This window comes from Euprymna scolopes, chromosome 20, assembly GCF_053919585.1.
Source record: "Euprymna scolopes isolate OS-2025 chromosome 20, ASM5391958v1, whole genome shotgun sequence".
NCBI classification, from domain to species: Eukaryota; Metazoa; Mollusca; class Cephalopoda; order Sepiida; family Sepiolidae; genus Euprymna; species Euprymna scolopes.
In genome coordinates this window covers 18,138,738-18,282,916 of record NC_136501.1, presented here as the reverse complement: position 1 = coordinate 18,282,916, position 144,179 = coordinate 18,138,738, and the positions used below count along the sequence as shown (strand labels likewise).

The following is a 144,179-nucleotide window of genomic DNA, read 5'->3' as shown; positions in this document are numbered from 1 at the left end:
GGCGTGCATCTCTCGCTGTTAGCTGGTGAGAGGGAAAATCTATTGTTGCAGAGAGAAAGAGAGAGAGAGAGAGAGAGAGAGAGAGAGAGAAAAAAAAGTCAATCCAGGCCATGGAGATAGAAAACGTGTAAGGTGTACATACTGTCTGTTGACTCTTGCCCCACGCATAGTAGCAGGTGATGTGAGGCGTGCAGGCGCGGCCCCAAAAAGGGCCGGTTGGTCCGTCAACCTCTTAGGTCGGAAGCCAAATTGAAAAGGGAACGAAACAGCTTATGTCTCTTGCTTTTATAGTTGTTTCCGGAGGTCTTTTGCGCATGTGTGGATTTCCTTTAAAGGGGAAGTGATATTGCTCATGTGTGTGTACATGTGTGCATATGTGTGTGTACATGTGTGTACGTTAGCGTGTGTATGTATGCACATGAATGTGAGTGTATGTACGCGAACATGAATATATCTACGTGTGTGTACGTGCGCGTGTATGTTTGTGTGCGCGTATGTGTATGACAAGAAAAATGGCTTGAGATGTGAACGCGTGTTTTTGTGCGAGACTCCTTCCATTATATTCCATTGCCTTTTCTTCCTCTCCTTACCTTCTTTTCTTCTTTACTTTCTGTCTTTTTATTTTATTAAGTCTTATTTTTTATTTTGTAATTTAATTCATATTGTATGTTCTTACAATTATTTTCATTTTTAATTTTCTTTTTATTGGTTCCCCAACAAAAGGAGGGTGGACCTGTAAATTTACCCTTGTCCGCACTTTTCTCAATAACTACACATTGGAATGTTTTGAAATTTTCCACAAACATTAAACATGATATGAGTAAAAAAAAGTAATAGAACGGATTTTCTGGGAAATCTCCAGTTGTTCCCCTAGGGGTACTTTTCAGGTGAAAATCGCTAAAATTGAAACTTTTGTGTCTATTAAAAAAATTGATGCTTTGGATTTTTATAAAACTTTCTGAAAAGTTGTAACTAACTGATTTCTTTATATTTTTGTTTGTCTATACTTCGCGATAACTCTTGAGTATGCCCCAGAGGCTATTTTAGGGCTAACAAAAACACTCCATTTTTGGGACTATTTTACCATATTTGTCCAAAATTTTCTCTGTATGTCTATTTAGCAGTTTTGCATGGTGCTGAACTCAAATTTAAATATGCTAAGGCATTGGGGACTTTTGGGGCTAAATGGGTCCTTGGATGTACCTGGTTCTTATACAGGAAAAGAATTGCATCAGCAGTAAGATATCTACTATTTTTCCAGGGATTTTGGCAACAGATTTGATGTACAGGGGGGGGGATGATGGATTTAGTCATTTCTTTTTTTGCATGGTGCAGAACTCAAATTTACATATGTAAGCCTAAAACTGCACCGTTTGTTCATTTTCACCAGGATTTGATGTCCCCTGGGGATTTTGGGGGCTAAATGGGGAGCGAGGGGCAAATGCTGAACTTAGTCAATTTTTTTATGCCTCGTTCACTGTGCACTCACGGGGGACCATGCATGCTTTACTTGTTTTACTATATTTCATCTCAATTATTCCCATATCACTTTATTATCCTATTCCTTCATTTTATTATTTCATTTTACCTTTTCTTCTATTAGTTATTTTAATTGTATGTTCTTTATATAAGTGACAAAGTTCTCTCTGATTCTTTCTCTTCTGATCTTGAGCACGATCTTGAGTACAATGGAGAAAGAGGTGGCTGGTTAATTTTAATGCATCTAAAACCAAGCTTTTATCTTTACATCATCAACGATCTGATCCCTGTCTGGCATCAATTCAAATGAATCGCTCTCGTCTTGAGGAGGACCCATGTTTTGACAAGCTTCTGGGTTTGACCTTTATTCCTGATCTGAATTGAAACATGTATATCAAATCTGTTGCCAAAATCCCTGGAAAAATAGTAGATATCTTACTACTCAAGTAGATATCTTACTGCTGATGCAATTCTTTTCCTGTATAAGAACCAGGTACATCCAAGGATGGAGTACTGTTGCCACATTTGGGAAGGAGCTGCTAGAAGCACATTATCCTGCCTTGACAGGGTTCAAAATAGACTTCGTAGCCTAGTGGGAGATGCCCTTTTTTCTTGCCCTGCAACCTCTTTCCCACAGAAGAGATCTTGTGAGCCTGTCTCTGCTTTATCGTTATTTTCATAGCAAGTGCTCGCCTGAGCTCCAATCTATAGTCCTCCCTGTTCTGACTTTCTTGAAAAACACTCGTCTAGTTGAAACCACTATCAATAATTTCCTCCACTCTTTATTTGTGCCTAAACCTAAACATAGATTTCATGAATAAAGTTTTTTTCTTAGAACTGCACACCTGTGGAACTCGTTTTCCTGCTTTCCAGCTGACTACAATATGGTTGTCTTTAAGTCCAACATAAACAAGTTCTTGATGAGCTGTTTCCTTAAGTAGTTCAATTTACCAAATTTACACTACTAACGATTGCTATGATATTGTCCCATTGACTACCCTACACTCATTAACCCTTATTCTCGAGTGACCTCTAGGCCTTGATAAATGGTGACTCCTTTGTAAAAAAAAAATATTTCACACTCATTTGACACAAATTATATCGCCTAGCGTATCATGACAAACTCCGTAAAGTACCTCTAATTTCAACTTTGTTAAAATCCCATTCTGGCTTTAATAGAGCCCTACCCTTCTTACCAATTCCCCGGGTATTCCTCCCATCCCATCTACTGTCTGTTTTCTATGCAAGATATCTTAATATTTCATTTCTAATGTACTCGCTGCTAGATGTTGCATTTTCCTTATTTGTTACCTAGCTGTCTCTCTTCTCTTCTGATGAGAAGCATTAGGCTTCAAAATGAACATTTATAACCCCTTTTCCATCAATGTATCTTCCTTATTGAATTAATAAATAAATTTATATGCATCAGTATATGTTTGCATTGTCCATATTTTTCTTCCTATACATATATATTAGTGATGGGACGATTTCAACATTTTTCCTGATTCCGATACAATTATCGATTCCAATTCCGATTCTTAATAAAATCTCTAAATATTTAACTTTAGAGTTATCTTTTCCTGATTAGTGTAAAAACAAATGTTAAATGTGCATATATTTTCTCAAAAATAAAAACACACTTGTGGGGAAATTATCTAAAGGTTTTACTGGTAATTTAATATCAATAAATATTTATTATTTTATTATTATTACCAACAGTAGAAGATTTTGTTTTAAACAATATCATATAAAAAAATTTTTATTTTAAACAAAATTTATTTTAAACAAAATCATATAAAAAAAAAAAAGGGTTTCGCAGAAATCATTTTTGGCATCGGAAAATAGACAAAAATTTTTCCAATTCCGATACCCCCAAAATGTTCCGATTTTCCTGATTTCCGATTAATCGGCCCAACACTAATGTATATACATATACATATATATATATATATGTATATATATATAATAAAAATAAAAAATTACACCTTTTCTCGGCAGCCGAGTTTAACACATATCTTATTTTTCTTTTAATAATATTATTGAAATTCTTTCCCCTTTTCCTTGTACCTATTTGTAAATTATTCCACGGATTTCGGCCTTTTGGATTATTTTGGACCATCTTCCAATAATGCGATTCCCTTGGATTTTACTTGTGCGAATGGAAATTTAACTAACTTTTTTGGATTTTACTGTCATTAGATAATTTACGTTTTACCAGACTATCCATTCACGTGAAATCACCTTTTTCTTCACCCTATTCCCTCTGCTTAACTTTTTGTTAACAAATAAGATCTTTGATTTACTTGCAGTTTCATCAAATACTTTTCCAAGCAAAATTCGATCCCGCATTTTGCTAAATCCTACCCTCTGATGAGAAGGAAAGTATTTCTTCGAAACTCCGCGGATTAAGGATTATCTTCTTATTTAGTGTTTCCTTTTCATATTAAATATGTTTTTAACTCTTTTTCAAAGTGTTTTTTAACATGTTTTATTAACTAACTTTTTATATATATATATATATATATATATATATATATATATATATATATATATATATATATATATAGAGAGAGAGAGAGAGAGAGAGAGAGAGAGTGAGAGAGATAGAGAGAGAAAGTAGATACATAGATAGAAATAGATATATAAAAACAGGTTCGTGTGCTAGAACATTTTCATCCTAAATTCTATGCAATTATGCACAATGTAAAACTATGCAAAAATAGAATTAAGCATAATATTTAAATGAAACGAATAATCTAATAGGAAATCATAAAAAATGAATAATTAATTAATAAACGCTCATCTTTCAAAGGACTGTACAAATTAGTTAACGTTCATGAAGTCGCTCACATATTGATTTTCTCACTCTATCTCCCCTTCGGCTTTGGTCCATCAACACCGACATGTGCGCGACTCTCTACTGAGCTTAACCCTCTCTTTCTACAGGCCGGCTTGCCACTTTGCGTTTCTCTATTGCATTCCCCTTTCCTTCCACGTGTGTAGCTGTCAATGGCCGAATGAACACGTGTACACCCAAGATTTTCATTTCTCAACAGAAAATAAACGACATGTTTATTTTATTCCAGCATTTGAGTTCTTTGTTTCCTTCATTCAATTCGTTTCATTATTTTTTCTTGTAGCGAGCCAGGGTATTTATATCCTGGTCTGCAACAGGAAGATGGTGACCCCGTTATTTTAAAATGAAATGGATGAGTTTGAATGAAACACTCATACACACACTCTCTCTCTCTCTCTCTCTCTCTCTCTCTCTCTCTCTCTCTCTCTCTCTCTCTCTACAACAATAAACTTTCGTCTCACCAGCTAACAACGAAAGACGCATGCCCAACTATAAACTCTCTTTCTCACCAGTTAACAGCGAGAGACGCACGCCAAACAATACAGCTTTTCTTCTCAACAGTAAACAAGAGACGCACGCCAAACTAAACACGTATAGTACCCTTTTCTTTCATTTGATTCTTCACAAAATAAATCCTAGTTCGTTTAATTCAATTTAACACGTACTTCATCTTTTTCTCAATTCGATTCATTAGTCCTAATTTTCACCACCACAACAAACTGGCACCCAACTGACGCGAAACGTACAAGCATGGCGACCCTACCTTTTTGAAATGAATTGTTTTGAGCGAGACACGCGTTTTATTTGATAAAGAAAAAAAACGAACTTTTCAACAAAGAGAAACAAGTGAACCACTACCCGCAGGAATAACTACTACAAACAACAATGAAGAGACCCCTCGTCAGACTCGGCAGAAAACAAACACGGAACTCTCGACTTCATACCGAATTTAAAGAAAAATTCGAGCTCGACAAACATTTTTCACGGTTTCCTGACATTACCCTGCAACAAACGCGAAGAGCAAAATCACATAGGCCTATACACATTCCTTTCTGCACAGCAGACGCAACAACAAAGAAACAATTACAGGACATCCCTATGAACGAGGAAGAAGTTGAATCAACAACATGAGTTGAATGCACCACGCACGCTGATAAACTCACAACTTGGAAGTTTCGTTGACAGCCGGCAACCACGAACGAATGCACAACAAACACCCGTACAGACAATGTACACACACTATCGCAGACTCACATGCAAAGACAACGGCAACTGGAAACTCGTTCAACAAGAACGAATGTGCAACTAACGCCCATCCAAACAATGCACACATTACCGCAGACTCACTTGCGAAGATACCGTCAACTTGACACACAATGTCAATAACGAAACAAAAAATTTTTCCTTCCAAACGAACAATTCATTTCTCTGTCCAAGCAACTCGTTTCACATGTCAGCACACAACGAAAAAAACAAACAAACAAATGTCAGCCTAAAAAAAAAAGTAAACGCTTTTTTCCACGCATAAGTAAATACTTTTTTTTACGAACACACTCCATTTTTGACATTCCGTTTTTGACGTTTTGTTTTAAACAACCACACCAACAGCAAAAAACAGGACGAAAAGTCAACTGCTTACTTACAAAATATATATATATATATATATATATATAAATATATATACACTGCATATATTTTTTTTTTCTAGGAAGGGGAGTATTGCGCAAGCCTTTTTTAGTCTCACACAAAAACACGTGTTCACATTTCAAGCTATATTACTTGTCATATACATACGCACACACAAACATACACGCCCACGTCCACACACGTACATATATTCACGTTCGCGTACATACACTCACATTCACGTGTATACACACACACACGCACGCTCACGTACGCACATGTACATGATCGTAAATTGTAATAATTAAAAAAAAAAAAAATTTTCAGGAACATTTCGAAAAAGACCCTAAAGTCCGTATTAATGAATTCGACATAACTCGAAGAAAAATCAATTTCTCAAACTACCGATAATGAATTCAGTAATGTTTATTTAATATGTTCACACACAAAAAAAATTATAATTGCAAAAAATATTTCTACTTTTTTTTTTTAATTACAGGTTTCGCATAATTTTTATATGTACGATTCTAATATTTTCCTTGCTTGCATGAATGTACAACTTTCGGCGTAACATAATGTTTACATAATCTTGAAAAATAAAACCTTATTTTTTAATTTAAAAGCAGGAACATAGAAAAATATTTAAATAAAAGAAAAAAATGGTAAAAATTAGACAAACGTTAATGATAGGAATTTATGGATGCACCCCTGTAGAGGACTAGGATATATACCTATCCTAATCCCCGTTACAAAAGAAAATGATGAAACGAATGGAATGAAGGAAACAAAAACTCAATTGCTGGATAAGATAAACGTGTTGTTTATTTACTGTTGAAAGAAGGAATGTTTTAGATATAACACGTGTTCATGTCCATGCGGGTGTAACCATCGTTTGTTGTGGGACTGGTAGTATATTCATGGAGAGAGAAAGCGTATAAAGAGTACGTATGGTCTGTTAGCGTTTTGTCCCACATAGTAGCAAGTGGCGTGAGGCACAGACGTGCGCGCGCCTGCCGAAACGGCGGCGGCTGGTGCGCCGACCACTCCCCTCAAAAGCTTGTCTGAAAAAGGAAGAAGCCGCTTATTGCTCTTTCTTTTATAGGTGTTTCCGGTGGTCTTTTGCGCATGTGTGGATTTCCTTTGAAAGGGGAAGTGACGTTGTCCGTGTGTGCGCATATGTGAGTACGTGTGTGTACGTTAGCATGTGTGCGTATATACGTGAATGTGAGTATATGTACGCGAACGTGAATATACGTCTGTGTGTGTGCGTGCGCACGTATGTTTGTGTGTGCGTATGTATATGACAAGTAATATAGCTTGAGGTGTGAATGCGTGTTTTTGTATGAGACTAGAAAAGGGTCGCGCACCCCTACCTCTCTTTAACTACCTGACGTCATTTTCAGACAGCCTTTCGACTCTCTGAAATTTTGGGCTTCTGTATAATGCATGTGACGAGGACTTTGTTTTCTTTCTGTTGAACGAAGCATGAATCTCTCACTTTTGGGAGCTTATTAAGCTATTTTTGTACAAACAAGGTTATTATTATTATTATTCAATATTTTGGGATTTAACTTTCCTAATTACGTTTGAATTAAATAAACAATGCTTAATTCAATGGTAATATCGTTAGTTCTAGGAATTCATTAATACGGATTCAGGGGCTTTTTTCGTAATGTTCCTATAAAAATTAATTTTATTTTTAGTGTTACAAATTACGATGCTTTATTTATATAAAAAAAAAAAAGCAAAAATAAATTCTTGCGTTTTTTATTTACCACTGAAAACCATAACTTTAGTAAAGGTATTTTTTGTTTAAGCAAAATAATACGTTTCCACTGGGATTTAAATAAAAATAATTAGTTCGTTATATTCCGCGATCATCATTTAATAAATACTGTAAAGTTCATTAAAATTGGTTACTATCCTTATTTTGGGTGATTTTTTTTTAAGTAAAGGGGGGGGGTCAAAATGTTCATACATTTTGAGCATCAGCATTTATTTTACCCACACCTAGTACTTGTACAGTTTAATTAAGACATTAAAAAAAAAATGAAAATATCGAAAAAAGGTTATATTGGACGTATCCGTTTTGGACTAAAGATTTCCGAAAAATCATTTAATTTGATCGATTAGTTTTTTTTTTTTTTTTTTTTTTTGCTTTTTACAGCCGAAAAACACGTTCTATGAGAGCGCGTGGAAGTCAGCCATTATGGAATTTGTTAAACACGCCACGGGGAGATAACTCCAGTTAAAGCGTCGACACTCCCTCTTTAATACTAGCTTTTATTCCTAAAAATCGAACCTTTTGCTCGGTATGATAACAAATTGTTTTTTCGCTGTAAAAAAAAAAAAAAAAATTTAAAAAAAAATTTTAAAAAATAGATGAAATTGAGTGAAACAATTTTTCGGAGAACTTCGTTCTACAACAAATACGTGCAATACTGCAATGCAATATAACCTTTTCCCGATATTTCCATTTTTTTTATGTCTTGATTAAACTGTACAAGTACCCAATAAATATATAGTAGATAAAAAAAAAATTGAATATTTGTATTACTTATTTTAATCGATCTATTGTTTTCATCTTGAGTGTTATTTGTGCAACATTTCAGTCAGTGTAGCCTCCGACCTTCGTCAGGCATCTTGGAAAAGAAAAGGAGAAAAGTTACTGGTCCATCCACTACTCCACTACTACCAGTACCTTTTCTCCTTTCTTTTCCAAGATGCCTGACGAAGATTGGAGGCTACACCGATCGAAACGTTGCAGAAATAACACTCAAGATAAGAACAATAGTCCAACCAAAACAAGTAATACAAACCATTTCAAAGCCATCATTTCAAAAATTCAGAACTTTAACTGAATGTGTATTTAAAAGTTAAGTTATAGGCGAGCAACGCGCACACAAACACAGACACCTGTTTGATAGATTCATTGATAAAAGTATGTAGGCTCGAATAAAATCAATTGCGATGTTCTGATTGGATAATAAATTTATGAACGCTTCCGCAGTTAATCGAGCGACGTTGCTGATTGGTTGAAATTAAAAAAGAAAAGAAACTTTGATATGTTTTTTTTTTCTTTTATCTTTTTAACTTGATTAACTTTTCTTTCCCATTCATTCAATATTTTTTATGATGATTTTTTGTTTGTTTGAACATAGATTAAAATTAAGACAAGGTAATTCGTTTCGCTGGTGAAAGGAGAACATGATGATTTTGGTTTATTTGGTGATTTTAAAAACATGAATTGTCAGGAACGGCAATTAACATCGAATACTATGAAGGTATTTAATTTATGTTTATTTTATAACTTGCAATATTTAAATTCTTCTACTTTTTTTCTTTTTTGGACACATTTTATTTTCGAATTTTAAAAGAAAACACTATTTTTAATATTCTGGTGGAAAAAAGTTGTAGCAATAGCCTAGATGATTATTCAGACTGCTAGCGTGGTTTCATGTACGCCGTTTCGGCCGATTTAATCTTCGCATGGTCCAAATTATCTAACCATCCTAAACAAAATAGTGCTTGTTAAGATTGAGTCGACAGATCGATTTTTTTGTATATGTTGTTTTGAGCAAATACAACAGTATTTAATTATCATGCTGAAAATAGGGTGCTTATACACTTATTGAACCGCGGGGTTTGTATTACTGTACACATAGATTCGAAAAAGTTGTCAAAAAACAAATATATAACAAATGTTATCAAAGGCAAGATAAGTTACTTTTCTACCAAACTGGATATATTTTTTGTGTTTTTATTCAATGTAACATATTTATTCAGCTCGAAAAACATACAGTGTTTACCGATGTATTCGAAAATTCAAGATGGCGTCTCGCCGTCTCACACCCTCTTTAACACCGTAAGTATGGAAAAAGGTGTTATAAATAAAAAACTATACAAAATACTATTAAAAACCCGCCGAATATATGTCAACCTATGTCACGGTAACATATATATAGCAAGTTTCTAACAGTATTTTATCCGGTTTTTTATTTATAACATCTTTTCCCACACTTACCGTGTTAAAGAGAGAATAACACGCCATCTTGAATGTTCCAATACATCGGTAAACACTGTATGGTTTTCGAGCTGAATAAACATAATAAAAACACGAAAAATATATCCAGTTTGGTAGAAAAGTAACTTATTTTGCCTTTGATAACATTTATTTGTTATATATTTGTTTTTTGACAACTTTTTCGAATCTATGTGTACAGTAATACAAACCCCAACAAAGGTAAATCTTCGGGTAGTCCCCCTGTGCACTTTCACCATTTTCTTTATAAGTAAATTGTTAGGTGAAAGTATAGAATAGCTCCAAAACACCCTCCTCTCTCAATAATGACGTTACTATTTCAGCACGGTCCAAATAAGTGCATAAGTACCGAAAATAGTAATATATCGAGAAATTCATCGAGTAGAAAGTTATTTATAGTTAAAAGTAATTTTTAAGGAAAATTGGGTAAAATTGCATTTTCCCTAGATGTGAACACCTTGAGGATTGCGAATACAGGGACATGCTTATCTCCTTTTTCACCACTTTGATAACTAACGTACTGTTTTAGAAAATATCGATAGATTTTTTTTTTTTTTACAGTCACCATGTATCAAGGCCCAGAGGCCACTCGGGGATAAGGGTTTGTGGGAACATGATGAGAATTAGCAGCGAACCGAATGTTAACGCATCCACCATGAGAGACAAAATGAAAAATCGTCTTTTGCACATGGCTCCATGCATCGCTTCCGCTTGGGAAGAAAAAAAATAAGATAACCACAAAATAATTATAGACCAATGGCAGAGCTCCGCGCCTAAAATAAACACCTTAAATATCACAGTTACTGGCAGCCAGTTTGCCACTATAAAACGAGGGTTTTTAGGGAACTAGGAGAGAGGAGGAAAAAGAAGACGAAGACGCCGGGCGGCTGCTAGCTGCTGATGAAAGAAGTCACCTGCTTTCCAGTTACAAGCCAGGACACGCATCACCGACAGCAGGATGACCGGCCTACCCTAACCAGATCCATCATCCAAAAGATAAGTTACGTTTACGAACATTCATTCCTTGTCAGTTCATACATACCTACAAACATTTTACGAACCTTCATTCCTTGTCAGTTCATACATACCTACAAATATTTTACGAACATTCATTCCTTGTCAATTCATACATACCTACAAACATTTTATGAACCTTCATTCCTTGTCAGTTCATACAGACCTACAAACATTTTACGAACCTTCATTCCTTGTCAATTCATACATACCTACAAACATTTTACGAACATTCATTCCTTGTTAAATCGTACATATCTGCAAACATTCTACGAACATTTCACCGTAATACAAACTGTCAAATATCTCCATCGGACAATCCATTCTTCATTAAATCACATTCCATCCTACGAACACTTTGCCTCTTCTAATACAAGTTGTTAGTAGTAAATAAAATCGGTTCTCAACCTTCAGGTTAAAGAGGGTACAGTAGTCAATGGGACAATAGCATAGTAATCGTTAGTCGTGTAAATTTGCTAAATTGGATTACTTGCGAGAAATTTTCCACGTACAACCACCATATTGTTTTTGGCCGCCTACATGCTTTGTAAGCTGGTCTGTCATTGGTTTAATTTGAATGCGCCAGATCTTGTCTTAGCACCAATTTGTATTCATGTATTATTTTTTCAGTCTGAAAATGAACCGGAAAACAGCAAACTCACAATAGCGGCGCTCTGTCTAGAGTGCCAGGATTTTACCTTCTTGGACACCAAACAGTGGGTGAACGAAGGACATTTCTCTAAATACAGAGACAACATAATTGCTGAACTTATTCCACCCAATGAGGATATTCTACTTGTGTTCGGCATGATATATTTGATTATAGGAATTTATTCCTATTTCTTCCAGAGACCACGAGGTCCCGAAATATGCCAACATTCACACCGTGTTCACCATGTTCATCGATCCTTCTAAAAGGAAACCCGAACTAACATTCCCACAGAGAAATCAAACTAAAGGCTCCATGCGTATGGATAGCAAATTCAGTCACTGTTTTTGCAAAGGACTTACCGTGACCAAAGATCTTTCATTTCTGATACATTGTGAATAAAATTTGAGTTTTAAAGGCATAGCTTTGTTTGTGGAATTTCATTTGCTATCTGCAGGGAGGAAATTGGGCATATGGGAAAGAAATTTCTTACATACTTAAGGGGAATGGCTCCTCAAGAATATCCCCTACTAGGTTACGAATTCTATTTTGAACTCTGTCAAGACAGGATAAGGTCTTTCTAGCAGCTCCTGCCCAAATATGGCAACAATATTCCATCCTTGGGCATACCTGGCTCTTATATAGGTAGAGAACTGCATCAGCAGGTAGATATCTACTGGATTAGTAGAAGGATCCCACCATTTTTCCAGCGACCTTGGCAACGGATTTAGATCAGGTCAAGCCCAAAAGCTTGTCAAAACATGGAGCCTCCCCAAGATGAAAGCCATTCATTTCAATTGATGCAAAATAGAGATCAGAACGTTGATGTAAAGATAGAAGCTTGGTCTTAGATGCATTAAAATTAACCAGCCATGTCTTTCCCGATTGTACCACATGCTCAAGATCAGAGGAGAGAGTATCAGAGAGAACTTGATCATTTACAGCTTTTGATGTGCTGCCATAGATATTAGTGTCGTCAACATAAATGTCTGCACATGATCTAAGGATGTGATTTGAAAGATCATTGATGTAGATCAGGAAGAGAGTTGGACCTAGGATGAGGGGTTCCGGCATTAATACTATAAGCTTCTGATTTCTGCCCATCAATTACTATTCTTATGAACCTATCAGAGAGAAATGATTTAAAACTTGAAGACATTTCCAGCTATATCATAACTAGAGATCTTGTGAAGTAGACCTTTATGCCATAGCCTATCAAAAGCCTTAGATATGTCTAGAGCAATTGTCCTAGAAAGGAAGCCTCTGTTGAGAGATTAGCTAATCATGAGATATAACCATAAGAACATCTGCTGTAGATCTAGCAAAACGGAAACAATATTGTATGTCACTAAGGTTATTTTTGCTGAGGTGGTTGACTACTTCTCTATTTAACACGGATTCCAGTAACTTATGACGCACAGGAGACTTATTGGTCTTTACTGAGAGGGAGATGACTGATCACCTGAATTCGTAAATATAAAGACATACTGATGAGATTTTCCAGGGTGTTGGAAAGCAATTCTCCTTAAGGCAACGCTTAAACAGCTTTGTAAGTATGGGAACTAGTTTTGGTTGAAGCTTTTTCAGCACTATAATTGGAATGCTGTCAGGGCCAGTTGCTTTACTGGAATCAAGGATTTTGATTAGCTTGGCAACATCACACACAGATGTTTGTATGTCACATAGCATGTTTTCTGATACAGGAGGAAATAGGGGTTGGCGGCCTTGGTCGCATAGGGTAGAATTAGCTGCAAAGTTCTTGGAAAAGAGTTTGGCTTTGCCTGATACTGAAGAGATTACCTCAGGTTGAGTACCTGCTGGTGATTGTATGGATTTGAGAAAATAAAAATATTTGGGTTTGTATTAATGTACACATAGATTCAAAAAAGTTGTTAAAAAACAAATATATAACAAAATGTTATCAAAGGCAAGATAAATTACATTCCTACCTAACCGGATAATTTTCTAGTGTTTTTATTTAATGTAAGATGTTAATTCAGCTCGAAAAACATACAATGTTTACTCATGTATTGGAAAACTAAAAATGGCGCCTGACTCTCTTTTTCATACGAAAAATAAAAAAATATACAAAATACTGTTAAAAACCCACCGAATATATGTCAGCCTATGTCACGGTAACATATTGAGCAAGTTTCTAACAGTATTTTGTCTACTTTTTAATTTTTAACTCCTTTTCGCAAACTTACCATGTGAAAGAAAAAGTCGGACGCCATTTTTAATTTCCCAATACATCGGTAAACACTATGTTTTCGAGCTGAATAAACATGTTACATTAAATAAAAACACTAGAAAATTATCCAGTTAAGTAGAAAAAACTTATCTCACCTTTGATAACATTTATTTGTTATATATTTGTTTTTTGACAACTTTTTTGAATCTATGTGTACAGTAATACAAACCCAAAATTTTATTTTAAATCTCTCCAGAAAGTTGTAAGGAGCAAAGAAAAAAGTACTACTAGCCAAGTGCTACATAGACTATGACTCAGCAATTCTTCCCCCTTTGTCAGAAACATCGCTTGTGGAACGTGAGGACTAAAAGATAGATTAAAGGAAATGAAAGTTACGAGATTGACAGAAATAAACTCAAGGTCAAAAAGTAGCATAGATTATGACACAGATACCAGCCTGGTGCTACCAGATCAAGCTGTCTATTGGCTTCCTGAGACGAAATGCACCTACATCGATTTTCTGTTTTTGTTTTCTAATCTCTTTTGTAAAACTTAATTATGTTCTACAAAAACAACAACCCCCTTTCCCTCTCCTTTCCTTTTCCTTCCCTACTTCCCAATTCCGTCGCCCCCCCCCCTCTCTGCCTTACCTTTTTTTTTTTGCCCTGTTGGTAGAGCACTAGAATAAGCCGACTGCCCCCCCCTACAGAGGGTAAAAATCCCTCAATGGGGCAACCAGTTAGCCGTGGGTTGCTACCCGTAATGCCTTAGGACGTGATCCTGGTGATTGAGCTAACCTTAACCTGGGTGCATAAAAGTCTAGGCACTGCAACACATTACTTCGGCTAGATGGGTGGTCGGAGAGGCCTGATCCGACCAATCGGCCAGTCACGCCAAGCCCTAGCACTTACATCCAAAGTACCAACTGCCACAACAAAGAACAAAACTTAAAGGTACTCCCATCTTTTTTTTTTTTTCTTCTCCCACTACAAAAAATAGACAAACCAAGTAAGTGCTAGAAGGCGGTGGCAAGGGTCAATCAATTGTAAAGACCAGAACTCAACACTCCATCTGAACAAATGTATTTTTGAGGACATATTGAACAGAAAATATAGTGCTTGAGAACTCCTTACCAAAAGAGTATATCCTCCACGTAGCCCCCGACATGGTCAAGACGAATGGGTTTCCCCCTTACTATGCCCCAATTTTGGACTCCGAGGTGGGTAGGGAGCGTGGTTGATGAAAAATAAATCCCAAGATCCATGGCTGATAAAAACAAATGCACCCCCTCAAAACCCTTAAAAGAAACTATTCCTCTGACTCTGACCTCTCAAGCTCTGATGAAAAACAAAAATTCAAAACTAGAAAAACCATTCCAACTATAGATGAAAGAAACTTCCCACGATTCTTGGTTATTAAATTAATCAAAAATAAAAAAAATGGAAATTTATCACCTTGTCTAATAGAAAAGACATTATCCACAAAAAGTAAACCAAAAATGATCAAAAAAACAAAAGATGGAAATCTACTAGTTGAGATAACCAATCTTAGAGATGCTCGATCTTTACTCCAAATGAAGAATTTCCATGAGTACAAGTGCAAAGTCTTTCTCCATAAAACACTAAACACTTCGAAAGGAGTAGTTCAAAGTTATGAACTATCGCTAGCAACTGAAGAAGAAATAAAAACCGAATTAGAAAAACAAGGAGTAATCAACCACATCCGCATGAACATAAAAAGAAACAATAAAATAACCACCAACACATAAATGTTAACGTTTAAGAAACCAACAATTCCTAAAGAAATAAAAATTGGCTACTTAAATGTAAAAGTAGACCAATATATCCCAGCTCCATTAAGATGTTTCCATTGCCAAAAATATGGACATCATAAAGAAGCCTGTAAAGGAATAAAAATATGCGGAAAATGCGGCAACAAATAGCCTGACCACACCGAAGAAAAATGCATAAATGAGGTGAAATGCGCTAACTGCAAAGAAGATCACCCGGTCTTCTCTAAAATATGCAAAACATATCAAAAAGAAAGAAATTATAGAAGTAAAGTACAAGAAAAACACAACCTTTCCAAAAGGCAGAAAAATAGTTGAGACGTACATGAAAGACAACACATATGCTGAGACAACAAAAAATCAACTAAACCATGCCAACATAATGAAATACATGATCAATATAGGGAACTGATAAACAAACTGATTACATTAAATATTAAAGAATGGTCAGAATTTCAAAATAGCCTAAAAGAAAAATACTCAAATCTCGGAAATAAAATAGAAATAACAAATCCAAACAAAGAAAATAATATTCCATCCACAACAGAACCATTAAAAAAATTATCACAGAAACCAACAAAACAACCACCAGAAATTAATAAAAACATAAGCAATGATAAAACAGCAAATAAAGAACGTTCCAGAAAAGAAGAAAACCAAACAATAGACACTCAAAATAGATTCCAAATTCTAGAAAAAATGGAAACTGAAAACATCCTAGATAAAAAAAGAAACCAAACACAAGTAATCAAGAGGGAAAAAATGAACAAGAAGCCAAAACAGCAACATCTCAAGCAAAATCTAGATCGACATCCAGATCCAAACAAAAAAAAAAGAAAAAAAAACAGCAAAACACTTCACCAAAGACACAAACTCCAACAAAAGATAAACCCTTTACTTCTAAAGAGATGGAAATAGAGGAAAATTAAACAACCTCATGGATAGAAATAAAACACAACAAATTATCCAATGGAATTGTCATGGAATAAAATCTAACTATAATGAACTTCTTATACTTATCTCACTCTTCAACCCAGCCATTGTCTGCTTACAAGAAACCTTCCTACAAAACAATAACCATTTCAAAACACCAAACTATGAACAATACAACTATTTTCATAACACAGGCCTTCGTGCTAATGGAGGCACCTCAATTCTTGTAAGGAATAACATACCTCAAAGCAATTTCTCTGTCAAAACAAATCTCCAAGCAATTACAACTCAAGTCACATTACACAAAACAATCACAATCTGGTTAATATACCTCCCTCCCCATGAACCAATAAATGAAAATGAACTAGAAAATTTAATAAAACAACTACCTTCACCTTTCATTCTCATAGGAGACTTTAACTGCCACAGTACGTTATGGGGATGTGAAGTCACAAACTCAAAAGGAAACAAAATTGAACAACTAATTAACAAAAATAACTTATGCCTTCTCAATCAAAAAAATCCCACATACTTAAATCCAACAAACGGATCAACTAGTGCCATTGATCTTACCATGTGTGATCCATCAAGCTTCTTGGATTATACATGGATCACTTACGAAGAATTCTGTGGAAGTGATCATTTCCCTATTATAATCAAATGCAGTAACTCCATCCAAAACCACATATCCAGGTAGAACACAAACAAAGCCAACTGGGCCGAATTTAAATAAATTTGTTCACTAAAATTAACAGAATATCAAATCCAAACAATAGAAGAATTCACGGAAGTACTCATAACAATAGCCAAAAAATGCATACCCAAAAATTCTCCTCCTGGAAAAAAAAACAAACCATGGTTCAATCCAGAATGTAAAACGGCCATTAGACAGAGAAAGGCAGCCTTAAGAAAATTTAAAAAACAACCCACAACCAACAACTTAATAGATTACAAACACCAAAGAGCTAAAACTTGAAAAACAATTAAAGAATGCAAAAGATCCTGCTGGCAACAATTTGTCAACAAAATCAACATCACCACTAAACCCAAAACCGTCTGGGAAATGATTACGAAAATAACTGGAAAATAAAATCCGAATCCAATCAAACACCTTCTCACAAATAAACAGAAAATAACTGATAAAAAAGATATTGCTAACACACTAGCTAAAACCTTTGCTGAAAATTCATCATCAAAACACTACAATAGACAATTTCAAATACTTAAGAAACATGAAGAAAAGTACAAAATAAACTTTAACTCCAAAAACCAAGAGCCTTACAATGAAATCTTCTCACTCAATGAACTAGAAACCGCCATAGAAAAATCCCATAATTCAGCTGTAGGACCAGATGAAGTGCACTACAGCTTCCTTAAAGAAATTCCGCCCAAATCATTAAAACTCCTTCTCAAAATTTATAATAAAATATGGGAAACATAAGATTTCTCAACTTCATGGAAACAAGCAACAATAATACCGATACCCAAATTGGGAAAAGATACATCAAACCCAGAAAACTACAGACCAATAGCACTCACAAGCTGCCTATGCAAAATGTTTGAAAGAATGATTAACTACCGTTTTATATGGTATCTAGATGACAACAAAATAATTTCTAAAATCCAGTGTGGATAGCAAAAAAATCGAGGATGTATAGACCACATCACTAACCTCGAAAATTACATCAGAGAAGCTTTTATCAATAAGGAACACGTAACATCTGTTTTTTTTCGATCTTGAGAAAGCATATGAAACTACCTGGAAACACTGTATCATAAAAGATCTCCACAATACTAGACTAAGAGGCAGATTACCTGAATTCATAAAAAACTTCCTAACAGACAGATCTTTCCAAGTTCGCATAGACTCAACTTTATGAGACCTACAAAATCAAGAAGAAGGAGTGTCCCAAGGCAGCATATTATCAACAACTATCTTTAACATAAAAATCAATAACATAAAAGAACTCTCTCCTGATGTACATAGCTCCTTATATGTAGATGACTGCTCAATCAGCTACAGATCTAAATACACTCACACTATTGAAAGAAAACTACAACATAACATAAATAAAATTAATAAATGGGTAACTAAAAATGGTTTCAAATTCTCCAAGACTAAAACAAAATGCATCCATTTCTGTAACCAACGCAAACTCCACCCTGACCCAACCTTACAGATTGAAGGCGAAAAAATTCCATTCGTAAATGAACACAAGCACCTGGGAATCATTTTTGACAAAAACTAAATTTCATTCCACACATCAATCACATCAAAACCAAATGTAATAAAGCATTACAACTCCTACGAGTCATCACCCATACAGATTGGGGAGCTGAAAAGAACACGCTACTCAAACTATATAGAGCATTAATTAGATCAAAAATAGATTATGGTAGCTTCATATATCAATCCACCAGAAAGTCATATCTAAAAACCCTCAACACAATATGCCACTCCGGACTAAGACTAGCTCTAGGAGCATTTCCAACCTCCCCTGTAGAAAGCCTGTACGCAGAAGCACATGAAACTCCTCCAATGCTTAGAAATCAAAACCTTGGTCTAAAGTACTACACAAAACTTACAGCCAACCCCACAAACCCAGCACACAATAGCACTTTAAATCCAAACCGTAAACACCTTTTCGACCAAAAAGAAAATGCAATCAAAACCTTTGGACTTAGAATAAAATCGATTTCCAAAGAAGCAAATCTACCCATAACCAAAATTCACAAAACTGTCCTACTCAAAACCCCTCCCTGGAAAATCGTATCCCCTAATCGTATTGACCTAAGTTTAAGTAAATATGAAAAGAAACATACTCATCCAATAACTTATCATGATGATCTCGATAAAATCAAAGAAAAGTATCCAGACCACACACACATCTATACAGATGGGTCTAAACAAAATAATGCAACAGCCAGTGCAGCAATACTCAATAAATCAATCAAAAAACAATCAAACCTCCCAAAAGAAACCTCAATCTTCAGTGCTGAAGTACACGCTCTAATCCTAGCTCTCAAACTCACTTCTAATAACAAAAAAAAAAAAAAAATTTATAATCCTTTCAGACTCCCAATCTACTCTAAAACCAATTAAAAATAAAAAGATGGACAACTCCCTAATCGCAAAATTACTCCAAAAATTAACTGAATTAAACAGTAAAAAAGAAATCATTTTCTGATGGATACCGAGCCATTCCAGTGTTAGCAGATTCAGCAGCATAAAACGCCTTAAATCTCCCAATTGATGCAAATTTTAAAATTCCATACATAGATCTAAAAAGACGTATCAACGCATATACAACAGAGAAATGGCAAACAAACCTACTGGAATGAACACCCTAACAACAAACTTCACGAAATCATGCCAAAAATCAAAAAACAAGAACAAAATATGAAATTAAACGTTAACAAATTCCTAATGAACCGCCCCCTTAAGTAAACACTTCATTAAATCTCCACACTAACGTACTGTACTTGCAATAACCCTTATCCCTGAGTGACTTCCGGGCCTTGATAAGTGGTGAGCACCGTGTAAAAAAAAAAAAAAAAAAAAAAAAAAACAGAAAAGAAGTCAAACTAAAAAGAATAAAAATAGGCCATGCCCACTCATATCTCCTAAAAAAAAGAAAGCCAACCTATCTGTATACCTTGTCAAACACCGCTCACAATCAAACACATTAATTGAATGTACTGATTTTGTAACAGTAAGAAATCGATTCTACAAAGAAAACAATATTAAAGAGTTATTTGATAAAAAAAATCCCCACACCATACTCTCATATCTTAAAAAAATTGGCCTTTATAAAAAAATTTAAAAAGAACCCGTCATACAACGGTCCTGGATATGACCTAAAACTATATCCGATGAGGCCCCAGCTTGCGGGCCTTGGGGAGTGTGGAGCCACCCTTTAATTGCCATTGCTCCCAGGTCCACTCTGACTCGGAGTGGTAGTACCTGTTAGGGTCCCAACTATGGGTTAAATAGAATCTGACTTAAAAAACAAATATACTCCATTAAAAAATCGTTCCTCAAAATCACTATATTCGGCATTAAATAACCTGAAAAAGGTTGATATGCCGTAAAACAAAAACAACCAACCAACCAACAGATACCAGCAATTCTTTCTCCTTTGTCAGAAACATCACTCATGGAATGCAAGAACTAAAGGATAGAATAAAAAAAGTGAAAGTTACGAAGGTTCACTTTCTCCTCTACACAATTTCATATTCTATATTGATAAAAGTTGGAAGCATTACAAACTAAATTTGTTTAAAATATGGATAAGTATAATAATATTTAGATGGAGGTATAATAATATTTAGATGAAGGTAAATGTTTTGTAAAGTTCCACATAAAGATTAAGTAAAATTTTTTAAGTAGATATCGCACTTATTGTCTCTATAGATACACGAGGGTCCTTATCCATAAAATTCTTTATCTGACCAATCATTTCTGGTGTTCTGACTTTATCCTCCCACACCTCTTATCATCCCTCCCTGCCTTCCTTGAATCTCTTATGCCACTCAAAAACTTATACTCAATTCATGGTAGATGGTCCAAAAGCAGTCTAAAGCTTTCCACACATTTCTGTGGCAAGTTTAAAACAGAATTTTATTGCATATCATTCTTTTAAAATGTCCTCATGTGCAGATTATATTTTTGAAGTTCACTAGCTGTGACAATCTGGCTTTAGTAGGGTGTATTCTAATTCCTGCTGTAGCTGTTCATTTGAACCTGAAATCATAAAAATTGGTCAGTCATCTCATAGTATGTATTGCAATAACATACTGAATTTTCAAGAGTCTACAATAAATTTTGAATGCCTGTACAAAAAAAAGTCTGAAAACTTATTGAAGGCACCTTGTACATGTCTTACATGGCGAATGAGCAGAGAAAATTTGCTCATTTCCATTGAACCACTGAAAAGAGTGGTTAGGTTTGAATAGTTGCTTCCTCTCTAAAAGGGGAGGGGGTGGAGGAGTTGTTTTATTTGTGCTGTTTTGTTTTTAAATAAGAGTTAATGAGAGATGTTACTAAAAAGAATAAGACATCTACAACAAGAGAAAAGATGGAAACTTTGGCTGCCACATCACCACTATGACTACAGAAATATGACCAATAAGTCTGACAAAGTATTGAAAACATAATTAAGATCATTTCGATTGGTCATTTAGAGGACAGAACAGAAACTCTAAACACTTGAAAGCGAGGCCAATCCGGATGAGAAGCAAGTTGAGGAGCTAAGGGAGATAATTTAGCCAGAGAGGCAAGAAGGACTCTAATACTTTATAATTTAGTATTATTTGGATGCTTCGGACTATTGTTCTCATCTTAAGTGTCATTTTCACGTTTTGGTTGATGTAACTTCCAACTTTCTTCACGTGTGTCTTGTCAAACTCTGGAATGTACGGAATTTCGAACAGAAAAAATACAATTGCAAATTACTTAGGACCTATATCAAGTCATAGCTGAGGAAACGAGAGCATGCTACCCTAGTGAAGTAAATAAAGGGTTCCATTCAAATTCGATGCAGATTCCCAAGTTCGACAGAAGCATCCCGGATTTCAACAAGATATACCTGAAGAAGGTTGGTGGTTGCATTGATGGAAATGTGAAAATGACACTTAAGATGAGAACAGTAGTACAAAGTAGCCAAATGATACAAATAATCAATCCTCATCTCAAAATTTATAATTTAGTTTTGATTATGGAAAAAATAAAAATATAAATCCTACTTGACCAATAGAAAGAGATGTTCTGATAAACATCTTACCCCCTCCATCCTCCCAACTAATAATTGCTGGTGGACAGACAAATGGTTTATCATTACAAGTGGGTAGAGCCAAGAGCAGAGTTCATGCTCATATAATCCCAATCTTAAAAGGAATTCACTTCTAACATATAAAATCAAGTTGATTGGAGTTTTTAACTTTAACTGAAATAGCTTCCATCCTATAATATCAATATTTTCTTTTGAATTGCGATTTCATTTTCTTTAGTGTTAATCAATATATTAATACGATAGCGTGTGTTATTTTGTGTGTCACGCTTACATCCTTTTCTTCTGAATGACTGCTGTTTAATGTTATGTCCTATTTCTTGTAATAAGTAATTTTACTAAGAATTTTTCATAAGCTTTGGTTTTGGTTTCGATTATAGCTGAAGGAACTCTTTGGTTTCGGTTTCGGTTTCGATTCAAGCTGATGTACCCAAGTCATATGGATATATTTTTGAAATCACAACTTTATAATATACAGTCTTGATCAAAATTATGGAGTACCAATGAAAAATCGAAATTTTGATTCAAGTTTATTTATTTAAAGGTTCATTTTGCCTTTATAATAGCTTTTATGCATTTTTGCATTTTATTAGCTAAATTGTTGCAGGTGGTAGGATTTATTTTCTGCCACTATTCATGAAGTTTGGCCTCTAATTCTTTTTTTATGAACATTAATGTGTTCTCACTGTTTTCTCTACATGGGCCCACAAAGTTTCAATGAGGATTGGAAGGGGGGCAGCACCTATCACTGTAATCCCTTTTTTCTCAAACCAACCTATTGAAATTTTTGATGTATGGCATATGAGGCATTGTCTTGTTGAAAGATTACATCACTTGGAATTTTATTGTTAAATATTTTAGTCAAAGAGATTTAGTAAACTTGGTCCAGCATGTTAGTATAAATTGTGGAGCTCATTCTGCCCTCACATGTGTACGACAGTTCAGTGCTTGAAGAAGCCATGCACCCCGAACCATTATGTTTCCTCCTTTAAATTTGACAGTTGGAACCGCACAATCAGAATGAAATGCCCCTTCTTCCCTACGGCGAACATAAACTGTTCCAGGGGTGCCAAAATTCTGATGAAAAAAATAAGAATTTGCTACAATTTTTAATAGATGTTATGGATGTGTATTCACATAAAAGTTTCAATTGTTTCTTTCTCTCTATCTATCTATCTATCTATATATATATATATATATATATAAACTAATGATTTTCTACTTAATATTTCGTCTGTATTTATCATATAACGTTTCACTTGTTCTCTCACACATAGGAGATAGGTTGTTGCTTTGTACCCCTAATAAAATAATTAGTAGTTTTTGAACATGGAGCACGGAATGAATAAGAAACCTCTTTTAGAAACAAACAAAACAAAAAACAAAAACAGAAGCATTTATTTAAGCATCAGAAAGTGGGACAGTGTTTGAGTTGAAGAAAGAAGGAATAAAAACTGCTTTGGCTATGTTTGTTATATATATATAAATAATATTTCATGTGTTCATATAAAATGTTATAAAGATATATTTTATGTATTGATTTTCAGTATTTACTTTAACAGTGCTCAGTACCTGAGTAGAGATACGTAGTAAGTATAAGGCAGTTAAACTACAAAGAATCTTCCATACTTCATCCCTGTAGGGAATCATCAGTCTGAAATTTCCTACAGGGATGAAGCATGGAATATTCTTTGTCATATACTTTCATAATTTGCTATTTACTATATATATATATATATATATATATATATATATATATATATATATATATAAATGAAAGCAGCAGCTTTAGAAACTAATGCCATATTAAATAATATATATATAACAAGTACTGACCCATGAAGTCATATGTGGTCAAGTTTTGTCATTTTGTCATAGTTTATCTTTTTCTTGAGTAAAAAAAAAATACTTAATAAATATTTTCTTCAATGAAACAAAATATTTTATCAGATTATTTGAAATCTTGAAATAAGTTTTCTTATTTTTCATATTTTTTTGTAAATAATTTGCATCCAAAATAGAGTGCAGGGAATTGTATACTTTGTTCTGTTCTCTTTTAGATAATTCTTATTTTGTATCCTACCTCAAAAGTGCTTCTTTTTTTTTCAAAGTTGATTTACCCCTCCTCCCTTTCCATTAAAATCCGATCTTGAGTCTAACTTAGCATTTATGGGGAGTCAAATAAATAAAGACTTTAAATGTTTTGGTTTCCTAATAGATTAAAAAAAATTGTTATTAAATTAGTGCCCTGTGATTTGGGTAATAGCATTAGGACTTTTGATTATGAGGGTAGAAGCTCCTCCACTTTCCTTTATTTTTAATTATAGGCTACATGGCATTGCCCCAGGCCAAAATGTAACATATTTCTATTAAAACTGCTATCTTTCTCTCTTTTTTCCGTATCTCCTATTTTTTAATTCCCTTTTCCCACTCTCTTTCTTCTCTGCTTAGCCCATTCCTCTCTTTGGACACATGTGCGTGCACACACACACAACTTGAGGAATGAGTCTGCCCAAGGGAATTAACTCTGTGAAAAAAAAATCAGGGTTACTTTCCTTTAGTTTTTGGTCAGAAAATAATCCCTCCCTACCTAATGAAATCTTTAGGCTCAAAGAATGAATAATATTTAAAAACTTGTGATATTATTCATGTGAGACAGCAGCAATCAAGAGCATACTAACTTTGTGGGTGTTTGTTTTGTAGTTTTAGAATTTTAGTTTGACATACATACAACTTCCATTTATATAACAGGCTAATAAAAAGAAAAATATTGAACAGGACTAAATATAAAAATCAGTTAAAAATATGTTTTTTAACATGAAACTGACATGAAACTTTGGTACTAACCCTATGCGGGTTTAACCAGCTTCCTCCAAGGGAGAAAGTTTCATAAGAGTATGAAATTCACAAGTGGTTCCGAGTCGCATGTATATCCCCGTTAAGGGAGAAGACGATGCATAACTTCAATGATCCAACAAGAACAGGGGTATCAATATGATTATGCTGTATATTTTTTAACATGGACCAATATTTGTTGAGTATCACTAAAACTATTAATCAAATAAAGTACACAAAAAAAGTTGACTTTAGCTAATACGTAAATAATTGAAAAGTCTACTAGAAAGAATAAAATTGACTGTTTTTTTTGTTTTTATTTGCACAAGAGCATATGGATAGACATTGGTTCAAATTGGAGAATGTGTTTATTTTGAGGAAAATAGCAAGCGAATCCCAATATATATTTATAAGATGATTTGGAAAAAAAAAACCCCAAAAAACTAATTTTGTAAATGTTTTTCTGATTCCAGATGCAGACAGGATCAGAGGAGCAGGATATTCCCACACCAGCCCCTGGTGAAAATGTCTACCCGATCTATTCAAATGGTGCTATTTGTGGCTACATTTACTCAGGTGGAGACCAGAAAACTCATAAAATTTTTCTGAATGGAGAAAATCAACCAAATTCAAGTGAAGATGAAAAGTAAAACCAAATTTTCCTTTTTTTTTTTTTTTTTTTTTAATTAAAATATTTTTTATCATTAGCATAACGCTTTTTCACCCATTAACATAAATGCTGTTAGTAGGTATATAACATATACATAGTATCCCCCTACATCAAAATGCCACTGTACCTTATTTAGGGTGAAAATGTAATAATATATACTAGCAGGACCCGTGGAAATTCCACGCTAGTTAAAATCTTTTAAAACACATCAGTAAGAAATTCCTTATAAAAATGAACGTATGGAAGCAAGTAGAACAAACAAAGAACTTTAGTTTAAACTTTTATTGAAGGTCAATGCGATCGTAACTGATGCTGTTGATATTGTCAGGAAGTGCTAGTGATGATCGAGGCGGTGACAGGGACGTCGATCAGCTGCTTGGAGTGAGAATAGTGGTCAGTAAGCAGGTTCTTGGGAGTCAGATTGTGAATTTAAAAAACTGTGTGACATTGCTGACATTGATTTTGTGCAAGTTCTGATGACCCCAAGTTATTTAATATTTCAGGACATTTTGGATTACATGTGTGAGTAATGAATAGGTCACAGAAAACTGCCATTGCGTCTTGATAAAGCTGTTGTAGATTCCTAGGACTTCCTGTAAATGTAGATGGTAGAATAACTGGTACACCAGAATAACCATATTCATTCCTTGCTAAATGGTCCATTAAGCCAGAATATTGAGCAGCTCTTAGCTGACTTTGATGGCTTTTAATGAAGTTAAATAAGCAACTGTCAACTTTTACATATGCGATAGACTTTTCTATTCATTTTGAATTTTATTCAATGAAGATTTGGAAATTCACAAATATTTTTTAAGTCGAATTATTGATATAGATTTCAATTAATGCATCACAACTTCCTGATAATATAAATAGAACACTTTGAATTTTCTGTACAAAAGTTTTTTTCCATAAAAACATTGTAATCTGTTATAATATTCAGATTCTTGTGTATTACATGCATAGAAAATGAAGTGTTTCTGTAAATCTTACAGAGTACAGTTAAATTTTGATTTTTCGATAATCAAAATGATGTGAGGTAGGTTAAACCTATCAAATTTATTGTCAATGTTATATAGTTAAGTAAGCTGGCTAATTGGCTAAGTTATTCCGAACTTTGATCTAACATTGTAATTAAAAAAAAAAAAAAAAGCTTAACATTTTCTTGTATCTTTTTTTTTTTATATTAAGGAAAATGTAAGCATCATGCTGAAATAATAAAATGCCATTCTTAATAAGGGGAGAGGGTTTGATTATTCTAAACCTTCACCTAAATAACGATTTAACAAAAAAAATGTTTAAAATGTTCTTGTATCTTTTTTATAATTTTTGTTAAATAAGAAAAATCAATAAACTTTGACAACACTATTGTAAGAATCATGCTGAAAGCCATTCTTAATATGAGGAGGGGGGTTAACTATTCTGAAACTTCACCTAACAATGTAAAAAAAAATAAGGGAAAATATATGTATGAACAACAAATATTTCTTCAGTTAAATAAAATATACTGTAAATCTTTAAATAAGGAATAAATATTTATTTAAACCATAATTATTGAAACGAAGTATTTTACTGCATAAAAAAACGGTTATGGGGAGAAGGGTTAACTATTTTGAACCTTCACCTAAATAGCGATTTAATGAAAAAAAATTTAATGGTCTTGTATCTTTTTTTTTATAATTTGTTTTAAAATAAGAAAAAAAAAAAAAAAAAAAGAAGGTAAATATCCAGATACGCTACTACAGAACACCGACCACTCTAATTTGTTTTTTTATAGGTAATTGAGGTCGCTGACAACGAATCTGATAGTCAAACTTGGGGCAAATTTACCGTTTGCATGATATTTACCCCTAAACCCACAAACTACTTTCCACAATTTTGCAGCTTCCGTTTATGCTACGCGCATGCACGCGCGCCCCAACATCACATCCGCCCCCCTCCCCCCGCTTGCGTCCCCAATGTACACAGTAAAATCTTCGGAAAATGTTAAATGGTGTTCTAATTGGTAAATGTCGGTGCGTTACTTACGGAAAAACGTTTAACTAAACTGCAAAAGTACCTATTAAGCCACATAAGTTCTATAATTGAATCCCCCACCGCAAAATTTGTTGTACTTTTCTTTAACTGTAAGTCATTAAAAAAATGTCAGTCCGTAATTTTTTGATTGGTACGCCATGTGAGAAGGCAGTTTGCTAGGTGAAGCAAGCCGTCGTTCATGCTGTAGCGCACGCGCGTAGCGTAAACGGAAGCTGCAAAATGGTGGAAAGTTATTTGTGGGTTCGGGGGTTAATACCATGCAAACGGTAAAGTTTGGGGGTTAATACCATGCAAATGGTAAATTTGCCCAAGTTTGACTATCAGATTCGTTGTCAGCGACCTCAATTACCTATAAAAAAAACAAATTAGAGTGGTCGGTGTTCTGTAGTAGCGTATCTGGATATTTACCGAAACTTCACCTAACAATGTAATAAAAATAATGGAAAAATTCTTCAGTTAAATAAAATATACTAAAAATCTTTAAATAGGAAATAAATATTTCTTTAAATAAATTAAATCGTAAGTAATGAAACACTGTTTTATTTCATATTAAAAAAAAATTGTTGTGTCCATTTTTTATAGCATTTAAATATGTATGCCCTGTCGGTGGGCATTAGAAGATGAAGGCCTGTAAAAGAAGCAAAATAAAATGAACAAAACATAAGTAATAACTATGTAAACAACGTGAAGCTGTATAAATGTTACAAAATTACTCGATTCAGCATTAAATAACACGAAAAAGGATTGATATGCCGTAAAACAAAAACAAAACAGAACAAGACGTAAAATATGTTTTGACTCTGTATTTGCGAATGGTGACTTTGGTGATTTATTTAATAAAGTCATTCTTGACTTTTGTAATATGTATTTCTAAACATATTTTTTGTTGTGTAAGGCTCACTCAAAAGTAAATAAAAAAAAAACATAAAGTGGCACAGTAAAAAAAAAAAAAAAAAAACGTACTCGTAGCGTTAAATGTAAAAAATATATTTATTTCTGAATAAAATAGAATAAGCGTTCCTACAATAATAAACAGAAGACATCGTTAAAAATGTAAGTAAAATACTATACTATTTAAACTGGAACGATACCTTCTATGCATAACTGTCTTTAAAATGATCCGGAACCATAAATAGACAGTTATTGTTATTTTTTTTTTTGTTCGGGAACTTTTGGGAAATAAAAGGGTTAATGATTTTTAACTGATAAAGATTGAACAATAAAGGGAGATAATTCACATTAATTAATGTTTGCGATGATGATGACGTGTTTCATTAATTAATGTTTGCGATGATGATGACGTGACACCGTACGGACAAGCAAATTAATATATAGATATATAAGGACAAAGAATTAATAAAACATGTTAAAACACTTTAAGAAGAATTAAAAAAATATTTAATTTTCAAAAAGGCAGCACAAATTAAGTGGATCGTCCTTAATCTGCAGAGTTTCAAAAGAAATATGTTCCTTATCATCAGAGGGTAGGAATTAGCAAAATACAGAATCAGATTTTGCTTGCAAAGTATTTCATTAAACTACAAGCAAGCCATAGAGGTTACTTGGTAGGGGGAGGGAGTTACCATCGCTTAGAACTTTTTATTATACTCCCTAGATTATAATATCTACGATTTACAAAAGGAGGTGATGCCTATGTTTTATTTGAGTGACTTTTACTCGCTATTTTCACGCTATTTTTTACTCTCCTCGTGTTTGTTTGGCTTCTCCGTATATTACTCCCACTTTTTTTCTCTCTCCATCCCAATGCTACTACCATTTTTTAACACTTGATTCGGGCAACACCGGGAACCCCACTACTGCCACTTTTTTTTTTTTTAACACCTCTCCCCCCACCTCGGAGGGAGGTTCCTTGCTACACTATCTCTCCACACCCAGGCAATGCTGAGTACCCCCACTAGTTTTATATATAGACGAAATCCCCCCCTGCAACATATTAACTATGGTAGTCTAACGAGAAACAGTGTGTCAATGTTATTATGTCGTATCATACAGTGATTCAGTGGATAATGACATGGATTGACAACCTAGGTGGCAATTTTTAATCCAGTCACTTTCATTTAGTGATGTGGGCAACCTTCAAGTGTTCCCTCCTGCAAGAATGCTCTACATCTACTTGGTAAAGAACTCTCATCCATTCTTTTAGTTTTCTGTTTTGTACATATCTCCCTATTTCCTGTCGAGATTTAGTCTGGAAGTGATAATAACTGTTAGGGCATCCATCGCTACCAAATCAGGCTGTCTGAAGATATTGACTTCCTGACCAAAAACGCATCAAACATTGATGTTATTATTCTTTTTCCTTTCTTTTTGCAAAATTCAGACATTTTCTGCAAAATCAGAAACAAAAACAGCAATTTTCTTTTACAAAACAATCAAACCAAATACCATGAATAAATATTTTAATATATAAAGAATTTGAAGATTAAAAACTTATTTTTTTAAATTACTGGATTCAGCATTAAATAACCCAAAAAACAACCAAATGAAACACTGCGGATAAATTTTGGCAGATATGCAGTTTAGGCTGTTAAGATAGCCTCTAATCCTTGCATGACTAAAAGGGACAATTTTTAAAATTACGCGATTGTGATGTCACCTAAATAGACGTCAGTAATTGAATCATTAGTTTTATTTTCTTTTTTCAACTTAATGGTAACAAACATATGACAGAATGTTATAACTGTTTTATTTCTTAATCGTGAAAAAACATTAAACAATAGCTTTATAGATTTGAAAAAGAATATTGTTCACAGATGCATTTGATTATATGTGGAAAGACTTCCCTTTTTTTCTCTTCATCGCCACAAGAATTCCATCAAATTCATATCAAACATATTCTCTTTATTCCCAACATTTCTCATTTTGGTTTTTATATGGGCCCGTAAACCTTCAATGGTTTGTGTGTGAATAGAGAGGTCCACTGGATCCGCAAAGTTTTTGTCACAGACCACTTTCTCACGATCATCTATCCCTTTCGAGACCTTTGTAGGCCACCCATCCAGCAGATAAGATTTTTGTCTCTGATAGGATCCAAGATTTATTAATTTAGTAATACACATGGACGAAGAAAACGCTTTGGATGATTACAGATTTCAAGGTAGTTCTACTAAAATAGCCATATTTTTCAAACCAAAACACTTCAAGTCTTCAAATTACTACTGTTTTGTTCGGAAATGAATATACTTTCAAATGAATTAATAAATATGAATGTACATTATATATTTTAAAAGTTTTAAGCAAATAAAGTGATAAAAATGTGAACGTCATAAAATGGCGTTTTCGGTAAGGTTTTATAATGACCCTCCTGTTTTCTAAAGTCCCGTACCATGATTGTATGAAGAATTTCGTTATGAAATTTGGAAACCAATCAGAAGAGGTGTTAATCTTAATACTGTCAAGTGTAGGAAATATTTTTGACCATTTCTTTTTTTGTTGTGTTAAAAATAAGACTTTAATATGACGAGTATCGAACATTTTGAAAAAAAATTTAATCGGACGCCCACTAGTAAATAAATCATTCTTTTTACTATCTTTATCAATTAAAAGTATTATTTTATGTTGAGTAGGACCGCGGTAATTGATAATAATTTAAAAGGACCTACCCGAAAAAAATGTTTATTTTTCGAGTTTGGTCAAATTAAGTTAGTATTAGTTGCAGCAGCAGTTGTAGTATTAGTCATAGCACAGTTAAACAACATGCTTTCTTTAATTTTTATTCACGAACGAATTAAGACAAACATGAAAATATGAATATAAATGTTCTGATATATTTAATTAGAGAATCTTATCAGAATAACATTAGTTTAGAACTATTCGGTTTTCAGAATGTATAATCACAACAATCCCAACCAATTCGGCATTATGAATCCATTATAATTTCTCACATTTCTGGTCAAATTTAAAAACATGGTTAAAAAAACAAAATAAACTTTTGTAGATATATAGCTTGCATGCACTTTTATTCATTGCATTAGTTTTGAACAGCGAATTAAAACATGATTTACTGCGAACAGCCACAAATGTTTTTTCAAAATCAAAAGATGTATGAAAATCTCGTTTGTATTACTATACACATAGATTTGAAAAAGTTGTCAAAAAACAAATATATAACAAATAAATGTTATCAAAAGCAAGATAAGTTACTTTTCTACCTGACTGGATATGTTTTTAGTGTTTATATTTAATGTAACATGTTTATTAGCTCGAAATCAGTTTACCGATGTATTCAAAAATTTAAAATGGCGGCCGACACTCTCTTTGAGGCGGTAAGTTTGAGAAAATGAGTTATAAATAAAAAAACAGACAAAATACTGTTAGAAACTTGCTATATATATGTTACCGTGACATAGGCGGATATATATTCGGTGGGTTTTTAATAGTATTTTGTCTAGTTTTTTATTTTTAACTCATTTTCCCAAACTTACCGTGTGAAAGAGATAGTCAGCCACCATTTTTAACTTTTCAATACATCGGTAAGCACTGTATGTTTTTCGAGCTGAATAAACATGTTACATTAAATAAAAACATGCTTTGCATAACATTTATTTGTTATAATTTTATTTTTTATTTTTTGGACAACTTTTTCGTACCTCTATGGCAAGTAATACAAACTCACAAATAGTGTTGACTGTTGAGCATTTCTTGAGAACAAGACAAATGTCAGTTAGTTGACACTTAAATATTTGAAGTTTTGATAATGACTTAAAAATAAATAGTAAAACAAAATACTGTTAGCACAACCCACCTACTAAAGTTATGTGTGGCAAGTCTCCTCCTAAAACACTCTTTAACCCTAACAATAACACTAAGTTCGAGTGGCAACCCCCAACAACAAAATACCTCTGTAAGCCACATACAAGCGTCTAAAACAAACAAACAAAAAATAGATCCTTCCTTTAAGAAAAATGCACATAAAAAATAAATTGGTTAACTGTCCTAAAATGCTGGAAATGGTGAATTATTTTTACATTAAATTTTTGTGAAACTAACCGCCCCCCCTCTAATATTGTAATTGTTTCTGTCAAGTCTTCAGTATGTTCACACATAATTTTCCTTAGCCCTACAATTAATTCAAAGTCCGCATGGCAACCCTCCCCATATTCTCATTGCATAGAAACCCTCTTAAAACCATACATAATCGTCTTAAAAAAAATAAAACAAAAAGCATACACGATTTATATCCCTTAAAAAAAATACAGTTAACTGCCCTAAAATGCTAGAATGGCCTGTAATGGGGAATTATTTTACATTAAATTCTAAAATAATTTGTTTATCTTTCATATAAGTTTTTCATGGCATTTCATACATAATTGCCTAAAAAGGTAGAATCACATTTTGGAGGGGTGGTCAGAAGGGGTTGGGTGGGGTTAAACAGAAGGTGTTAATCTACAATAATACCAAAGAAATATTGCAATATATTCATTTTTAAATGGTCCTATGTTTAGATTTAAGTTTTTTGTACATAAAGCACATTACAATTCAGCTTTGAGTTCTGCAACTTCTTTTCTGTTTATGGATACATGACATTTTTAAGGAATTGCAGCATATTTATGCACATTTACTGCAGATTATTTGGAAACCATGAACTTTTGGATATTTTCAGTTCCATATTCTGATTCCTTGTACAAAAATACACTTATATGGTAAATTTCATTGCTTAGTCTTGTGTTTTAACAAAGATATGACATTTTTATTGGAAAAGTATTGTCAAAAATGTGACAAAACGCATATGGTCTTAAAGAAGGGAAAATATCCAAACGTGTGAGGCACAAAAATAGTCATAACTTCCTTAATTTTAATCAGATTTTTAAAATTTAAAAAGATTCTTTCTTAACTCATCAAGCTCTTTCTATGTATACCAATATTGAAATATTTTAAGCTATTTCAATTTTTTCATGTGTATTGCTAATTAATTAGGAATAATGTGTCTCGATCCCTCTTTTCAACAGCAATTAAATTTCAGAGGTTCGACCTTATGTTCAACAGCCCTAAAAACCCAGACCCCATTTTTAAACATCCTTTGTTTTATTTTCTATGAAAAAATATGACTCATCAATTTCAATCTCTTTAGGTTTCTTTGTTGTTTCATCAATCCCACAAAGCATCATGGAATGATCAAGTATTTCCTGTTTGCATTCTTCCCAGATGAAATTCATCCAATCAACAATAGTACGCTGAGCAACGTCTCTATTTGTTTATTTATTCTTGCTCTGCTGCATCCCAATATTCTAACAGAACAACGATGTCAATATCTGTTGGATGTGGAGGTGGCTTCCTTCTAAGAAAGAACCCTTTCTTGGGGAAACTGCTGATCTATAAGACGGACAATTTCAGATGTCACAAATGTTGCTATTTATTATGAGTCATAATTGGGCTATGACACCAGCATATTCTTTTCATTGTTTTGACTCTCTGGTGTGTATCCGTTGATATATTTTTTTATATCGAGTGATGTGGTTCTTGGTTGATTAACTGTGTCAGATATATACTTGAGAGTCAAAACAATGAAAAGAATATTCTGTTGTCATAGCGCTAGTCATAATGAAGCTGCTGTGTGCAACTCTTTATCTCTATATTAATAACAAAAAGCGTCACTTATTTCCCTAAGTAAAAAAGCATTATAGTTTAGCAAACACTGTATATAAATTATGATCAGACTGCTGGCCATTATCTCGTGTAGGTTTTACACATACTTGTAGTCACATTCCTCCATTATAATAGAATCCTATATTATTTCCTGCAACTTATTATTTAATAATAAACTAGATAAATAAGAAAAAGTTCACTTCATTTTCTTAGTTCCCTTAATACTATATATGCAATCCACAATATTGTTTTTCATTTTAATGGAGAAAAAAATAAAAATGAATAAGATGTTTAAAAAAAAAAACAAGAAGAGTAATTTGAATAACGAAAAGAATTTAAAAAAAAACAGATAAACAACAACAAAAGAAATTGAAAGCTTTCTTGTTTTTTTTTTTAAATAAAATGATAAAAAATGAAAATGCAAAAACAAATGAAATTAAAATTCCTTTTTTAAAATAAAAGAAAAAGGATTAAAAACAAACAAACAAACAAATTAAATTGAAAACTTTTAAAATGATGAAACTATTGAAAATACAAAAAAATCTTCTTCAGGTGCTTAAAAAACAGATACACGTTCGTAAACAATTTAAATTTTAATCATGTGGGGATATATAATGTAACAGTGTAATTTTAAAAGCCGTCCCTTTTAGTCATGCGAGGATTGAAGGCTATCTTAACAGCCTAAACTACATATGTGCCTAATTATTTAAAGATATAAAAAACTTGAAGCATAAAGATTTTTCAAAAATTACTAGATTCAGGATTAAATAACCTGAAAAGGTTTGATACCTCATAACACAAAAACAACCAAACCAAACTGTCTTTAGGATTCTAATTACACATGCATCATATAATTTTCATATAATGCAGGGCACATCCTCAGCATTTTTTATCTCTTTCTTTGAAAAAACGTATTTACTTTATTTATTTTTTTGTTTTTTGGTTGTTGTTGTTTTTTTTTATTTTATTTTCAGAAATTTCAAAGAAAATGTTTACTTTTTTTTCCAGGTTGACAAGAAAAAGAAAAAATGTGGGTTTGATGAAGAATACATTTGTAAACAAAGTTTGCAAAAAAAACGAGGCTGAAAACAAACTTACAAATCCAAACCCTTGCAAAGATAAAAATTTATCAACTGCAAAACCCTCCAGTGAAAAACATATAAAATCAGAACCGCTTACTGATTCTGCATTGGAAAATAATGTTCCTCTGCCAATCTCGGACACGTTACTTGCAAAGAAGAACACTTTGTTGATAGAAAAGCCCACTAATACGAAAAATAGCTTTCTTGAAAAGCAATGCTCAAACTTGGGAAAACCTGTTCTAATACCCACTACTGCTTCATTATTGCCATCTAACGTGACAAATTCAGCTGACAAGATGTCGATCTCTTCAAAAACTATTCCAAGTTCAAATAATAAAGTTATTTTTTCCCCTTCCTTGAATACTAATTGCAATATACCAATCGTATTGACTCCAAATAAATCTCTTTTGCAACCAACAAATTGTTTGGCTACACCTGGCCAGCCAACAAATTGGGTGACTTCTTCTGGCCAGCCAACAAATTGGGTGACTGCTACTGGCCAGTCAGCAAATTGGGTGACTGCTACTGGCCAACCAACAAATTGGGTGACTGCTACTGGCCAACCAACAACTTGGGTGACTGCCACTGGCCAGCCAACAAATTTGTTGACTGTTCCTGGTCAGTCAACTTTGCCTGCCAATACTGTTACATATGTGCTCATGTCAGCTGGTCAAGCACCAGTCTATCTTGGAAATTCAACTAATGCACTAACTCGGATCCTCCCAAAAAACACAACTGTACCAGCAAGAATAAATATATCTTCCACAGTAACAACTACTACGACAACGTCTACAGGTACTGTGCCTGTTTCTATAAGGCCTGCTGAAAAGCATATTGTACCTAACTTGACCGGTGGCCAGCTATCATCTATGAAAGATATTAAGGCCAAAAGCACATTTGTTCAGCTTCCAATTCAGATTTCTACATTGGTCAATAGTAATATAAATATTTCTGACCAAAGTCAAAATAGATCACAGTCAATGCTGCCACAGAAAATTTTAACACAGACAAACTTAGAAAACAAAGAAAAACTATCCCAGATTCCTTTATCTATGAATAAGGGTGTATTAAAAAAGTTTAAACAGCCTAACCACTTGAAACCAGAAATGACGAAAAATGATCATATTTCCCCAGTTGTACAGGCATCTAACATCAATTTGGTTAAAACTGTTGAGAAACCAAGCGATGATTCAAGCTCATTGTTAGGTGAAATTTTAAACAATGCAGTGACGACGGAACTTTCAAAAACTCGGCAAAATAAAACTGAAGACGGTTCAAATTTGATGACGGAATCTTGTGAGCAAATTAAATCGACGACTTCTGAAGATAATAAAACTGTACCATCAAAGGAAAATAATGTTTACGATCCGTCTTCAATTCTGGAGAGTATCAAGATTTTTCTTGCCAAACCAACAAATAATAAACCATTCAAAGATCATCCGAGAAAACTTTTGGTTCCTTCCAAATATAAATGCAATAAACAGACTCCAGATTTTTCTGCAACTGAAAATACTGGAAGTCAATTGTCTGGTTTTAATTTGCCAAGTGGTAATTATGTGATTCATAGTAAAGAGTTAAAGACTGATCTGTTCCGATCTGAGAAACTACCAACCTGTGAGGAAAAGGACAGTGAAAATGAAACTGGATTCCTTAAGAGACGACCATCATTAGAAGGTAAAACAATAAATAATGAAGAAAAGATAACTATAAAAACTGAACCGCTTGATGACAAATCAGGAGACAATCAAAGCTGTGGTAGCTCGTCTGTTCCCTGTACGTCTTCAGTGATGTCATTTCCTGTTAACATTGGAACCAAACAGAAGAACTCTAATGAAGGGGAGATAATTATAAAAACTGAACTATTAGATAATGAGTCAGGAGGTAGTCAAGATCACAATTTCTCTGATCAGCATTTATCTTCAACAGCATCATTTCCTGCTGGTAATGAAATGAAAACCAAATATAATTCAGAAACTGAGTCAATGACCCCCACAACCAAAGAAAAAGGCGAAGATAATGGATTAGTGATAAGCAGTTGTTTTTCATTGTCAATCAACTCTGAAGATGAAAGAAAGCTTCCTTTTGACGCCACAAATTCCAATCTTAACAGTCTCTTTTTTCTCCCTCAACAATCAAATTTTGATGATTCAAATGAAATTCCTAGTGAAAATTCTGCAAGTGTTGCCAAGAAGACAAAACTCTCAGAATTTCCCGTCGACTTAGAAGATTCAGATTTGTCTTCTTATTCTCTCACTTTATCTACCGCGGAAGAAAAGCAAATTCCTTGTGCCAAAAATACGGACGAAACATCGTCCAAATTGATTATAGATCAAGAATATATGAAACAATTAAACAAAAACAGTTCATCTGATGATAAAGTTGAAAACTCTGCTAGTCTGTTTGAATTGAACGAACCACTGCTCAAGTCCAAATCAATAGGATCGCCAGAGGAAAAGCAAATTCCTACCACCAAAAAGTGGTATGAAGCTGTTCCATATAAATCCATTGTAAAAATGTTAAAAGAAAACGATTTATCCGATGATAAAACAAAAAACTCAGTTAGCCTATTTGAATTGAATGAAGCGCCGCTTAAATCAAAATTAATAGAATCATCAGAAGAAAAACAAGTTCCTTGTGGTAAAAAGTCGTCCAACGTTTCTCAATACAAATCCATTATAGATTCAGAGTATATACAAAAATTAAAAGAAAAGGATATACCCAATGATAAAATGAAAATCCCTTCTGATACATTTAGAATGAGCAAAGCGTCACTATCGTCAGAAGAAAAACAAAATCCTTGCGTCAAAAAGTGGTATGAAATTTCACCATATAAATCGATTATAAATCCAGACGATGTAAAAAAATTAAAAAGTGCTGATTCATCCGATGATGAAACGAAAATCCCTGTTGATCCGTCTGAATTAAATAAAACACCAGTCAAAAGAGAATCAATAACAATTTCTGAAGACATTCTCACGACGCCTAGTTCTATGGATAAGGCGCTAACATCAGAGAAAAATGTTGCCTCTCATTTGCTGTCAATGGATGATTTCTTGATAGACAATTTGACCAAAGATAAAGAGGCAGATTCGTTTCTTGAAGGTCGTATCGCTTTTCACCAACAGCAATTGAATTTGTTGCAGTTACAAGTCGAACAACATAAAACAATGTTGGAGAAACTAAAAAAGGCCCAAAATTACCTCCGAGGATTAACATGAATTACTTAATCCTTTCTAACGAGAAGAAAAAAGTTAGAAATTAAAAGTAAAATTCACTGAACATTTGCTTCCTCTGAATAACATATGCTTCATGTTACTTTAAAATAAAGATTATTTTTATAACGAAACATTTAATGTTTAAGGTCTTTCTAACGAATTGAACAATTTTTTTTTTCAATTCTAAATTGATTTTGTTTATAAATTGCCAATAGAATAGTTTCTAACGAATTGAACAATTTTTTTTTTAATTTCAAATTATTATTTTGTTTAAGAATTGCCAATAGCAGAATAGTTTCTACAGAATTTATGTTGAACATTTTTTTTTAATTTCAAATTATAACTTTGTTTATTAATTACTAATAGCAGAATAGTTTCTACAGAATTTATGTTTAACATTTTTTTTATTTCAAATTATAATTTTGTTTATTAATTACTAATAGCAGAATAGTTTCTAAAGAATTTATGTTGAACATTATTTTTTTAATTTCAAATTATAATTTTGTTTATTAATTACTAATAGCAGAATAGTTTCTAAAGAATTTATGTTGAATAATTTTTTAAATTTCTAAAGAATTTATGTTGAATAATTTTTTAAATTTCTAAAGAATTTATGTTGAATAATTTTTTTAAATATAACATTGTTTATTAATTACTAATAGCAGAATAGTTTCTAAAGAATTTATGTTGAATATTTTTTTAAATTTCAAATATAACCTTGTTTATTAATTGCTAATAGTAGAATAGTTTCTTAGAAACAGATTTGTTTTTATTTTTTATTTTGGGTGTGAGAAGGAAGACACCTCAAATCCTAACCCAAAGCTAATTTTTTAACAGAGACATAATTTGGTGCTTGTCAAGAATTCCTCCCATGAAAAAACAAAAATAAAGAGAAATCTGTACAACCAAAAATGTTGTACACAAAAATCATATAAAAGTAATTTTATTTTTAACTAAGAAAATCAATAAAGAAAAACAATAATTTAAACTTTTTGTAAGATTTTAGAAAAGCCATTCTTAATGTAGGGAAGAGAGAATATTGGAAAAAGTTATTTGCTTAAACATGTTTTTTTAAATAAAAAATAAAACTATTTTATCAATTTACATGATTTTTGGTGTATGATATTTTCTTTCCATCACATACATCATAAAAATTTTTCTTCATTGTTGTTTTTTCATGTGTGTCTGGGGATGTTCTGGACAAGCACCTGCAAATCTACCAACCACTGGAAGTAATACAATTGAATGAGGGTCAACAACTCCTCACTGCCACTAGTATAAAAGTAAAAGTGTCCACATGAGGAGAATCCATGTATTATGAAAAAATTATGTTGTTTTGCAAGTTTGTCTCTTCATATGCTAAATAGAAACTTGTGATTGGTTGACAAAAAAGGAATAGGCAGAGTACATATTACTAAGGCACTAGTTTTTACCCTAATTGTATTAGTTTACAAAAAAGAATAAATTTTGCAGGCTAAAAACAAAGGTCCAAATTCTCTATATATCAAGTTTCAAGTTTGTAGGCCAAAAATTCAGAGAAGAGCTTGGTAGAGACTTTCCACACATACTCAAACAAGGTAGCTTTTATTTATATCTATCTATCTATATATATATATATATATATATATATATATATATATATAAATAGACTTATGTGTGCTCGAACTTTTTCATCCTAAATGCTACGCAATTATGCACAATATAGAAAATATGCATCAATAGAACTGAGCATAATAATGAAATGAAACTAATCATCCAATAATAAACCATAAAAAAATGATTAACTAATTTTCAAAGGAATATGCAAAATAGTTAACCTTTATTTAGTAGCCCACATATCCATGAATGAGTATATTAAGTTTGTTTTAATAATTTTGAAAAAGAAATAGTAGGCTTTTAATATCAATGTCAGAGCAAGAAAAAAACTCAACTTTATAAGTATACTAGTCTGGGTGCCCGGCTTTGCCCGGGTTTTTGGAGGTGTGTGTTGAGCAGAAAAAAAAAGTGTTAGTAGGCAGGCAGGCTTGAACCCGTGACGTGAAGGTGGAAAAGAAAGTGAAAGAAAATTTGACGTCTTACCGTTACTCCGTGATGCGACCGGAAGTTTGGAATGTTAAAATTAGGCAAAGTGAATCAAACCGATACAATGACTTGCAAAAATGGCTCGCAAAACATCAACCCCTCCTTGTAGAAAAGTGTCCAGTTGAGGGTGAAGGAATTAATGTTTTTGGCCAATTTTTCAATATTTGTCGTCAGAGACGTCGAGGTTCGAACTGATACGGAAGACAGTAATTACTAGGGATACAGTTTAGAGACTCAACATTCCTATCCCGTCGCATTTTTTTTTTTTTAGGCAGTTTGGTCTTCAAAAATTGGATTTGGCTTTAATTTTGGCCTTTTTTCTGATTGTTTTACATAAATATTACACTGGTCAACAAATAGAAACTTTTGGAAAGGTGTCTGATCTTTTACAACTGATTTACTATAGTATTATTGGAATCTTTTTGAGATGAGTAATTTAAGAATGTGGTGAGATGACAACTATTATGGAAGGCAGTAATTACTGGGAATACAGTTAAGAGACTCAACATTCCTATCCCGTCGCGGTTAATCTGATGAAGGCCAGAGGGATAGTTGGCCGAAACGTTGTGAAACAACAACTACAAGGTGAGGATAATAGTCGGCAAATAAATAAATTTATTATATTCTTGCGGTGAATTATTTTTTTTCTGTTAAATAACGTTTTCAAGGCTTATTAAAGATGTTTCAGCAGCAAAACGTTAGTTTTTATAATAAAGTTTTTATTCTAAACGCGTTTTAATTGCAATAACGAATTATGTGCAGTACATGTAATCACACGAAGAGAATCCATGATTCAACTTTGCATCAGTTTGATGTAGTTTTTTTTTTTTCTGCCAATTACGAACGTGTTGGTGCACATCTCTTTTTAAATTCAAACAGTAGTCTGCTATCATCACCACATCCTGTCTTGGTAGTGTGTTTCCATTTCTCACAAATGTTGGTGAAAGCACTCTGCTCATTGCTTAAAGCGGCAAGATTTTCTGGGAAAGCGATGTATGTGTGAGTCCAAGTAGTGCAGCCAAGATTCTTAAAGGCCACTAACATATTTGCTACTAACTTTCCATAGTTCTCTGCTTTTTTGTTGCCGAGAAAATTCCTCATGATTTGAACAAAGAAGTTCCACGTTTGTCGCTCAACATTATTCGTGGCCTCTTCAAATAAGAGAGTTTTTCATCAATTGTCTAATTTGAGGACCATCAAAAATACCAGTGGAGAATGTACCGCACAAAAACTTAAAACACTGCCCATCTTTATCCAGTGCTTTTGTGAATTGCTTCATGAAGCCAAGGAGAAAATAGAACACGTTCTCTCTCAATTCGAGACTCGTTTATCACATTTCTTGCTCTACAAAGCGTAAGCTCTTCACATACTGGCCATTCTTTTTTCAGATAATGGTGAGTTCGGTCCCTAGTATCACAGATATAAAAAGCATGGGTAACTCCTGATCTTAAATGGAACACATACATTAAATCCGTTGCCAAGGCCGCTGGAAAAATGGTGGGATCCTTCTATCGATCCAGTAGGTATCTCACTGCTGATGCAATTCTCTATCTATATAAGAGCCAGGTATATCCAAGGATGGAATACTGTTCCCACATCTGGGCAGGAGCTGCTAGAAAGTACTTATACTGCCTTGATAAAGTTCAAAATAGACTTCATAGCTTCATAAGGGATGTCCTTTTCTCTTCCCTGCAACCTCTTTCTTACAGAAGAGATGTTGCGAGTCTGTCTCTGCTTTATCATTATTTTCATGGCAAGTGCTCGACTGAGCTCCAATCTATCGTTCCCCCTCGCCAAACTTTCACAAGAGACACCCGTCTAGCTGAAAACACTATCAATAATTCCCCCCACTCTTTATCTGTGCGTCAACCTAAACGTAGATTCCATGAACAAAGCTTCTTTCTTAGAACTGCACACCATGGAATTGTCTTCTGCTTTCCAGCTGACTACAATATGATTGTCTTTAAGTCTAACGTAAACAAGTTTTTGATGAGCCGTTCCATATAAGTTAAGAAATTTACTGAATTTCTATTACTAATAATTACTGTATTGTCCAATTTCTGCTGTACACTCTTTAGCCTTATCCTCGAGTGACCCCTTAGCCTTGATAAGTGATGATGCCTATGTAAAAAAAAAAAATTGATTATTTTTTTTTAAGTCAACACAAATGAGCCATTGATGTTCCTATTTACTTGCCTCCCTACGAGGGCAAAGTTAGACACAAGGTTGGTTTTTTTATGTGGAGAAAATCCATCTCCTCAAAAAGGGACATAGTGAATAAGAAAAAAAAAACTGCCTGATTCATGAGGGATTTCTCCTCCACTGACTGAGGACAGAAAAGGTGAAGTGTAGTATGAGAACAGATATTACACTTTGCTCCTAGCAAAAAGGCCAAGGAGCCATTGATGTTGCAATAAACTAGGTCTTTTTCTTGAGCAAAAACTCTTACAAGTTCTCGATGCATTGTACAGAAGAAGCTTATTCGAACTCCATCATGCAGTATGTTCTTATCTTTCAAATGAAGTGCAAGAAGTTCAGCACTGTCTATTTGGTAATTTTAAATCGCAAAATTCCGTTTTTGTGATTGATCGTCACAACACTTGTAATTATGCAATGGAAGGGTTGAACTTGAAAAAAATTTAAAAAGAGAAATTAATATCTTGTCCAGAAAAAAATTTCTCATTTACTGGTTTCATATCAGATAAAGTTAGTTCTTTGAAGAAAGCAGATTAAACCGATGTGAATTGGATTTAGGAAATAATAAAATATTCTTGAAAGGTTCAAATAAAAAACCTGGGAATTCTATACCCACAAAAGAAAATCATGTATTCCTTAAAACCATAGAAATTAGAATTAGTTTTACCCTGAGCCATCTCAACAAAGCATGGCTCTATATGCATTCATTATTAGTGGGGATGACATTTCAAATTTTATATCAATCCATACTGTCATTTATTTAAGATATAAATTATTGGTAAAAAGGAATACATGATCATTTTGACCACTTATGTACATAAATACATTCATGAAAACTCTGTACACACTATCTTGCTGTGCACACAATTATACATCAATGAGTATTCTCTAGTTCATTTGTACATTCATGCACATTCTGTGCATGCTATCTTCTTGTGTACACAATTGTACATGCATGTAAACCGTGTAGATGTACATATTCACAATCAATAAGTATTAGGTTGTCCGGAAAATAATGGCCAATTTTAGAGAAAAAGGATTTATTAATCAAATAGGTGACACTAGACATTGAAATTAGTCAAAGTATGATCCTTGAACAGCCATGCATTTTTGCCATCTATCAACTAGATCATTTATGCCTCGTTGATAAAAAATTCTTTGGCTTAGATGCTAAGAAATCTTTGAAAAAAGATTCTTCTGCATTAGATCTGAAAGTTTTGTTGCTTAAAAAAGCGGCTAAATGCTTGAAAAAATGGTAGTCCGTGGGTGAAAGATCTGGAGAAAAGGAGGATGTGGTAAAGTTTCGTATCCCAAGTCTGTGAGTTTCTGCAGTGTCATTCTCGCAACATGAGGCCGCGCATTATCGTGGAGCAGGATTGGACCACGCCTATTCACTAATGCAAGTCTCAATTTTTGTAAATGATGATGCATTTCTTCGAGTTGATTGCAGTAAACCTCTGCCGTGATGCTCTGATTAGCATCCAGAAAGTTGTAATGAATAACACCAATTGCACACCACCAAACAGTCAGCATAATCTTCTGTTGGTGAAACTTTGGCTTTGGAAAATGTTTGGGTGGTTCATCACAATCAAGCCATTGACCTGATCGTTTCCGATTATCATAAAGGATCCACTTTTCGTCACAGGTGACTATTCGGTCAAGAAATGGATCATTAATGTTTCGCAAAAAGAGCCTCGAACACACTTCAAAACGTCGAGCTTGTTGATTTTCATTGAGCTCATGTGGGACCCATTTGTCAAGCTTTTTCACCTTGCCAATTTGCTTCAGATGATCCGACACTGTTGAACTGCTGACACCAAGTTCCCGAGACATTTCCCTGACACTTTGCAGTGGGTTCTGCTCAACAATGGCTCTCAAATTTTCATTGTCAAGATTAGATGGCCATCCTCTACCTTCTTCATCTTTAAGGCTCTCATCACCACTACGGAATTTCTGAAACCACCTTCGTACTGTTCTATCACTTGTGATGCCTTCTCCCCATGTCCTATTGATATTTACAGTTGTTTGAGAAGCATTGTTACCAAGCTTAAACTCATGCAGGAAAAGTAATCGTAAGTCTTTTCTCATATTCCAAATTATTGGCTCATTCACTCATAAAACGTTTTCTGAAAGAAAAAAGTAAGAAATTATTAAAGAGCACATATAAATCAATAATCATGTTGATGTTTACCTGAAATATAATAAAAATCCTATGATAAAATCCAATTTCAAAACAGACTTCCTGAAATGGCCATTATTTTCCGGACAATCTAATATTTATTTCTGTACATTGGAAGTACTCCATTTAGAAACAGAAAATAAAAGTTTGGGTAAAGACAATTTACAAACATTAGGTTTTGTGCTAAACGTGCAACTGGAAGACACAGGGCAAATATTCTAACTCTAAAATCCGGTGTGCAAAATAATTTTGTGATGCATCAATTAGTGACCATTGAATGTAGCAGAGTGTTTGTGATAATTTTCTAATTTCATACGTTTTGCACTCAAATATAAAGAAAAGACTGTTTATTGATGTTTAGGTGTTTTTTGTTTTTTTTATCATCTTATGAAAAACAATTATCAGACCATTGAGTTCACTTTGGGAAAACCGTTTTGGTTGCTTCTCATTGTCATCAAGATTGAATAAATCATCGGTAGCAATAATGCACAGAGTTTCGACCTCGCAACTACTGCTTTCTTCATTACCATAAAAAATACAAGTACAGGAATTTCTTCACTATGAGGAATAGGGCATGTAGCTGATGACAGATTAGGATACTCTAGTGGTCTGTGATTTTTTTTTTCTGTTGATTCCCATAATATTGATAGCACAGCAGTAACAATTGTTTGCATGATTTAAGGTATCTTGCCAAATCATGGGAATGGCAAAGTCTATGCGATTTCGCATGCCCTTGCTCCATTGATAGAGATGCTCTGTGCATCTTTTGCAAATCATATGAGGTGCCCAACTTTTGTCTTGATCACCGAGCATCATGCCAAAATATGCACGGTAAACACACTTCACAAAACATCATTGTGATTCGATGAACCACAACTGTCTTATTTGCACACTTTCTTCCAGTCACCATTATTATTACATGACAAAAATGAAAAGTAAAAATGTATGAGTCTAATTCAATGAAATTAAAACTAAAACAAAATATTTTTAAACTTTCCGATAAAGTCTATTCTTCTTCAAAATTCTGGTGAAGAAAAATATACGGAAGAAAAGTCATATCATAACATTCTGTATATTATTGAGGTTTTATTTCAAATTAGAACCCAGTAAAACCAATAAGTATTTTATAATAATAACAATCAAACGTGAATCAAACTTAACACAAGAAAATATGAAAATATAAAATACATAAGAGCACTGACAAAGATAAAATCTAGTGTTTTTTAAGTAAAATCTGATAGCACAAAAGGATGACCTAACTGAGCAAAAGCAGTGTTATTTGTGGATTCAACACATCCAAATTGTCCATAATGAGTTGACAAAAGACATCAAATTTGTTGTTGACCAGTGTTATTCATAAAGTAATTATTAAAGAAAATGTTGAAATTATGTAATTTTTCAAAAAAATGTATTGGTTTTTTTTTTTGGTTTTTTTTTTTAACTTTTGTTCCCATTATTTTACATAAATGTTCATGAAATAGTCAACAGCCAAGAAATTGAAAATAAGCAAAAGAGACACCAAATAACTTTTACCAAATGCAATAGAATTTTATTTTTAATTGATCTTCATAGTTTTAAAGTTCTGAAACTAAGTTTTATTGTTTTAAAATTGGTTTCATTACTAGGTCTAGGACAACAGCATATTCTTTTCATTGTTTTGACTCTCGAGTTTGTATCCATAGATATCTTATATGCTTTTATATAGAGTGATGTGGTTTTCAGTTGATTAACTGTGTCGGATATATACTCGAGAGTCAAAACAATGAAAAGAATATGCTGTTGTCATAGCCCTATTCATTACTTACACTTAGCTGAATTCATAAATTTCCACTCTTATTTAATCCACAAGTAGAGTGAAGATGCATGGATTCATGCCTTTCATATGGGTATTAATAAAAATGATACAGTAGCCCAGAACTCTAGCTTTTTTTTTTTTTTTTTTTTTTTACACAGTAGTCACCACTTATCAAGGCCCGGAAGCCACTCAGGGATAAGGGTTATTGCAAGTACATTACGTTAGTGTGGAGATTTGATGAAGTGTTTACATAAGGGGGTGGTTCATTAGGAATTTGTTAACGTTGGACTTGAACACATCCAAGTTGTAGTCAGGTGGGAAGCAGGCAGACGGAACAGAGTAATACAGGCATGCAGTTCTAAGAAAGAAGCTTTGTTCATGGAATCCACGTTTTGATTTAGGCACAGATAAAGAGTGGGGGAAATTTTTCACAGTGGATTCAGCTAGACGGGTGTTTTTTGTGAAAGATTGGCGAGGGGGGGCCAGAGATTGGAGTTCAGACGAGCACCTGCCATGGAAATAACGATAAAACAAGGATAGGCTTGCAACGTCTCTTCTGTAGGAGAGAGGTTGCAGGGTAGAGAAAAGGGCATCCCCCACTAAGCCACGAAGTCTATTTTGTACTCTGTCAAGGCAGTATAGGCTGTTTTTAGCAGCTCCTGCCCAGATATGGCAGCAGTATTCCATCCTTGGGCATACTTGGCTTTTATATAGATAGAGAATTGCATCAGTAGTGAGATATCTTGTGGAGCGGTAGAAGGGTCCCACCATCTTTCCAGCGACTTTGGCAACAGACTTGATGTACGTGTTCCATTTCAGATCAGGAGTAAAGGTCAAACCCAGAAGCTTGTCAAAACACGGGGCCTCTCCCAGACGCGAGCCATCTATCCCAATTGATGCCAGATGGGGATCAGAGCGTTGATGATGTAAGGATAGCAGTTTGGTTATAGATGCATTAAAGGTAACCAGACACGTCTTCCCCCACTGAACCACGCACTCGAAATCAGAGGAGAGAGAATCAGAGAGAACTTTGTCATTTACAGCCTTTGATGTGTTGCCGTAGATGGTCGTGTCATCAGCATAGATGTCAACGAATGATTTAAGTATGTGTTTAGGGCGGTCATTGACGTAGATCAGGAACAGAGTTGGGCCCAGGATTGACCCCTGAGGGACTCCAACATTAATACTGCAGGCCTCCGATTTTTGTCCATCGACCACTACTCTTATGAGCCTATCGGAGAGAAATGATTTAATGATTGAGAAAACATTTCCAGTTATACCGCAGCTGGAAATCTTGTGAAGATTTAATCCACAAGTAGAGTGAAGATGTTTGGATTCATGCCTTTCATATGGGTATTAGTAAAAATGATACAGCAACCTAGAACTCTAGCTTGGTATGCCGAGCACACCATCTGTGATGTTGCTAGTTTGTGAGAGAGGTTGCAGTGAAGAAGAAAAGGTGGGAGCCAATCAAATTATGTATATGTTTCTGCACTTTATCAAGAAACTTCAAATGGGATAGATTCATAAGCTCAAATTTAACAATAATAGTCCATACATGGCCCGATAGTAGATTCGTAGAGACAGAGAATAGCCTCTATCTTTCTGTATAGCAATGTATCTCCAAACTGAGCACCCTACCCCAAACACATGTGCCTTTATTTTTCTTCTTTGTCTTCTTTTTAGCCCTATCAGTTCTCGTATAAGACAAATGATCAATTTACAGTTTGCATTCATTATAAAAATCAACAAACGTGTGTATTTTTATGCAAATGACTTGTTAAACATTGATGTTTATGTGTGTGTAATACTATCGTAAGTAGGGACTCAAACCCTATTGTTTATCACTGACTGGCCCCACACTTTCTTCTTCACTGCAACCTCTCTCTCTCTCTCTCTCTCTCTCTCACACACACACATAACTTCTTACTCACGGACATAATATTGCTAGTCTCAGTCTTTTTTACCAATACTATTATCGCATATGTTCTTCAGAATTGTCTGATCTATTCCCTGTTTCCTTTGATCCAGCTCATTTGACTCAGTCCAGAGGTCTTCATCAATTTGTTGTTTTAATACCTCATTGTAATACAGCTTCCTATTCCAGTAGGTTCTTTTCAAAAACTGCAAGGTTGTTGAACTCTCTTCCTGCTCACTGTTTTCCTTTTACCTACAGTCCTGATTTTTTTCCAAGACTAAAGCCAATCGGCATCTCCTTTCTTTGCAATAAGCAGCTTTTGTTCTTGTGAGCTTCTTACATCAAGTGGCTTCATGCTTTGTCTTGAGTGATTTTTTAATAAAAAAACAACATTTACACATGTTGTTTCCAACAAAATGCGTACTTTTGCATTTGTGAGGTTTTACCAGTGAGAGATCACGAAACAATCAACAAAACAAAGTCTTTTTACATACATGCACGGTTGCTGGTCCTTGATTCTTTTTATTGTTGCTTTTCCATGTGTGGGCCACAATTCTCTTGTGTTTGTTGAGCTTCTGTTTAACTCAATACAAATCTACTCATGCATAGAAACACAATGGAGACTTGTTGAGCTTTCAAAGGTTTTATTTAAAGAATTGTTGTTCATGGGAGAGAAGAGACCAATATTTAATTCTAATTACTTTTTAACTTGTCGTTTCTAACTTAATCGTGACTTGCTGGCTTTCAAAGGTTTTTATTTAAAGAATGGTTGTTTCCGAGAAGAGAGACAAATCTAATTCTGATTACGTCTTAGCTTGGGAATTGAGAGGTGCAAACTGTATCATCGATATTTATTTAGGTTTTCTCTACCTTTTTCAGAATGCCTGCTATCTCTCTCACTTCGTAAGTCCAGCTACATAAAAACTGTATTCTCTCTATGGAATACATGACTTAACCTCAGCGTCATCTCATTCAACGTGTGTATTTCTGGCATTTTTTGTCTTGAGAGCTAACCTTTGAACCTGCTTCTCAATCACACTAGCTGTAAGTGGTCTATTTCTAATTGCTACCAGGTTATCCTGACATGTACTTAATGCAACCCTTGCAAAAATTCATACTAGTTAACATAATCTCTACTTACTCGTATAGGGTTCTAATATATAATTGTTTCACATCTATATTTGACTAGTGGGGTTCCCGGCGTTGCCCAGGTGTTTGGAGCTAAAAACAAAAAGTGGTAATAGGCAGGCAGGCTAGAACCTGTGACGGGAAGGTGGAAAAGAAAGTGAAAGAAAAGTTGACATCTTACTTCTACGCTATGACGTGAAAAGAAGCGAAAAGAGTTCAAATTTATCGATGTTAATCAAAAAGTTGACTTGCTAAGTGAATGAGTTCACGAAGGCACAGAAATGAATGTTGGCTGAAGGCCAGTTCAGCTTTCCATTGTTTCATTTATTTGTTTCCCCATGATGTTGGGGAAACAAAGCTCACCCGAAAAAGGGAGAACTCTCAGATGAATAGCAATTGTCTGATATGAAGGGTGGTCCCACATTGATCAAAGTTAATTGCTTTAAAGACGTCCTTGGCAGGAAAACCAGGTGGTCTACTTCGCTTTGATTAGTTTCGCTTTATTTCTATGAAAAAGATGAACAAACACGCAAAAGGACGGAATATCGTGGATTTTTTAAAAGTCGATCAAAATAAATGTAGTGATGACGTCTGTTCACGAATCGTAAATATTATAATCTAGGAAGTATAAGGAAACTTCTAATGTCGTCGATACCCCCACCCCACCCCAAAAAGAACCTTTCTTGGACAAAAACATGTGCAGCCGTTTTGCCTTTTATCTATATTTGATTATTCTTTCAGGTTACACAAGAGAATAGAAATTTTTTTTTTTTTTTTTATTCAATTTTCACCCCAAACAAGGCACAGTGCCACTTTGAAGCAGGGGGCTACTATCAGGGACTTAATTAGCAGGGTCGTTATGAAGGGAGATGAGTAGAAAGATGTTTGTTAACATTACACTTGAACTTCTGCATATCATTGCAGTAGGGAAAGCAGAATCCCGGAAGGGAGTTCCAAAGACCCGCAGTTCTGGGGAAGAAACTATTGGAGTAAAAGGCTTTCTTGCACCTAGGGATCTCTACTGTAAAGGGATGAGAAGTCTGGTTAACATGCAGGGCATCCACCATCATTGCATAAGTGAGAGCAAATGGCATGCGTTTTGGTTGGTGGTAGGTGTGTGGGCAGTGTGGTGTTTGTGCGGGAGCGATTCAGAAATGTTACTCACTGCTCGACAGCTCTCGACTTTGTGTGTTGATTTCTGCGTGTTACTCTCTTATATCGACATTCTTTCAATTTAGAATGTTCATTGTCTGGTTGATATTACAATCCAGGTTAGAATGTAGAATGCCCCATTGTTTCCGTTTTAGATCATTTTCCAAAACTCCAACTGTTGATTGGAATATAAGTTGACGTCATCACTTAGCAATCGGCCAATATCTGGAATGTGCTTGTATGCAAATACATCAAATATTTTTTGGTATTACTCTGGCCAATATTCAACAACAATTCGGCACTCCTAACAAAACTGGATTTTTAATCCTTGAGCACATAATAACACAGTTTCTTTCTTTCAGCACATTTTCATCGAGTTAATCAATCAGTTCTCATGAAAGCATTGTATTAGCAGCAGCTAGCAGGAATAAAAAGGGTGTGTTTGTTTACTCCAAGCTCACAAACAAGGCTGGAGTTGCTGTCAGACAATCCATCAGCAATATTTTTCTTTCAGATTCCTGCCACAACAATGACAGTCAACAACAACAGTAGCAGCAGCAGCTTCGTCTTCTTTTTCAACAGTACCCCAATAATGACTGCCATCATAATCACTACCGTTACAGCAACTACAGCAGCTTGTAGTCGGCCATCATCATCATCATCTACCTGTTTCTCACACCAACTAAAGTTCTACAGCAGCTATGCCAAAAACAACATCTCCCATAGAAAGACCAAAGAACACTTCAGCCAGGATAACAATCATCAGCATCCTTCAATAATGATCCGTCAGCTTTCTTGTCGACTTACTGAATCATGAACTCTTTCTTTATATTTTATTTATATCACTTACTTGTTGACTATAAAAACAAAGATGGAGGTTTTGATTAACAGTCGTGTGTTTATGATTGGAGTAATGTGAAAAGCAAATCAACAGGGGTGCCTCAGGTTACCAATAAACCAACCCTCCTCCGAAAGAGGAGGTAATGCTTGGTAGAATTCACTTAGGATCAAACCAAACAATACCTCGTTCCAACAAAAGAAAGGTCTGATCATCAGCAAGGTAGTCTCTAGATTACCAGAATTATATCATGTGTCTTCAATTGGTATGAACTTAACCATCGAATCAGGCATTGTTGTTGTTTTACACAAATAATAACGGAGATTCTTCTCTCACATAACAAAAATAAAGATTCCATTTCTGACATTGCTTTTGCCTTGAAACAGCAAATGCATTAATTTTTTATGGCAAAGTTTTTTTTTTTTATCATTTTGATTATTCGGACTACTGCTTCATTTTGGATGTTTTTCTCGCAATGTTTCAGCCTATATAACCTTTCACTTTCTTGAGGCATGTCTCGTCGAATTCTGGAATCTTTATGTTAAACTTGGGAATCTGTGCAGAATTACAAAATGATACTAAGAGTACAATTGCAAATTACTTAAGACCTGGTACCTCAGTGCCGCTGGGTCTTTTACCTCGGTACCAAAATCTACAGTCTTGTTCATTTTTTAAATGTCCCCCTCTCCCAACGTTGATTGCGGTATATTGCTGGTTCTGTTCAGCTCTAGGAGGTTCACACTCCTAGGCTTTACTTTCTCTCTTTGAGAAAGGGTTGATTTATTGCTAATCGCTTGAGGCGCCCCTACCAGAAAATACACATGGAGCTGCTCAGGCATCAATAACCAATCTTCATCTCAAAAATTCAGAAACATTTTTTTGTGGTTTATATTACTGATGGGACGATTATTGAAATATCAGGAGTTTTTCAAAGTATTGGGAACCGGCATCGGAGTTGAATAATTCAGACCTGATTTAAATACCAAAACGAATTTTATATAGGATATGTTGATTCATGTGAATAAAACCTGTCCTTATAAAAACAAAGCTCTCTCCCTTTCTCATAACATTTCTTAGTACTAGGTCTTACATTTAAGTCTTTCGGATAGTGGTTCTCAGTTATTTTTTACATGGTGGCACACAATTGAGTATTTAAATTTTCATTGCATACCTTATCACAAAAAATAAATATTTTCTACTCATAAAACCTTTTTGCAATAAAATTATAATAAAAATCGATTATATAAGGACAAGTTTTATTCCCATAAATCAACATATCTATATATATATATAAAAGTGAAAGTGTTTGTGTGTGTGTCTGTGTACATTTCCCTACGCAATAACTGTCAATTTTTAGTCTACAAACTCGAAATTTGATATACAGGTTACTGAGATTTGGGAAAATCGATGTGATCGGGTTTTGGCCAGAAATTTGGCGATTAAGGGGTCAAAGTTCAACGATTTGACCTTTGAGAACTCTACCAAACTCCTCTGACAATTTTGGGTCTATGCACTTGAAATTTTAGATATAGGTTCGTTGGACATGGATCTAACTTAATAACTTGATTTGAGCCCAAAACAATAAATTTTAAGGGGGCATAATAGGGGTCGAGTTAAAAAAAAAATTGACTTCTGCTGTCTCTTCCAAATTACTCAGACAATTTCTGGTCTAAATATTTGAAATTTTACATAAAGGGTATTCAGAGATAGGGCAAGCTTTTTAATCAGTTTGGGTCAAACGTTTTTAGTTACCAATATATAAATGTATGTATGTATGCATGTATGTATGTCTGTTTGCATGATTGCCTTAAACTTTCAATAGAGGCGACGGATTTTACCAAGATCAGTATCCTTTTAAAGTTCGATCTTCCATATGACAAATATCGAAAAATTGGCTAAAAACATAAATATCTTCTCCTTCAACTAGGCACTTTTCTACAGGCGGGGGGGGGGGGTCACTTTTTCGCCGATATTTTTGAAAGTTATCCTCTCCTTTAGATTGTTTAGCCTTAATTTTTAAAATGTCCCTTCTAGTTTGGTGGTGATCGTAACAGCATGAGCATTAGGTTTTACTCCGTTCTTTTCCTCCTTTGCGGTACGGGTTCAAGCCTGCCTTCCTACTACCACTTTTTTTTTTTTTTTTGCTCAACATACACATCCAAACACTCGGGCAACGCCGGGCGCCCATGCTAGTACTATATAAAATTCGTTTTGGTATTTAAATCAGGTCTGAATTATTCAGCTCCGATGCCAGTTCCCAATATTTAGAAAAACTGCTGATATTTCAATTAATCGTCCCATCACTAATATAAACCACAAAAAAATGTTTCTGAATTTTTGAGATGAAGATTGGTTATTGATGCCTGAGCAGCTCCATCTGTATTTCCTGGTAAGGGCGCCGCAAGAGATTAGCAATAAGTTAACCCTTTCTCAAAGAGAGAAGGTAAAGCCTAGGAGTGTGAACTTCCTAGAGCTGCACAGAACCAGCAACATACTGCAATCAACGTCGGGGGGGGGACATTTAAAAAATGAGCTAGACTAGATTTAGTAATTAGCTTTGATCAATGTAGGAAAAACCCATCATATCAGACAATTGCTATTCATCTGAGAGTTCTCCCTTTTTCGGGGGAGCTTTGTTTCCTCAACATCATGGGGAAACAAATAAATGAAACAACGGAAAGCTGAACTGGCCTTCAGCCAACATTCATTTCTGTGCCTTCGTGAGCTCATTCACTTAGCAAGTCAACTTTTTGATTGACATCGATAAATTTAAACTCTTTTCGCTTCCTTTCGCATCATAGCGTAGCAGTAAGATGTCAGCTTTTCTTTCACTTTCTTTTCCACCTTCCCGTCACAGGTTCTAGTCTGCCTGCCTATTACCACTTTTTGTTTTTTGCTCCAAACACCTGGGCAACGCCGGGAACCCCACTAGTCAAATATAGATGTGAAACAATTATATATTAGAACCCTATGCCAGTAAGTAAAGATTATATAAACTAGTATGAATTTTTGCAAGGGTTACATTAAGTACATGTCAGGATAACCTGGCAGCAATTAGAAATAGACCACTTACAGCTAGTGTGTTTGAGAAGCAGGTTCCAAGGTTAGCTCCTAAGACAAAACATGCCAAAAATGCACATGTTGAAGGAGATGACACTGAGGTTAAGTCATGTGTTCCGTAGAGAGAATACAGTTTTTATGTAGTTGGACTTAACGAAGTGAGAGAGACAACAAGCATTCTGAAAAAGGTAGAGAAAACCTAAATAAATGTCGATGATACAGTTTGCACCTCTCAATTCCCAAGCTAAGACGTAATCAGAATTAGATTTTTCTATCTTCTCGGAAACAACCATTCTTTAAATAAAAACCTTTGAAAGCCAACAAGTCGTGATTAAGTTAGAAACAACAAGTTAAAAAGTAATTAGAATTAAATATTGGTTTCTTCTCTTCCCATGAACAACAATTCTTTAAATAAAACTTTAAAAGCTCAACAAGTCTCCATTGTGTTTCCATGCATGAGTAGATTTGTATTAAGTCAAACAGAAGCTCAGCAACAACAAGAGGATTGCAGCTCACACATGGAAAAGCGACAATAAAAAGAATAAAAGACCAGCAATAAATGCTGATAATTGTTTTTCATAAGATGATCAATAAAAAAAAAACACCTAAACATCAATAAACAGCCTTTTCTTTATATTTGAGTGCAAAACGTATGAAATTAGAAAATTATCACAAACACTCTGCTACATTCAATGGTCACTAATTGATGCATCACAAAATTATTTTGCACACTGGATTTTAGAGTTAGAATATTTGCCCTGTGTCTTCCAGTTGCACGTTTAGCACAAAACCTAATGTTTGTAAATTGTCTTTACCCAAACTTTTATTTTCTGTTTCTAAATGGAGTACTTCCAATGTACAGAAACAAATACTTATTGATTGTGAATACGTACATCTACACGGTTTACATGCATGTACAATTGTGTACACAAGAAGATAGATGAACTAGAGAATTTTAAACAATAAAACTTAGTTTCAGAACTTTAAAACTATGAAGATTAATGAAAAATCAAATTCTATTGCATTTGGTAAAAAGTTATTTGGTGTCTCTTTTGCTTATTTACAATTTCTTGGCTGTTGACTATTTCATGAACATTTATGTAAAATAATGGGAACAAAAGTTTAAAATTTTTGTCATGTAATAATAATGGTGACTGGAAGAAAGTGTGCAAATAAGACAGTTGTGGTGAATACTCATCGATGTATAATTGTGTGCACAGCAAGATAGTGTGTACAGAGTTTTCATGAATGTATTTATGTACATAAGTGGTCAAAATGATCATGTATTCCTTTTTACCAATAATTTATATCTTAAATAAATGATAGTATGGATTGATATAAAATTTGAAATGTCATCCCTAATAATAATGAATGCATATAGAGCCATGCTTTGTTGAGATGGCTCAGTGTAAAACTAATTCTAATTTCTATGGTTTTAAGGAATACATGATTTTCTTTTGTGGGTATAGAATTCCCAGGTTTTTTATTTGAACCTTTCAAGAATATTTTATTATCTCCTAAATCCAATTCACATCGGTTTAATCTGCTTTCTTCAAAGAACTAACTTTATCTGATATGAAACCAGTAAATGAGAAATTTTTTTCTGGACAATATATTAATTTCTCTTTTTAAATTTTTTTCAAGTTCAACCCTTCCATTGCATAATTACAAGTGTTGTGACGATCAATCACAAAATCGGAATTTTGCGATTTAAAATTACCAAATAGACAGTGCTGAACTTCTTGCACTTCATTTGAAAGATAAGAACATACTGCATGATGGAGTTCGAATAAGCTTCTTCTTTACAAGGCATCGAGAATTTGTAAGAGTTTTTGCTCAAGAAAAAGACCTAGTTTATTGCAACATCAATGGCTCCTTGGCCTTTTTGCTAGGAGCAAAGTGTAATATCTGTTCTCATACTACACTTCACCTTTTCTGTCCTCGGTCAGTGGAGGAGAAATCCCTCATGAATCAGGCAGTTTTTTTTTTCCTATTCACTATGTCCCTTTTTGAGGAGTTGGATTTTCTCCACATAAAAAAACCAACCTTGTGTCTAACTTTGCCCTCGTGGGGAGGCAAGTAAGTAGGAACATCAATGGCTCATTTGTGTTGACTTACAAAAAAAAAAAGGATCCATTTTTTTTTTTTTTTTTTACGTAGGCCCCACCACTTATCAAGGCTAAGAGGTCACTCGGGGATAAAGGTTAAAGAGTGTACAGCAGAAATTGGACAATATAGTAATTGTTAGTAATAGAAATTCGGTAAATTTCTTAACTTATATGGAACAGCTCATCAAAAATTTGTTTACGTTAGACTTAAAGACAATCATATTGTAGTCAGCTGGAAAGCAGGAAAATAGCAGACAATTCCATGGTGTGCAGTTCTAAGAAAGAAATTTGTTCATGGAATCTACGTTTAGGTTTAGGCACAGATAAAGAGTGGGGGAATTGTTGATATTGTTTTCTGCTAGATAGGTGTTTCTTGTGAAAGTTTGGCGAGGGGGGGACGATAGATTGGAGCTCAGTCGAGCACTTGCCATGAAAATAAGCATAAAGCAGAGACAGACTTGTAACATCTCTTCTGTAAGAAAAAGGTTGCAGGGAAGAGAAAAGGACAATCCCCTATGAGGATACAAAGTCTATTTTGAACTTGAAGGCAGTATAAGTACTTTCTAGCAGCTCCTGCCCAGATGTGGGAACAGTACTCCATCCTTGGATATACCTGGCTCTTATATTGATAGAGAATTGCATCAGCAGTGAGATACCTACTGGATCGATAGAAGGATCCCACCATTTTTCCAGCGGATTTAATGTATGTGTTCCATTTAAGATCAGGAGTTACCCATGCTTTTTATATCTGTGATACTAGGGACCGAGCTCACCATTATCTGAAAAAAGAATGGTCAGTATGTGAAGAGCTTACGCTTTGTAGAGCAAGAAATGTGATAAACGAGTCTCGAGTTGAGAGAGAACGTGTTCTATTTTCTCCTTGGCTTCATGAAGCAATTCACAAAAGCACTGGATAAAGATGGGCAGTGTTTTAAGTTTTTGTGCGGTACATTCTCCACTGGTATTTTTGATGGTCCTCAAATTAGACAATTGATGAAAAGCTCTCTCATTTGAAGAGGCCACAAATCATGTTGAGCGAGAAGCGTGGAACTTCTTTGTTCAAATCATGAGGAATTTTCTCGGTAACAAAAAAGCAGAGAACTATGGAAAGTTGGTAGCAAATATGTTAGTGGCCTTTAAGAATCTTGGCTGCACTACTTGGACTCACACATACATCGCTTTCCCAGAAAATCTTGCCGCTTTAAGCAATGAGCAGAGTGCTTTCACCAACATTTGTGAGAAATGGAAACACACTACCAAGACAGGACGTGGTGATGATAGCAGACTACTGTTTGAATTTAAAAAGAGATGTGCACCAACACGTTCGTAATTGGCAGAAAAAAAAAAAAAACTACATCAAACTGATGCAAAGTTGAATCATGGATTCTCTTCGTGTGATTACATGTACTGCACATAATTCGTTATTGCAATTAAAACGCGTTTAGAATAAAAACTTTATTATAAAAACTAACGTTTTGCTGCTGAAACATCTTTAATAAGCCTTGAAAACGTTATTTAACAGAAAAAAAATAATTCACCGCAAGAATATAATAAATTCATTTATTTGCCGACTATTATCCTCACCTTGTAGTTGTTGTTTCACAACATTTCGGCCAACTATCCCTCTGGCCTTTGCCAGATTGTTAACCCCGATGGGATAGGAATGTTGAGTCTCTTAACTGTATCCCCAGTAATTACTGCCTTCCATAGTGGTTGCCATCTCACCACATTTTTAAATTACTCATCTCAAGATTCCAATAATAAAAATACTATAGTAAATCAGTTGTAAAAGATCAGACACCTTTCAAAAGTTTTTTTGTTGACCAGTGTAATATTTATGTAAGACAATCAGAAAAAAGGCCAAATTTTTAAAAAGCCAAATCCAATTTTTGAAGACGAAACTGCCTAAAAAAAGAAAGAAGCTAAATTGCCTACCTTGAAATTTACTAAAATAATAGAAGCTAAAAAAGAAGGGTTAAAAAAAAAAAAAGAAAGAAGAAAGAAGGGAATCAATGTGCATAAATAAGCTTACTTGACAGACTGACACCAATTTAATGGACTATTATTGTAAGCTACACTAAACACTTCATTCGAAAATTAACTTCCCACTGAAATCCATCTATATATATAAAAGCGAAAATGTGTGTATGTATGTATGTTTGTATGTGTGTCCGTTAAAAACTTTTGACAGAAACAACAAAAATTCACAAACTCGGTATCATGTTCAAGCCTCATCCTTCGTCCGAAAAATATCCAAAACTTGGACAAAAACATTCATTTTTTCACCCCGAAATCGACAATTTTCGACAGGGGGCGGGGTTAACAAAAATCGTCCCCTCGTGACGACGACCAGTTCTACGCATGCGTCAGATGACGTCATGACCTGATTTACTTTAAATAGTTGAAGAACTGACTAAATTTCATGTACGTTGCATTAGCTCAGTTGATTAGCACGTTGGTTCGTTATCTAAATGTTTTGGGTTCGAATCGTGGTGTAAGATGTCTTTTTTTTTTTTCGATTTTTTAAATTTAAATATTGAACCAGTGTTATTTAAGCCATTTTTCACGTAACGTTCGTTTTTCTTTTTTTTTTTTTACTTCGCTTATCCACCCCCGACCCACGCCCAAAAACACCCGGCTACCGACCGATTTTTTAAATTTTAATATCGAAACAGGATCATTTAAGCCATTTTTTACGTGTTAGTTTTTCTGTTTTCTTTTTTCGATTTTTACATTTAACATCGTTCGTTTGCCTTACGTTAGTTTTTTTTGTGTTTTTTTTCGATGTTTTGTTTACCCACCCCCGCTTAAGTTTTAACGTTCGTTTTTATGTTTTCTTTTTTTACTTCGCTTATAACAAACAAACCTGGTCATTGACCTCATTTGCTGAATAGCTATTGCTAACGTCGTCATCCTAACGCTCTACGACTTCCGTGCAGGCACCTGTCAATTTGGTTCTTCTATCTTCTATATATATAAAAGCCAAACGTCTGTGTGTATGCATGTATGTTTGTTTGTAACGCTAAAACTTTTGAAAGACGGAACCAAACTTGACAAATTTGGTATCATATCGAAGCCCCATCACCCGGATGACAAATATCGAAATTTCACGTCAAACGGACCACTAGAAGTTGGTCAACTGATCAGTTATCTTCGAGGGGGGGCCCCAAAAAAACTTGTCATTATCTATATATATAAAAGACAAATGTTTGTTTGTAACGCTAAAACTTGAGATGAAAGATTCCTCTCCCCTAAGAATAAAACATATGTTCAATATCTGCTTTTGTTTTTTCATTGTTTATACGGTCCCGAGCAACGCCGGGTAGCTCTGCTAGTCTATATATATAAAAGCGAAAATGTATGTATGTATGTGTGTTTGTGAGTCTGCTAAAAACTTTTGACCAACGGAACAAAAATTCACAAACTTGGTATCATATGAAAGTCCAACCCTCCGGACGACAAATATCGAAAAATTAGCCCAAAAGGACCATCAGAAGTGCGTCAACGGATCGATTTTATGCAGGGGGGGGGGCCAAAAAAGTGACATTTTAATGTTAAACATTACATATTTTTAAATCGATTTATAATTGCCCCAAAAAATACGGGCGCCAACTCTTCTACATAAAGTATTCATGGGGCCGTTTATTTTGAGTCAACTTGTATTTAAAACCCGCTGAGTCATGTCACGGGATCTTGACGTCAGCAAGCTCTAATAGCAGTCTGAATCTATTGTTATCGTTAAAAAAGAATTTAACCCTCACACAAGATAAACTATGAACTTCTATGCTATGACAACGTTACCAAAGTTATTAGCACATTAAAAATAGTTAGATACGATAGTTAAATGATAAATAACAAGTCAAAAATGTGAAATAAAAAAAAATATACGCTTAAAAAAAATATTAACGATCGAAGTTTTTACAAAAAAAAAAAACAGCCAGTCGCCATTTTCTTTTTTAGTAACAGTCTTTAGAGTAAGGAAGACGAAGTGAGAGAGAGAGAGAGAGAGAGAGAGAGAGAGACAGAAAGAGAGAGATGTCTAGACAGGAAACGAAATACGTAATTTAATAAACGCTAATGTGAAGTAAAACAAAAAAAATAAAATACTGCTACGTCATCACGTAACGCTCCCGCGATGACCTCATTTAGTGGCTATCTGTCAATCAAACCTCTTTCACTCGCTTTATAAGCCTTATTTTAACACTATAATCAATTCCTCTTACTCTTGGCCTACACGGTTAAGTGGTTGGAGTTTGTTTCACCTCCGCGTCAAGGCTTCTCGGTTCAATCCAGCCTCACGACCAAAACTATTTTTTTTTCTTTTACATCTTTAGACACGCGGGCAACGTTTCTTTATTTTTTTTTACTTCGCTTATTCTTTAGTTTACTTCCCCCCCCCCCTATACACACAGCGGTTTTTTTTTTCGCTGTTTTTTTTTTTTTTGTTTTGGTTTTTCCTATTTTTTAAACATCGTTTCAGGGTTATTACTTATCCCCTCCCATACACACACCTACAAACACCCGGGCAACGCCGAGTACCCCCCCCGCCCGCTAGTACTTAAATAAATTCAAACATCTCTCAGTAACTCATTCTGGCTAACCGAACGGTTCATGTTTTTCTCACATTTTATTTTCAAACTTCACCTCAAGGCTTCGGGTTCGATCCTTTTATTTAAGAGCACACACACCTCCAAACACCCGGGCAACGCCGGGTACCCCCCTGCTAGTATACCTATAATATCTCACTTGTCTATTTAAATGTATGTATCTTTGTTTGTATGTCTGCCTAAAACTTTTGACAGAGGTGACGGATTTTCACGAGATCAGTATCATTTCGAACCTCGACGTCTCTGACGACAAATATTGAAAAATTGGCCAAAAACATTAATTCCTTCACACTCAACCGGGCACTTTTCTTCAAGGAGGGGTTGATTTTTTGCGAGCCATTTTTGCAAGTCATCGTATTGGTTGGATTCACTTTGCCTAATTTTAACATTCCAAACTTCCAGTCGGAGCACGGAGTAGCGGTAAGACGTCAAATTTTCTTTCATTTTTTTTTCCACTTTCATGTCACGGGTTCAAGCCTGCCTGCCTGCCTACTACCATTTTTTTTTCCAGTTCAACACACACATCCAAAAACCCGGGCAAAGCCGGGCACCCAGGCTAGTATACCTATAAAGTTGAGGTTTTTTTTTCTTGCTCTGACATTGATATTAAAGCCTACTATTTCTTTTTCAAAATTATTAAAACAAGCTTAATATACTCATTCAAGGATATGTGGGCTACTAAATAAAGGTTAACTAATTTGCATATTCCTTTGAAAATTAGTTAATCATTTTTTTATGGTTTATTATTGGATGATTAGTTTCATTTCATTATTATGCTCAGTTCTATTGATGCATATTTTCTATATTGTGCATAATTGCGTAGCATTTAGGATGAAAAAGTTCGAGCACACATAAGTCTATTTATATATATATATATATATATATATATATATATATATAAAAGCTACCTTGTTTGAGTATGTGTGGAAAGTCTCTACCAAGCTCCTCTCTGAATTTTTGGCCTACAAACTTGAAACTTGATATATAGAGAATTTGGACCTTTGTTTTTAGCCTGCAAAATTTATACTTTTTTGTAAACTAATACAATTAGGGTAAAAACTAGTGCCTTAGTAATATGTACTCTGCCTATTCCTTTTTTGTCAACCAATCACAAGTTTCTATTTAGCATATGAAGAGACAAACCTGCAAAACAACATAATTTTTTCATAATACATGGATTCTCCTCGTGTGGACACTTTTACTTTTATACTAGTGGCAGTGAGGAGTTGTTGACCCTCATTCAATTGTATTACTTCCAGTGATTGGTAGATTTGCAGGTGCTTGTCCAGAACATCCCCAGACACACATGAAAAAACAACAATGAAGAAAAAAAAAAAAATATATATATATATATATATATATATATATATAAAAGCTACCTTGTTTGAGTATGTGTGGAAAGTCTCTACCAAGCTCCTCTCTGAATTTTTGGCCTACAAACTTGAAACTTGATATATAGAGAATTTGGACCTTTGTTTTTAGCCTGCAAAATTTATACTTTTTTGTAAACTAATACAATTAGGGTAAAAACTAGTGCCTTAGTAATATGTACTCTGCCTATTCCTTTTTTGTCAACCAATCACAAGTTTCTATTTAGCATATGAAGAGACAAACCTGCAAAACAACATAATTTTTTCATAATACATGGATTCTCCTCGTGTGGACACTTTTACTTTTATACTAGTGGCAGTGAGGAGTTGTTGACCCTCATTCAATTGTATTACTTCCAGTGATTGGTAGATTTGCAGGTGCTTGTCCAGAACATTCCCAGACACACATGAAAAAACAACAATGAAGAAAAATTTTTATGATGTATGTGATGGAAAGAAAATATACACCAAAAATCATGTAAATTGATAAAATAGTTTTATTTTTTATAAAAAAAAATCATGTTTAAGCAAATAACTTTTTCCAATATTCTCTCTTCCGTACATTAAGAATGGCTTTTCTAAAATCTTGCAAAAAGTTTAAATTATTTGGAGTTATCTTCTTTCTCCCTTCAGAGTTTTTTTTAAAGCTGGCATTGCGAGATTGTCACTCATAGTTTAGCTTTAAAATTTGATTTTCTTAGTTAAAAATAAATTACTTTTATATGATTTTTGGTGTACGACATTTTTGGTTGTACAGATTTGTCTTTATTTTTGTTTTTCCATGGGAGGAATTCTTGACAAGCACCAAATTTTGTCTCTATTAAAAAATTAGCTATTCAACATATATTTTTTAGAAACTATTGTTATTTGAAATAAATAAACAAAATTATAATTTGAAATTAAAAAAAAATGTTCAACATAAATTCTTTAGAAACTATTCTGTTATTAGAAATTAATAAACAAAATTATAATCTGTAAATTTAAAAAATTTAAAGTTATACATTTTTTAGATGAGGACAGATTGTTTATATTACTCGTATTGATCGGACTATTGTTCTCATCAACGTTTCGGTCGGTTTGGCCATCAATCATCCTCAGGCATGTTGGTTATTGTTTGGAAAAGGAAAGAGAAAAGTTACTAGCTCCGTAGATATTTTCGTATCCTTTGAGTTAATTTGTTTTAGGGCTATATTTCATAAAAAAAAAAAAAAAAATTGGTTGACGAAGAGAAGACAACTCTAATAAAGATTGACAAGAGATTATCTCCCTTGCATAGCAGAAATTTTAAGGGTGTACAATTTTTATTTTTTTTACAATTGGAGGCTTCCAAATGCTATTAATCTCTAGGGTTGGTCTGCTCAGTAATTTTTTTTTTTTTACCAGGTGGTCACCACTTATCAAGGCTCGGAAGCCACTCAGGGACAAGGGTTATTGCGTGTACAGTATGTTAGTGTTGAGATTGTATAAAGTGTCTTGCTTAAGGGAGCGGTTCATCAGGAATTTGTTTATGTTGGACTTGAAGTCAGGTGGGAAACAGGTAAACGGAACAGAGTTCCACAGGCGTGCACTTATAAGAAAGAAGCTTTGTTCATGGAATCTACGTTTTGGTTTTAGCACAGATAAAGAGTGGGGAAAATTTTTGATAGTGGCTTCAGCTAGACGGGTGTTTTTCGTGAAAGATTGGCGAGGGGGGACCAGGGATTGGAGCTCAGGCGAGCACTTGCCATGGAAGCAACGATAAAACAAAGATATGCTCGCAACGTCTCTCCTGCAAGGAAGAGAAAAGGGCATCCCCACTAAGCCACGAAGCCTATTTTGTACACTGTCAAGGCCGGATAGGTTGTTTTAAGCAGCTTCTGCCCAATTTTGCAGCAGTACTCCATCCTTGGACATACTTGGCTTTTATATAGATAGAGGATTGCTTCAACAGTGAGATATCTTCTGGAGCGGTAGAAGAAGGATCCCATGTGCTGCCTCCTTGAGTTGCATGACCTACCTTGCATCCCTGTCGACAAAATTAAAAAATATGCAGTCCATATGACAGAACAACATTCAAGAGTGATTTGACTCTCAAAAAACACCTAATATGAGTTAAGCCTCCGACCTAAAACTGACAAAAAACTGTGTATATGAAATTTAATGCAAACACAGAAAACTATACAAAGGTGAGACTTGTCAACACCTAAATGAAAGGTTAGAGGAACATCGTAAAGCCGTGATATGGGAAGGGGTTGAAAAGTCGGGACTAGCTGATCCCATGTCAAAAGAAAAAGAAACATACTTCCCTTTGTGGAATGAGGTTAAAATAATTGACAGGAATGCAAAGTGGAGGGTCAGGCGACTCAAGGAGGCAGCACATATGCTAAAAAAAGAAAAATTACTAAGGAGACCAAGCCTAGAGATTAATAACATTTGAAAGCCTCTAATTGTAGACAAAAAAAAAATTGTACATCCTTAAAATTTTGGCAATTGAGGGGAGATCTTTATCAAGTTAGAATTTGAAATTAAAAAAATTGTTCAGTATAAATTCTTTAGAAAATATTCTATTAGTAAATAATAAACAAAGTTATAATTTGAAAAAAAAATGTTCAATATAAATTCTTTAAAAACTATTCTGCTATTAGTAATTAATAAACAAAATTATAATTTGAAATTAAAAAAAAAAATTGTTCAATAGATATTCTGTAGAAACTATCCTGCTATTGGTAATTAATAAACAAAGTTATAAATTTGAAATTTAAAAAAAAAATTGTTGAATATAAATTCTTTAGAAACTATCTTACTATTGGCAATTAATAAAGAAATTTATAATTTGAAATTTTAAAAAAATTGTTCACTAGATATTCTTTAGAAACTATCCTGCTATTGGCAATTATTAAACAAAATTATAATTTGAAATTAAAAAAAAAATTGTTCAATTCGTCAGAAACTATTCTATTGGCAATTTATAAACAAAATCAATTTAGAATTGAAAAAAAAATTGTTCAATTCGTTAGAAAGACCTTAAACATTAAATGTTTCGTTATAAAAATAATCTTTATTTTAAAGTAACATGAAGCATATGTTATTCAGAGGAAGCAAATGTTCAGTGAATTTTACTTTTAATTTCTAACTTTTTTCTTCTCGTTAGAAAGGATTAAGTAATTCATGTTAATCCTCGGAGGTAATTTTGGGCCTTCTTTAGTTTCTCCAACATTGTTTTATGTTGTTCTACTTGTAACTGCAACAAATTTAATTGCTGTTGGTGAAAAGCGATACGACCTTCAAGAAACGAATCTGCCTCTTTATCTTTGGTCAAATTGTCTATCAAGAAATCATCCATTGACAGCAAATGAGAGGCAACATTTTTCTCTGATGTTAGCGCCTTATCAATAGAACTAGGCGTCGTGAGAATGTCTCCAGAAATTGTTATTGATTCTCTTTTGACTGGTGTTTTATTTAATTCAGACGGATCAACAGGGATTTTCGTTTCATCATCGGATGAATCAGCACTTTTTAATTTTTTTACATCGTCTGGATTTATAATCGATTTATATGGTGAAATTTCATACCACTTTTTGACGCAAGGATTTTGTTTTTCTTCTGACGATAGTGACGCTTTGCTCATTCTAAATGTATCAGAAGGGATTTTCATTTTATCAACGGATATATCCTTTTCTTTTAATTTTTGTATATACCCTGAATCTATAATGGATTTGTATTGAGAAACGTTGGACGACTTTTCACCACAAGGAACTTGTTTTTCTTCTGATGATTCTATTAATTTTGATTTGAGCGACGCTTCATTCAATTCAAATAGGCTAACTGAGTTTTTTATTTTATCATCGGATAAATCGTTTTCTTTTAACGTTTTTACATGTTCTGGATCTACAATTGATTTATATGGAACAGCTTCATACCACTTTTTGGCGGTAGGAATTTGCTTTTCCTCTGGCGATCCTATCGATTTGGACTTGAGCAGTGCTTTGTTCAATTCAAACAGACTAGCAGAGTTTTCAACTTTATCATCGGATGAACTGTTTTTGTTTAATTGTTTCATATATTCTGGATCTATAATCAATTTGGACGATGTTTCATACATATTTTTGGCACAAGGAATTTGCTTTTCTTCCGTGGTAGATAAAGTGAGAGAATAAGAAGACAAATCTGAATCTTCTAAGTCGACGGAAAATTCTGAGAGTTTTGACTTCTTGGCAACACTTGCAGAATTTTCACTAGGAATTTCATTTAAATCGTCAAAATTTGATTGTTGAGGGAGAAAAAAGAGACTATTAAGATTGGAATTTGTGGCGTCAAAAGGAAGCTTTCTTTCGTCTTCAGAGTTGATTGACAATGAAAAACAACTACTTATCACTAATTCATTATCTCCGCCTTTTTCTTTGGTCGTGGGGGTCATTGATTCAGTTTCTGAATTATATTTGGTTTTCATTTCATTATCAGCAGGAAAGGATGCTGTTGAAGATAAATGCTGATCAGAGAAATTGTGATCTTGACTGCCTCCTGATTCATTATCTAATAGTTCAGTTTTTATAATTATCTCCCCTTCATTAGAGTTCTTCTGTTTGGTTCCAATGTTAACAGGAAATGACATCACTGAAGACGTACAGGGACCAGACGAGTTACCACAGCTTTGATTGTCTCCTGATTTGTCATCAAGCGGTTCAGTTTTTATAGTTACCTTTTCTTCATTATTTATTGTTTTACCTTCTAATGATGGTCGTCTCTTAAGGAATCCAGTTTCATTTTCACTGTCCTTTTCCTCACTGGTTGATAGTGTTTCAGATCGGAAAAGATCAGTCTTTAACTCTTTACTATGAATCACATAATTATCACTTGGCAAATTAAAACCAGACAATTGACTTCCGGTATTTTCAGTTGCAGAAAAATCTGGAGTCTGTTTATTGCATTTATATTTGGAAGGAACCAGAAGTTTTCTCGGATGATCTTTGAATGGTTTATTATTTGTTGTTGGTTTGGCAAGAAAAATCTTGATACTCTCCAGAATTGAAGACGGATCGTAAACATTATTTTCCTTTGATGATACAGTTTTATTATCCTCAGAAGTCGTCGTTTTAATTTTCTCACAAGATTCCGTCATCAAATTTGAACCGTCTTCAGTTTTATTTTGCAGAGTTTTTGAAAGTTCCGTCGTCACCGCATTGTTTAAAAGTTCACCTAACAATGAGCTTGAATCATCGCTTGGTTTCTCAACAATTTTAACCAAATTGATATTAGATGCCTGTACAACTGGGGAAATATGATCATTTTTCGTCATTTCTGGTTTCAAGTGGTTAGGCTGTTTAAACTTTTTTAATACACCCTTATTCATAGATAAAGGAATCTGGGATAGTTTTTCTTTGTTTTCTAAGTCTGTCTGTGTTAAAATTTTCTGTGGCAGCATTGACTGTGATCTATTTTGACTTTGGTCAGAAATATTTATATTACTATTGACCAATGTAGAAATCTGAATTGGAAGCTGAACAAATGTGCTTTTGGCCTTAATATCTTTCATAGATGATAGCTGGCCACCGGTCAAGTTAGGTACAATATGCTTTTCAGCAGGCCTTATAGAAACAGGCACAGTACCTGTAGATGTTGTCGTAGTAGTTGTTGCTGTGTAAGATATATTTATTCTTGCTGGTACAGTTGCTTGACCAGCTGACATGAGCACATATGTAACAGTATTGGCAGGCAAATTTGACTGACCAGGAATAGTCAACAAATTTGTTGGCTGGCCAGTGGCAGTCACCCAAGTTGTTGGTTGGCCAGTAGCAGTCACACAATTTGCTGGCTGGCCAGTAGAAGTCACCCAATTTGTTGGCTGGCCAAGTGTAGCCAAGCAATTTGTTGGTTGCAAAAGAGATTTATTTGGAGTCAATACGATTGGTATATTGCAATTAGTATTCAAGAAAGGGGAAAAAATAACTTTATTATTTGAACTTGGAATAGTTTTTGAAGAGATCGACATCTTGTCAGCTGAATTTGTCACGTTAGATGGCAATAATGAAGCAGAAGTGGGTACTATAACAGGTTTTTCCAGGTTTGAGCACTGCTTTTCAAGAAAGCTATTTTTCGCATTAGTGGGCTTTTCTATCAACAAAGTGTTCTTGTTTGCAAGTAACGTGTCAGAGATTGGCAGAGGAACATTATTTTCCAGTGCAGAATCAGTAAGCGGTTCTGATTTTATATGTTTTTCACTGGAGGGTTTTGCAGTTGATAAATTTTTATCTTTGCAAGGGTTTGGATTTGTAAGTTTGTTTTCAGCCTCGTTTTTTTTGCAAACTTTGTTTACGAATGTATTCTTCATAACAACCACATTTTTTCTCTTTCTTGTCAACCTGGAAAAAAAAGTAAACATTTTCTTTGAAATTTCTGAAAATAAAATAAAAAAACAACCAAAAAACAAAACAAAACAAAAAATAAAGTAAATATGTTTTTTCAAAGAAAGAGATAAAAAATGCCGAGGATGTGCCCTGCATGATATGAAAATTATATCATGCATGTGTAATTAGAATCCTAAAGACAGTTTGGTTTGGTTGTTTTTGTGTTATAAGGTATCAAACCTTTTCAGGTTATTTAATCCTGAATCCAGTAATTTTTGAAAAATTTTTATGCTTCAATTTTTTTAAATAATTAGGCACATATGTAGTTTAGGCTGTTAAGATAGCCTTCAATCCTCGCATGACTAAAAGGGACGGCTTTTAAAATTACACTGTTACATTATATATCCCCACATGATTAAAATTTAAATTGTTTATGAACGTGTATCTGTTTTTTAAGCACCTGAAGAAGATTTTTTTGTATTTTCAATAGTTTCATCATTTTAAAAGTTTTCAATTTAATTTGTTTCTGTGTTTTTTAATTCTTTTTCTTTTATTTTAAAAAAGGAATTTTAATTTCATTTGTTTTTGTATTTTTACTTTTTATCATTTCATTTTAAAAAAAAACTAAAAAAAACTTTCAATTTCATTTGTTTCTGTTTTTTTTTTTTTGTTTAATCCTTTTCTTTATTCAAATTGCTTTTCTTTTTTTTTAAAACATCTTATTCATTTTTATTTTTTTCTCCATTAAAATGAAAAACAATATTGTGGATTGCATATACAGTATTAAGGGAACTAAGAAAATGAAGTGAACTTTTTCTTATTTATCTAGTTTATTATTAAATAATAAGTTGCAGGAAATAATATAGGATTCTATTATAATGGAGGAATGTGACTACAAGTATGTGTAAAACCTACACGAGATAATGGCCAGCAGTCTGATCATAATTTATATACAGTGTTTGCTAAACTATAATGCTTTTTTACTTAGGGAAATAAGTGATGCTTTCTTTTATTAATATAGAGATAAAGAGTTGCACACAGCAGCTTCATTATGACTAGCGCTATGACAACAGAATATTCTTTTCATTGTTTTGACTCTCAAGTATATATCCGACACAGTTAATCAACCAAGAACCACATCACTCTATACAAAAACATATATCAACGGATACACACCAGAGAGTCAAAACAATGAAAAGAATATGCTGTTGTCATAGCCCAATTATGACTCATAATAAATAGCAACATTTGTGACGTCTGAAATTGTCCGTCTTATAGATCAGCAGTTTCCCCAAGAAAGGGTTCTTTCTTAGAAGGAAGCCACCTCCACATCCAACAGATATTGACATCGTTGTTCTGTTAGAATATTGGGATGCAGCAGAGCAAGAATAAATAAACAAATAGAGACGTTGCTCAGCGTACTATTGTTGATTGGATGAATTTCATCTGGGAAGAATGCAAACAGGAAATACTCGATCATTCCATGATGCTTTGTGGGATTGATGAAACAACAAAGAAACCTAAAGAGGTTGAAATTGATGAGTCATGTTTTTTAATAGAAAATACAACAAAGGATGTTTAAAAATGGGGTCTGGGTTTTTAGGGCTGTTGAACATAAGGTCGAACCTCTGAAATTTAATTGCTGTTGAAAAGAGGGACCGAGACACATTATTCCTAATTAATAAATCTTGGATCCTATCAGAGACAAAAATCTTATCTGTTCATGGTATTTGGTTTGATTGTTTCGTAAAAGAAAATTGCTGTTTTTTTATATATACATATATATATATATACACGTATAAATAAAATAAAATAAAATTTACTCTAGGATAGCGATTCAAAACTAACAAAAACAATAGAAAATAAACAAATAAATAAATGAAATAAACATGAAACGATCACACATATATGTATGTATGTATATATATGTGCATATATGTATGTACACATATATATATTTATATATAAACTAACAATAAAAAAAACAAAAACCACTAACCTAGTTTTAAAACAGATCCTTTCTTCGATAAAATGCATGCCCATTGGCTGATAGGAAGGGGCGCGGTGGATACTAGAAAGCTGATTGGCTAACTAAAATCTCAATAGAAGAGGAGCATATAAAAACGATAAACAACCACAGAATTCGCGCATAAGCCTGAGGAGTCCTAAAGTGGATGAAACGCCGAATATTCAGTGTAGCTTAATCGCCATATATATTTTATAAATTACCAACTAGCTCTACCTACGTATTGAGCACTTTTGAAGTAAATACTTAAAGTTTACGCATAAATCTATACTTTCGTATATTAATTTTATGTGAGTAAATTAAGTAGTTATACATATATATATATATACATATATATATACATATATATATACACTAGACAACCCATAACCCGTTGGGTCACTCAGTGTTGAGAAATTATAGCAACATTTAATAAATCCAATAAACGTGATTGATAAGAATGCTGGTTGTTGGCCCATTATATATATATATATATATATATATATATATATAATGTTTTTGTTTAACAAAGTTATAAAAACAAATGTTTCTTATATGGCTAAAGCTACCGATATATTATTTTTAACATAATTCCAGGCATATACTCAAAAAGCATATTTAAAAAAAAAAATCTGGAGTGAAAAATGCCATTTGTTGGGTTAGTGGAATAGTTTTTGTGAATAAAATTAACTACTTGCACTGCAAGTAGTAGGCCTGTTGGCTTGTTAAGCCTTATTCGGGAGATGTTATTTCATAATGAATAGACGTTCATTTTGTTTTAATAATAATAATAAAAGTTTTATAAAAGATAATCAAATGAACAATTCAAGACATATACACAATAAAATAGTTTCAAAGCAAACATAACATATAAAGTATTATTTTATATTTTAAACAATGGACAACAGAAAGTTTCAAGATATACACACCCAAAGAAAATTTAAAAAGATACATAACATATAAAGTGAAAAATCCATTTCTTTTACAAAACAAACAAAAGAACATTAATGGAAGGCATGCTTCCTCATAATACTAACTTAGAACATTTGTATTTACAATATTTTTCTCTTTCTCTCTGACTATTCAGGCGCTGCTCTCTCTCTTCAAATGTCTCTTCATTTCTGCTTTTCCTATCTCTTTCTCTCTGACTGCTTAGGCGTTCTTCTCGCTCCTCTAGTGTCTCTTCATTTCTATTTCGCCGATGTCTTTCTCTCTGACGGTTGAGGCGCTCTTCTCGATGCTCATCCGTCTCTCCATTTCTATTTCGCCTGCTTCTTTCTCTCTGACTGTTGAGGCGTTCTTCTCGATGCTCCTCCGTCTCTTCATTTCTATTTCGCTTGTCTCTTTCTCTCTGACTGCGGAGGCGCTCTTCTCGCTGGTCCTGTGTCTCTTCATTTCTATTTTTCTTCTGTCTTTCTCTCTGACTTCTTAGACGCTGCTGCCTTTCTTCCTGTGTTTCAGCATTTCTTCTTCGCCTGTCCCTTTCTCTTTGTCGTTGGAGGTGGATTTCTCTTTCTTCTTCAGTTTCAGTTCTTCTTCTTTTTGGTCTGCTTGGTCCTGCATCACAGCTTGGATTTTTATCAGCCACTTGTGGTCTTGTAACTTTGCGTTTAGGCATGATCTAAGGAGAAATACATTATTTCAATTTTCTTCTTCTTCATTAGTAGTAGTAGTAGTATTAGTAGTAGAGTAGTAGTAGGGAAAATACATGTCAACCAGTAGTAGTAATAGTAGGATAAGGAAGAGGTGGCGTAGTAGTAGTAACCTAGTCATATTTTTTTTAAATATATATTAATTTCTTTTATGTATTGTTTTTCACCCTTATTCCAGAAATCTACAGGGTTGTCATACCGGCCAACACAAATTATTGTACGGTGCTTGCCAGATATGGTATCCAACTTGAAATTATGGTACATGTTATGGTACACTGACTGCTAGTTAATTTTCATAAACAGGTTATTATTAAATTTAGTATTACACTAGACTACCCATAACTTGTTGGTTCAGTATGTTATATTAGCTATGGAATTAATGTATGAGCGTAATACTTGTGACGTAAAGAAAATAGTTTTTTGTGACATAACAGAAACATTTCTATGAAAGTATATTAAAATGAAAAAAGAATATAGATAGATTTCTATGAGTCATTCTGTTTATAATCTATATATATAAAAGGCAAAATGTGTGTGACCATTTCATGTATGTCTTCAAAAGGCTTTTCTCGCACACGCTCCTGGGGTCGTTACTATCGCTTAAAACTGTGTATATAGGTTCTAGATAATAATATGTAGGATTTGGGAACGCATGTAGCTTATAGATTTATTTACGTCGACTTTTACAAAATTATTGCTATTTTGGCTTCTCGCGTGTTGATTGGGCTTTTTAGTATAAATAAACTGAAACTAAACTCAAACAGACGTTCTCGGCATTGCGCCGGGAAAAACGTCCAGCGTGACTCTATTTGACCTTCTTAATTAGGTCAAATGGAAGCAGCAGAGTTAACTTTTATTGCGCACGCCTGATTTTATAGTTAAATAAATAATTTCAAACCTGTTTAACAGTGTCTGTCGCCGTGGCTCAATGGTTAACGTAGCACTTTTTTTTTTTTTCACATATTAATTTCCAACTCAAGGGTACGGGTTCGATTCTCATACTCACCTACCAAAACATTTTTTTATTATTATTTAACCCCCCCCCCCCGAGTTTTGATTTACCTCAAAACACCCGGGCATTGAATTATAAGTGGCTTGCCATACTTATAGGTAAATGTGCATACCATAATACTTAAGTTAAATTCAAATTTTGAAATATCTTTTAATTTAAACGTGAAAATAAATAATAATAATAATAAAAAATTGGGTCGCTGAAAACGTACACAGTACGGTAGGTCGATTTTGGAATGGTAACAGGCCTAGGGTTGGGAAAATTGCAATTTACCAGAAAAACATGACTTATTGATATCTTTTCCCTTTAATTTGTGTTTATATTTGAGGAAATGACTTTAAATGGGGAAATAATTTATGATTCTACTACGATCACGGTGTTATCAAACAATGTCAGCCGGTAAAATTTAAACCAGGCAATCCAGGCCTTACAACAAATAAATGCAATATTTAGATGTAAAACTATATTTTTTTTATGAGAAATATCCATTCCCGTCTTCTAAAAATAGTATAATAGTTAATAAAAAATGATATACTATAAAATATATATTTTAAAATACAAATTCCAATTTAAAAGAAACGGTGAAATTCCCATTTTAAATTTATGTTTGCATTGCATTATAAACATTAAAATAGATACGCTTACACTTTTAAGTTAGCTCAATGAAGTAATTTTTCAGGAAAGAGGAGCCGGCCAAAAGAAGATTAAAAAAAAAAAAATAACACAAATCAACTTTAATGCCAATCATTGGTCTGAATTAATTGAACCGGCATTTACAGAAAACATACTCTGAAGATGAACTTTTGAATTCACTGATGAAATTGGAATTAAGTTGAAGTTGCCAGATTTGCTCTCAGATTCGCAGTGTTGAAATGGCAGTTAAATTAACAAGCGAAGCTTCTGAATCAGTGTATGTTTGAAGCAAGACACAGGCATTAGGGTAGGTCGATTTTTCACTTTTTTTTTTTTTTTTTTTAAATCAACTCCACTAGCCCCAGGAAATTTGTGTAGTAGTATACCTAATACTCATACAAAAAATCAGATCTCTTACTTGCACCGTTATTTGAGGAAATAACATTAAAGATCATCTACATAAACAAATTGAAAGATCTTTGTTTTTTTTATATATTTTCCCTATAAATAGGTTAAAAAAAATTATTATTTGCAATATTTAAACCCCAAAATGTTATTTTGTTGCATTAAAATAAAATGAATAAGGTAAAACAGATAAAAGATAACTAGAATTTAAAAAATCTACCCCCCCCATTAGAACTGACAGCTCCCTCCAACATTCGTTTTTTTTTTTTTACTTCCTTAATGAAATCGGAATAGTGATAACATTTTTAAAGATTGAAAGAAATAATGTGTATCCTCTTGATTAACATATTGCATCAAATTGCTGTATGTAAGATCTCTTAGAAGCGAATGCAGGCATTGCAGGGGTGCAGGGTCGCAGGGAGGGCAGGCCTCATTTGACGACACAACACCTTTGCATATATGCCTGTTAGGGCAGGTCGATTTTGGAATGGTAACAGGCCTAAGTTGCAATTTACCAGAAAAACATGACTACTTGATATCTTTTCCCCTTAATTTGTGTTTATATTTGAGGAAATGACTTTAAATGGGGAAATGATTTATGATTCTACTACGATCACGGTGTTATCAAACAATGTCAGCCGGTAAAATTTAAACCAGGCATTACAACAAATAAATGCAATATTTAGACGTAAAACTATATTTTTTATGAGAAATATTCATGCCCTTCTTCTAAAAATAGAATAATAGTTAATAAAAAATGATATACTATAAAATATATATTTTAAAATACAAATTCCAATTTAAAAAAACGGTGAAATTCTCGCGATACGGAATTATCTCCCTTTGATATTGTTTATTTATTTGTTAACGTCTAAATATTGTCATTTAAACACGTGTAAAACATTTAAATACATTTCATTTTTAAATTACCATTTTTTTTATATGCATATTTAATAATAACTTGTAAGTTGTTTTCAAGTAAAAAATATTCAGATTTTCCGTTTGGCATTTTACTGAAAACGTAAATAAAGACACTTTTTTAATTAATAAATTTTGTTTTGATTCAGTGATTTCCACGTGGATTCATTCAGTTTTCTGTTTATATACAAGTTACACAATATTCTAATTACATGCATTTTTAAAAATTTTGGTATTTTTTTCTTTTAAATCTTAAAAAGTTTTGTAAATATATTAAAAAAAAATTTGCTCGCGAACATTCGGACATGTCTGCTATTTGACGTTTATACAACCAACCAAGGCCACGTTAAAAAACGACCCTGTCCCGTGGGGAGGCATAGTAAATAGGTACAACCAAACAACGCCAATATCAAGGTCGAACAATGGAAATGTGCGCGTATCTTTGTCGTCTGCTACCGGTGTATCTAATCTTTACTTGGTCCGCCGATTATTTTGTGCTAAATTTATAAAGCAAACTGACCCCTCCTCCAATTTTTTAAATAATTGTTTGTTTGTTGTTTAATTTTTCATAAAGTTTTTAGGGAACGGGGTTCAGTTACTTAAATAATGTAGTATCTCGTTTTCTTTTTTTCTTGGGTGATGTGATGTAGCAGCGGATGGTTTTAACTACGAAGTGTTCAATGTGTATTTATCTAGGCCAGAAATATACATATGCGCACGCATGAGAGAGAGAGAGAGAGAGAGAGAGAGAGAGAGAGAGAGAGACGAGGAAGGAAATGAACTGCTTCGTGCAAGTGTTTTTTTTTTTTTTTTTTTTAAAGCTAGGTACGTGCAAAATGAATGCCGATGCTCAAAATGTATAAACATTTCGACCCCTTCCTTTGCTTAAAAATTCACCAAAAATCAGGAATTAACAAATTTTAATGAAGTTCTCAATATTTATCAAATAATGATCACGGAATATAATGAACACATTATTTTTACTTAAATCTTAGTGGAAAATGCATTATTTTGTTGAAACAAAATACCTTTATTAAATTTATGATTTTCAGTAGTAAAAAAAAATGCATGGATTTATCTTTGCTTTTTTTTATGAAATTTGTAACAATTAAAAAAAAAAATTGTAACAATTAAAAAAAAAAAAAATTTTTTTCAAGAACATTTCGAAAAAGATCCTAAAGTCCGTATTAATGAATTCGACATAACTCGAAGAAAAATCAATTTCTCGAACTACCGATGATTCAGCATTGTTTATTTAATATTTTGGTAATCGTGAAGAAAGAGAGAGCCTGTTTCCTCCGTTCGACTATAGGTGGCGTTACTGTCTGTCCACCCAGTTACGGAAGCACAAAATGTATATAATGCCACCCTTGAAATAAAAATAAATGTTTTTGTTATATTTTAATTTTAAACATGGTTTTTTTTTGGGGGGGGTGCAAACATATTTAAGTTTTGTTTTTTGTTTTTTCAAACATATTTACGTTTTTTTTTGTTTGTTTTTGCAAGCATATTTAAGTTTTATTTTTCCAAACATTTACGTGTTGTTGCTTGTTTATTTTAAAACATTTACGGTTTTTTTTTGGGGGGGGGGGGGTTGCAAGCATAAACTAAATATTTTTGAAATATTTTTCTTTTTGAAAAGTTTGCTTATGCACTTATTGGTACCGCGCTATTTTTTAATAGTAGTTTCAAGTAAGATTCAAGTTTTACAATATCCTTTTTCAAATATATATATATATATATATATATATATATATATATATATATATAAATACTTGCAGAAAAGGTAAAATAAGTGCAGAAAAATTAAGAAAAAAGGGGGGGGGGTTCATAAAAAAGATAAAAGAAAAAACGTTGATTTTTTTTATTATCATAAGAGCGTAAAAAATACTCGCGGAAAAACGGTTGTACCCATAAATATGTTTAAAAGAAAAATATAGCAAAAACATAGTTTATGCTTGCAAAAAAAAAAAAAACGTAAATGTTTAAAAATAAACAAGCATCAAAACGTAAATGTTTGGAAAAATAAAACTTAAATATGTTTGCAAAAAAATAAAACTTAAATTTGTTTGCACAAAAAAAAAAAAAAGAAACATGTTTAAAATTAAAATATAACAAAAACATTTATTTTTATTTCAAGGGTGGCATTATATACATTTTGTACTTCCGTAACTGGGTGGACAGACAGTAAACGCCACCTATAGTCGAACGGAGGAAACAGGCTCTCTCTTTCTTCACGATTACCAATATTTTTATACACAAAATAATTATAATTGCAAAAAATATTTTTACTTTTTTTTTTTTTTTCAATTACAGGTTTCGCATAATTTTTATATTTACGATTCTAATATTTTCCTTGCTTGCATGAATGTACAACTTTCGGCGTAACATAATGTTTACATAATCTTGAAAAATAAAACTTTTTTTTTTTTTTTTTAATTTAAAAGCAGGGACATAGAAAAATAATTAAATTAAAAAAAATGGTAAAACTTAGACATAATAATAAATGTGTAGTAATTTCTTTTATTTTAATATTCATAAACAGTAAAACTTATAAAAAGTCGATAAAAATTCATGATCGTTTAGTTACTATGGCAACTAAAACATGTCCTTTGCTCATGCGTAGGGAGAAGTCAGTGTTTTTTTTATGGTGTTCGGCAAGGAACTCAAATTGTGACCAGTACCCAAAAGGGTTTTATTATAATTATATTTTCTTACACAGATTTTTCAATAGATGCCTTTACAATGATATTTTGATACATTACAACAAATGTTTTGGTTTTCAAATGGTGCTCGCACTTCTCGCCCAATTTAAATAATTATGAATATGTCATTTTCATTTTTAATAATAAAAATATATTTATATACGTTTCATGAAAAACTTTCCCGTTTTCATTAATTAAATTAAAACATTTTCAATTAAACAATTACGTATATATATATATATATTTTTTTTTTTCATTTTCTTTATTTACTTTTCTGGTGCTAATGCAGAGAGTGATCCGGCGGATCCGCACTATTGTTTAAATCATATTTCCACGTTTAATTAAAGTTTTATGTGTTTTTTTAATTCAATTGTACGGTTAAAGTACATAATAGTTACAAAACACCCTTCCTGAGGAAAGCCATTCTTAACATGGGGAGGAAGGCCCTTCCTCCCCATGTTAAGAATGGCTTTTTAAATAATAACGATATTATTTCAGCACGGATCACTTTCTGTATGAGTGCCACTTTTCTTTATAGTTATTTGCGGAAGTAATTAATATCTAGTTTATTTTTTTGTTATTTATTTATTACTTCGGTCATAGTTAAAAATACTGATTTATCCCTCTGATTCTAATGACAGATGTCCCCCCCCAAAAAAATGGCGTCATAATTTTCGGCGATAAACTGGAGAAGTACCAAAATTAAGCAAACGAACTTGACCGTTTTTTCGGAATAACAGAATGTTTTTAAACTGGTAAATTTGAATTAGAACGGAACGTTCTGCTTCTTGGTGAATGCCCTAGAGGGCATTCACCAAGAAGCAGAACGAGCAGCTTTCATTTTTGAAAGTAAACAAATGCACGCGAAACATGAAGATTTCTTAGAACTGCACTGCAGTGCACGTGCACGCCTGTGGAACTCTGTTCCGTCTGCCTGCTTCCCACCGGACTACAGTCTTCAAGTCCAATGTTAACAAATTCCTAATGAACCGCCCCCTTAAGTAAACACTTCATCAAATCTCCACACTAACGTAATGTACTTGCAATAACCCTTATCCCTGAGTGGCTTCCGGGCCTTGATAAGTGGTGATCACTGTGTAAAAAAAACAAAAAAACAAAAAACATTTCAATGAAATGGTACTTTTTAGGTACGGGCAAAAATGGACAGGCAAAAATGGGGAACCTCGTTTTGAAAGCCGATTTATCATAATTTTTCTTGTAGGTTTCCGACTACTTTTTGATTGTATTTAAAAGATTAGAAACTAAAGTTAATTTCCAAAAGCAAAAAAATATTTGTACACGTGAAAAAAAAAAAAAAAAAAGTTATGAAAATGTTTTCACGGCGAGCTACCCAATTCAGCTAAATTTTGAAGTTAAATAAATTCATTGTAAAAATTCTTTAGAAGATAAATATTAGTTTTCTGTGTCTATTTCAAAGATAATTAGTAAAGTCCTAAGATATTGAATTAAACAGTAGTAGTAGTAGTAGTAGTAGTAATAATAATAAACAACAACAACACCTTGTTTGTACAAAACATAAATTAACTAGCCTAAAACCGAGTGATTCTTACTGTGTTAAAGAGAGAATAAGACGCCATCTTGAATTTTCCAATACATCGGTAAACACTGCATGTTTTTCGAGCTGAATAAACATGTTACATTGAATAAAAACACGAACAATATATCCAGTTTGGTAGAAAAGTAACTTATCTTGCCTTTGATAACATTTATTTGTTATATATTTGTTTTTTGACAACTTTTTCGAATCTATGTGTACAGTGATACAAACCCGAATATTTTTTATAATTATAATTTTTGTGTGTGAAAATATTAAATAAGCAATGCTTAATTCAATGGTAATATCGATAGTTCGAGAAATTCATTTTTCTCCGAGTTATATAGAATTTATTAATACGGATTTAGGGGCTTTTTTCGTAATGTTCCTATAAAAATTATTTTATTTTATTTTTATTGTTACAAATTACGATGCTTTATTTATATAAAAAAAGCAAAAATAAATTCTTGCGTTTTTTATTTACTACTAAAACCTTTAGTAAACAAAATAATACATTTCCACTCGGATTTAAATAAAAAATAATTACTTCATTATATTTCGCGATCATCATACTGAAAATTTCCTTAAAATTGGTTACTTTCCTGATTTTGGGTGATGTTTTTAAGTAAAGGGTGGGGGTCAAAATGTTTATACATTTTGAACATCGGCATTTATTTGCCCGTACCTAGTACTTGTACAGTTTAATTAAGACATTAAAAAATGAAAATATCGAAAAAAGGTTACATTGAACGTATCCGTTTTGGACTAAAGGTCTCAGAGAAAAATAAATAAATAAATAAATAATAATTTAATTTGATCCAGTAGTTTTTTTTTTTTTTTTTTTTTTTTTTTTTTTTTTTTTACGGCGGAAAAACACGTTCTGTGAGAGCGCGTTGAAGTCAGCCATTATGGAATTTGTTAAACACGCCACGGGGAGATAACTCCAGTTAAAGTGTAGACACTCCCTCCCCATCTTTAATACTAGCTTTTATTCCTAAAGATCGAACCTTTTGCTCGGTATGATAACAAATTGTTTTTCGATGTAAAAAAAAAATAGATGAAATTGAGTGATTTTTTTTTTTTTCGGAGAACTTCGTTCTATAACGAATACGCGCAATATAACCCTTTTCCGATATTTTTTCGATTTTTTTAATGTCTTGATTAAACTGTACAAGTACCCAATGAATATATAGTAGATAAAAAAAAAATTGAATATTTGGGTTTGTACTACTGTATACAGATTCGAAAAATTGTCAAAAAAACAAATTAATGTTATCAAAGGCAAGATAAGTTACTTTTCTACCAAACTGGATATATTTTTTGTGTTTTTGTTCAATGTAACATGTTGATTCAGCTCGAAAAATATACAGTGTTTACGGATGTATTGGAAAATTGAAAATGGCGCGCGACTCTCCCTTTAACACGGTAAGTTTGGGAAAAGGTGTTATAAATGAAAAACTAGACAAAATACTGTTAGAAACTCGCTCAATATATGTTACCGTGACATAGATTCGGTGGGGTTTTAATAGTATTTTATCTAGTTTTTTTAAATTTTATTTATGACACCTTTTCCCAAACTTACGATGTTAAAGAGAGAGTCGACCGCCATTTTTAATTTTCCTATACATCGGTACATACTGCATGTTTTTCGAGCTGAATAAACATGTTACACTGAATAAAAACACAAAAATATATCCAGTTTGGTAGAAAAGTAACTTATCTTGCCTTTGATAACATTTATTTGTTATATATTTGCGTTTTGATAACTTTTTCGAATCTATGTGTACAGTAATACAAACCCGAATATTTGTATTACTTATTTTGATCCGACTATTGTTTTCATCTTGAGTGTTATTTGTGCAACGTTTCAGTCAGTGTAGCCTCCGACCTTCGTCAAGCATCTTGGAAAAGAAAAGGAGAAAAGTTACTGGTCCACCACTACTACCAGTACCTTTTCTCCTTTCTTTTCCAAGATGCCTGACGAAATTGGTGGCTACGGAAACGTTGCAGAAATAACACTCAAGATAAGAACAATAATCCAACCAAAACAAGTAATGCAAACCATTTCAAAGCCATCATTTCCAAAATTCAGAACTTTAACTGAATGTGTATTTGAAAGTTAAGTTATAGGCGAGCAACGCGCACACAAACACAGATGGAGGCTCGAATAAAATCAATTGCGACGTTCTGATTGGATAATAAATTTATGAACGCTTTCGCACTTAATCGAGCGACGTTGCTGATTAGTTGAAATTAAAAAAGAAAAGAAACTTTGATATTGTTTTTTTTTCTTCTGTTATCTTTCAGACTTGATTAACTTTTTCTTTCCCATTCATTCAGTATTTTTTATGATATTTTTTTTTGTTTGAACATAGATTAAAATTAAGACAAGGTAATTTGTTTCGCTGGTTAAAGGAGAACATGATGATTTTGGTTTATTTGGTGATTTTAAAAACATGAATTGTCAGGAAAGCAATAAAAATCGAATGAACCGACTATGAACATCACCATGGCCTAGCGACGACTATAATCGTGGCTACCGTAATATGATGGCCTAGCGACAGCTATAATTTAGTCTGGTGACGTCATAAACATCGGTCTGTTGAAATTTGGTCACGTGTCTCATGATTAAACCGGAAGTTGGTTAAAAGTTTTGGAAGGTTAAATAAATTTAAACATGCCGTCGAGATGTATAGTTCCAGAATGCCGAGGTAACTACAAAAATGGACCAAAAGTTACCGTGTTTTCATTTCCCAAAAAGAAAGGAAATAATTTTCAAGTGGATTAATGCAATAAAAAGAAAGGATTTTACTCCATCTAAATATAGCAGAGTAAGTGTTAAAATGTTTGAGATATTTAAAAAAAAAACAAAAACAAAAATCAACAACAACAAAAAAAACGCCTTTTTTATTTAGTTTTTTAGAACGTATTTTAAAATAAATATGAAAGTATGTATATAAAAAATGAATTTTACATGTAATTTAAGTTATGTGATGAAATAGTAAATTATTATTTAGAAATTTATTTAAAATGGGGAGTATGGTGAAAATATTATGTACTTTCACCTAACAATGTAATAAAAGCGATATCGTAAAAACGGAATTTTTTGTTTAAATAATTCTAAATAAGAAAAATCATTTATCTTTTTTGGGGTTTGTATTACTGTACACATAGATTCGAAAAAGTTGTCAAAAAACAAATATATAACAAATAAATGTTATCAAAGGCAAGATAAGTTACTTTTCTACCAAACTGGATATAATTTTCGTGTTTTTATTCAATGTAACATGTTTATTCAGCTCGAAAAACATGCAGTGTTTACTGATGTAATGATGTATTGGAAAATTCAAAATGGCGGCCGACTCTCTCTTAAACACGGTAAGTTCGCGGAAAAGGTGTTATAAATAATAAACTAGACAAAATACTGTTAGAAATTCGCTCAATATATATTACCGTGACATAGGTTGACATATATTCGGTGTTTTTTTTAATAGTATTTTGTCTAGCTTATTATTTATAACACCTTTTCTCGAACTTAGCGAGTTTAAGAGAGAGTCGGCCGCCATTTTGAATTGTCTAATACATCGGTAAACACTGCATATTTTTCGAGCTGAATAAATATGTTACATTGAATAAAAACACAAAAATATATCCAGTTTGGTAGAAAAGTAACTTATCTTGCCTTTGATAACATTTATTTGTTATATATTTGTTTTTTGACAACTTTTTCGAATCTATGTGTACAGTAATACAAACCCCTTTATTTTTTACTGTGCAATATTTATATCAGCATGACATAGATGAAACTTTTTTTTTTAAATGTTTATGACCGTTTTTGTTATTCCAAAAGTTTATTAATAATTATTTGTGGTAAACCTGTAGGTGTGAGAATTTTGGAGAATATACTTCCAAAATAAACTATTAAAATTGTTTAAATAAATATTTTTTTATTTAAAAAAAAAAAAAAGTGTTTACAAAATGCCGGCAATAAAAAAAAATATTTCTAATTTTAAACAATTTTGGCGGAGGTTGAGAATCCTGCCAGTGCCACTTTCCCAACATCGCTAAAAACATGGCGGACGCCCTACGCGCACGTCACTGGAAGTAATTAACCCTCCCTCTGACACGTGACCGGAAGTTTGCGGCATATGTCTATTTGTTTTGATTTTACATACGTGTGAATGAATGAACGTATTGTCACCAAAACATACGAACCATTCTTTCATCTAATAATAAATTAGAAAAAAAAAAAAAAAAAAAAAACTTTTTCGTACTTGTGCAGTAGGTGTATCAGAATTTGGGGGGAATTTTTGACACCCCTAACAGAAAACTGCGAATAAAATATAGAAAACTCGTAATTTCTCTTTCTAAAGTGGGTTATTTATTTTCTTTATAGAATATACTTCCAAAATAAACTATTTAAGTTGTTTAAAAAATAATAGAAATATTATTTTTCATTTTTTAAAAACAGTGTTTACAAAGTGCGTTCAGGCAGCCATTTTTTTACGTAACGAAATCAATTGATTTTTACGAGTTGAAAATTTTTCAATTTTTAAACTTTAAAAATCTATCAATTTTTTTCTATTGGTTCAATTTTTACGGTTTTTTCAGGATGAATGTGAAATTTTATGCTCTTTCCAATAAACTGAATATAATATTTTAGACAAACGTTGTTTTATAAATCCCCCCTCATTTTGAAATGTCTATTAGAATTTTAATAATTAATTTTTGTGCGCAAGTTTTATATATCACAAATTGAAGATAAAACATCAATAAATAAAATAATCAAATTTAAAAACAAAGAACATTTATGTGCAAATTTACTTGTAAAGTCCAAAGTGTAAATCCTTTTTTTTTTTCGATAACCACGTTGTTTTCTTTTTTTTGTTTTTTTTAAGTGGAAGCTTATTTTTTGTTTAGAATTTTCCAGTCTATATTTTTCGGTCAGTGTATATTTTTATATTTAATTCCTGCTTTCCTTTTTTTTTCGATATAAAAAAAAAAAAAACGATACCGAATAATGCAGATTTATAGTATAATAAATCAAAAATTCAGGTATTTCTTTGAGATATTAAAAAAAAAAAATTACATTTACTCTGCTCGTTAATCTGTAATCCGTGTAAATCCAAAAATAAAAGATACCAGTTTTCACGTATAAAAACGCCACAAGTAAAAAAAAAAAAAAAAAAAAAAAAAAAAAAAAAAGGGACGATAAGTTAACTTATCGTCCTTTTAAAGGGAGATAACTGTTATCTCCCTTTGGTATTTATAAGTCTGGCAGAAAATCCATAAGGATTCTTTTAAACTGGTCGACACTGTCGCTAACCCACGTCCACGTTGTGTGTTAAGAATTTCAGTCTCTGGTTTCTTTTTGCAATTATTACAAATTTTATATATATCGGTATTTTGATTTATTATATATTGACTTCTGGCACGACTACGCAACTGTTTAGTGTTTCGTTTTATTTATATAGTTTTTGCATACCTCAGACTTATTTACTTGTCTTTAAAGAATTACGGCCAAATTGTGTTCATTGCCCACCCCCAATGTGGTCACAAAGTAGGTTCCCATTTGACGTTACATTATTATAGAAAAGTGACCCCCACTTTCTGACCACTAAAATTTCTTATCTTGGAAACTACGAGTTTCGTTTGCCGTATATATAAACTACGAGTTTCGTTTGCCGTATATATAAATGGTTATTTCCGTTTTCAGCACCCCCGAAAACCTTTAAAAGTGGAAAATTTGAAGGAATATAATCCCATATCGAGATTACTAACGTTTCTGAATTAGTGTTTTTTTACACTTATAGGCTTCTGTAGATATAACAAAGTGAGAATCTTCACATCCGGTTTCTTTAATGGACGATGTCGGTACGATTTATCCTGACATGTGGTTGAAAAATCCTTCCATTTAAAAAATACATGGATTATAATACATAAATATGAATAAATTCTCATACAGGAAGATTAAAAGAAAGCATATCTTAGTCATGGGGAACAGGTAAGTGATGTTTTGCCAGTTAAATAAATATCATAAGATTCAACTCGTGTTATTTGTTCGACATTCCGTGAAATTATAAGTGAAGAAATCCAAGGAAAAAATAAATAAAATTGTTTATTTCTCTATTAAAGCTTTTATGATATTAAAATTTGGTCTTTGCTCGTTTTATTGAAATAAAATTTACGGGTTTAAATTACATTTTCATATTGTTATAATCTGATAGACGTATAGGTGTCTATTCAAACAAATATTTGTTATGACGACTTGGCCAAAAATTCTGATACACCTACTTGTGCAGTTCTGCTAACGCGAGTATACAAACCATTCTTCACTTTCACCTAACAATTTAAAGAAAAATATTTTGTTTTTAAGTTCGTATTTATCGCGTTGATGAAACTGCGCTAGTATCAAATGTCTTTGGTTAGGAATAAAAGTATGGTGAAAACAATGTAAATAAATAAATTAGAAAAAAAACCCAACTTTTTGGTACTTGCAGTTGGTTTGTATTACTGTACACATAGATTCGAAAAAGTTGTCAAAAAACAAATATATAACAAATAAATGTTATCAAAGGCAAGATAAGTTACTTTTCTACCTAACTGGATATGTTTTTAGTGTTTTTATTCAATGTAACATGTTTTAGTCAGCTCGAAAAACAGTGTTTACCGATGTATTGGAAAATTTACAATGGCGGCCGACTCTCTCTATGACCCGGTAAGTTTGGGAAAAGGAGTTAAAAAAAAAAATTATGCAAAATACTGTTCAAAACCCACAGAATATATGTCACGGTAACATATACTGAGCGAGTTATTAACCATATGTTGTCTATTTTTTTTTTAATTAATAACTCCTTTTTCCAAACTTATCGTGTTAAAGAGAGAGTCAGCTGTCATTTTAAATTTTCCAATACATCGGTAAACATTCTATATTTTTCGAGCTGACTAAACATGTTACATTGAATAAAAACACTAAAAACATATCCAGTTAGGTAGAACAGTAACTTATCTTGCCTTTGATAACATTTATTTGTTATATATTTGTTTTTTTGACAACATTTTCAAATCTGTGTACAGTATGTGAAGTTGAAGTCCAATCTAAACAAATTCCAAGTCCAAGGGACAGGAAAGCGGTTCGATCAGTACACACACAGACACGGTGACACGCCACCAACACGAACCAGCATACACAATTACCAATTGGCCGTTCTTTCCTTCCGCCTTACCTTCCAAAACGACCTGAATTTAGAGTTGTCGAAGACCAACTGATTTGCATATATGCACAAGATTTTGCGAGAGTTTCCGAGATCATACCATTACAAAACGCCGTCGGCGCCATCTTGGAATTCTTTTCCTATCCTAGCTTCGCAGTGATGACAAAGCACACACGCATACCTAGGTCGTTTGAACGGTAAGCCCTCATTTTCACAGCTTTTGCCACACTCCCCCCTGATATCATTAACACAGAGGGGGCAGGCAGGCGGCGACCTCCTTCTTCGGGTGCTTCTACGGAGGGGCAGACAGGGAGCCTTGTCTTCAGTTGAGCTCCCGTCCGCGGTCTCGGGATCAGTGAACCGGAGGCTGCCAATTTCAGTGCTGTCGTCGTCCGATGAAGCCGGCGTATACCAGAATGATGGTCGTGGAACTCGTTTCACTTTAGTCACCGAGCGTCGGCTGCACCTGTGATGCCGATCGCAGGTCCCTGACGTGTCGGGGCACCCCATCAATCTGCACGGCTTGCGGGCTGATCACCTCGGTAACATGCCCGGTTCCATAGCGCGTGGTGCATCTGCCACGGGGTTCTTAACCCAGACAACGTCTCCCACTTTGATACTATCTCGTGTCGCCTCTGGCTCGGGTAGAGGGCTGGCCTCTAACCCTTTCACCCTGACATGGTACCGGTGCATCGCCTCAGCTGGCGTGGTAGAGGGCGAGATATCGTCCTTAGGGGTGACGTTGTACCAGTATAGTGCTTCAGGCATTGTACACCCCTTCCTAGCTGCAATGGTCTTGATGGCCCGGTGGTTCCGTTTCACGATCCCATTCCCACTAGGCACATGAGCGCACCGAAATCGTAGTCGTATACCCTAGCCGTCTGTGAACTGCTTGAACTGCCCGCTAGCAAAGGCGGTGCTGTTGTCGGTTAGTATTTCGGAAGGAAGGCCATGCTCAAGGAAGACACTTTCCAGTTCCTGGACAACGGCGGCCGCATCCTGTCGGCAAAGTGGCCGCCACAACGTAAACCTAGACGGTCCACAGTCAATCATCGTCAAAAAATCCCCGCCGTTGTGGTGGGTCACATCCACCGCGAGCCTGTCACAATTGTTCTTTACGCTCAGTTTTCCCTTCTTCCACCGGGCAGGCGCCGGATCAATCGACTTGCAGGTTTCACAACTCCTCACCACTGATTCTACCTCCTTCCTTGACACACAGGAGTTGACCAGTCTAGCGAAGTAGAGAGTTCGGTTTACACCGAGGTGCCCACTCTGGCAATGGACGTCAGCAACATGGTCTGGTTTGAATCGACGCCCCCACCGTGGCGCAGTTCACAGGTGCCGGTTCTTCCATTTCTTTCGGCAGGTCCAGCCAACGGCGCGGCACTCTGGTCAGCCGATTCGCGCGATTCTGACAGGACTGTACTAGCGTCACATCCACGACCAGGTTGTATTCCTTGATGGTTTCGGTTAGGGTAGCAAGCCGCCTCCGTATGAGCATTTCGCCTGATGCCTTCGTCGCTAATCGTGCCTTTCCACTCAAGTCATTGGTCGTCCACCGATACACACATGTGGAGTCTGTAACGATGTGCAGGACTCTGGCCTGCCACTGTAACGCCAGGTTGACTCCCTTCACTGTGGCATCGAGTTCAGCCAGGTTGATGTGCCTGGTGTCATTTTCTGGCCGAAGCCAGCAGGCATCTTCCACGATAGATCTGTTGACCGCCAGAGCAACACCAAGGGCGAGCGAGCTGGCGTCCACCCAAACCATAAACTCGCTCCCGTCGATGCACCATTTCCCTCGCACCGGATCGTCCTCAGAGACTCTGGCCAAAGTCTCCTCTAGCATTTTCCACAGGGCGGGGTCGCGCAGCTCATCGTCCCACCCGGTTGACATGGAAGTCGCTCATCGCTTTATGGCCGCCACCGCCACCCGGAGCCACCCACACACGGGGAAGTAGCCCATGAGTTTCCCACAGATGGAGAAGACGCACCAATGCGTGACGCTAGTTGGGACTTCCGGGATGTCACCACCTCTTCCCCAGTGGAGTCCGTCTGTGCTACCGCTCACGCGCAGGCCAAGCACCTTCATCCCATCTTGTAGTCGCTCCGGCTCCTTGCACGTTAGCCCGAAGCTTTCAAAGTGTTCTTTAACCTTCTGTGCAGACATGAGGCTCTCGTTCACGTAGATGTCATCGATATATGACGATGTCGCATGTTGCACGGCTTCGTCCTGACGGCGGATCGCCTGCATGATTGCCGTCATGATGTTTGGGGCCACGTTCAGGCCGAACCCTAGCCTCGTCAAGCAATAACGTGTCCCTTTAATCTCGACCGTCTGGTACGGCCACAGCGATTTTTCGACGCATATCTGCAAGTACGCTCTTCGCAAATCCAATATTGCTGCGCCCGCCCCTTGTTGCCGCCACTCTCTCAGTTTGTGTGCACAAACGTCTGCACCCGCCGTGTGCAGGTCAACGTGCTCGTTGAGTTCCTGGTAGTCCATGACGGGTCGGACTTTTTGTTTGTTCACTTGCCTGATAGCCATCAGGGGAATCAACCCCTTTGGGGGCTCAAGTTCGTCTTCCGGGTACGGGACCAGCCAGCCATTGTCCTTCCAAACCTAGAGCTCTGCCTCGTACTGCCCCCTAAGATGTGCGGCAGGAGGATACTCCGCCAGCCGATTCCGCAGGGACACTGGTGGCTGGTCACCCGACCACTTCCAGGACACGGTCCAGGCATTCGTGTCCCTGTCGTATTTTGCGTGGAAGTCAGGTTCATCAAGATTGATGGCTGCGCAGACCGGTTTCTCAAGTTTGGAGAACCTTACATGACCGGCACTGTTTATGGTGATTCCGCCCAGCCGTGTAATGGAATCTATTCCAAGAAGGTCGTACCCCAGTAGTTCCCCGTCGACCACCAACGCCTTCACAGCCACCGGGGGGCCACTGCCGCTTCCGTGCTCTATAATCCGGGGCGCGCTTCGCGTCACTCCTACAATCCCTGGCGAAGTGGTTGGGGCCGCCACATTTATAGCATCGTCGGCCCTCTACAGGCGATTCCAATGCCTCAACTGTCGCCGAGACTGGCTTCTTCAGGTTGGCCAGATAGACATCCACCGTCTCCCCTGGCCCAAGCCGTCGTCCAGAAAATTGCCGCCAGGCAACAAAAGGGCCCGCTCCAAATGCTCCGTACAACACCTCTTTAATTTGTTCCATAGTCGCGTCATCCCTGAGCTGCTGATGCACGGCATAGGCCCCTTTGGTGAGCCTAAGCGGGATGACTATAGCTGGGTCCTTTATCTTGCACAACCGGCAAACGCGTTCAACTTTCTCTAGCCATTCGACCACCGAAGGTCCGTCCGAGGAGCCGTCAAATTCTGGGATCAATTTCAGGTCGAACTTGTCCATACGGGAGATATTTGCCGAAATAGCTTGAAGTTTAAGTCCAATGTAAACCAATTCAAAGTCCAAAGTGCAAGTCCAATGTAAACCAATTCAAATCCAATGTGCAAGGGACAGGAAAGTGGTTCGATCAGTACACACACAGACGCGGTGACACACCACCAACACGAACCAGTGTACACAATTACCAACCGGCCGTTCTTTCCTCACTCCTTGCCTTCCAAAACGACCTGAATTTATAGTTGTCGAAGACCAACTGATTTGCATATATGCATGAGAGTTAGTGAGAGTTTTCGAGATCATACAATTACAAAACACCGTCGGCGCCATCTTGGAATTCTTTTCTTATCCTAGCTTCGCAGCAATGACAAAGCACACACGCACACCTAGGTCGTTTGAACGGTAAGCCCTCATTTTCACAGTTTTTGCCACAGTATGGATGCTCGAATAAAATCAATTGCGATGTTCTGATTGGATAATAAATTTATGAATGCTTTTGCACTTAATCGAGCGACGTTGCTGATTGGTTGAAATTAAAAAAGAAAAGAAACTTTGATATTGTTTTTTTTTTCTTTTTTCTTTTATCTTTTAGACTTGATTAACTTTTTCTTTCCCATTTATTCAATATTTTTTATGATGATTTTGTTTTGTTTGAACATAGATTAAAATTAAGACAAGGTAATTCGTTTCGCTGATGAAAGGAGAACATGATGATTTTGGTTTATTTGATGATTTTAAAAACATGAATTATCAGGAACGGCAATTCAAATCGAATGAACCGACTATGAACATCATGGCCTAGCGACGACTATAATCGTGGCTACCGTAATATGATGGCCTAGCGACAGCTATAATTTAGTCTGGTGACGTCATGAACATCGGTCTGTTGAAATTTGGTCATGTGTCTCATGACTAAACCGGAAGTTGGTTAAAAGTTTTGGAAGGTTAAATAAATTTAAACATGCCGTCGAGATGTATAGTTCCAAAATGCCGAGGTAACTACAAAAATGGACTAAAAGTTACTGTGTTTTCATTTCCCAAAAAAAAAAGGAAATAGTTTACCAGTGGATTAATGCAATAAAAAGAAAGGATTTTACTCCATCTAAATATAGCAGAGTAAGTGTTAAAATGTTTGAGATATTTAAAAAAAACAAAAAAAAACAAAAAAAATGCGCCTTTTTTATTTAGTTTTTTAGAACGTATTTTAAAATAAAAATGAAAGTATGTATATAAAAAATGAATTTTACATGTAATTTAAATTATGTGCTGAAATAATAAATTATTATTTAGAAACTTGTTTAAAATAGGGAGTATGGTGAAAATATTATTTACCTTCACCTAACAATTTAATAAAAGCGATATCGTAAAAACGGAATTCCTTGTTTAAATAAGAAAAATCCTTTATCTTTTTAGTTCTTTCTTTTTTTTTACTGTGCAATATTTATATCTGCGTGAAATAAGTTAAACTTTTTTTTTTTAAGTTTATGACCGTTTTTATTATTCCAAAAGCTTATTAAGTCTTATTTGTGGTAAATGTCGTGGCCCCTGTAGGTGTGAGAATTTTTGGAAATAAAACTGTTTAAAAAAAATAATAGAAATATTATTTTTTATTTTAAAAAAAGTGTTTACAAAATGCCGACAATAAAAAAAATATTCATATTATTTTTTAAACAATTTTAATTTTATTTTGGAAGTATATTCCATAAAGAAAATAAACAACCCACTTTAAATGGAGAAATTACGAGTTTTGTATATGTTATTTGCAGTTTTGTGTTAGGGTTGTCAAAAATTCCCCCAAAATTCTGATACTGCTAGTGGCGCTGTAAATGAATATAACGTTTAAAATTACGGCAAACGAATAGTTTTCAAGATATGAAGAAATAGTAATTGTCTGTATTTTTGAGATGAGGTGTTTTCATTGATTGAGATTGTCAGACTGACTTCCTCATTTTGGTTGTTATAGACACAACGTTTCGGCCGTTTTGCCCTCCGGCCTTCATCAGGTGTTTTGTATCAAACTGAGGAACCGTTTGTGTTAGGAGTCTCGAACCTAACCCTTTATACAAACGGTTCCCCAGTTTGATACAAAACACCTGATGAAGGCCGCCCAGTTTGATACAAAACACCTGATGAAGGCCGGAGGGCAAAACGGCCGAAACGTTGTGTCTATAACAAACAAGATGAGGAAGTCAGTCCGACAATCTTAATTATATGAAGAAATGTTAGTTTAAAAAAATAGGAGATCACTTTTCTATAAAAATTTAACGTAAACTGAGCACCCACTTTATGGTTATCATTTTTTTTTTTTTTTTTTTTTTTTGGGGCGCTTTCTTTTTAACAAATAAACGCGAAGAAAAATGAATATGGCCACCTTTATGTTGGGGGTTGGGAGTCAACGTACAATGAACACAGTTTAACGTAAAATGAGCACCCTCTTTCAAAAAGTGTAAACAGAATTTTTGTCGGGGAGAGGTGGTCAACTGTAGATGCTCATTTTATGTTTAGTTGTGTTCAATCCTACATTAAAGAGGCACTTCGCCTTGTTTGAGGCGAAAATGTAATTTTTAAAAAAATTGCTCGTTGCCCATGAAAAAAAAAAAAAATTGGCTATAAAGTGGGTGGTCGTTTTAGGTTAAATTATCCCCCCCATTTTTTTTAAACCAACATCTCTTTATATCTTGAAAAGTACAAGTTTGCCGTAATTTTAAATGTTATTTTCATTTTCAGCATCCCCGAAAACCTATAAAAGTGGTAATTTAAAAGGATTTTTCGAGGGTGGACTAATTCTGCACATTTACCTTATTCTTTATTTTATCGTTTTTTGTCATGTAATTTTTTTTTTTTTGTACTAAGTCAAATATGGTACGATTTTCTTTTAAATTATTTCTTTAGGTATGTGAACTTCATTTTCGACCTGAAGACATACAGCGAGAGGCATCAGCATTTGATGAAAGGACTGGAAAGACAGTTAGTGTTAAATTAAAAAATCCCTATCTTAAGGATGATGCTATTCCTCGAATATTACCAAACTGTCCCTCCTATTTATCGTCATCAACCACTTTTAGAAAGTCTCCTAACGCAAAGAAAATGTGTTTAGAAAATTCTGCCATGACCACCGTCTACGGCAGCCACGTTATGAAGGTATTTAATTTATGTTTATTTTATAACTTACAATATTTAAATTCTTCTTTTTCTTTTTTGGACACATTTTATTTTCGAATTTAAAAAGAAAACACTATTTTTAATTTTCTGGTGGAAAAAAAATTGTAGCAATAGCCTAGATGATTATTCAGACTACTAGCATGGTTTCATTTACGCCGTTTCGGATGATTTAATCTTCGCATGGTCCAAATTATCTAATCATCCTAAACAAAATAGTGCTTGTTAAGATAGTCGACAGATCGATTTTTTTTGTATATGTTGTTTTGAGCAAACACAACAGTATTTAATTGTCATGCTGAAAATAAGGTGCTTATGCACTTATTGAACCACGCTATCTTCAAAATAGTATTTTCAAGTTAAATTAAAGTTTTAGGAGATATATATTGGTCAATGTGTACTGGTTGTCTAACCTCCAAAGGATGTTTATTCTGAAAACCGTTCTTAACATGGGGAGTTTGCGGATGTTTATTCAGAAAAGCATTTTCTTATATTCAATCTACTGTAATCAACAAAGGTAAATCTTCGGGTGGTCCCCCTGTGCACGTTCACCTTTTTTTTTATAATTAAATTGTTAGTTGAAAGTACAGAATAGTTACAAAACACCCTCCTCTCCCAATAATGACGTTACTATTTTGTTACATGATAAGGGCTGCCCCCTTTTCATGTAAGTATAAAAATAGAGAGATTTAGTTAAAATGAAATAGAATAGACGAAATTCGAACCTCGTAAATTAGGTTTAGAAATAGATTACGATAGAGAATTAGAAAATGGAATGTAAAACAAACCATTGTTTAGCTTAGAGATAAAATAGTTTCAAGAAAAGAATGTGCGTTGACAATTCTGTTATGAAAAATTCAATTGAAAGAATGCAACAACAAAGATAATTTAATAAACATGTTTTTAACATATTGGAAATATAGGTTACTGAGAATATAGGTTAAAATTCCTTTTGTAAATAAAGGAAAAAGTTTTGGACACGCATTTCGAGAACACGTGAAAGAAGACACATGTTTTAACATGTGTATGACGTCATGGAAAATGGGAAGTTCTCGATATAGTTAGAAGACTTTAGAGTTAAGCAAGAGGAGAAACTGGGGAGAGTCAGAGAGTCTGAGGACGACAGACGACAGTCCAGACATGGACATTCGAACGTCTAGAAGCGAGACGGTCACTTTTGAAACTAGAATGTGAAGCTTTGAATTCTTGACTCAGAAAACCACGACCGATCGTGAGAAGAAATAAACCCATCATGTGTTTTTATAAACGTCGTCTTTGTGTTGTAATTCTACCAAAAAGGTAAAGTGAAAGTTGTTATTATATGTCTATATATCTGTGTTATAAAATGTCTTACATACACATCTTACATACACAATATGAACACTAAGACTGTCTGAACACTATCTCCTCACTCAAAGAGCTTCCATTACACTTCTAAGTAATGAACATTTTAATATATATGAATATGATCATTACACGAAAATCTCTTAGAGCATCTCTCTCTAAAACTCTCTCTTTTAATAAGACTCCTATATAACAAACACGATTTGGTGCCCGTTGATCAGTTTGCATCAACGATGCAATACCGAACCTGGGGTATATACAATAAATACAATTTGGAGCCGTAGCGACCAGACCACCCAGCAAGGGTGAGTTTAAAAAAAAAAAAAAAAAAAAAAACCTTCGGTTACCACGGAAAAAAAAAGAAAGAAAAAGAAACACAACATTTTAAAAGGGTCCAGAATAATTAAAAAATAAATAATACCACGGAAAAAAAAAAAATAAATTACACGATGACAGAAATGCGAACAAAAAGAAAAAAAAAAGAAATTTGAACACACACAGAAAACTAAAGTTTACAAGAAAATATTAAAAAAGAAAAAAAAGGCCGATATGCCGTAATGAGTGATAAAAGATACGGTCAGTTCAAAAAACAACCCACGAATATTTCATTCATAAATAAAATAATAAAAAAAAAAGAGAAAAGTTGTTGTATTCGGAATATGTTTTGAATACGCTAGATAAGTACAATTTACTTTTTAGAGTGTCGCAATGACCAAGGGTTTATTGGATATCTGAAGGAAATACAAAAGAGTGTTATTTACATGGCACAGACGTGCATATCAAGCAAAATGAATAGTAGTCCTCTACGCCCCCCAAGTCTTTGGTACTGTAAGTGGCGAAGACTGAGTGGAGATAAAATGCACTTAAATGTGCCTAAAAAGTAACTGAGGTTATAGTCTTTGGAAAACTAATCGCTTTTCAATATGGGAGCATGGTGTAACAGACACTTTGCTTCGAAAAGTCACATGGTCGGGTCGCGTCGTTGACGACGCAGAGGTTGAAGTTCATGGGGACCAGCCTTGTTATGGGGGAGCAACCTGGCCAAGGACCGAGGGAGTTTCTTGGGGGTTTCCTTCGATGGTGTAGTACCCTGTTCTGTGGGGATATCCGGTGATGTCGCTGGAGAGCCCGGGGGTAGATGACCCTCATTATGTGGCTGAGTGGGTCCAGGAGTTGTCGCCTGCTGTGGAGATGAGCCAGCTGAAATTGGCTTGCCTTGCGGGGCTAGCGTAGGTTTATGTTGGGAATCAGGACCAGCTGGGTTCGGGTAGTGCAATAAGAGGGGGCCAGGAGACAAGGTGATTGGGCCCCTCTCCGCTACCGGTGTGTATCGACGGAGGAACTGCCTGTTTCTGAGTGTGACACGTCCGGAACCATCAACTCGTACCACGTATTGATGGAACTGACGAACTTCTATCACAATCCCAGTCTTATCCCATTTGTTTGGGTAGGGCCTGACTTGGTTCTGGATTCGGACAGTGTCCCCAACCTTGAGGGGGGGTAAGTTGACTGTGTGTTCTGACAGCCTTTCAGCAGCATGCATGTGTCTGTTGTGCAGGGCCTCTTCTCTGCTTTGTAGGGTCTCCTGCCACGTGGGATGGGGTCTGTATTTTCCCGGGTGTATCGGGATGAAGTCTCTGATAGGGCGTCCAAAGAGGCACATAGCAGGGGAGAAGGCAGTGTCACGATCTGGTGTATTGCGATATTGGAGCATGGCCCTTTGGAAGGAGTCAGTGTTTAATGATCCAGATGCACTTGTGTTGTTGACTAACAGTCGTTTTACAGTTTTTACACCGATCTCAGCTCTGGAATTACTGTGAGGGAATGCTACTGATGAGTGTCTGTGACTCACTCTCCAAGCATTTAGGAAGCGCTCAGTTTTGGAGGCGGTGAATTCAGGGCTATTGTCAGAAGAAAGTTCCTCTGCTATCCCATAGGTGACAAATGTTCTGCGCAATGCCCTAATGAGTCCTTCTGCCCCATTAGATGTTTCCTCCACGATTGGCCACAATGACGAGGTAGTGATGACCGCGGAATGTGAAGTAGTCAGCAACTATGGCTTGGAAGGGGTAGACTGGCTGTATTGGTGGAGTCGGTGGCATGCATGGTTGGGAAGGGGCCATACGATTGCATTCAGAGCACATCTCTCGCATGTTGCAAATGGCAGGGTTCATGCCTGGCCAGAAGAAGGATGACTCGGCCCTGGAACACATTTGCGTAACACCTTGGTGGGCCGAATGGAGAGACTCTAACACTCTGTGCTGCAGGGGTTTGAGGATGACTATGCGGTCGTGGTATAGTATCACACCGTCGAAGCTGCTCAAATGATCGCGGTACTGGTAGAATGGTCGGATGTCAGATGGAAGTTCTTGTTTAGCTGGGAAGCCATTATCCACCATGTCTAGAAGCAGGACCATGGATGGGTCACTGGCGGTGGCAGTGCGGATGTCATCCCACGATATTGATTCGAGGATGGTACCATCGTTGATGTCCTGGGAGCAGACCTCATGGGTTGGTGGTTGCTCTGCATGGCGAATGTATTCAAGGATAGACACAGGTAACTGAGTGGTGTACAGAGCTGATGCTGAGTCATCAGGTAGTGGCAAGTGTTGAGCCATGCTGACTGGGTGGCGTGACAGAGCATCGCTGGCAGAATGTTGGGCGCATGGGATGTGAGTGACCCGGAAGCGATACCGCAGGGTTTTTTCCTTCAAGTTGTGAAGACGTGGGTTGGGTATGTTATCCAGGTGCCTGTCACCAAAGGAGCAGTGGTTTGTGCTTTACCGCTATAATGAGATCTGGGCACCCGATAATAAAATGTCTAGCTTTGTCCAAAGCCTCTACTACTGCCAAAGCCTCCCCTTCGATGGGGGCGTAACGGGACTCTGCTGATGATGTGAACCTGCTTCCTACCAGGGCGATCTTCCATCCGTTTTTGCAGCAGAAGGGTTTGTGAGGTGCTGGGCAGAGACAGTGTTTTTGGAATAGCCAGAATCCTATGCCGTCTTTGCTCCAATCGGTTGCTAGACAAGTTGGCCTGCGTTTGTCAAAGATCTCCACACCATGTTTGATCTCGTGGATAATCCGTCTTTTTGCTTCTTCAAAGGTGTGTTGCATTTTGTCAGTCCAGTCAAATTTGACACTGAGTTTCAGGAAGTCTCTGAATGCTTTCATTTTCTCTGTCGCCGCAAATGCATACGAGACTTGGTTCACAAGTCCAAAGAAGCTGCGTATATCCGTGATATTTCTGGGAGTGGGAAATTTTTTTATTGCTTCCACGAAGGATTCACATGGCCCCACAGTTGTTTCCCTGATTTGAAAACTGGCGAACTCAGTTTCTTACTTGGCAAATCTAAATTTGTCAGGATTGCCTGTGATGCCATTGTGACCGCATAGATCCAGCCACTTAACTGCTTGGAAGAAGCTTCTCTCAATTCCATTGTCACTCTGGTATGTTGAGGTCCACAAGAGGGTGTCGTCGATGATTTTCGCTTTGTTCGGAACATCCATAACTATCTCATCAAACCGTCGTGTGTAGGCATCGCCTGAAGCTACGTACCCTTGTGGGGTCACACAATATCTGTATCTACCCCATGGGGTGATGAATGTTGTATAGTGGCGATCCTCATTGTGAAGTGGAATGCTGTGGTAACCATTCCAAGCATCGAAAATGGTCTTCCGTGTGTGTGGAGGGATGGATCGGACTTGGTGGAATGGGGACTGGGTGTGATGCGTTTCTTGAGTGGCATACCGGTTGAGTGGTTGGAAGTCCACCGTACGTCGGGGTTTACCAGATTTTTTGGGGCAGACAACCATCCGATGACACCATGTGACTGGTGTACCAACAGGAACTGGCTCTATGACACCCAGTCGAACGTCTTGATCAAGGCTTGCTTTCACTCCCTCTTGCCAATGTATCGGCACAGGAATAGGGGTGTGGTAGGCAACTGGTTCTGCATTCGGGTCGATCATGAGTTGCATGGGTGGGCCTGACATCATGGGTAATGGTTGGTGCTGGCAGGTGTTGAATGTGCTGGAGGTGTAGTGATCCAGTAGCCAGTTTTCTATTTTCTCCCTATTCTCCTCTGTTGGTGGGTATGGGATTGTGGTCGTGGGAGGAGGGGGTGTCTCACGATCCGGACACTTACATGGTCTTTTGCTTCCTTCCGTGGGAGGATATGTGGCATCACAGGAAGAAAGTTGTGAGGCTGTACCAACAGATGGGAAGTTTGCAGGGATCATGCCGAGAGCCACACACGCATGCTTAGATAGGTAGAGGCGCTCTGTGGATGGTGTGAAATATATGAGCTGCCGTGTGCTGCAAACAGTTCCATTGTCAGATACGCCCGATATGTGCAGTGGAAGGGCGCCTGCGATTTCAATCGATTTGTCATTGGCAGCTGACATCTTCATTGTGCACGGAATGAGGTCACAGACTGTCAAGCCCATCTTATGTAATACTGTGATGCCACCTAGGCACGACTGGCATCCTGTATCTGCCATAGCTGTATGCGTCACAATGGCAGTGGGGCTGTGGAAGTGAGGGGGTATGCCAATGTCAGCAATGTCAGAAGGGATGACCTGTATATCAACCTTTATGAATGGTTGTGGATCGGACGCACGACGTTCCCACACTCTACACAGGTCATTGTATATATGGTGTTCAAGGACAAGAGTGTGTGTCTCAGAAATAGCTTCTGGATCTGCGTTGGAGGGAGGGGGTGTTTCGACGGAGCAAAGGGCATCAAATAGAACTGCAGGGTCGTCATCGAACACAGTGATGGCATTATTGCTTGCGGTGGGAGTGCGGCTCTGTTGATTGTGTCGGCAAACCTTTCCAAAGTGATGGGGTATGCCACAATGGGAGCATGTGTTATTATACGTCGGGCAAATTTTCATTCTGACTGCTCTTGATGTAGGTATCTCTCAATTCCATTGTCACTCTAGATGACCCTCATTACGTGGCTGAGTGGGTCCAGGAGTTGTCGCCTGCTGTGGAGATGAGCCAGCTGAAATTGGCTTGCCTTGCGGGGCTAGCGTAGGTTTATGTCTAGAAGCAGGACCATGGATGGGTCACTGGCGGTGGCAGTGCGGATGTCATCCCACGATATTGATTCGAGGATGGTACCATCGTTGATGTCCTGGGAGCAGACCTCATGGGTTGGTGGTTGCTCTGCATGGCGAATGTATTCAAGGATAGACACAGGTAACTGAGTGGTGTACAGAGCTGATGCTGAGTCATCAGGTAGTGGCAAGTGTTGAGCCATGCTGACTGGGTGGCGTGACAGAGCATCGCTGGCAGAATGTTGGGCGCATGGGATGTGAGTGACCCGGAAGCGATACCGCAGGGTTTTTTCCTTCAAGTTGCGAAGACGTGGGTTGGGTATGTTATCCAGGTGCCTGTCACCAAAGACTTTGAGCAGTGGTTTGTGGTCTACCGCTATAATGAGATCTGGGCACCCGATAATAAAATGTCTAGCTTTGTCCAAAGCCTCTACTACTGCCAAAGCCTCCCCTTCGATGGGGGCGTAGCGGGACTCTGCTGATGATGTGAACCTGCTTCCTACCAGGGCAATCTTCCATCCGTTTTTGCAGCAGAAGGGTTTGTGAGGTGCTGGGCAGAGACAGTGTTTTTAGAATAGCCAGAATCCTATGCAGTCTTTGCTCCAATCGGTTGCTAGACAAGTTGGCCTACGTTTGTCAAAGATCTCCACACCATGTTTGATCTCGTGGATAATCCGTGGATGGTCATAGATAAGTACAATTTACTTTTTAGAGTGTCGCAATGACCAAGGGTTTATTGGATATCTGAAGGAAATACAAAAGAGTGTTATTTACATGGCACAGACGTGCATATCAAGCAAAATGAATAGTAGTCCTCTATACGCATGCACACAAGTAGAAAATAGGATAGTTGTCATTCATAAAAATGTGTGTTAATGTCTGAATTGTTTAGAGAAACTGTCAATCATAATAAATAACAATTTAGTGTCAAAAGTCGAAAGTGCATTTAAAATTCTCGAGTATTAAAAGGAAGAATGAATAAATGAATAAAATAAAATACACTACAGCAAAAAAGAAGGATGTAGAAATGAAAATCAAATTGTGAATAATTTTTGGCTTTTTAGTGTGTTTTAATTGTTCTGGTCTTTGAAAAAGGGACAATTTTTTGTTTTGTGTTAATGGACTTTTGAAATGTATAATATAACGAATTTTTTTTTTTTTTTTTTTTTGCAAAATGTTTAAATGTAATAAGGTATTTTCTTTTGAAAATATGTTGATGTTGAACCATATTGTAATGTAAATGTTATTGTTTTCGCAGCAAGAATTCAAAGTTATCAGTAAACAGTCTAGGAGAAAATAAAACTAGTTAAGACGTATGGTTGGCTTACAGATTCAGTTAGAATTTTAGAAGGGGGACAAGAATTAAAATTACGTAAACGGGTATTTAGAGAGTTTTTAGATGTGATAAGCCGTAAGAAAGATGGTTTTTTTTTAGCATTGGGGTTTTTTTTTTTTTTTTTTTTTTTTTTTTTTTTTAGAGATCCTATAATTTTTTCCGAGAAAAGTGACTTGGTAGGGATTGATAAGCACAAAATGTGTCCCTATTCGAAAAATTTGGGAACCTGGTTAATTAAGTGCTTAAAATAAGCTGGTTGCACATAACGACTCCAAGCAAGTGGTAAGACTTGGCTTAATTAATAAACAGGCGTTAGAAAGAATACGAAAATTCTGAAGGGGACCAGTAAACCGATGATAGGTAGTCCCGAGGCAATCACATATAGCTTAATGAAGTAAGAGACAGGCAAAAATATGCCGTAGATTACGTAAGAAAGATATAACCATGTATTTTTTTTTTTTTTTTTAGAGACGCATGAATGGGGGATATATCTGCTGGATCTTGGAAGCTCTGGTGAGAGAAAAGAAAAATCACAAAAAAAAATCGGGCAATTAGATAGAATTTAGGTGCACTTAAGGTGTTGTGGCGCAAAAGGTGTTAGTTAGGGGTGATATTTCTAAATCCTCGTCGAAGTTTCAAGAATCCAAGCAAGGAAATCCGAGTGAATCCGTATGAGAGAAAAAAGGTATATCTTGATAGTTAAGGCCAACCAAGAAGATTGGTTATGAGCTTTGGTATGTCCCGTATAAGATAGTTATAGAATAAAAAAAAAAACAAAGCCATACTTGATAAGACTAACCATGCAGAAAGAGACGATCAGGACACTTTTGGGACGAAGGGAGTCGTCCATTTCGAGGGAGGTGGAAACCTCTAGTCTGCGGCATATGGGTGGCTGGAAAGTAGCTGATGTGAATCATAGGTAAAGACCCTACACCCAAAAAGTAAATGCACAGAAGATCAGAAAGGTTCTGATCTTATAAAATATAATATATATAAAATATAATAATTGTGAAGTCGGCCGAGTAGGGCTGACTGAAAGAGATTTTTATTTAGCCTGATCTTTCCTAGCCAGGTTGTTGTGTGAATGTAGAAAAAAAAAAAAAAATGTACTAAATTTAAAAATGCATACATTTTTTTTGTGAAATATGGAAGGGAGGGATGTTACATGATAAAGGCTGCCCCCTTTTCATGTAAGTATAAAAATAGAGAGATTTAGTTAAAATGAAAATGAAATAGAATAGATGAAATTCGAACCTCGTAAATTAGGTTTAGAAATAGATTACGAAAGAGAATTAGAAAATGGAATGTAAAACAAACCATTGTTTAGCTTAGAGATAAAATAGTTTCAAGAAAAGAATGTGCATTGACAATTCTGTTATGAAAAATTCAATTGAAAGAATGCAACAACAAAGATAATTTAATAAACATGTTTTTAACATATTGGAAATATAGGTTACTGAGAATATAGGTTAAAATTCCCTTTGTAAACAAAGGAAAAAGTTTGGGACATGCATTTCGAGAACACATGAAAGAAGACATATGTTTTAACATGTGTATGACGTCATGGAAAATGGGAAGTTCTCGATATAGTTAGAAGACTTTAGAGTTAAGCAAGAGGAGAAACTGGGGAGAGTCAGAGAGAGTCTGAAGACGACAGACGACAGTCCAGACATGGACATTCGAACGTCTAGAAGCGAGACGGTCACTTTTGAAACTAGAATGTGAAGCTTTGAATTCTTGACTCAGAAAACCACGACCGATCGTGAGAAGAAATAAACCCATCATGTGTTTTTATAAACGTCGTCTTTGTGTTGTAATTCTACCAAAAAGGTAAAGTGAAAGTTATTATATGTCTATATATGTGTTATAAAATATCTTACATACACAATATGAACACTAAGACTGTCTGAACACTATCTCCTCACTCAAAGAGCTTCCATTACACTTCTAAGTAATGAACATTTTATAAATATGAATCTCTTCATAACAACGAACAACATCTCTCTCTAAGACTCTAAGCATCACTTTTAATAAGACTTAACAACAAACAATAACAATAATAATAACAAACAACAACAATAATAATAATGAACTATAATTATATAACAATTTCAGCACGGTTCAATAAGTGCATAAGTACTGAAAATAGTAATATATCCAGAAATTCATCGAGTAGAAAGTTATTTATAGTTAAAAGTAATTTTTAAGGAAAATTGGGTAAAATTGCATTTTCCCTAGATGTAAACACTTTGAGGATTGCGAATACAGGGACATGCTTATCTCCCTTTTCACCACTTTAATGGCTAATGTACTGTTTTAGACAATATCGATAGATTTTTCTTTTTTTACAGTCACTACATATCAAGGCCCAGAGGCCACTCGGGGATAAGGGTTAAAGAGTGTACAGTAGTCAATGGGCAATAGCATAGTAATCGTTAGTAGTGTAAATTTGCTAAATTGGATTACTTGCGAGAAATTTTCCACGTACAACCGCCATATTGTTTTTGGCCGCCTACATGCTTTGTAAGCCGGTCTGTCATTGGTTTAATTTGAATCCGCCAAATCTTGTCTTGGCAGCAATTTGTATCCATGTATTATTTTTTCAGTCTGAAAATGAACAAGGGAAACAGCAGACTAACAACAGCGGCGCTCTGTTTAGAGTGCCAGGATTTTACCTTCTTGGACACCAAACAGTGGGTGAACGAAGGACATTTCTCTAAATACAGAGACAACATAATTGCTGAACTTATTCTCTGTGTTCGGCATGATATATTTGATTATAGGAATTTATTCCTATTTCTTCTAGAGACCACGACGTCCCAAAATATTGGGCGCCAACATTCACACGGTGTTCACCATGTACAACATGGATTCTTCTAAAAGGAAACCCGAACTAACATTCCCACAGAGGAATCAAACTAAAGGCTCCATGCATATGGATAGCAAATTCAGTCACTGTTTTTGCAAAGGACTTACTGTGACCAAAGATCTTTCATTTCTGATACATTGTGAATAAAATTTGAGTTTTAAATGCATGGCTTTGTTTGTGGAATTTCATTTGCTATCTGCAGGGAGGAAATTAGGCATATGGGAAAGAAATTTCTTACATACTTAAGGGGAACGGCTCCTCAAGAACTTGTTTATGTTGGACTTGAAGATGACCATATTATAGTCAGCTGGAAAGCAGGCAAACTGAAGAGAGTTCCACAGGTGTGCACTTCTAAGAAAAAAAGCTTTGTTCATGGAATCTACGTTTAGGTTTAGGCACAGATAAAGAGTTGGAAATTATTGATAGTGTTTTCAGCTAGACAAGTGTTTCTTGTGAATCTTTGGCGAGGGAGGACCATAGATTGGAGCTCAGACAAGCTTACAACGTCTCTTCTGTTAGAAAGAGGTTGCAGGGAATAGAAAAGGCTATCCTCTACTAGGTTACGAATTCTATTTTGAACTCTGTCAAGACAGGATAAGGTCTTTCTAGCAGCTCCTGCCCAAATATGGCAAAAATACTCCATCCTTGGGCATACCTGGCTCTTATATAGGTAGAGAACTGCATCAGCAGGTAGATATCTACTGGAGCAGTAGAATGATCCCACCATTTTTCCAGCAACCTTGACAATGGATTTGATGTATGTGTTCCATTTTAGATCAGGAGTAAAGGTCAAGCCCAAAAGCTTGTCAAAACATGGAGCCTCCCCAAGACGAAAGCCATTCATTTCAATTGATGCCAGATAGGGATCAGAACGTTGATGTAAAGATAGAAGCTTGGTCTTAGATACATTAAAATTAACCAGCCATGTCTTTCCTGATCGTACCACATGCTCAAGATCAGAGGAAAGAGCATCAGAGAGAACTTGATCATTTACAGCTTTTGATGTGCTGCCATAGATATTAGTGTCGTCAACATAAATGTCTGCACATGATCTAAGGATGTGATTTGGAAGATCATTGATGTAGATCAGGAAGAGAGTTGGACCTAGGATGAGGAGTTCCAGCATTAATACTATAAGCTTCTGATTTCTGCCCATCAATTACTATTCTTATGAACCTATCAGAGAGAAATGATTTAAAACTTGAGAAGACATTTCCAGCTATACCATAACTAGAGATCTTGTGAAGTAGACCTTTATGCCATAGCCTATCAAAAGCCTTAGATATGTCTAGAGCAATTGTCCTAGAAAGGAAGCCTCTGTTGAGAGATTAGCTAATCATGAGATATAACCATAAGAACATCTGCTGTAGATCTAGCAAAACGGAAACTCCATTGTATGTCACAAAGAAGGTTATTTTTACTGAGGTGGTTGACTACTTCTCTATTTAACACGGATTCCAGTAACTTATGATGCACAGGAGACTTTTTCATCTGAGACAACTTATGATGCACAGGAGACATTTTTCATTAAATACAAAGACATACTGATGAGAATTTCCAGGGTGTTGGAAAGCAATTCTCCTTAAGACAACGCTTAAACAGCTTTGTAAGTATGAGAACTAGTTTTGGTTGAAGCTTTTTCAGCACTATAATTGGAATGCCGTCAGGGCCAGTTGCTTTACTGGAATCAAGGATTTTGATTAGCTTAGCAACATCACACACAGATGTTTGTATGTCACATAGCATGTTTTCTGATACAGGAGGAAATAGGGGTTGGCGGCCTTGGTCGCATAGGGTAGAATTAGCTGCAAAGTTCTTGGCAAAGAGTTAGGCTTTGCCTGATGCTGAAGAGATTACCTCAGGTTGAGTACCTGCTGGTGATTTGGTATGGATTTTCTCCTAGATGGGCCCACAAAGTTTCAATGAGGATTGGAAGGGGGGTAGCACCTATCACTGTAATCCCTTTTTTCTCAAACCAACCTATTGAAATTTTTGATGTATGGCATATGAGGCATTGTCTTGTTAAAAGATTACATCACTTGGAATTTTATTGTTAAATATTTTCGTCAAAGAGATTTGTTATTTTATTGTTAAATATTTTAGTCAAAGAGTTTTGTTATTTTATTGTTAAATATTTTAGTCAAAGAGATTTGTTATTTTATTAAATATTTTAGTCAAAGAGATTTGTTATTTTATTGTTAAATATTTTAGTCAAAGAGATTTGTTATTTTATTGTTAAATATTTTAGTCAAAGAGATTTATTTTATTGTTAAATATTTTAGTCAAAGAGTTTTGTTATTTTATTGTTAAATATTTTAGTCAAAGAGGTTTGGTAAATCTGGTCCAGCATGTTAGTATAAGTTGTAGAGTTCATTCTGCCATCACATGTGTACAACAGTCCAGTGCCTGAAGAAGCCATGCACTCCGAAACATTATGTTTCCTCCTCTAAATTTGACAGTTGGAACCGCACAATCAGAATGAAATGCCTCTTCTTCCCTACGGCGAACATAAACTGTTCCAGGGGTGCCAAAATTCTGATGAAAAAAATGAGAATTTGCTACAATTTTTGAATAGATGTTATGGATGTGTATTCACATAAAAGTTTCAATTGTTTCTTTCTCTCTATCTATCTATCTATCTATCTATCTATCTATCTATCTATATATATATATATATAAACTAATGATTTTCTACTTAATATTTCGTCTGTATTTATCATATAACGTTTCACTTGTTCTCTCACACATAGGAGATAGGTTGTTGCTTTGTACCCCTAATAAAATAATTAGTAGTTTTTGAACATGGAGCACGGAATGAACAAGAAACCTCTTTTAGAAACAAACAAAACAAAAAACAAAAACAGAAGCATTTATTTAAGCATCAGAAAGTGGGACAGTGTTTTAGTTGAAGAAAGAAGGAATAAAAACTGCTTTGGCTATGTTTGTTATATATATATATAAATAATATTTCATGTATTCATATAAAATGTTATAAAGATATATTTTATGTATTGATTTTCAGTATTTACTTCAACAGTACGTGAGTAGAGATACATAGTAAGTATAAGGCAGTTAAACTACAAAGAATCTTCCATATTTCATCCCTGTAGGGAATCATTAGTCTGAAATTTCCTACAGGGATGAAGCATGGAAGATTCTTTGTGTCATATACTTTCATAATTTGCTATTTACTATATATATATATATATATATATATATATATATATATATATATATATAGTGTATATTTAGGCAGCATTTTCTCATTTAAACAAATATTATTGGATAGCACAGAATTATTCTGTTTTACAATTTTCCTTTTTATCTTCTCCAATCTCCGAATAGTCCTTTCTGTGTTCTTCTCGAAATTGTATATGTTGGATCCATAATCGCGAGCGCTTTCGACAGAAGTACTTCTATCATCCTCAGGCATATTATAGAAATAAATGTAGAAATTGTTTTTTAATTTACTTATATATACATTTTTCGTAGTCACCTGGTAGCTTGTTACAAGTTAGGTGGGAAGACTTTGTTTTTTGTTTTTTTTACATATATTAAACACATTTATATATACAAACACACATATACATTTTCAAAAATTTATCCCAAACATTTCGAAACGTTCCGGCTGCACTCATAATTAATATTATTTATTTGAGGCTTCTTTGTTTTAATGCACAATGTTTCGAGTATTCTTAGCCTATTTACATTTCTCTCAGTCTGCAATACTCTTTCTTTTCTTTTTTTTTTGTTTACAATATGGTCACCGCTTATCAAGGCCCGGAAGCCACTCAGGGATAAGGGTTATTGTATGTACAGTATGTTAGTGTGGAGATTTAATAAAGTGTCTACTTAAGGGGGCGGTTCATCAGGAATTTGTTTACGTTGGACTGAAGACATCCAGGTTGTAGTCAGGTGGGAAGCAGGCAGATGGAACAGAGTTCCACAGGCGTGCAGTTCTAAGAAAGAAGCTTTGTTCATGGAATCTACGTTTTGATTTAGGCATAGATAAAGAGTGGGGAATGTTTTTGACAGTGGATTCAGCTAGATGGGTGTTTTTTATAAAAGATTGGCGAGGGAGGACCAGAAATTGGAGTTCAGATGAACACCTGCCATGGAAACAACGATAAAACAAAGATAGGCTTGCAACGTCTCTTCTGTGGGAGAGAGGTTGCAGGGAAGAGAAAAGGGCATCCCCCACTAAGCCACAAAGTCTATTTTGTACTCTGTCAAGGCAGGATAGGCTGTTTTTAGCAGCTCCGGCCCAAATATGGCAGCAGTATTCCATCCTTGGATGTACTTGGCTTTTATATAGATAGAGAATTGCATCAGTAGTGAGATATCTTCTGGAGCGGTAGAAGAATCCCACCATATTTCCAGCGACCTTGGCAACAGACTTGATGTACGTGTTCCATTTTAGATCAGGAGTTAAGGTCAAGCCCAGAAGCTTGTCAAAACATAGGGCTTCTCCTAGACGAGAGCCATCTATTTCAATTGATGCCAGATGGGGATCAGAGCGTTGATGATGTAAAGATAGGAGTTTAGTTTTAGATGCATTAAAGGTAACCAGCCACGTCTTCCCCAACTGAACCACACGCTCAAGATCAGAGGAGAGAGAATCAGAGAGAGCTTTGTCATTTATAGCCTTTGATGTGTTGCCGTAGATGGTCGTGTCATCAGCATAGATGTGAACGAATGATTTAAGTATGTGTTTTGGGAGATCATTGATGTAGATCAGGAAGAGAGTTGGGCCCAGGATGGACCCTTGAGGGACTCCAGCATTAATACTGCAGGCCTCTGATTTTTGTCCATCGACCACTACTCTTATGAGCCTATCAGAGAGAAATGATTTAATGATTGAGAGAACATTTCCGTTATACCGAGCTGGAAATCTTGTGAAGTAGGCCCTTATGCCATACCTTGTCGAAGGCCTTTGATATGTCAAGAGCAATTGCCCTAGAAAGGAAACCTTTGTCAAGAGATTCACTAATCCTATGAGATATAACCGTTAGCACATCTGCGGTAGATCTTGTGGAACGGAAACCATATTGTGTGTGCCTAAGAAGGTTATTTCTGCTGAGGTGGTTTACTATTTCTCTATTTAATATGGATTCCAGCAACTTGCTCATGACACATCTTGTATTTTCTACCATAATTCTTCGAAATTCTGAATGGTGGCAGCCATGTCCCTTCAAATGTTGTGATATGGAGCTAGAGTCAGAGAGATGATGAGTCAATCTTCGCGACAATGTGTTAGTTGTTTAGCCAATGTAGCTACTAATATTGGAGATACACTCTCCTATTGGGCAGCTAAATTTGTAAACTACATTGGTCCTTTCCAACAGGTCATTTGTTTGTGAAATGTTGTTTTTCATTACAAGGCTTGTTGTCTGTATTTTTTTATAATATATAATACATTTTATTTTTTTATTATTATTGGGAGTCACGTATCTACGGATTATATTTTTAAGAATACTCTCATCGATTTTTGAGTTCTTGTGTAACTGGTTACGATAATATATATTAACAGGTTGATAATTTTCTTGAATATTACTAATTTGATTCATGAATAAAAGATTTAATATCTCAAAGTGTAGTATCTGTTCTCAGAAACTACACCAAGACTGACAACGTTCTATACGCAGCCCACTTGGCCAAATTTTGGCCACTTAAGGGTTTTATTTGTCCAGCCTAAAAGGACCGACCCCTTCTTTGGGTGTGTGGTCCTTGTGGCTAACTAACTGCCTTTGCTTTTCTTTCTTTTTTGCAGGTCCGTCCAGTGTCTGGATCCGACTTAAGCAGCCGGCAGGACTAGAGGTAACCGACGTGCCATTAGGCGAAGGCCCTCTAGCTCCGAATCGGCGGGTCGGTGAAGGGCACTGGGCCAACAAAAAAAGAGGCAGGCCTCTGCCTCTAACACCATGGGGGACGCCCCTGGTGTAGTGACGAGGAGGGGGAGTGCCACATCCGGTGGCACTCCAGTGACGAGAAGGGGGGGTGTCACATCCGGTGACACCCCAGTGCCGAGAAGGGGGGGTGTCACACCCGGTGACACCCCAGTGCCGAGAAGGGGGGGTGTCACACCCGGTGACACCCCAGTGCCGAGAAGGGGGGGTGTCACACCCGGTGACACCCCAGTGCCGAAACGCGGGGATATCACCTTCGGGGATATCCTCGTACCGTTAATGAGGGGGAATGCCACGCCCACTGACTCTCCGGTGTCGGTTTCGGGGGTCGCTACCCCCAGTTCCAGCATGGAGAGTTCGATGGAGAACCTAGACTCCTGGAAAAATGTTGTCCAGGGCCCACCTGGCGGAAGGCTTGCCTACAAGGCTAGGAAGCCTGTTAAAAAATGGTGGGTCCCGGACGAACCCAGAGAAACGCAATCAGAAGCATGTAGCCCCCAGAAAGCTGACACCGGGGAGTTAAGGAAAACAAAATCCCTCGAGGTCATCGTGATAGATGGGTGCTCCTCGTCCAAGACTACACCAAAGACACCAGCCAGCACGGCGGAGTGGCCAGCCCTCACAAGCGACGACTCCCCGATAACGCCAGCCCAAAGACCAAAGGACCAGACAGCCGGGACCAGCACGCCAGGGGAACCCCAGACGTCGGGAGCCTGGGCCGAAAAGGACAGCGGCAAAACAAAAACTCCGGATTTTTACAAGGACCTCTTGGAGACCAAGTACCGGGAACTCATCGAGGGAAATACCATCAAGACCCTGCCCGGTACTTGGGACGACATAAAAGAAAGAACGCTGTCCTTTATAACTTTTGACGCAGGAGGAAAGGGACTCACCGGGGTTTCCCTGGAGAAAATGCTAGAAACAATAAGCCAGCTAAAAATTCCGGCCCAGTATTTGGTAAAGAGACTCCGTTCCACGTGGGATGTCCTTTTGCCATCAAAGGAGGTGGCGATAAGTTGGGCAAAAGGAGACCTCACGTGGAAAGACATACGCCTCAGGCCGGAATACTTGTCAAGGAGGCAGGTAACTGTCACAGTGCTGGGAGTCCCGTGTTTTATCGGGGAGGATCTGCTAGGCGCAACATTCTCACAGTTTGGGCAGGTCGAAGGTGTACATCCTGTCAAGGGTCCCCGGAACATCATCACGGGGACCTACAAGATCTACATAAGGATAGACCGAAAGAATTTCCACCAGATCCCTGCCCAGCTGACATGTGAGGGCTGGAACATGGCAGTAATAGTAGAGGGGAGAAGACCGCTGTGCTGGCTTTGCCTGAAGCCCGGACACATGGCCCGCTTCTGTCCTACAAGAAAGGACGCTCCGAAAACAAAGGAAGCCACTACGAGTCCACAAACAGAACAACCCAAGGAAGGACAGAAGCCGGCAAAGACAAAGGGGGAGAACGAATGGAGCAAAGTCGCCGCAAAAGGCAAGAAGACGGAGGTGGCCCCCACAACACCGAGGGCAGTTGCGGCGACTACTAAGAGGAAGCTCCCGGTAAGCTCCTCAGAGTCGGAGGAAGAAGAACGTGCCCCAAAACTCAAGAACAAGGAGAAGCGAGAGAGGAAGGAGCTGCCGAAAGACACAGAACAGGAGCTTCCTCTAGAAGAAAACACCAATGAGACTCCCCCTGAGTCTATGGAAGACGTAACAGCTGAGCCTCCAGCATCTCTCACCAAAGAAGCTCAGCCTACCCCTCCCCTATTCAACACTCCGGAGCCGGAAAGAACAGCTCCGGAAGACCAGCAAGCGGCGTCGGCGCAGAAAGCAGTGGAAGAAAAGGCGCCCTCCAGGACGGAAAAAACAAGAAAATATCCTTTTTGGCCTGGGGAGCGCCTTTGCGACGCAGAACTAGCTGTCGGGGACCTAAACGGTACGCAGAAAAAGAATCTCCGGCAGCTAGAAAAGTTAACAACTGTAGACTGCAAGAACATCACGGACCCACGAAATTTCGCCGACGCCCCGAATCTCATCACCTTCGTGCGGCCAAATAGGGGAGGAAGATCAAAGGCACTATGGAGGATGCTGGAGGCAGGAAAAACAACTTTCCCGGGCTTCAGGCTCATGGACGAGGAGCACCCATCTCTGACAAAAATTGCTAAGCAATGTGAAGGTCGGGTCCCTATTTACGTTCACCCCTCCTTCTATAGGGCAATTAAATTGACGTTCCCCTTGGACGTGGGGGGTCTGGCCAGGAACGGGCGGCTTACGCCCGACCTGCTCAAGGGCAGTCTGGGCCAGACCTTCGACGTCCTCTCTCCCGAGGACTTTAGACCCCTAGTAGAGGAATACTACTAGGTAGTGGAAACATGGAAACGAGCCTAAATTTAGCTAGTTTAAATGCGAGGGGCATGAGATCCCGAAGCAAGGCTGTTCGCGTGCTGAGGGATCTCGTGGCCCTTGAGGTAGATGTAGCCACCTTGCAAGAGACCCACTTTGTTGGGGCCGGGGACTGCGATGTGCTGGTGAACGATTTTGATGTTTACTCAGCATATGGCAGTCTCTATAGCCGGGGGGTCTCTGTACTAGTGAGTCGCACTCTGTCTGCGACGGTTACACTTGTCCACGCGGACGCTCATGGGAGGTTGGTCGTGGTCGATGTTGCCGTTAAAAGCGGCGCGTTTCGGATCGTGGCAGTTTATGCGCCTAACATCCCCAGCGAGAGGGTTTCCTTTTTTCGGCGGGTGGAGGTGTTTCTCTCTTCGGGTCCGGAGCGGGTAGTTTTAATGGGGGACTGGAATGCCATCCTGGACCCCAGCATAGATAAGGTCGGGGGGGTTAGAGGGTCGGGAGGGTGTGAAAGCAGCCTGTCTGACCTGATGGCCTCGTGCGATCTGGTCGATAGGTTCCGTCTGGATCACCCCGGGAGGGAGATGTGGACGTGGCAATCTAGCTCGGCCGCCTTTACAAGTTCATACTTGGACAGGATGTTAATTAGAAGGGGCGACACAGATTTCCTATCTTGTCCCACGTTCCACTGGTTAGGTCATTCGGACCACAAACTTGTTTTGGCCCGTTTGAAATTAGGTAATAGGCCTAGGTTGGCAGGCTACTGGAAGATGAACGCCTCCTTATTGGAGTCGGTCGACTTCCGGGAGCAGCTGACATTACTAATTCAGAGGGAGTTAGTGGGGGCGGTTACCGGGAGTAGATGGTGGGTTAACCTTAAGGCTACCATTAGGCGCTTTTGTGTCCAATACAGCCAACGCCTCGCGTTAACTAGGGCTCGGACCAAAAGGCACTTAGAGGATAGATTGACCCGGGCGGTTGCAGGGGGGGATTCCCTAGAACTAGCTCTAGTTAAGGGGGACCTCAATCGCTTGGCTAGCGAGCGATATGAAGGTCAGTTAATTAGGGCTAGGTTAGAAAGAGTTTCCAACGAAGCCGTGAACGTTGACGCTGTTGAGCGTAAGGCTGCCCTAAGACGTGGCTCGGACGGGTACATTCGGGAGGTGAATAACCTGGGAGGGCGTCCTCTCGTGTCGACACGGGAGATCTGCAATGGGTTTCGGCAACATTTGGAGGAGCGCTTCACCAAACTACCCAGACTCCGCGGCCAGGAGTTTGGCAGCTATTTAGCTGGCTCGCCCCGCCTTACTGCGGCCCGAGCGGCTAGCTGTGAGGGGATGGTTACGGAGCGTGAGGTCATTACTGCGTTGAAGCAGGTTGGCCGCAACAAATCTCCGGGGCTCGATGGTTTACCTTACGAACTGTTCTTGAGGCTGTCGCCCATGTTTGTGCCCCTTCTGACGGGCGTGTTTAACCACTGGTTTGCCCAGGACTCGATCCCGAGGCAGGTAACCAAAGGAGTGGTCACGCTTCTGAAGAAGGGGAACCAACATGGAGGGGGGAATCTAGATGACTATAGGCCCATCACTCTGCTTAACGCAGATTTCAAGATTTTGTCCCGCGTTCTTGCGAATCGACTGCAGGCTGTTATCGGCGACTTGGTCGAACCGGATCAGAACTACGCTGTGAAGGATCGATCGATTCAGAACAATCTGCACTTGATTCGCACGATCTTAGAGGGGGTAGAAGACGACACAGAAGCCGCGCTGATCAATTTAGATCAGTCCAAGGCGTTCGACAGGGTGGACCATGGGTTCCTGAGGGCTGTTGTGGAAACCGCCGGCTTTGGTCCGGACTTCCGCAAGTGGATCTCCGCCCTGTATCGTGATCCCGCGGTAGTGGTGCAAGTTAATGGTAGGTTGTCGGAGTCCTTTGGGGTCTCCCGGTCGGTGCGGCAGGGTTGTCCGCTGTCGCCTCTGCTTTATGTCCTGGCGTTGGAGCCCTTCCTTTGCAAATTAAGGGACGAGGCGGCGAGACCAGTCCTACGCGGCATAGCTCTGCCTGGCGGCAAAGTTGCCAGGGTGTCCGCGTACGCCGATGACGTCACCGTGTTCGTCGCACGACGAACCGACATTAAAGCGGTGATAGAGGCGATCGCTGAGTATGAAGTTGTCACAGGGGCCGTGATCAATCGCAGCAAGTCCGTTGGCCTGCGGTTGGGCGCCTGGACCGGGGTAAACTCGCTTCCAGGTGCGTTCGGCTGGACAGATGGCCCAGTAAAGATCCTCGGTGTGTGGTTCGGGCCGGACCTCCAGCTGGACAAGAATTGGTCGGAAGTACAGACTAAGGTCGAGTCGTCAGTAGGGACTTGGATTCGGAGGAAATTGTCCTTGAAGGGTCGTGCGGAGGCATGTGCTACATACGTGTTTCCGCTGATCCTTTACCGTTTATCTGTTCTTCCCCTGCCTGCGGACCGCTGTAAGGCTTTAGAGCAACTCCTATTACAAACTTCTTTGGGTAGGAGGAAAGCCGTATGTCCGTAGACAGGTCTGTACACAGAAGCTTAGCGAGGGAGGCTTGGGGATGCCTGATCTGCTTAGTCACAAGCACGCAGAAAGATTGGCATTCCTGAGTCGGACACTGATGGAGGAAACGCCCTGGGTACCAGTCGTGGAGCAAGCTTTCCCACGGCTCATATCCAACCCTGCCGCTGAAGGTCGCAGAAGACCGGCGGGGGAAAGGTGTTTCCTGACCGAATGCCGAGCCGCCCTTAGGGCATTGCCGGGGTCCAGTGACCTTGCACGGCCTAGGTGGTTGCTATATAGGGACGTAGTGGAGGGGACTGCAAAAGACCCGCTGGTGGAGCGGCTACATCTGTCGAGGGGGGAAGTTCTCTCGCTGTGGAGTTGGGCGCCTGCCAGTAGCTATATTAACAATGCTGAATTTTCGCTTACGTGGAGGCTGGTCCGAGACGCGCTGCCACTCTTCGGCAAACTAGCCAGGGACAATCATGATAGGGATTATTACTATCCCCCGTGCCCACGCTGCAATGATGAAGAGGAGGAGGAAACGAGAGAACACGCGTTCTTTCTTTGCAGCGGGGTGCGGAGTCTCTGGGAGTATGTCGAAGGGGTAACGGCTCGCATCGACCCCGAGCGGTCGGTGCCACTTGATTTAGCGTACGTAGTCGATAATGTGGATCCGCCGTTTGACAGGGAGAAACGGTTGGGGTTTCTAGCGATCCTAGCGGTGGCTAGGTTAGTGACGTGGGTTTCACGTCTGGACATTGTCTATAGGGGGCAGTCCGTTTCCGATCACGATCTGGTTGTTCGCTTTAAGCATCAACTTAAAACGAAAATCAGATGTGATTGGAAAAGATTGCCCCACATCGACTTTGATAGAAGATGGGTGCACAACACTAGTTTGTGCATCCGACGAGGCGCTAGATTTAAGTTCGTGTTTCCACCCTAGTGGTATTGGTCCTAGGGTGCTGAGGTTTCTTTTTTCTCGGAACCCAGCCCAATCAAGACAAGTAATATAAGGTTTACCTTATAATATTGGGTAGTTTTAAGGCTAGATAGGCAGTAACCACCAAGAGTGGATAGCTTGTGTTTTTTATAGGGCCTAGATTAGGGTAGTATGCGTGTGGATCCTGTTCCCATAGCTTTTTATTTTTTGATAGATTGGCACTAGGAGAGCTTCCAAAGATGCCCAAAAGTCCACTTGTTTTATTTTGTCCCAGGCCTATTTTTGCCCATTACGTACATTATCTTGGAAGACGCCATCCATCCCTATTATCCCCGACCCTAATTTATTTTCCATACATGTCCCTAGTTCCTCCACTCCCCTTTAGGGAACGACCTGCTTGCTTTCACCCTTTCCCCCCGGGGGAAGAGGACCGGAAGACAGTGGGCGTTTCATATGACAGACCAGCCGTTAGGTAGGGAGGGTCCCCTTACTAACCCGCCCCCATAGGCATTTTGTTAATTTGTTTTCTTTTTATTTCTTTTTGGGTGTATTCTAGTTTGCCCCCCTCCCCATCATCTCACCCCCATTACAAAAAAAAAAAAAAAAAAAAAAAAAAAAAAAAAAAAAAAAAAAAAAAAATTAAAACTCTTTAGTTTGTAGATATTTTTCCTTTTAATTTCTTGTATATAATGTTATATGTTCTTCTTTTATCACAGCGTGAATGTCGCCTGCCATCCCGTAAGCTGGGGAGCTGTTATTTTAAGTAGGTCCGGGTAAGAATGTTAGGCGAAACAGTGCGTGATAGAAACTCTAGTATAGGTTTTATAATAAAGTACTTGCTATCTTACGCAAGTCTAGCTAAGGACTAGAAAAGACCCCTTTTTTCCCCCACTCCCCCTTACTGGCCTTTGTGCCTAAGCTTCTTCGTACCCCAAATGAGGCCTTGGCAGTAGATAATGCCAAGGCCGGGGACGAAGGGCTAAATATCATACTTACCTGGCACAGGGGTCAACGGTGATCATCCAGGCCGTTCTCCCAGAGCGAGGCCCTTCCATTGCACTACGGTTGGGTTGACCTTTGCGATCGTCCCAAATGTGGACGACTCGGGTGCGCTATTTCTAAGTGTGGGGTCTGCGTTCGCGCTCACCCCGATAAGTAATCTAAAATCACAACATCTTCTTTTTAAAAAAAAAACCTCCCCAACTCTATCACATAAAGTGTACATGGGGTCCATTTTGTTTTTCTTTATTGGTCGCTCTGTATTATCTCGTAATTGTATTTTGTTAACTTTACATAATTACAAGTTCAATAATTTTGTAGTATATAGAAAATATCCATAATAAATTTCTGTGTGCTGGTTGAGATTCGTGTTCACCGAGATAATTAAATGAAAACCATCAAATAATATGCATTATTTTTGTGCAAAATTGGTTCAGTTTAAGAAGACCAAAGGATGGAACAATAAAAAAAAATTGTCGTTTTATATATATATATTTTTTTAAAGACATTTACCCGTCTGACTACAAATAAGAAATAGGAAAACGATAAGAATTGATATACATGTTTTGCATTCATTTTACACATATAAATATATATACATACACACACCAGGTGAAGTATTTAAGAGTGATAACTAATGAATTTAACAAGGTTATTAACAGTGCTCAATACAAGAAAAGCAAGATATGTTTTTATTAAAATAATCAAATTTACATGGCTGAGACACGGGTCATTCCATGTCAATTCACCAGGCCATTACACCCACCGACACTGAATTACTTAAAATTTGGCACAAATATTACTCTTCATGAGTTAGGAAAATTTGCCGAATTACTTGGTCCAAAACCTTACCGTTCAGATTTTAGGGGGGGGGGTAAAAATTGCATATTTTGCTTCGAAATTTATGCTGCAAAACGTCACGAAATTTCAGTGTTTTATAAAATTAAAAAAAAAAAAATACTTCGATACATTCAATATTTCGGAAATTTGGTAGGAAGGGCATTTAAGGACTGTAGAATCCGAATATTTCATTATTTTAATCCCATACCTGGTAGAAAATAAAATTTTGTTCACCCAAAAGCATGTCCCCCAAATCATCAATTTTTTACCTATGTAGCTTTTTTTTTTGTTTTTTGCAAAATATTTATCAACAGCAAGTTATTTAAATATTGTTATCTTCAAGAAAAGCTTGTTTACCCGTATAAATGTTGGGTGTAATTACATTATTTTTAGTTTTTCTTTAACCATATTTTTTTTTTCTTGTTTTTTTTATTTTATTTTTAAGTTCAGTCAGGTTTTTTTTTTTTTTCTCTAGGTGGGTGAGATTACACAGAAATAGAAAAAGATGTTTCTTTTTCTTTTCAAGAAAGTGTTTTTACGGTTGTTAATTGCCGGCAGAAGAATTTTCTTGATGAGGCTATTTCCTTAGAAATCTTTTACTTCGGTTGACTGTTGATCAGCCATCGACAGGAAAGAGGGAGGTGATGGGGTAGAGGAAGTGGAAGGAAGCCCCCTCCCCAAACCGGGTAGCTTTTGGAAATGTGATTCATGATGGAGACAAAAGGATCGTTTCCAAATTTTTGTCCCCACACATAAATTCAAGTAAATATGTACCCAGAAGCTCCCGGCTGGTCCCACATTCTTGCTTATTACGCTGAGCGGTTCAAGGATTCTCCCTACGTTATGTTTTCTTTGGTTGAATAGAGATTCATCAATTTCTACAGTGTGCCCCCCTATCTGCCGGGGATTCCTCAGGAAATACTCCTGACAAATTTCTCTCAGAAAGTTCTTCCAATCAGTGTATGTGTGTTCGGATATAACACCGCATTCTCTTCTAATATGTTTTAGGGTTGCCATTTCAAAAGCGATCTACACTACACAACTGTCTCCTCGAGTTTTGCAACGATTAATACGTTATTGAAACGACACTCTTACTAGAAAATAACTACAACTTCAACTCTATTCGCACCTACTGAAAACCTGCCCATATATCTATTCACCTAATTACGCATGACTCAAAACTTGCTGTCTTATCCATACTATATTGCACTTACATCTTAACCCTCCTATCATCTAAAATAGCTTGGGCACAACTCGTAGCTCAATTCTTAATACCTACTCATACTGTAACACTATACTAGACCTAAGCTAACATAAATAAAATTTAAAAAAAAAGGGTAAGACTAAAATCACATTATCTCCTCCCTAACAAGCCCTCTTACAATCATAGACGCTTACACTGCATGAACTTCACCCACCCCCTTTATCCATTAACAAGTAAATAGCATGTCCCTAAATCACTTTGAGGGGTGTAACTAATCAGTAGAGATATAATCCCCCACAAACTAACCCAGTAACACTAACCACGCGGGGTCGCAGAAATACCTGGATTAGAACCTAGGCGCGGAGAAAACCCTCTCAGGGCTGACGGACCCAGTAGGTCTTCCCAGATCATCCGTCTAGGAGAAGGAAAACTCTGAAACTACACCAAAGGGGAGAGAGGCCTCTTCAGTCTTGGATGACAACCTTCCTAGAGCTGGTGACTCAAACAAATTCACCAGTTTGCAAACCTAAATTGCTTAAGGAGTAGATAGGCTCTGTCTATCGCCCGGCTTCCATACTCCTTCTTTGCCTATTAGTCAAGCGCAGAGACACTATCTCGGTGATTCGACAGAAACACCCAGCGGTAGATCTTGTTTCCTGGCTAGGGCAACGAACGCCGTTCTTCCCCATTCCCAGCACGCCCCACCCCTAAAACTGAACATTTGGGAGTGCTTGAGTATAAGATATGCCTGAGTGATTAGATTGGGTTGACCTTCTTCTAATGGGTTGAGGGTACCGGATTGACAGTTCCTGGCTGCTGTTCCCGACTGGTAGTACAGGAGCCCTAACTCTTTGGTAGCGCTTAGAGCGGCTGCTCCATCAACGGTTGAATAATATCGGGTTGTTTGTAGTGCCATGACGCGCATGGAAAGGGACCCTGCACTCATCCCTGGTGGGCTTTCCTGAGGCCACAATCCTAATTGGAGAAAGGTCAGCTGATGGTCTACTTGTGATGCATGTCTGAAGCTCTGCATAACCTCTTGTTTAGCTCCCCCTTACCGAAACTCTTAAAAAAAAATATGACGACAGTACAATTTAAAAATAAGCTTAAACCAGGATTAGGGACAAACAAATTCAACTTGCCTCCTCCCTTGAGGCTCTCATTCACAAATATCCGTGGGCTTAGAACTAATTTAGCTGATGTTGAAGCATTTCTCTTAACAAATACCCCGGATATCTTAGCACTAAGTGAGACTAACCTACACTCCTCCATTCCCTCTAACCACTTTAACATGCCTGGATATCTCCCACTCTGCCGTAAGGACTCTGACAGACATATGCACGGACTTGGAGTTTACATTCGTAATACCCTTCCCTTGACTAGAGAAACAAACCTAGAAACAGATGATCAAGCCTTTATGTGCTTTAGACTAAACATGCAACACAATATTACCTACTATTATTTTCTCTACCGCTCTCTCTCGACTCAGGACTGCTCCATAATAAACAAAATATCTGACAGCATAGACACGGCACTGTCCCTCGACACTAGCGCACAAATACATGTATTTGGTGACTTTAATGTCCACCACAAAAACTGGCTTGGATTCTCTACTCACACAGATGCAGCGGGCAGCACAACCCATAGCTTCACTATATCTCACTCCCTATCACAAATTGTTACGTTTCCAACCCGTTTCCCTGACCAGGAAGAACAACACGCATCACTTCTAGATCTGTTTTTGACCACAGTTCCCGATGACTGCATAACGAAGGCCTACAGCCCACTCGGGAACGCTGATCATGCAGTGATAATGGTTGAAATCGCCCTAAACTCTAGACCCAAAACTGAAGAGCCAGTGCTCAAAACAACGAGATATTATAATAAGGCTGACTGGGAAGCCATCAGGGAACTAATTAGAGATGCTCCATGGAAAAATATTTTCTCTCTCCCTGCTGGATAATGTGCAAACGAGACCACTGACTGGTTCAAAACTGCAATCGAAACGCATGTTCCCATGCGGAAATTTTATAGTAAGCCCCACTCTCCCCAATGGTTTACGTCGACTTGTGCAACTGCCATTGTTCAAAAGCAGCATGCATACCGTAGGTTTAACCGACATCAGTCCAGTTCAAACAGACTGAAGTATATAGAAGCTAGAAATAACGTTAAGAAAGAAATAGCGACAGCTAAGAGAGAATTTACGGAAACCACTAAAAAGCGCATCGAAGCACAAAAACTAGGAACTCAAGACTTCTGGAAAATCCACAACAGTGTAGTAAATAATGGGCAATCAACAATTCCCCCACTAACCAACAATCACGAGGTTGTCTCTTCAGCAACCGACAAGGCTAACATGCTTGCCAGTCGGTTTGCGTCAAACTCCACACTGGACCCTTCCAACCACCTCCTACCTGACTTTCCTATGCGGACAGACGCCACACTTGACGATCTGAAAACCACCCCTGCTCAGGTGCATGCTATCATAAAAAACCTTGACACCTCAAAAGCATGTGGACCCGATCTTATCCCAGCTGTGCTATTAAAAAAGTGCTCAGCCGAAGTAGCTCCAGTTCTCTCCAAACTCTACAACAAATGCCTTAATGAAGCTAGCTTTCCGGGCTGTTGGAAAACTGCTTCTGTTGTACCAGTATTCAAGAATTCTGGTGAAAGGACAGACCCATCAAATTATCGCCCCATTAGCCTCCTCCCACTTTTTGCCAAAATATTTGAGACCATAATTAACCATGCTCTAGTCCATCATCTTACAGATGCTAAACTACTGACTAACAAACAATATGGATTTAGACAAGCCCGTTCCACAGCAGACATCCTAACTGTGATATCTGAACGTATATACCATTCACTGGACAAAGCGGGGGAGGGCAGAGCGGTAGCTCTAGATATATCTAAGGCTTTTGACGGGGTATGGCATGAGGGTCTCCTCAGTAAAATCAGATCATACGGTATCACTGGTAGAATACTTAACATAATTAAATCCTTCTTAGATAAGAGAAAAATCCAGGTTGTCCTCGACGGTCGTACATCTAAACAATATGATATAAATGCGGGGGTGCCCCAGGGTTCTATCCTTGGACCTCTATTGTTCCTGATATTCATAAATGACCTCCCCGACAACATTGCCTCTGAGATGGGTATATATGCTGATGACACTACACTCTATGGCAGGCACGACAGGAAGACGAATGAACACATTTCTAAAGAAATGGCAGAAACACTAGAGGAAGACCTCCAATCTGTAGTGGAATGGGGACAAAAGTGGTTGGTCGCGTTCAATGCTGCCAAGACTAAACTAGTTTCATTCAATAATTACAAGAAACCCTCTCTACCACCCATAGCAATGGCCAACGACTCTTTATCTGAGAGTCCATCTTTCAAACTCCTTGGCCTAACGTTCACAGGAAACATGAGTTGGAACAATTACATTGAAGGCATTGCCAGGGCCGCTGCAAGAAAGGTGGGCTCTCTCTACCTTGCTAGAAAACTACTAACACCCGAAAGTATCCTGTACCTCTATAAGGCAACCATTCGCCCATGTATGGAGTATTGCTGCCACATCTGGGCTGGTGCATCTGCTACTAGTCTCTCGCTCCTTGACAAGGTTCAAAAGAGAGTCGCAAACCTGATAGGCCCTGAACTGGCATCTAAGCTTCAGCCTCTGTCCCATCGACGAAATGTTGCATCCCTCTGCCTTTTCTACAAGTATTTTAGTGGTGAATGCTCTGACGAACTGCAATCACTTGTGCCCCCACGACGTGAGCACCCTCGACAAACCCGACAGGCTGCTAAATCCCACTCCCACACTGTAGAGATCCCTAGATGTAAAAGATCTTTTTACTCCAATAGTTTCTTCCCCAGAACCGCTAGACTCTGGAATTCCATTCCAGGTCCCTGCTTCCCCAACAGTACTGACATGCAGAAGTTCAAGTGTAACGTGAACCAACACCTTGCTGCCCAAATCCCTACATAGTACCCCAGTAGTTGTTGCCCCTGATAGTAGCCCCCTACACCGAAGTGGCAATTTGCCTTGTTTGGGGTGAAAATGTAATAAAAAAAAAATTAAAAAAACCCTCAAAAGTGCTTTTTTTTTTTTTCAAAGTTGATTTACCCCCCTCCCCCTTTCCATTAAAATCCGATCTTGAGTCTAACTTAGCATTTATGGGGAGTCAAATAAATAAAGACTTTAAATGTTTTTGGTTTCCTAATATATTAAAAAAAATTGTTATTAAATTAGTGCCCTGTGATTTGGGTAATAGCATTAGGACTTTTGACTATGAGGGTAAAAGCTCCTCCACTTTCCTTTATAGGCTACATGGCATTACCTCAGGTCAAAATGTAACATCTTTCTATTAAAACTGCTATCTTTCTCTCTTTTTTCCTCATCTATTTTTTCATTCCCTTTTCCCACTCCCTTTCTTCTCTGCCTAGCCCATTCCTCTCTTTGGACACATGTGCACAAACACACACACACAACTTGAGGAATGAGTCTGCCTGAGGGAATTAACTCTGAAAAAAAAAATCAGGGTTACTTTCCTTTAGTTTTTGGTCAGTACCTGTTAGGGTTCCAACTATGGGTTAAATAGAAACCAACGTGAAAACAACAAATATATTCTATTAGAAAAATTTTTCTTCAAAATCTTTGGATTCGGCATTAAATAACCCGGAAAGGGTTGATATGCCATAAAACAAAAACAACCAACAACCAACAAGCAAAATATTGATCAAGACTAAATATAAAAATCAGTTAAAAATATATTTTTTAACATGAAACTGAAATGAAAATGAAACTGTGGTACTAACCCTATGCGGGTTTAACCAGCTTCCTCCAAGGGAGAAAGTTTCATGAGAGTATGAAATTCACAAGTGGTCCTGAGTCGCATGTATATCCCCGTTAAGGGAGATGACAATGTTAGGTGTTTGCAATTGGTATTCCAAAATTGGTTACCCATCTGGTACTGACCAGGCTCAATGTTGCTTAACTTCAATGATCCAACAAGAACAGGGGTGTCAACATGATTATGCTGTATATTTTTTAACATGGACCAATATTTGTTGAGTATCACTAAAACTATTAATCAAATAAAGTACACAAAAAAAGTTGACTTTAGCTAATACGTAAATAATTGAAAAGTCTACTAGAAAGAATAACATTGACTGTTTTTTTTTTGTTTTTATTTGCACAAGAGCATATGGATAGACATTGGTTCAAATTGGAGAATGTTTATTTTGAGGAAAGTAGAAAGCGAATCACAATATATATTAAGATGATTTGGAAAAAAAAGAAGTAATTTTGTAAATGTTTTTCTGTTTCCAGATGCAGACAGGATCAGAGGAGCAGGATATTCCCACACCAGCCCCTGGTGAAAATGTCTACCCGATCTATTCAAATGGTGCTATTTGTGGCTACATCTACTCAGGCGGAGACCAGAAAACCCATAAAATTTTTCTGAATGGAGAAAATCAACCAAATTCAAGTGAAGATGAAAAGTAAAACCAAATTTTTTTTTTTTTTTTTTAATTAAAATATTTTTTATCATTAGCATAACGCTTTTTCACCCGTTAACATAAATGCTGTTAGTAGGTATATAACATATGCATAGTATCCCCCTACATCAAAACACCACTGTACCTTATTTAGGGTGAAAATGTAATAATATATATATATATAAGGACAAAGAATTAATAAAACATGTTAAAACACTTTAAGAAGAATTAAAAATATTTAATTTTCAAAAAGGCAGCACAAATTAAGTGGATCGTCCTTAATCTGCAGAGTTTCAAAAGAAATACGTTCCTTCTCATCAGAGGGTAGGAATTAGCAAAATACAGAATCAGATTTTGCTTGCAAAGTATTTCATTAAACTACAAGCAAGCCATAGAGGTTACTTGGTAGGGGGAGGGAGTTACCATCGCTTAGAACTTTTTATTATACTCCCTAGATTATAATATCTACGATTTACGAAACGAGGCCATGTCTATATTTTATTTGAGTGACTTTTACTTGTTATTTTTTACTCTCCACATGTTTATTTGTAAGTGAAACTGAATCCATAGCAAACACTCGTGCCAGGAACATCCAGAAAGCAATGAGCTTGGATCAATGTTGGGAAAACCCGTCATATCAGACAATTGCTATTCATTTGAACACTCCCCTTTTTATGGGGAGCTTGTTTCCCCCAACATCTTGGGGGGAAACAAACAAATACAGTTAAGTGTGTTATTTCGTTCCTCTGGCATGATGTTTGACCTCGTTAAATTTACGTACCTGTCACTTAACTTTTTAATCGTTTAATTTCAACCATTCTCACTTCTGCTGGCCTCGTAGCCTTGCGGTAAGTTATCAGGCTATCACTGTCTTTCCCGCCTTAGCCTCAAGGCTTCGGGTTCCAGTCTACCTGCCTACCAAAACTTTTTTTTTTCCTATACACACACCGACAAACAGTCGGGCAATCCTGGGCACCCCCACTAGTCTAAAATGTGTGTGTGTTTGTATGTCTTACAAAAAATTTTTACAGAGGCAACGGATCCTGACAAAATCAGTATCGTTTTAAAGCTCTCTCCTTTTGACGATAAATATCAAAATATTGGCCAAAAACATTAATTCCTTCACCCTAAACTCGGGTGTTTTTTATAAGGAGGGGTCGCTTTTTTCATCAATATTTTTTGCAAGTCATTGTTTTCTTTCCTATGCTCTCCACTTCCGTTTTGGCCATGATGACATCAGCTAATAAGTTACTTTTTTTTTTCACTTTCTTTTCCTCCTTTGCATTACGGGTTTGAGCCTGCCGCATTACTCCCACTTTTTTTTTCTCTCTCCATCCAAACTGCCTTCTGCTGTTTCACCTCCTTCCCTATGCTACTACCATTTTTTAACACTTGATTCGGGCAACGCCGGGAACCCCACTACTGCCACTTTTTTGTTAACACCTCTCCCCTCCCCCCACCTCGGAGGGGGTTCCTCGCTACACCATCTCTCCACACCCAGGCAATGCTGAGTACCCCCACTAGTTTTATATATAGACGAAATCCTCCCCCCCCCTGCAACATATTAACTATGGTAGTCTAACGAGAAATGGCGTGTCAATGTTATTATGTCGTATCGTACAGTGATTCAGTGGATAATGACATGGATTGACAACCTAGGTGGCAATTTTTAATCCAGTCACTTTCATTTAGTGATGTGGGCAACCTTCAAGTGTTCCCTCCTGCAAGAATGCTCTACATCTACTTGGTAAAGAACTTTCATCCATTCTTTTAGTTTTCTGTTTTGTACATATCTCCCTATTTCCTGTCGAGATTTAGTCTGGAAGTGATAATAACTGTTAGGGCATCCATCGCTACTAAATCAGGTTGTCTGAAGATATTGACTTCCTGACCAAAAACGCATCAAACATTGATGTTATTATTCTTTTTTCCTACCTTTTTGCAAAATTCAGTCATTTTCTGCAAAAGCAGAAACAAAAACAGCAATTTTCTTTTACAAAACAATCAAACCAAATACCATGAATAAATATTTGAATATATAAAGAATTTGAAGATTAAAAACTTTTTTTTTAAATTACTGGATTCAGCATTAAATAACCCAAAAAACAACCAGATGAAACACTGTGGATAAATTTTGGCAGATATGCAGTTTAGGCTGTTAAGATAGCCTCTAATCCTTGCATGACTAAAAGGGACAATTTTTAAAATTACACCATTGTGATGTCACCTAAATAGATGTCAGTAATTGAATCATTAGTTTTATTTTCTTTTTTCAACTTAATGGTAACAAACATATTACAGAATGTTATAACTATTTTATTTCTTAATCGTGAAAAAACATTAAACAATAGTTTTATAGATTTGAAAAAGAATATTGTTCACAGATGCATTTGATGATACGTGGAAAGACTTCCCTTTTTTTCTCTTCATCGCCACAAGAATTCCATCAAATGCATATCAAACATATTCTCTTTATTCCCAACATTTCTCATTTTGGTTTTCATATGGGCCCGTAAACTTTCAATGGTTTGTGTGTGAATAGAGAGGTCCACTGGATCCACAAAGTTTTTGTCATGGACCACTTTCTCATGATCATCTATCCCTTTCGAGACCTTTGTAGGCCACCCATCCAGCAGATAAGATTTTTGTCTCTGATAGGATCCAAGATTTATTAATTAGGAATAATGTGTCTCGATCCCTCTTTTCAACAGCAATTAAATTTCAGAGGTTCGACCTTATGTTCAACAGCCCTAAAAACCCAGACCCCATTTTTAAGCATCCTTTTTTGTCTTTTCTATTAAAAAACATGACTCATCAATTTCAACCTCTTTAGGTTTCTTTGTTGTTTCGTCAATCCCACAAAGCATCATGAAATGATCAAGTATTTCCTGTTTGCATTCTTCCCAGATGAGTCATAATTGGGCTATGACAACAGCATATTTTTTTCATTCAGCATTAAATAACCTGAAAAAGTTTGATACCTCATAACACAAAAACAATCAAACCAAACTGGCTCTAGGATTCTAATTACACATGCATCATATAATTTTCATATCATGCAGGGCACATCCTCAGCATTTTTTATCTCTTTCTTTGAAAAAACATATTTACTTTATTTTTTGTTTTGTTTTGTTTTTTGGTTGTTTTTTTTTTTTTCATTTTCAGAAATTTCAAAGAAAATGTTTACTTTTTTTTCCAGGTTGACAAGAAAAAGAAAAAATGTGGTTTTGATGAAGAATACATTCGTAAACAAAGTTTGCAAAAAAAACGAGGCTGAAAACAAACTTACAAATCCAAACCCTTGCAAAGATAAAAATTTATCAACTGCAAAACCCTCCAGTGAAAAACATATAAAATCGGAACCGCTTACTGATTCTGCATTGGAAAAAAATGTTCCTCTGCCAATCTCTGACACGTTACTTGCAAACAAGAACACTTTGTTGATAGAAAAGCCCACTAATGCGAAAAATAGCTTTCTTGAAAAGCAATGCTCAAACCTGGAAAGACCTGTTATAATACGCACTTCTGCTTCATTATTGCCATCTAACGTGACAAATTCAGCTGACAAGATGTCAATCTCTTCAAAAACTATTCCAAGTTCAAATAATAAAGTTATTTTTTCCCCTTCCTTGAATACTAATTGCAATATACCAATTGTATTGACTCCGAATAAATCTCTTTTGCAACCAGCAAATTGGGTGACTGCTACTGGCCAACCAACAACTTGGGTGACTGCCACTGGCCAGCCAACAAATTTGTTGACTGTTCCTGGTCAGTCAACTTTACCTGCCAATACTGTTACATATGTGCTCATGTCAGCTGGTCAAGCACCAGTCTATCTTGGAAATTCGACTAATGCATTAACTCGGATCCTCCCAAAAAACACAACTGTACCAGCAAGAATAAATATATCTTCCACAGCAACAACTACTATGACAACGTCTACAGGTACTGTGCCTGTTACTATAAGGCCTGCTGAAAAGCATATTGTACCTAACTTGACCGGTGGCCAGCTATCATCTATGAAAGATATTAAGGCCAAAAGCACATTTGTTCAGCTTCCAATTCAGATTTCTACATTGGTCAATAGTAATATAAATATTTCTGACCAAAGTCAAAATAGATCACAGTCAATGCTGCCACAGAAAATTTTAACACAGACAAACTTAGAAAACAAAGAAAAACTATCCCAGATTCCTTTATCTATGAATAAGGGTGTATTAAAAAAGTTTAAACAGCCTAACCACTTGAAACCAGAAATGACGAAAAATGATCATATTTCCCCAGTTGTACAGGCATCTAACATCAATTTGGTTAAAACTGTTGAGAAACCAAGCGATGATTCAAGCTCATTGTTAGGTGAAATCTTAAACAATGCAGTGACGACGGAACTTTCAAAGACTCGGCAAAATAAAACTGAAGACGGTTCAAATTTGATGACAGAATCTTGTGAGCAAATTAAATCGACAACTTCTGATGAAAATAAAGCTGTATCATCAAAGGAAAATAATGTTTACGATTCGTCTTCAATTCTGGAGAGTATCAAGATTTTTCTTGCCAAACCAACAACAAATAATAAACCATTCAAAGATCATCCGAGAAAACTTTTGGTTCCTTCCAAATATAAATGCAATAAACAGACTCCAGATTTTTCTGCAACTGAAAATACCGGAAGTCAATTGTCTGGTTTTAATTTGCCAAGTGATAATTATGTGATTCATAGTAAAGAGTTAAAGACTGATCTTTTCCGATCTGAGAAACTATCAACCTGTGAGGAAAAGGGCAGTGAAAATGAAACTGGATTCCTTAAGAGACGACCATCATTAGAAGGTAAAACAATAAATAATGAAGAAAAGATAACTATAAAAACTGAACCGCTTGATGACAAATCAGGAGATAATCAAAGCTGTGGTAACTCGTCTGTTCCCTGTACGTCTTCAGGGATGTCATTTCCTGCTAACATTGGAACCAAACAGAAGAATGAAGGGGAGATAATTATAAAAACTGAACTATTAGATAATGAATCAGGAGGCAGTCAAGATCACAATTTCTCTGATCAGCATTTATCTTCAACAGCATCATTTCCTGCTGATAATGAAATGAAAACCAAATATAATTCAGAAACTGAATCAATGACCCCCACGACCGAAGAAAAAGGCGAAGATAATGGATTAGTGATAAGCAGTTGTTTTTCATTGTCAATCAACTCTGAAGACGAAAGAAAGCTTCCTTTTGACGCCACAAATTCCAATCTTAATAGTCTCTTTTTTCTCCCTCAACAATCAAATTTTGACGATTCAAATGAAATTCCTAGTGAAAATTCTGCAAGTGTTGCCAAGAAGTCAAAACTCTCAGAATTTTCCGTCGACTTAGAAGATTCAAATTTGTCTTCTTATTCTCTCACTTTATCTACCGCGGAAGAAAAGCAAATTCCTTGTGCCAAGATTACGGATGAAACATCGTCCAAATTGATTATAGATCCAGAATATATGAAACAATTAAACAAAAACAGTTCATCCGATGATAAAGTTGAAAACTCTGCTAGTCCATTTGAATTGAACGAAGCACTGCTCAAGTCCAAATTGATAGGATCGCCAGAGGAAAAGCAAATTCCTACCACCAAAAAGTGGTATGAAGCTGTTCCATATAAATCCATTGTAGATCCAGAATATGTAACAACGTTAAAAGAAAACGATTTATCCGATGATAAAATAAAAAGCTCAGTTAGCCTATTTGAATTGAATGAAGCGTCGCTCAAATCAAAATTAATAGAATCATCAGAAGAAAAACAAGTTCCTTGTGGTGAAAAGTCGTCCAAAGATTCTCAATACAAATCCATTATAGATCCAGAGTATATACAAAAATTAAAAGAAAAGGATATACCCAATGATAAAATGAAAATCCCTTCTGATACATTTAGAATGAGCAAAGCGTCACTATCGTCAGAAGAAAAACAAAATCCTTGCGTCAAAAAGTGGTATGAAATTTCACCATATAAATCAATTATAAATCCAGACGATGTAAAAAAATTAAAAAGTGCTGAATCATCCGATGATGAAACGAAAATTCCTGTTGATCCGTCTGCATTAAATAAAACACCAGTCAAAAGAGAATCAATAACAATTTCTGGAGACATTCTCACGACGCCTAGTTCTATTGATAAGGCACTAACATCAGAGAAAAATGTTGCCTCTCATTTGCTGTCAATGGATGATTTCTTGATAGACAATTTGACCAAAGATAAAGAGACAGATTCGTTTCTCGAAGGTCGTATCGCTTTTCACCAACAGCAATTAAATTTGTTGCAATTACAAGTCGAACAACATAAAACAATGTTGGAGAAACTAAAGAAGGCCCAAAATTACCTCCGAGGATTAACATGAATTACTTAATCCTTTCTAACGAGAAGAAAAAAGTTAGAAATTAAAAGTAAAATTCACTGAACATTTGCTTCTTCTGAATAACATATGCTTCATGTTACTTTAAAATAAAGATTATTTTTATAACGAAACATTTAATGTTTAAGGTCTTTCTAACGAATATATATTGAACAATTTTTTTTTTAATTCCAAATTAATTTTGTTTATAAATTGCCAATAGAATAGTTTCTGAAGAATTGAACAATTTTTTTTAATTTCAAATTATAAATTTGTTTATTAATTGCCAATAGGAGGATAATTTCTAAAGAATTTATATTGAACATTTTTTTTCAAATTATAACTTTGTTTATTATTTACTAATAGAATATTTTCTAAAGAATTTATACTGAACAATTTTTTTAATTTCAAATTCTAACTTGATAAAGATCTCCCCTCAATTGCCAAAATTTTAAGGATGTACAATTTTTGTTTTGTCTACAATTAGAGGCTTTCAAATGTTATTAATCTCTAGGCTTGGTCTCCTTAGTAATTTTTCTTTTTTTAGCATATGTGCTGCCTCCTTGAGTCGCCTGACCCTCCACTTTGCATCCCTGTCAATTATTTTAACCTCATTCCACAAAGGGAAGTGTGTTTCTTTTTCTTTTGAAATGTGATCAGCTAGTCCCGACTTTTCAACCTCTCCCCGTATCACGGCTTTACGATGTTTCTCTAACCTTACATTTAGGTGTTGACAAGTTTCACCTTTGTATAGTTTTCTGTGTTTGCATTAAATTTCATATACACAGTTTTTTGTCAGTTTTAGGTCAGGGGCTTAACTCGTATTAGGTGTTTTTTGAGAGTCAAATCACTCTTGAATGTTGTTCTGTCATATGGACTGCATATTTTTTAATTTTGTCGACAGGGATGCAAGGTAGGTCATGCAACTGAAGGAGGCAGCACGTGGGATCCTTCTACCGCTCCAGAAGATATCTCACTGCTGAAGCAATCCTCTATCTATATAAAAGCCAAGTACGTCCAAGGATGGAGTACTGCTGCCACATCTGGGCAGGGGCTGCTAAAAACAGCCTATCCTGCCTTGACAGTGTACAAAGTAGGCTTCGTGGCTTAGTGGGGATGCCCTTTTCTTTTCCCTGCCACCTCTCTCCCACAGGAGAGACGTTGTGAGCCTGTCTTGTTTTTTCATTACTTCCATGGCAAGTGCTCGTCTGAGCTCCAATCCCTGGTCCCTCCTTGCCAATCTTTCACAAAAAACGCCCGTCTAGCAGAAAACACTATCAACAATTTCCCCCACTCTTTATCTGTGCCAAAACCAAAACGTAGATTCCATGAACAAAGCTTCTTTCCTAGAACTGCACGCCTATGGAACTCTGTTCCAGTTGCCTGTTTCCCACCTGACTACAAACTGGATATCTTCAAGTCCAACATAAACAAATTCCTGATGAACTGCTCCCTTAAGTAAGACACTTCATACAATCTCAACACTAACGTACTGTAAACGCAATAACCTTTATCCCCGAGTGGCTTCCGGGCCTTGATAAGTCGTGACCACCTTGTAAAAACAGAAAACAAAAATTAATAAGCCGACCAATCCTAGAGATTAATGGCATTTGGAAGCCTCTAATGGTAGAAAAAATAAAAATTGTACACCCTTAAAATTTCTGCTATGCAAGGGAGATAATCTCATGTCAATCTTTATTAGAGTTGTCTTCTCTTTGTCAACCAATTTTATTTTATTTTTATGAAATATAGCCCTAAAACAAATTAACTCAAAGGATACGAAAATATCTACGGAGCTAGTAACTTTTCTCTTTCCTTTTCCAAACAACAACCAACATGACTGAGGATTATTGATGGCCAAACCGACTGAAACGTTTCACTAATAACATCTAAGATGAGGACAATAGTCCAATCAATACGAGTAATATAAACAATCAGCCCTTATCTAAAAAATGTATGCCTTTAAATTTTTTAAATTTACAGATAGTGATTTTGTTTATTAATTACTAATAACAGAATAGTTTCTAAAGAATTTATGTTGAATATTTTTTTAAATTTCAAATATAACCTTGTTTATTAATTGCTAATAGTAGAATAGTTTCTTAGAAACAGATTTATTTTTATTTTTTATTTTGGGTGTGAGAAGAAAGACACCTCAAATCCTAACCCAAAGCTAATTTTTTAATAGAGACATAATTTGGTGCTTGTCAAGAATTCCTCCCATGTTTTACAACTGATTTACTATAGTATTTTTATTATTGGAATCTTTTTGAGATGAGTAATTTAAAAATGTGGTTGGACAACAACTACTATGGAAGGCAGTAATTACGTGGAATACAGTTAAGAGACTCAGCATTCCTATCCTGTCGCGGTTAATCTGACGAAGGCTAGAGGGATAGTTGGCCGAAACGTTGTGAAACAACTACAAGGTGAGGATAATAGTCTGCAAATAAATTTATTATATTCTTGCAGTGAATTATTTTTTTTCTTTTAAATGTTTTCAAGGCTTATTAAAGTTTTTGTGCTTGCACATCTCTTTTTAAATTCCAACAGTAGTCTGCTATCATCACCACGTCCTACCTGTCTTTGTAGCGTGTTTCCATTTCTCACAAATGTTGGTGAAAGCACTCTGCTCATTGCTTAAAGAGGCAAGATTTTCTGGGAAAGCGATGCATGTGTGAGTGCAAGTAGCGCAGCCAAGATTCTTAAAGGCCACTAACATGTTTGCTACTAACTTTCCATAGTTCTCTGCTTTTTTGTTGCCGAGAAAATTCCTCATGATTTGAACAAAGAAGTTCCACGTTTCTCGCTCAACATGATTCGTGGCCGCTTCAAATGAGAACTTTTCATCAATTGTCTAATTTGAGGATCATCAAAAATACCAGTGGAGAATGTACCGCACAAAAACTTAAAACACCGCCCATCTTTATCTAGTGCTTTTGTGAATTGCTTCAGGAAGCCAAGGAGAAAATAGAACACGTTCTCTCTCAACTAGAGACTTGTTTATCACATTTCTTGCTCTACAAAGTGTATGCTCTTCACATACTGGCCATTCTTTTTCAGATAATGGTGATCTCAGTCCCTAGTATCACAGATATAAAAAGCATGGGTAACTCCTGATCTTAAATGGAACACATACATTAAATCCGTTGCCAAGGCCGCTGGAAAAATGGTGGGATTCTTCTATCGATCCAGTAGATATCTCACTGCTGATGCAATTCTCTATCTATATAAGAGCCAGGTATATCCAAGGATGGAATACTGTTCCCACATCTGCCTTCAAGTTCAAAATAGACTTTGTAGCCTCGTAAGGGGATGTCCTTTTCTCTTCCCTGCAACCTCTTTCTCACAGAAGAGATGTTGCGAGTCTGTCTCTGCTTTATCATTATTTTCATGACAAGTGCTCGACTGAGCTCCAATCTATCGTCCCTCCTCGCCAAACTTTCACAAGAAACACCCGTCTAGCAGAAAACACTATCAACAATTTCCTGCACTCTTTATCTGTGCCTAAACCTAAACGTAAATTCCATGAACAAAGCTTCTTTCTTAGAACTGCACACCATGGAATTGTCTTCTATTTTCCTGCTTTCCAGCTGACTACAATGTGATTGTCTTCAAGTCTAACATAAACAAATTTTTGATGAGCCGTTCCATATAAGTTAAGAAATTTACCGAATTTCTATTACTAACAATTACTATATTGTCCTATATCTATTGTACACTCTTTAGCCTTTATCCTCGAGTGACCTCTTAGCCTTGATAAGTGGCGATGCCTATGTAAAAAAAAAAAAAAAAGAAATTGATAATTTTTTTTTTGTAAGTCAGCGCAAATGAGCCATTGATGTTCCTATTTACCTGCCTCCCCACGAGGGCAAAGTTAGACACAAGGTTGGTTTTTTATGTGGGGAAAATCCATCTCCTCAAAAAAGGACATAGTGAATAGGAAAAAAAAAAATTGCTTCACTCGTGAGGGATTTCTCCTCCACTGAAAGGTGAAGTGTAGTATGAGAACAGATATTACACTTTGCTCCTAGCAAAAAGGCCAAGGAGCCATTGATGTTACAATAAACTAGGTCTTTTTCTTGAGCAAAAACTCTTGCAAATTCTCGATGCCTTGTAAAGAAGAAACTTATTCGAACTCCATCATGCAGTATGTTCTTATCTTTCAAATAAAGTGCAAGAAGTTTAGCACTGTCTATTTGGTAATTTTAAATTACAAAATTCCGATTTTGTGATTGATCGTCACAACACTTGTAATTATGCAATGGGAGAGTTGAACTTGAAAAAAATTTAAAAAGAGAAATTAATATATTGTTCCGAAAAAAATTTCTCATTTACTGGTTTCATATCAGATAAAGTTAGTTCTTTGAAGAAAGAAGATTAAACCGATGTGAATTGGATTTAGGAGATAATAAAATATCTTTGAAATTAGTTTTACACTGAGCCATCTCAACAAAGCATGGCTCTATATGCATTCATTATTATTAGGGATGACATTTCAAATTTTATATCAATCCATACTATCATTTATTTAAGATATAAATTATTGGTAAAAAGGAATACATGATCATTTTGACCACTTATGTACATAAATACATTCATGAAAACTCTGTACACACTATCTTGCTGTGCACACAATTATACATCGATGAGTATTCACCACAACTGTCTTATTTGCACACTTTCTTCCAGTCACCATTATTATTACATGACAAAAATTTTAAACTTTTGTTCCCGTTATTTTACATAAATGTTCATGAAATAGTCAACAGCCAAGAAATTGTAAATAAGCAAAAGAGAAATTTGATTTTTCATTGATCTTCATAGTTTTAAAGTTCTGAAACTAAGTTTTATTGTTTTAAAATTGGTTTCATTACTAGTTCTAGGACAACAGTATATTCTTTTCATTGTTTTGACTCTCAAGTTTGTATCCATTGATATCTTCTATGCTTTTATATAGAATGATGTGTAGAGACAGAGAATAGCCTCTATCTTTCTGTATAGCAATGTATCTCCAAACTGAGCACCCTACCCCAAACACATGTGCCTTGATTTTTCTTCTTTGTCTTCTTTTTAGCCCTATCAGTTCTTGTGTAAAACGAATGATCAATTTACAGTTTGCATTCATCATAAAAATCAACAAACGTGTGTATTTTTATGCAAATGACTTGTTAAACATTGATGTTTATGTGTGTGTAATACTATCGTAAGTAGGAACTCAAACTCTATTGTTGATCACTGACTGGCCCCACACTTTCTTCTTCACTGCAACCTCTCTCTCTCTCTCTCACATACATAACTTCTTACTCACAGACATAATATTGCTAGTCTCAATCTTTTTTACCAATACTATTATCGCATGAGTTCTTCAGAATTGTCTGATCTGTTCCCTGCTTCCTTTGTTCCAGCTCGTTTGACTCATTTGTCTAGTGGTCTTCATCAATTTGTTGTTTTGATACCTCATTGTAATACAGCTTCCTATTCCAGTAGGTTCTTTTCAAAAACTGCAAGGTTGTTGAACTCTCTTCCTGCTCACTGTTTTCCTTTTACCTACAGTCTTGTTTTTTTCCAAGACTAAAAGCCAATCGGCATCTCCTGTCTTTGCAATAAGCAGCTTTTGTTCTTGTTAGCTTCTTACATCAAGTGGCTTCATGCTTTGTCTTGAGTGATTTTTTTTATAAAAAAAAAAACATTTACACATGTTGTTTCCAACAAAATGTGTACTTTTGCACTTGTGAGGTTTTACCAGTGAGAGATCACGAAACAACAAAACAAAGTCTTTTTACATACATGCACGGTTGCTGGTCTTTTATTCTTTTTATTGTCGCTTTTCCATGTGTGGACTGCAATCCTCTTGTTGTTGCTGAGCTTCTGTTTAACTCAATACAAATCTACTCATGCATAGAAACACAATGGAGACTTGTTGAGCTTTCAAAGTTTTTATTTAAAGAATTGTTGTTCATGGGAAGAGAAGAGACCAATATTTAATTCTAATTACTTTTTAACTTGTTGTTTCTAACTTAATCACGACTTGTTGGCTTTCAAAGGTTTTTATTTAAAGAATGGTTGTTTCCGAGAAGAGAGACAAATCTAATTCTGATTACGTCTTAGCTTGGGAATTGAGAGGCGCAAACTGTATCATCGACATTCATTTAGGTTTTCTCTACCTTTTTCAGAATGCCAGTTGTCTCTCTCACTTCGTTAAGTCCAACTACATAAAAACTGTATTCTCTCTACGGAACACATTACTTAACCTCAGTGTCATCTCCTTCAACATGTGCATTTCTGGCATTTTTTCTCTTGGGAGCTAACCTTTGAACCTGCATCTCAATCACACTAGCTGCAAGTAGTCTATTTCTAATTGCTACCAGGTTATCCTGGCATGTACTTAATGCAACCCTTGCAAAATTCATACTAGTTAACATAATCTCTACTTACTGGTATAGGGTTCTAATATATAATTGTCTTCTTTTTAGGCCTATCAGTTCTAGTGTAAGACGAATGATCAATTTACAGTTTGCATTCATTATAAAAATCAACAACCGTGTGTATTTTTATGCAAATGACTTGTTAAACATTGATGTTTATGTGTGTGTAATACTATCGTAAGTAGGGACTCAAACCCTATTGTTGATCACTGACTGGTCATGTTGATCCTAATAACAACTTTGGATCAATTAGGGTTTAAAATCCCCAACAGAGTGAGAAACAAGAAGAACAGGTTTTTATTGACCTTCACTTTCTGTTCGTGTTTTTGCGCCAGCATAATGTATTTTTTGATGTAGGGTGCTTTTTTATTTTTGCAAAACCTTTTAATAAAACTATTCAAGCAAGAATTTCAATAAACAAATGAAGGGTTTTATATTTTAACGGTTATATCATTTTGTGGTAGGCGGAATAAATATTTATTTTTATAGTGTAATGTGGCCATTACGTTTGAACCATGTTCATTACACTTCAAACTTCTCTTGGACCCCACCCCCACACCATTCCAAAGGAACAAACAAACAAAAATAATTTTTTTTTGATTTAGCAAAACGCATTTATTACTGTTACTTTCCAAACAATGCCTGTATCTTGTTTTTCTTTTACTATTTATTTTGTCTGCCATGAGATCAACAAAACCCCGCCATATCGACACCAGCTTAAAAGTCTCTTGCCACCACCACGAGGTTACAAGTCCATTTAATCTCGCTAAGCATGCACTTTTCTTCTCTTCAGTCACATGCTGTTCTTTTTTTCTTTTTCTTGTGATGCAAGCCCACGCACACTTGATAATTTGCATAGCACTCCAACAGCTGCTGCTACTGTTAATACCTTCTCTAGCCATCTATCCTTCGGTTGCTGCTGATATTTTCACATGCACTCATGTACGCTCTGTTACAGTGGTATACCAAACTTTTTAAGGGATAAACAGTGTTTTCCCTACATTTAAAAACACCCACGTTAGAATTGAGAATTTAGCACACTGATCTTTCTTGCTCTTAGTCAGTGAAAGAGAAATCTATCTAAACCAAGGCTGTGCCTTTTTTTCCTCCTCCTGCTGGGGGGGTCCTTAAACTATAATTGATCCACAACATTCTTTATTTTGTGCTAAACCGATCCCCCATTAAGAGCCAATGTCGTCCTTAAATATATCTACTCTTGATCTGAAATCCTAGACACCAGTTTTTTTCTTAGTTACTTTAAGCTTATTTCCACTTGAAATTAAATACTTCCTTCCAAATTCTCTATCTGGATCCCTCCCCCAGACAACCCAGAAAGTTAAATAACTGTTATACCGTCTGTGAAGCTTAATGGATCAGCTGGTCTTTGTATTGCCAATCACTTTCCTAGCTCATCGTTTTCAGTGGTTTGTTTGAAAAATGATGCCCCCCCCCAATAAATTTCTGAAGTGTTTTTCCCCATGTGTGACATTTTCATATTAAATAAACACAAACTGTTCTCACACACGTCGTTTCCAACACTTTTGCACTGGTGGGTTTTTGCCAGTGAGTGATGAAAAAACAAAGCAAATAAGAGGAGGCAATGCCTGGGATGACATTGTCATGATAACAGAACATAATACCTGGAAGGATGGTATCATGACGACAATAAAAAATATTACACTACCCTACTTCCAAAATTAATCATTTAAAAATAGCACATTAGTCTGAAATAATAAGCTTAATTTAGCAATAAAACACAGGAAAATTGGTTTAATTTTCTATGGCATATCCACCCTTTAAGGGTTTAATGTTGAAACAATAAGTAGGTTGATCATAGTCGAGGATGACCTGAAGGCTCCGTTTTCATTGCTTATTACTAGGGCTATGACAATAGAATATTCTTTTCATTATTTTGACTTTCGTGTATATATCAGTTAATATATGTTTTTAGATAGTGATGTGGTTCTCGATTGATTAACTGTGTCTGTGTCAGATATATACTCGAGAGTCAAAACAATGATAAGAATATTCTCTTGTTTTAGCGCTAGTTGTTAAACAAAAATGTAGGGGAGGGCGTCACTCCTTTTCTAGGATTACACCACTTATCCTTGATCTACAGTTTATATTTATGAATGTTTCATGAGACATCAAGTACCTTCTTTTTTTCTTCTTTTATTCACCTGAAAAGTTTTGCTAATTGGGACGGTTGAAACAATGTCTATTGCTAACAATTCCTTGTATATGATCAGATGAACACAAGTTGCTATTATGCCCATAACTGAAAGGATAGTGTTGGTAAAGGATAGTATCGGCTCATTTGACTCAGTCCAGAGGTCTTCATCAATTTGTTGTTTTAATACCTCATTGTAATACAGCTTCCTATTCCAGTAGTTTCTTTCCAAAAACTGCAAGGTTGTTGAACACTCTTCCTGCTCACTGTTCTTCTACCTACAGTCTTGTTTTTTTTTTCAAGACTAAAGCCAATCGGCATCTCCTGTATTTGCAATAAGCAGCTTTTGTTCTTGTTAGCTTCTTACATCAAGTCGCTTCATGCTTTGTCTTGAGTGATTCTTTTTTATAAAAAAAAACATTTGCACATGTCATTTCCAACAAAAGGCATACTTTTGCACTTGTGAGGTTTTACCAGTGAGAGTTTGTGAAACAATTAACAGAACAAAGTCTTTTTACATACATGCACGGTTGCTGGTCTTTTATTCTTTTTATTGTCGCTTTTCCATGTGTGGACTGCAATCCTCTTGTTGTTGCTGAGCTTCTGTTTAACTCAATACAAATCTACTCATGCATAGAAACACAATGGAGACTTGTTGAGCTTTCAAAGGTTTTATTTAAAGAATGGTTGTTTTCGAGAGGATAGACAAATCTAATTCTGATTACATCTTAGCTTGGGAATTGAGAGGCGCAAACTGTATCATCGACATTCATTTAGGTTTTCTCTACCTTTTTCAGAATGCCTGCCGTCTCTCACACTTTGTAAGTCCAGCTACATAAAAACTGTATTCTCTCTACGGAACACATTACTTAACCTCAGTGTCATCTCCTTCAACGTGCATTTTTGGCATGTTTTGTCTTGGGAGCTAACCTTTGAACCTGCATCTCAATCACACTAGCTGCAAGTAGTCTATTTCTAATTGCTACCAGGTTATCCTGACATGTACTTAATGTAACCTTTGCAAAAATTCATACTGGTTAACATAATCTCTACTTACTGGCATAGGGTTCTAATATATAATTGTTTCACATCTATATTTGCCCAGGTGTTTGGAGCAAAAAACAAAAAGTGGTAATAGGCAGGCAGGCTAGAACCTGTGACGGGAAGGTGGAAAAGAAAGTGAAAGAAAAGTTGACATCTTACTTCTACGCTATGATGCGAAAGGAAGCGAAAAGAGTTCAAATTTATCAATGTCAATCAAAAAGTTGACTTGCTAAGTGAATGAGTTCACGAAGGCACAGAAATGAATGTTGGCTGAAGGCCAGTTCAGCTTTCCATTGTTTCATTTATTTGTTTCCCCATGATGTTGGGGAAACAAAGCTCCCCCCCCAAAAAGGGAGCACTCTCAAATGAACAGCAATTGTTTGATATGAAGGGTTTTCCCCACATTGGTGAAAGTTAATTGCTTTCAAGACGCCCTTGGCAGGAAAACCAGGTGGTCTACTTTGCTTTAATTAGTTTCGCTTTATTTATACGAAAAAGATGAACAAACACGTGAAAGGGCGGAATATCGTGGATTTTTTAAAAGTCGATCAAAATAAATGTAGTGATGACGTCTGTTCACGAATCGTAAATATTATAATCTAGGAAGTATAAGGAAAGTTCTAATGTCGTCAATACTCCCACCTCACCCCCAAAAGAATCTTTCGTGGACAAAAACGCGTGTGTCTGTTTTGTCTTTTATCTATATTTGATTATTATGGTTACAGGCATCAGCTTTCAGGTAACACAAGAGAAAATAATCAAATAGAAATCTGGTTAACATGCAGGGCATCCACCATCATTGCATAAGAATGTTCTGGAAGGAGTTCCCAAAAAACTTCCATTGATATTGTCGAACAGACCACATTTACAGTTTATATAGTCGGATCAATATAACTGGTGTATATAACAGTTATAACATCTACCGAATTTCTGGTCACACTTTTATCAAACGTGTGTGAAATTACATACACTTTGTTAGTTCTTTTTCTTGGTTTTTAACTTTACAACAACAAATCATTTAAATTAAAGCAATATTTACATCTATCGAGGCAGTCATAAAAGAGAGAGCAAATGGCATCCATTTTGGTTGGCGGTAGGTGTGTGGGCAGTGTGGTGTTTGTGCGGGAGTGATGCAGAAATGTCAATCACTGCTCGACAGCTCTCGACTTTGTGTGTCGATTTCTGCGTGTTACTCTCTTATATCGACATTCTTTCAATTTAGAATGTTCATTGTCTGGTTGATATTACAATCCAGGTTAGAATGTAGGATGCCCCATTGTTTCCGTTTTAGATCATTTTCCAAAACTCCAACTGTTGATTGGAATATAAGTTGACGTCATCACTTAGCAATCGGCCAATATCTGGAATGTGCTTGTATGCAAATACATCAAATATTTTTTGGTATTACTCTGGCCAATATTCAACAACAATTCGGCACTCCTAACAAAACTGGATTTTTAATCCTTGAGCACATAATAACACGTTTCTTTCTTTCAGCACATTGTCATCGAGCTAATCAATCAGCTTTCATGAAAGCATTGTATCAGCAGCAGCTAGCAGGAATAAAAAGGGTGTGTTTGTTTACTCCAATCTCAAAACAAGGCTGGAGTTGCTGTCAGACAATCCATCAGCGATATTTTTCTTTCAGATTCCTGCCACAACAACGAGAGTCAACAACAACAATAGCAGCAGCAGCTTCGTCTTATTTTTCAACAGTACCCCAATAATGACTGCCATCATAATCACTACCGTTACAGCAACTACAGCAGCTTGTTTCTTACAAAGCAATCGGAACTGAAGTCGGCCATCATCATCATCATTATCATATACTTGTTTCTCACACCAACTAAAGTTCTACAGCAGCTATGCCAAAAACAACATCTCCCATAGAAAAGACCAAAGAACACTTCAGCCAGGATAACCATCATCACCATCCTTCGATAATGATCCATCATCTTTCTTGTTGACTCACTGAATCATGAACTTTCTTTATATTTTATTTATATCAAAAACATTTTTGTGTGGTTTATATTAATGATGGGACGATTAATTGAAATATCAGGAGTTTTTCAAAGTATTGGGAACCAGCATCGGAGTTGAATAATTCAGACCTGATTTAAATACCAAAACGAATTTTATATACGATATGTTGATTTATGTGAATAAAATTGTCCTTATAGAATCGCTTTTTATTATAATTTTATTGCAAAAAGATTTTATGAGTAGAAAATATTTATTTTTTGTGATAAGGTGTGCAGTGAAAATTTAAATACTTGATCATGCGCCACCATGTAAAAAATGGTTGAGGACCACTATCTGAAAGACTTAAATGTAAGTCCTAGTACTAAGAATGTTATGAGAAAGGGAGAGAGTTTTTTTTTTTTTACATAGTTGTCACCACTCATCGAGGCCCGGAGGCCACTCGAGGATAAGGGTTAATGTGTATACATTAGTCATTGTGATTATAGCATAGTCAACATAAGTAGTGGGAATTTTGTAAATTGGATTACTTAGGGGGACAATTCATGAAGAACTTGTTTACGTTGGACTTGAAGACAATCAGATTGTAGTCAGGTGGTGCAGTTCTAAGAAAGAAGCTTTGTTCATGGAATCTACATTTAGGTTTAGGCACAGATAAAGAGTGTGGGAAATTATTGATAGTGGTTTTGGCTAGACGAGTGTTTTTTGTAAAAGACTGGCGAGGGGGGGTATCATAGATTGAACTTCAGATGAGCACTTGCCATGAAAATAATAATAAAGCAGAGACAGGCTCACAACGTCTCTTCTGTGGAAAAGAGGTTGCAGGGAAGAAAACAGGGCATCCCCCACTAAGCTACAAAGTCTATTTTGAACTCTGTCAAGACAGGATAAGCTGCTTCTAGCAGCTCCTGCCCAGATGTGGCAACAGTACTCCATCATTGTGATTGTGACTACTGGAGCGGTAGAAGGATCCTACCATTTTTCCAGCGACCTTGGCAATGGATTTGATATACGTGTTCCATTTCAGATCGGGAGTAAAGGTTAAGCCTAGAAGCTTGTCAAAACGT

At 36.1% G+C, this 144,179-nt stretch overlaps 3 protein-coding genes and 1 non-coding gene across 12 annotated transcripts; 3 read left to right on the top strand and 1 right to left on the bottom strand.

Annotated features, from left to right (window-relative positions):
- Window positions 1-8,995: 8,995 nt before the first annotated feature.
- LOC145241342 (uncharacterized) lies at window positions 8,996-38,942 on the top strand. The gene is made up of 3 exons (XM_080104195.1): window positions 8,996-9,246; window positions 25,678-25,850; window positions 35,523-38,942. The coding sequence occupies exons 1-3, from the start codon at window positions 9,205-9,207 to the stop codon at window positions 38,812-38,814; spliced, it is 3,507 nt and encodes a 1,168-aa protein (XP_079960321.1). The 5' UTR covers window positions 8,996-9,204; the 3' UTR covers window positions 38,815-38,942.
- Window positions 38,943-66,261: 27,319 nt separating this feature from the next.
- On the bottom strand, window positions 66,262-82,395 carry LOC145241339 (uncharacterized). 4 transcript variants are annotated; one of them, XM_080104185.1, is made up of 3 exons: window positions 74,123-74,435; window positions 72,610-73,193; window positions 66,262-69,582 (listed from the first exon to the last, which is right to left on the bottom strand). In XM_080104185.1, exons 2-3 carry the CDS (start codon window positions 73,188-73,190, stop codon window positions 66,390-66,392), a joined length of 3,774 nt encoding a protein of 1,257 aa, XP_079960311.1. In that variant the 5' UTR covers window positions 73,191-73,193; window positions 74,123-74,435; the 3' UTR covers window positions 66,262-66,389. The 4 variants fall into 4 exon arrangements, with proteins under 4 accessions (XP_079960311.1, XP_079960313.1, XP_079960310.1 ...); XM_080104187.1 differs by lacking the exons at window positions 72,610-73,193; window positions 74,123-74,435 and adding an exon at window positions 82,269-82,395; XM_080104184.1 differs by having other exon boundaries at window positions 72,610-74,435.
- Window positions 74,853-131,624, top strand: LOC145241341 (uncharacterized). Of its 6 annotated transcripts, none has more exons than XM_080104191.1 (4): window positions 74,853-75,176; window positions 93,963-94,211; window positions 124,944-125,116; window positions 128,313-131,624. In XM_080104191.1, the coding sequence occupies exons 2-4, from the start codon at window positions 94,158-94,160 to the stop codon at window positions 131,494-131,496; spliced, it is 3,411 nt and encodes a 1,136-aa protein (XP_079960317.1). In that variant the 5' UTR covers window positions 74,853-75,176; window positions 93,963-94,157; the 3' UTR covers window positions 131,497-131,624. The 6 variants fall into 6 exon arrangements, with proteins under 6 accessions (XP_079960317.1, XP_079960319.1, XP_079960314.1 ...); XM_080104188.1 differs by lacking the exon at window positions 74,853-75,176 and adding an exon at window positions 82,707-83,283; XM_080104192.1 differs by lacking the exon at window positions 74,853-75,176 and adding an exon at window positions 91,115-92,186.
- On the top strand, window positions 117,554-117,717 carry LOC145241746 (U1 spliceosomal RNA). Its single transcript, XR_013862602.1, has one exon. It is a non-coding gene; the product is annotated as a U1 spliceosomal RNA (small nuclear RNA).
- Window positions 131,625-144,179: the final 12,555 nt, after the last annotated feature.

What these genes read in the sequence shown, in the direction of transcription:
- LOC145241342 (XM_080104195.1), top strand. Translation starts at nt 9,205, where the DNA reads ATGAATTGTCAGGAACGGCAATTAACATCGAATACTATGAAG. An exon ending in TAACATCGAATACTATGAAG is followed by an intron (nt 9,247 to 25,677) that starts GTATTTAATTTA and finishes TTCTGATTCCAG; the next exon opens with ATGCAGACAGGATCAGAGGA. An exon ending in AATTCAAGTGAAGATGAAAA is followed by an intron (nt 25,851 to 35,522) that starts GTAAAACCAAAT and finishes TTTTTTTTCCAG; the next exon opens with GTTGACAAGAAAAAGAAAAA.
- LOC145241339 (XM_080104184.1), bottom strand. Translation starts at nt 73,190, where the DNA reads ATGCCTAAACGCAAAGTTACAAGACCACAAGTGGCTGATAAAAATCCA. An exon ending in TGTAAATACAAATGTTCTAA is followed by an intron (nt 69,583 to 72,609) that starts GTTAGTATTATG and finishes TTTTTTTTCCAG; the next exon opens with GTTGACAAGAAAGAGAAAAA.
- LOC145241341 (XM_080104188.1), top strand. Translation starts at nt 83,176, where the DNA reads ATGGACCAAAAGTTACCGTGTTTTCATTTCCCAAAAAGAAAGGAAATA. An exon ending in CTCCATCTAAATATAGCAGA is followed by an intron (nt 83,284 to 93,962) that starts GTAAGTGTTAAA and finishes TTATTTCTTTAG; the next exon opens with GTATGTGAACTTCATTTTCG. An exon ending in AATTCAAGTGAAGATGAAAA is followed by an intron (nt 125,117 to 128,312) that starts GTAAAACCAAAT and finishes TTTTTTTTCCAG; the next exon opens with GTTGACAAGAAAAAGAAAAA.